General features: G+C 44.8%; 3 protein-coding genes across 3 annotated transcripts; 1 reads left to right on the forward strand and 2 right to left on the reverse strand.

The window, feature by feature from the left end:
- Window positions 1-1568: 1568 nt before the first annotated feature.
- LOC139411882 (multiciliate differentiation and DNA synthesis associated cell cycle protein) lies at window positions 1569-8514 on the reverse strand. Its single transcript, XM_071158630.1, has 7 exons — window positions 8422-8514; window positions 6101-6176; window positions 5874-5953; window positions 5227-5287; window positions 2799-3037; window positions 2247-2357; window positions 1569-2036 (listed from the first exon to the last, which is right to left on the reverse strand). The coding sequence occupies exons 1-7, from the start codon at window positions 8512-8514 to the stop codon at window positions 1569-1571; spliced, it is 1128 nt and encodes a 375-aa protein (XP_071014731.1).
- Window positions 8515-11324: 2810 nt separating this feature from the next.
- On the reverse strand, window positions 11325-14913 carry LOC139411822 (cyclin-O). Its single transcript, XM_071158563.1, has 3 exons — window positions 14536-14913; window positions 13283-13468; window positions 11325-12329 (listed from the first exon to the last, which is right to left on the reverse strand). Exons 1-3 carry the CDS (start codon window positions 14911-14913, stop codon window positions 11325-11327), a joined length of 1569 nt encoding a protein of 522 aa, XP_071014664.1.
- Window positions 14914-30745: 15832 nt separating this feature from the next.
- LOC139410565 (BMP2 inducible kinase) lies at window positions 30746-97917 on the forward strand. The gene is made up of 16 exons (XM_071155856.1): window positions 30746-31730; window positions 59975-60093; window positions 62933-63038; window positions 64069-64211; window positions 69250-69371; window positions 71183-71264; window positions 71730-71862; window positions 73656-73759; window positions 75516-75595; window positions 75760-75959; window positions 81734-81873; window positions 82847-82987; window positions 89340-89497; window positions 90042-90208; window positions 90640-90741; window positions 95724-97917. Exons 1-16 carry the CDS (start codon window positions 31589-31591, stop codon window positions 97268-97270), a joined length of 3486 nt encoding a protein of 1161 aa, XP_071011957.1. The 5' UTR covers window positions 30746-31588; the 3' UTR covers window positions 97271-97917.
- The last annotated feature ends 42083 nt before the right edge of the window (window positions 97918-140000 follow it).

Here is a 140000-nt window from a genome sequence, read left to right on the forward strand (position 1 = left end):
GGGGTTGAGGCCAGGGCTCTGTGCAGGCCAATCAAGTTCTTCCACACCGACAAACCATTTCTGTATGGACTCCGCTTTGTGCACGAGGGTCATTGTCATGCTGAAACAGGAAAGGTTCTTCCCCAAACTGTTGTCACAAATTTGGAAACAAAGAAATCGTCTAGAATGTCATTGTATGCTGTAGCATTAAGATCTCCCTCCACTGGAACTAAGGGGCCCGAACCAAGAAAAACAGCCCCAGACCATTATTCCCCCTCCACCAAACTTTACAGTTGGCACTATGCATTTGGGCAGGTAGCGTTCTCCTGGCATCCGCCAAACCCAGATTCATCCATCGGACTAGCACATGTTGAAGCTTGATTTATCACTTCAGAGAATGCTTTTCCACTGCTCCAATGGCAGAGAGATTTACACCACTCCAACCAACGCTTGACAATGTGCGTGGTGATCTTAGGCTTGTGTGCGGTTGCTTGCTCATGAAAATCCATTTCATGAAGCTCCTGACGAACAGTTATTGTGCTGCCGTTGCTTCCAGGGGCAGTTTGGAACTCAGTAGTGAGTGTTGTAACCGAGATTTTTACACGCTAGGCGCTTTGTGGGTTCCGTTCTGTGAACTTGTGTGGCCTACCACTTCGCGGCTGAGCCGTTGCTGCTCTTAGACGTTTCCACTTCACAATAACAGCTGACCGGGGAAGCTCTAGCAGGGCAGAAATTTGACAAACAGACAAACAGACGTGTTGGAAAGGTGGTTCCTATGACAGTACCAAGGTTGAAAGTCGCTGAGCTCTTTTTTATTTATTTTATTTAACTCGGTAAGTCAGTTAATAAGAACAAATTCTTATTTACAATGGCGGCCTACCCTGCCAAACCCTAACCCAGACAACGCTGGGCCAATTGTGCTCCACCCTATGGGACTCTCAATCACGGACGGTTATGATACAGCCTGGAATCGAACCAGGGTCTGTAGTGACACCTCTAGCACTGAGATGCAGTGCCTTAGACTACTGCATCCGCTAGGGAGCCTCTTCAGTAAGACCATTCTATTGCCAATGTTTGTCTATGGAGATTGCGTGGCTGTGTGCTCGATTTTATACACCTGTCAGCAACATGTGGCTGAAATAGCCGAATCCACTCATTTGAAGGAGTGTCCACATACTTTTATGAATATAGTGTAGCTAGTATTTAGCCAAAGCTAGCAGTCTAATAACAGCAGTACCTACTACATGTTCAAGATGGCTCTAGCTCAGTGCTAATGCTAAGGGCTAGCTCTGGCTGGGAACCCAGTACCGCTAAGGGCTAGCTCTGGCTGGGAACCCAGTACCGCTAATGGCTAGCTCTTGCTGGGAACCCAGTACCGCTAACGGTTAGCTCTGGCTGGGAACCCAGTACCGCTAATGGCTAATTCTGGCTGGGAACCCAGTACCGCTAAGGGCTAGCTCTGGCTGGGAACCCAGTACCGCTAAGGGCTAGCTCTGGCTGGGAACCCAGTACCGCTAACGGTTAGCTCTGGCTGGGAACCCAGTACCGCTAATGGCTAATTCTGGCTGGGAACCCAGCACCACTAAGGGCTAGCTCTGGCTGGGAACCCAGCGGAAGCGGTACCCACCCTGGGTCGTCCTGGAGGTGAAGGCGTGTCCGTGAGGGAAGGTCTGAGTCCTGATCGTACAGTGTTCCCTAATTGAAGTCCTGAATGACGAGTCACTACTGCTCTCTCCTGCCTCGGTGTCCTCCATGCTCACCACAGCGCCACCTGTGTTCCTGGATGTCTGCAGTCCAGAGAACGCTCCGAACATCAGTATTCTCTCTGGGTCATTATCCTGGGTAAGAGGTGGTTGAACGGTGCTGTGGTGCAGGACGGTGTTGCAGCGCTCGCTGACATCCCGTAGGATGTCTTCCACACACCCAGGGGGTGATGTGTCGTCACAAGTGTCTTCCAGACGCTGCCTCTTACACGGGAGTGTTGACATGGGGGGTTCGTCACAGGGGGATGTTGAGGGTTGTCGAATACATGATGGTTCCCTCACCATCATCAGCTTCTGAGAGAGAGAGAGAGAGAGAGAGAGAGAGAGAGAGAGAGAGACGGAGAGAGACAGAGAGACAGAGAGACGGAGAGAGAGAGAAAGAGAGAGAGATTTGGTTGCAACCAGGTACTATAGTTTTATGTAGTTGAGTGATTATCTGATGTGTTTATTTATGTGAATGTGTGTGCGCGCACATGTGTGTGTGTTTCCAGTCTCCTGACTTACATCCAGGACAGAGGCTAGGTGTTTAGCTCTGGTGGCTAGTTCTCTGAGGTGGACATTGCGTTGCAGCAGAGCGTTAATCTCCTCCTGCCTCCTGCTCAACGTCAGGTGAAGCTGGGGAAAGACAAGAGGACAGAATCTGTAACTGAAGCGATGAAAGAGTTTTACGTACATTAAATTTGGCAACAGGGAGTTTGACAGCGAAGAAGAACTTTGCAGAAATTAAAAGGTAATGTCTACTCGCTGTTGACTACTAAGAGCAGCAAAGAGGAAACTATTTTTCAGTTGAACATCTGTTGTGTATACATGACAGCACACCCAGTGAGTCTACATCGCGACACATGACAATCAACCGCAGATTCAGATAAACTTCTTCCTGCACGCCTTGTCACACAAGGGCTGCCTGCCTGCCTGCCTGCCTGCCTGTCTGTCTGTCTGTCTGTCTGTCTGTCTGTCTGTCTGTCTGTCTGTCTGTGTCTGTCTGTCTGTCTGTCTGTCTGTCTGTCTGTCTGTCTGTCTCTATGTCTGTCTCTATGTCTGTCTCTATGTCTGTACCTGGCTGTTGGTCTCCAGTGTGTGTCCCAGGACCCTGGTGTGGTGTTGCGCAATGCCCCTCCAGAGTATCCCATCCTGGGCCTGATGCTGGCCGAGGCCTGGGTCTGAGGAAGGGTAGCCCTGCTGGTCCTTGTCCTCTGGACAGGGCTCCCGCTGGGGGGTGAGAGGAGGGATGATACACCCTTGGAAGGCCACCAGATCGGCTGGAGACAGACTGCGCTCCAATGTGGCTGGAGAGTCTACATGGGAGAATGGGAGAGGGGATTAATATAATACATGGGAGAGGGGATTAATATAATACATGGGAGGGGGTTAATATAACACAAGGGAGAGGGGATTAATCTAATACATGGGAGAATGGGAGAGGGGATTAATCTAATACATGGAAGAATGGGAGAGGGGATTAATCTAATACATGGGAGAGGGGATTAATCTAATACATGGGAGAGGGGATTAATCTAATACATGGGAGAGGGGATTAGTCTAATACATGGGAGAGGGGATTAATATAACACAAGGGAGAGGGGATTAATATAATACATGGGAGAGGGGATTAATATAATACATGGGAGAATGGGAGAGGGGATTAATCTAATACATGGGAGAGGGGATTAGTCTAATACATGGGAGAGGGGATTAATATAATACATGGGAGAGGGGATTAATATAATACATGGGAGAGGGGATTAATCTAATACATGGGAGAGGGGATTAATATAATACATGGGAGAATGGGAGAGGGGATTAATCTAATACATGGGAGAGGGGATTAGTCTAATACATGGGAGAGGGGATTAATATAATACATGGGAGAGGGGATTAATATAATACATGGGAGAGGGGATTAATATAATACATGGGAGAGGGGATTAATATAATACATGGGAGAGGGGATTAATATAATACATGGGAGAGGGGATTAATGTAATACATGGGAGAGGGGATTAATGTAATACATGGGAGAGGGGATTAATCTAATACATGGGAGAGGGGATTAATGTAATACATGGGAGAATGGGAGAGGGGATTAATGTAATATAATACATGGGAGAGGGGATTAATATAATACATGGGAGAGGGGATTAATATAATACATGGGAGAGGGGATTAATATAATACATGGGAGAGGGGATTAATGTAATACATGGGAGAGGGGATTAATGTAATACATGGGAGAATGGGAGAGGGGATTAATCTAATACATGGGAGAGGGGATTAATGTAATACATGGGAGAATGGGAGAGGTGATTAATCTAATACATGGGAGAGGGGATTAATGTAATACATGGGAGAATGGGAGAGGGGATTAATGTAATACATGGGAGAGGGGATTAATGTAATACATGGGAGAATGGGAGAGGGGATTAATCTAATACATGGGAGAGGGGATTCATGTAATACATGGGAGAATGGGAGAGGGGATTAATCTAATACATGGGAGAGGGGATTAATCTACAACATGGGAGAATGGGAGAGGGGATTAATCTAATACATGGGAGAGGGGATTATTCTAATACATGGGAGAATGGGAGAGGGGATTAATGTAATACATGGGAGAATGGGAGAGGGGATTAATCTAATACATGGGAGAATGGGAGAGGGGATTAATCTAATACATGGGAGAATGGGAGAGGGGATTAATCTAATACATGGGAGAGGGGATTATTCTAATACATGGGAGAATGGGAGAGGGGATTAATGTAATACATGGGAGAATGGGAGAAGGGATTAATCTAATACATGGGAGAAGGGATTCATGTAATACATGGGAGAATGGGAGAGGGGATTAATCTAATACATGGGAGAATGGGAGAGGGGATTAATATAATACATGGGAGAGGGGATTAATGTAATACATGGGAGAGGGGATTAATATAATACATGGGAGAGGGGATTAATCTAATACATGGGAGAATGGGAGAGGTGATTAATCTAATACATGGGAGAGGGGATTAATGTAATACATGGGAGAGGGGATTAATCTAATACATGGTAGAATGGGAGAGGGGATTAATATAACACATGGGAGAGGGGATTAATCTAATACATGGGGGAATGGGAGAGGGGATGAATCTAATACTTCTAATATTTCTGTCTTTATATGCTGTTTTTACAGTACTTTTATAGGCATTTACATTAGACTCTTACAGTTTAACATTCTCTCACTATCATAACAAAATACGCTTTACACAGCCGACACAGCCGACACAGCTGAAGCAAGTACATCATTTTTCTTCAGGAACTGTACTTAAATACATGTATTTATTAATCGAAATAAATCAAAACAACATAGAAGATGACTCTACATTTACCTAAAACAACTTTTGCAATCTATATCCTAACGTCCTCATCAATCGTCAATACAGATCAATAACGATTAGGCTACTTTGTTGTTCCCTCTGAATGATTTGAATCTCGATGTTCTTACCAGCTATAAAGTCCAGGGCATATTCCCCGAAGTCCTGGTCATCTCCGTTGGAATCGTTCACCTGTTGGAATCACAAACACACACACACACACAAAAGCGTAAAGCCTCATTCACACCGAACAGACTGTCATTGCACAGGCTAGATTATAGAGATTGTACAGCATACTCAATATCCACAATCAGGAGCGCGGTTACCTGGAAATCCCAGCGCGGTAAATATACTGCGGTGCATGTCTGTGCGCTCATGTTGCTGTGTGTGGTTCTTTCAAATCAATGTGAGTGTAGGTGTTTAAAAAAAATGTTGTTTGGAGTGTCGGGTAAATGAGATTAGGACTAGTTTCGGTAGGTTGGCAACTTTGGAGTGTTTTTTCTTCTATAAGGCGGGTGGCAAGAGCATAAATACACGGTCTTTTGGCGCTCCGCTGGTAACCTGTCTGTCAAATATTAACCGGTCCGAGCCGTCATATCACCATGGAAACTGTTAATCCTCTAACGTGAAATTTATCGGTGTGTATGTGCATCTTTCTCTCTGTGTGTGCGTGCGTGCGTGTGCATGTGTGTGCGTGCGTGCGCGCGCGCGCGTGTGTGTGTGTGTGTGTGTGTGTGTGTGTGTGTGCGTGCGTGTGTGTGTGTGTGTGTTATTTTACCTGGGAACCCAGGGAGTCGCTCTCTCGCCTCATCACGGACGCGCATTCCTCCAAGTCATCCCATGCTATCGTTGCGAATGCTACAAAAAAAAAAAAAAAAAAAATAGTGAAGACAAAAAAAAATAAAAAGATTTTATTTAACATTATACTCTGAATTTGTATATTATGACAAAACAATGAAATCCACATGCGGTGTAGTCTGAGCAATATGCCCATGGTTCACCTACCCTCTTCAACGATGCAGGGATTCCGGTCCACATACACTGCGACCGGGCTGCTGCTCCTGGGGAGCCTCGGTCTGCCCTGTGGATAAGAGTTTCGCCATGTCTCTAATAACGTTAGATAAGCTTACATACTGACAATGCATAAATATCCATCAAAATGCAGTGGTGTAAAGTACTTGAGTAAAAAAAAAATACTTTTTGCATCTGTACGTTCCTTTAATATCTATAACTTTTACAACTGTTACATTTACTTCACTACATTGCTAAAGAAAATATATATTTTTTGTTTTACTCTGTACACGTTCCCTGACACCCAAAAGTACTAGTTACACTTTTGAATGCTCAGCAGGACAGGAAAATGGAACAATCCTGGTCATCTCTTACTGCCTCTGATCTGGCGGACTCACTAAACAGAGAACATCCCTGGTCATCTCTTACTGCCTCTGATCTGGCGGACTCAGTAAACAGAGAACATCCCTGGTCATCCCTACTGCCTCTGATCTGGAGGACTCATTTAAACAGAGAACAACCCTGGTCATCCCTACTGCCTCTGATCTGGAGGACTCACTAAACAGAGAACATCCCTGGTCATCCCTACTGCCTCTGATCTGGAGGACTCACTAAACAGAGAACATCCCTGGTCATCCCTACTGCCTCTGATCTGGAGGACTCACTAAACAGAGAACATCCCTGGTCATCTCTTACTTCCTCTGATCTGGAGGACTCACTAAACAGAGAACATCCCTGGTCATCTCTTACTTCCTCTGATCTGGAGGACTCACTAAACAGAGAACATCCCTGGTCATCTCTTACTGCCTCTGATCTGGAGGACTCACTAAACAGAGAACATCCCTGGTCATCCCTACTGCCTCTGATCTGGAGGACTCACTAAACAGAGAACATCCCTGTTCATCCCTACTGCCTCTGATCTGGAGGACTCACTAAACAGAGAACATCCCTGGTCATCCCTACTGCCTCTGATCTGGAGGACTCACTAAACAGAGAACATCCCTGGTCATCCCTAATGCCTCTGATCTGGAGGACTCACTAAACAGAGAACATCCCTGGTCATCTCTCTACTGCCTCTGATCTGGAGGACTCACTAAACAGAGAACATCCCTGGTCATCCCTACTGCCTCTGATCTGGAGGACTCAATTAACAGAGAACATCCCTGGTCATCTCTACTGCCTCTGATCTGGAGGACTCACTAAACAGAGAACATCCCTGGTCATCCCTACTGCCTCTGATCTGGAGGACTCACTAAACAGAGAACATCCCTGGTCATCCCTACTGCCTCTGATCTGGAGGACTCACTAAACAGAGAACATCCCTGGTCATCTCTACTGCCTCTGATCTGGAGGACTCACTAAACAGAGAACATCCCTGGTCATCCCTACTGCCTCTGATCTGGAGGACTCACTAAACAGAGAACATCCCTGGTCATCCCTTCTAGCCTCTGATCTGGAGGACTCACTAAACAGAGAGCATCCCTGGTCATCCCTACTGCCTCTGATCTGGAGGACTCACTAAACAGAGAACATCCCTGGTCATCCCTACTGCCTCTGATCTGGAGGACTCACTAAACAGAGAACATCCCTGGTCATCCCTACTGCCTCTGATCTGGAGGACTCACTAAACAGAGAACATCCCTGGAGGACTCAGTAAACACTCAGTAAACACAAATGATTTGTTTGTAAAATGATGTGTACCGCTGGCTATCCGTCAATTTAAAGAACAACAAGAACATTATGCCGTCTGGTTCATAAGGAATTTGAAATTATTTATACTTTTACTTTTGATACTATTATATTCTAGTAATTACATTGAGGCTACAGTTGATACTTAAGTAGGATTATATTCTAGTAATTACATTGAGGCTACAGTTGATACTTAAGTAGGATTATATTCTAGTAATTACATTGAGGCTACAGTTGATACTTAAGTAGGATTATATTCTAGTAATTACATTGAGGCTACAGTTGATACTTAAGTAGGATTATATTCTAGTAATTACATTGAGGCTACAGTTGATACTTAAGTAGGATTATATTCTAGTAATTACATTGAGGCTACAGTTGATACTTAAGTAGGATTATATTCTAGTAATTACATTGAGGCTACAGTTGATACTTAAGTATATGTCAAATCAAATACTTTTAGACGTTTACTCAAGTAGTATTTTACTGGGTCACTTTTACTTGAGTCATTTTCTATTAAAGGTATCTTTACTTTTACTCAAGTATGACCATTGAATACTTTTTCCACCACTGGTAAAATGAGTATAAACTAGCATATGGCCGTGCAGGGTTAATCATCTCTGTACCTTTCTAGCTGCTGTCTGTCTTCTGTCTTGATTCTGATGAGGAGCCACTGTGTTTGGACAGATAGTCCCGAACACTTTTCTTTCTCCATACATTGTCCTTGTGATTCAGTTTCAGATTGACACAGATTTATCTCTGTAGTAGCCCAGAATTAGTCCGTGACTCACCAGACCAAGATTATACACTGAACCAAACTGCAGTTGTTGTCACTCACGTAAAAATAAAAAAAGAATCAGTCCAAGACCCACTGAGATTCTAGCTGAGGTAGATCTTTATAGGCCGTATTCTCCCGGTTTATACCATTCCATGCCGCCGTTTAAAATCTGTGGTCCAATCAAACCAGTTCATGGTCTCTAAGGGACACGCGGCTTCCCCCGGAGATTTAACAGGTGTAGACCTAACGGTTTTTTAAGGCTCAGAAGGAAAACGTTTCCGCTAGAGGCGGCGCCCGCTTTTACCGCGGGCTCCGAGTGCATCCGACAGCGCAGAGCATGACGCGCGTAGAGCTAAATATCCTGCTTGGAGACCACCGACCAGTGGCCAACAGAGATGCCTTCAACAAGAGACTCACTTCTTAGAGTCTTTCCCATCTCCAGATTCACACATGTTTAGCTGATGGTTCGCCATGATCCAACAAATCAGAGACGTGAGTTTATTTTGGTAGGCCTATATAAAAATGTGATTTAGACTAACCGGCTTTTTTTTCCGAGCAAAAATCATTCCTGATCTTGAAAGATGTACACGATGTAGGCTAGTAGGAAAACTATAGGCATAGTCTGTAGGTAGAAATGCTTATTATCTTCAGATATGCCGTAGCCTAGTAAACATCAACGTGACAGGCGGAAATAAAATACGAAAAGGAATAATTAATTATGTCAGTGTATCTCAACAAACAATACGAACAATCTTATTTATAAGTCAACACTCTTTTGGTAAGCCAACAAGAGAACCTAACTGTAACCTGCATGACCCGTGAAATTGAAGGTCCCTGTGTTTGGTGTCGACTTTCCCTGGCGTACCGGACAAGCCCGAAACGAGCTCTGGGGGGGATCATGGGCCTGTCATCGATGTCTAGTTTATTTTTTATTTTTTATGTAATAAATCATTTTGACAGTGACGGTCATAAAAAGTCATTCATTCATCCAAACTTATTTTACTTACTTAATTGACTTATTTACTAGAAAGCTAAGTGTTTGTTTCTTGGGCTTCAGGAATGTGACTGGAAAAAGCGCCTCTGGCCTTTCAATACTGATTGAAAGTAAAGGGGATATCGGTTAATAAATGTAGTGGTCAAGGCTCTGACGGCGCCGGTGGAATGGGTAGAGCTTACCCTGGTGTTCAAAAGCGGAATTCACATCGAGAGCCTAATGATTCTATAGTATGAGTTTTAGTTTAGAAAAACAATCTCTCCGCAAAAGAGACAGTTACAGGGATGGTAAACAGAGCTTGATTGACGTAGCAACATCAGAAAAACTGTCCAGAAGAGAGCGGTGCTTCAAATACTGCAATTCTGTAGCCTAACATCTTTAATTGAGCCTATCAATCTCCTTAATTGCCGGCCTCAACACTTTATGGAAAGACGTTAACGGTATAGGAAGCTCCGGGGACAAGTCGTCTGGACACTGGACAGTCAATACATTGGCAGATGCAAACAGATTATCATATTTAGCGGACAACAGTTATTGAGGGCTTGTACAACAACAACAACAACAAAAACGTTTATACTGGTGAGTCGGCGTTTGAGTTGTGCGGTTGCAATATCAGCAGTCGTTTATCTCTGGTATATCTTTGCATCATTCGAGTTTATGGGCAGCTACTGGCTGCAGTGAAAACATTGGCACACAACAAAATACAAGGCGACGCAGTCGTATACTGCAGCTCTAGGCCACCGTAGAACAGAAGAGAGCGAGACAAGCACACACAGAGAGAGAGAGACTGTTTTCTAAGACAGGAAAAAAATGATTCATTAGCTAAAGCTAAGCTATAGGCTACATGCCTTGGTATCATCTATTCGATTTGCAGACAATTCTATTGAAATGACGTGGAATACCATGTTGATTCAACCAATGTGTGCCCAGAGGATCATATTTCTGGTTAAAAAAAATGTGGCTTGCTCATGATAGACTTTATTAAATATCACTTGGGGTAGCAGCAGATTGTCCCGACTGAGATGATATGACCGTTGTTCCAACAATCTTCTTGGAATAGATTCCCCTCACACCACTCTCTCAACAGATATAAAAGCTAAATAACACCTCTCTTGGTTTTTATACAGTTTATTTTCAAAAACGGAGTGAACAAATCAGAAAACATATCCAGTACAATTATCAAGTAATAATTTAATACGTTTTTTTTAATTTTTTTATCACATTTGTTGAAATGCGATGTCACATCATTGTTCATTGCATACCAACAAAGGCTCGTGTAACATTGGCCAACAGAACAGCCAGGATCAGTACAATCTCAGGACAGTTGGAGAAACAGCTACAGTGGGTTTCTCACTCAAAATGCAATCTTACAGTACAATGACTTCAATTAAGTTACAGAACATGGTAACACGTATAAATAAAGACCAAAACATCCTCTACATACAGTACAGTATAGTAAACAGTACTCTTGATGACAATACAATGCTGTCCACTGGTATTGTTCACAGTTTATAGGCACAATCTGATAACTGTCATTTCCAGAAATTAAATAATTGAGAGAAAAAAAAACTCAGTGACAGTTAGATTGTCAACCACCAACCCCACAAGTGCAGGGGGTAGCAGCACTTTGGACTGGAAATTATAGGTTTGGTCTTTCATTTCTTGAGGTACACGCGGGTTGTTTTCAGTCACATACATCAACAACAACAGTGCATTCAACTAACATAGGTTGAAACATGCCAACAGTCATCGTGTTGTCACAGAGTTATCATGGCCTGATGCAGTGCATCCTTGTTGAGTGACACCAACAGTCTTAGGTTGTCTAAACACTCTTGGGAGAGAGCATGAGTCTGGTCTCCCTCTCTACACTCATGGGTCAGAGGAGCATGAGTCTGGTCTCCCTCTCTACACTCCTGGGTCAGAGGAGCATGAGTCTGGTCTCCCTCTCTACACTCCTGGGTCAGAGGAGCATGAGTCTGGTCTCCCTCTCTACACTCATGGGTCAGAGGAGCATGAGTCTGGTCTCCCTCTCTACAATCCTGGGCCAGAGGAGCATGAGTCTGGTCTCCCTCAACCAGGGTAGACGTGTTCCCAGATGGAGAAGGGTCATCCATTGACTGGGTGGAGTCATTCACAGATAGGAGGTGACCAACAACTAAAAGAGAGGAGTCATTGTCAATACAGGTGTGATTAATAGTCTCAGATAAGGTTGGGTGGGAATGGTCATTCTCTGAGTGGGCAGGATCACTCAGAGAATGGTCCTCTTGCGAGGAGGCGTGGCCATTTGTGAGCTCGGCTGTCAGGGATTGGTCCATTGGCTCTTCCTCAGGGCCCTCAGGGTTGATCCTCAGCAGCTGATTGGCTGGCTCCTCTAGGCCTTGGCTGGTTCTCAGCAGTTGATTGGCCAGAGCCAGAGCACAGCGGGCGGTCAGGGAAGGTGTGTACTTATTGAAGGCGTAGTCGGCCAGAGTGAGCTCACACACCCTAAGAGCCAATCTGCTGACCCTCTTTCTCCTCTTCTCTTCCTCATCCTTATCCTCAGGCAGCCTATGGCTAACGTTGCTGACTCCGTCCCCGCACGTATGCCGGCCAGCCAGGCTGTGATTGGTGTAGAAGTCCAGGAAGAAGGCTATGGTTGGTGCAGCCAGGCGGAAGTTGAGGCGGAGCAGGATGAGACATTCCAGGTTACACAGCTGTTCTCTGGAGAACGCATCACAACACAGAGACAGGAGCTGGCTGATCCGAGGAGAAAACACCTCCACCTGAATAAAACAGAACATATTGAAAAGGAGGAGAGAGAGGGAGAGAGAGGGAGAGAGAGAGAGAGAGAGAGAGAGATAGAGAGAGAATGAGAGAGAGAGAGGGAGAGAGATAGAGAGAGAGAGAGAGAGATAGAGAGAGAATGAGAGAGAGATAGAGAGAGAGAGGGTGAGAGAGAGAGAGAGAGAGAGAGAGAGAGAGAGAGAGAGAGAACAAGTTACACACACCATGACAGGAAGGGTTTATTTCCAAAACACTATATCCATCAAATCTTCACATGTGTGTTGGTTCACCAGAAAATATTGTTTATGGATACCCGTGCTCTCACGGGGAACGTGCACAAGCACTACAATAAACAATCCCACACAAAGACATGGGGAGGGGGAACAGAGGGTTAAATACACAACAAGTAATTGAGGGAGTTGAAACCTGTTGTGAGGAAAAAACAAGACAAAACACATGGAAAATGAAAAATGGATCGATGATGGCTAGAAGACCGGCGACGAAGACCACCGAGTGCCGACCGAACAAAGTAGGGGACCTGACTTCGGCGGAAGTCGTGACAACAGAGCTCATATCATTGTATTGACTCCTAAAAAAAACTTAAAAAGTATAAAGATTGATGTCACAAATGTATAATAAAGTTTTGCAAAAATAACTAAAACATGATCACCATCAAGTGATTTCAAACAAATACCTGGACATGCCTGTCATTGAACAACCCCCATGTCATGATTAGATAGTAAAAATAAAACACATCATTCTCTCTGATAAGTTTTTTTTTTAAACAACAAAAGCTAATTTACCCTAATTTCTGAAAACGGGCTACATACCACTTTTGGAAATAAACTTTCCATTAAACAGAGTATTCCCTAAAACATTAATTCATCTTACTCTCAGAGCGTCAAAATTAAATTGACTGACTCCCTCCCTGAATAGTCAACATATCTATCACCTGTTTACAGGCGAGCAGCAGGGCGGTGACCCCCAGTAGCTGGAAGCAGTCAGCAGCCACGGGGGTGGAAACCAAGAAGCGATCCATGATGTTGACCGCCAGGCTGTAACACTCAAAGGACAGACGCAGGTATCTGTGTACGGGGATGAGCCAGCTGACGAGCTTACACCGTGACTCGGCTGTCACCTGGAAAACACACGCATACACAACTCTGTTAGACAATCACTAATTGGCAGATGATAAAACACACCTACATTGTACTTGGTGGCAAGAACAATCCTGTATTTAAATATTACAGTACATCTACTGTAATATTAAATACGGTATCAAATAAAGAACTGTGCAATGACACACAGTACGTTACCGTAAAATTGACTGTATTATACTGTAAAATAGTAAATGCTACAGTAATCGGAATGAATGGATGAAAGAATAAAGGAAATTCATTGAGGGGAGGGGTTAGTATTTTACAGTATTTTACTGTAAATACAAGAGATTGGTGCAAGCAGGTTGGCTTCTAGGCGTTTACACATTACAGCATAAACACAGAGACTTCCAGACTGACAGCGACCATGGGGCAAAACAGACCAAAAGCACAAAGCAAAATGCTCAACAATTTAATGTTTAAAAACTAGCTGACACTCCATTCTGTCCCCTATACCAATTGATGGGGCACTATAACCACATATGAGATAAATTGGTAGAGCATTTTCACTCACTGGTGCAACAAATATAGCCTCTTGCAAGGCAGGTCTCAAAATATGTTAACGAGCCAGAAACAACAATACCATGCGCCCGCTAGTGGTCAAAAGGGTTTTGGCTCTCCAAAAATATGGTACTGTACCGTATTCTGTGGGGTGAAATTACAGTACCATTCGAAATACATACATTTTCCCACAATGCACCATCATTTACAGTATGCGGCATTAATAAAATGTTCCCTTTTTTTTATTTTACTGTTGATAAACCTCAAATGACCATACAAATGACAGTTTTCCGTTAAAGTGTAGAACTAAACTACTGTAATACATGTCATATATTGAGGTTATAGGGTTAAATTAGAATTGATTAAATATTGGCGGGTCTATTATCAAACCTGGGTTGAGATAAGCCGAAGACAAATGTCCATTTCTCACAAAATAAACAATCAAGTATTTTTCTATTTTTCATGCCACCTTGATTCTGCAGGAGAAGACCTGCGCAGTACATTGTTGTGTATCAGGAACTGCAGGATGAACCTGTTGCTTCCATACCTGCGGTTGTCGAGACAAACAGTTGACTGGATGAAACTGCGGCTCTTTGAGTTTCTGTATGTGATAACCAATCTCGCCGTAGTGTTGATACCAATTAAACAACAGTCTGTTGTTGGAATTCCCTGGTGTCAGCGCGTCTTCAACTGTTACCGGACACCGATTTCTCCGAACCGGCGATGGGGTCCGGGTCGGAGATAGAAAGTCCTCTTCGAAACCAGAGTCGGACAGTTTAGAAATGATGTTTTGCTTTCTGACCCTCTCCGCCCGCGGTCTCCGCTCAGGGGTGCACGAAGTCTCCTCGCTTTGGTCTCCGTGTCGGGATACATTCTCCCTTGATGGAGATTGAGAACCGTTGTTCATTTTCCTCCGTTTGCACATTCTGTTCGAGGTTTCGCCAGTTTGCGTAAATGACACCATTTTGTCCATCTGTGTCAAGCTCTGTAACTAGGCTAAAATGTCACCTATTTTGGAAATCTATCCGATACCTCTCTCCGGTGACTGCATTGATATCGCAGTGTTCACTTGTCATTGGTGGGCTGAGGAGTTCCCTGTAATGACGTGTTTTCGCGGTGTGTCCACGCGCTCAAACACCTCTCCAACTGCGAGCTTTTGTGCGCCTTGTGGGGGGTTGCCATAGGAACGGATGCTGAGTGTGTTTGTTGCCCCCACGAGGGCTGAGCGGCTGTGCGAGTGGCGCGCGAGGCCCGGGTAAATGGACCACCTAAGGGGTCGTCAGGCTCAGACATAGTTGATGCTACGGATTTACTCGGGGTTCTTCAAGGCACCTACTTCAATTTACACATGAATGACTATATGGGCCTAAACTGTATGACATTTTCTTCTCACGTCTTGTCATTTCATGTCCGGCAGGTTTGTCTTAGAAGAACTGTTACAGTTTAAGCAAACCAAGCTCTTCATGGGGAGGGAAATATGCCTTTCTTTAGCATCTAGCTCAGAGATGGGTAATTCTGATGGGGTGGGGACCACAAAAAAATATGAACTCATCAGGAGGGGCCACAGTGGCTGATGGTGTGTTTACCCACATCCTTACCCACATATGCAAATTAGAGCCCCCCCCCCCCCACATTGAGAGGAAAACATTTTAGCAGCCCCTCCCCCCTCTTGACAGTGGAGATAAAAAAAAAACTTTTTTAGTTAATTTCCTGCAATTTTGTAAAAAAAAATTCTCCATGGGGCATAGAGCAGTGGGGGGTAGCGTAGCCTAGTGGTTAGAGCGTTGGACTAGTAACCGAAAGGTTGCAAGTTCAAACCCCCGAGCTGACAAGGTACAAATCTGTTGTTCTGCCCCTGAACAAGGCAGTTAACCCACCGTTCCTAGGCCCTCATTGAAAATAAGAATTTGTTCTCAACTGAAGGTCAAGGTACATTTTATAAAAAAGAGAAGGTTTTGCAATTTTAAAGCAATTTTTGCTACAATTCTACACGTTTTTGCTTTGGACAGAGAGAACATTTATAACACATTTCCAGTTTCACCGTTTTGGCAAAAGGTTGGAGAGAAAGGTTTGCATATTATATCTGATCCATTCTATCATTGGTGCTTAAACATATTGTTCATCAGTGGTGATTAGAGCATATACATCTTGGTGTGGCAAAATTAAAACACGTGGGATGCATGCCAACAAAGCCACTACACAACACAACACTAAACAATACATTCACTTGCACTATAATGGTGACGAACGGTGCCCACAAACTGTTAGGGTCTACATAAAGCTGTTCCAACAGCAGTCCAAACACCTTACCAGTGCTACTGTACACCTGGCTTTCAGTGAAATGTACAACGACAGAATTCAGAACATGGGCCGTTCTTACAATGTTCTCCCTGTACACCAAGACAGAACCGTAGGATAAATAAAGGGGGCATTTAAGCAGACTCTTACGATATTCGATGATAACATTTCTCTAAAACAGGTTATAGGCTACATGTGCACCACCAAGTCAGAACAGTAGGGGAAATTATTAGGGTGAGGCACATGGGCTCCTAACAGCTTACTACACAACATACACTTAGTATTACTTTCTTAGCTACAGTATACAAATCTCCCTGGCATATTACATCATTTATAGAGCAGCATTCAATACATTTTTGGACTCACCTTGTTGTGCTGTGCTCACTTGAACAGGAAGGTGTAGCGGCGGTTTGGCATCAAAGTCTGTCATTCTCTGGATTTATGCTGCTTTCAAGACAACTGGGAACCCGAAAAAAAAGACTGAATCATGATATTGTCAGTGATCTTCAGATCGTAGCTCTAGAAAGAGGCCCAAGTTCCCGATTTACAATTCTGAGTTGGATGAAACTTCAAAACGTATTTTCCCAGTCGTAGCTCATTTTTCCCGAGTTCCCAGTTGTCTTGAACTCACAGTTAGCCACTGATTCCTCCCAAACCACTCATTGTTGAATTTGCGATTTCTAACTTTTTGTGTAATGTTTATGTCTAATGGCCGATGAGCACCGATACGTTTTATCTATAATTTCTCTTCATTATTTATTTTCATATGACAAGGATTGAAAAGGATTTGCCAGTAGATTGTTGACTTGATTCATGATGATGATGATGATGATGATGATGACTGCTAGCTAAGATTTTGAAAGTATGATGTTCTCCAATCAAAGCTACTGTAGACATCACGTGATTTGACATCATTTTATCTGTGGCCAATGACCTTGAGCCTTCTTGGATGGGCACTTCTAATGTAACTCTATGGCAGCACCCAAGGGGCTAGAATTTACCCTTAGACTTGGTGGTGACGCAGTGTCCCCATGAGTGACAGGACTGGCTTGCCCCACCACCACCACAGAAAGCACTGAGCTAGGTTGAAACACCTGCATTTTGGAGATGCCTTACTCAAGAAAACAAAAAAAGAGACCATGTTTTATTGCGGCATTATCAACTCAAGGATATATATATATATTTTTTTACATTGTTTGCAAACTGATATGTGACACGTATTAAAACCAAAATAACATGCAAAACAGGCAAGCCCTGAATGACAGGTCGCCACTGTTTAAAATGTTGCTTTTATTTAACTAGTCAGTTAAGAACAAATTCTTATATTACAATGATGGCCTACACCGCGCCAATTGTGCGCCCCCCTATGAGACTCCCAATCACAGCCTGGATTCGACCCAGGGTGTCTGTAGTGACGCCTCAAGCACTGAGATGCAGTGCCTTAGACCTCTGCGCCACTCAGGAGCCATGTTGTTCATTTATGTAATACTTCATATATATTGCTTTGGCAACTGTGGCAACCACCTATTCATGCCAAAAAACACTTATTAAGCTGAATTTAATTGAAAGAGTGTGAGAGAAGAGAGAGGGAGCGATAGAGAGAGAGAGAGAGAGAGAGAGGAGAGAGAGGAGAGAGAGAGAGGAGAGAGAGAGGGAGAGAGAGAGAGGAGGTATAGATAGATAGAAGAGAGAGATAGAGAGAGAGCGGGGGAGATAGAAAGAGAAGAGAGAGAGAGAGAGAAAGAGAGGGAGAGAGAGAGAGAGAGGGAGAGAGGGAGAGAGAGAGAGAGGAGGTATAGATAGATAGAGAGAGAGCGAGGGAGATAGAAAGAGAGGAGAGAGAGAGAGAGAGAAAGAGAGGGAGAGAGAGGAGGTATAGATAGATAGAAGAGAGAGAGAGAGAGATAGAGAGGAGGTATAGATAGATAGAAGATTGAGATAGAGAGAGAGAGAGAGAGAGAGAGAGAGAGAGAGAGAGAGAGAGAGAGGGGAGAGAGAGAGGAGGTATAGATAGATAGGACAGAGAGAGAGAGAGAGAAAGAGAGGGAGAAAGAGAGAGAGGAAGAGAGAGGAAGAGAGAGAGAGGTATAGATAGATAGAAGAGAGAGAGAGAGAGAGAGAGAGAGAGAGAGAGAGAGAGGGAGGTTACCTCATCCTTTCCAATGGACCATAGTGCCCAGATACCCACTGCTTTGGACCAAACATTGTCGGTGAGCAAGATTTGACAATAATATGTTATTTTTTATTTTTTCATGCAATGTTCTATGGGGAAAGGACCCTCTGCTGCTGCTAGCAATAATGCTAAGTTCATATAGAACCGACGACTGAGCCAATCATATTCCAACTGTCAGATGTCTAAGCAACAGTCTTCCAACATTCTCATACGGTCACACATTCTACGCCCTCTCTCAATTCCTACTGTACTGTGTTGTTGTCAAACTCTAATCATTAAAACAACTCCTTTAGATGTGGATCGAATGAGAGAGCTAGTGATGAGCAGAGTAGACACACACACACACACACACACACACACACACACACACACACACACACACACACACACACACACACACACACAAGTCAGTACTTATTGAGGTGGAGGAGGGCCTGAAGGCAGGGAGACAGTTCCTCATTAGAGCCATGTAATCACCCAGCATCCTTTACTCCTCTCCACTGTGTGTGTGTGTGTGTTGGCTCAGTAGTCTCTACATGGCAGAATAGAGTAGAGAGAAGACCTGCCAATCTACATCTCAATCACTCCCTCCCTCCCTCCCTGTTGCTCCAGAGTGTTTGTGAAAGGGTGGATACCTAGTCAGTTGTACAACTGAATGTATTCAACTGAAATGTGTCTTCCGCATTTAACCCAACCCCTCTGAATCAGAGAGGTGCGTGGGGGGGGGACGCGGGCTTCCTTGCTCAGGGGCAGAACGACAGATTTTTATCTTGTCTGCTCGAGGATTTGATCCAGCAACCTTTCGGTTACTGGCCAAACGCTCTAACCACGTGGGTGTGAGTGTGTGTTTTGTGTGAGTGTGTGTTTTGCGTGAGTGTGTTTGTGTATTCCCGTGAGCAAGGGTACCGTTATGTGGATCGTTATTGTGTCCATTCTCTCTGGATAAGACAGTGGTTTAGTAGGACCTTCATGAAACACAGTACTTAGGCAGATTTATGATCTTCCTATATCACAGTAGTAACATAATGTGCCAACAGGTGGCAGTACATCATTCCACAACGCAGAACAACAACTGTCAATAACTGTCAGAGTACCACAGGCCCTCTACTAAGCCCTGTGTGGACGTTGGGACTACAGTGGAATGGGTTCACTGACCAGCCATGGCAGAGTAGCCCGGTCACGTGATCTTCACTGACCAGTCATGGCAGAGTAGCCCAGTCACATGATTTTCACTGACCAGTCATGGCAGAGTAGCCCAGTCACGTGATCATCACTGACCAGCCATGGCAGAGTAGCCCAGTCACATGACCTTCACTGACCAGTCATGGCAGAGTAGCCCAGTCACGTGATCTTCACTGACATGGCAGAGTAGCCCGGTCATGTGATCTTCACTGACCAGTCATGGCAGAGTAGCCCGGTCACGTGATCTTCACTGACCAGTCATGGCAGAGTAGCCCAGTCATGTGATCTTCCTTCTCATCTCTTTTTCTTATGTACTAGAGTGGGGCGATAAGGACAAAAAACAATAAACAGCCTGAAGTGATGCGACATCGATAAAGAGAACATATAATTGTTACATTTCCCTTTAAACTACTGCTATTAGTGTGATGGTTGTAGCCATCAAGTGTCTCATTAACAATCACCCATATTAGGTGTTCGGTTGGTGATGATAAGTGGTCCTTATGGTCTGTGTTGATAAGTGGTCTGTGTTGAGTGGTTGTAGCCATCAAGTGTCTCATTAACAATCACCCATATTAGCAAATGTATTGTATTTCATTTTAAACTTCACATTTCTCTAGTATAGGCTACTTATCATAATGAACGATATCAACAAAATGCCTGCAATGAGTGGTCTGTGTTGATAAGTGGTCTGTGTTGATAAGTGCTCTGTGTTGATAAGTGCTCTGTGTTGATAAGTTGACTGTGTGGTCGGTGTTGATAAGTGGTCTGTGTTGATAAGTGCTCTGTGTTGTCGGTGTTGATAAGTGGTCTGTGTTGATAAGTGGTCTGTGTTGATAAGTGCTCTGTGTTGTCGGTGTTGATAAGTGGCCGGTGTTGATAAGTGGTCTGTGTTGAAAAGTGGTCTGTGTTGATAAGTGGTCTAAGTGGTCGGTGTTGATAAGTGCTCTGTGTTGATAAGTGCTCTGTGTTGATAAGTGGTCTGTGTTGATAAGTGGTCTGTACGGTCTGTGTTGATAAGTGGTCTGTACGGTCTGTGTTGATAAGTGGTCTGTACGGTCAGTGTTGATAAGTGGTCTGTACGGTCGGTGTTGATAAGTGGTCTGTGTTGATAAGTGGTCTGTGTTGATAAGTGGTCTATGTGGTCGGTGTTGATAAGTGGTCCTTATGGTCGGTGTTGATAAGTGGTCTGTGTTGATAAGTGGTCTGTGTTGATAAGTGGTCTGTGTTGATAAGTGGTCTGTGTTGATAAGTGGTCTGTATGGTCTGTGTTGATAAGTGGTCTGTACGGTCGGTGTTGATAAGTGGTCTGTTCGGTTGGTGATGATAAGTGGTCCTTATGGTCTGTGTTGATAAGTGGTCTGTGTTGATAAGTGGTCTGTACGGTCTGTGTTGATAAGTGGTCTGTGTTGATAAGTGGTCTGTGTTGATAAGTGGTCTGTACGGTCTGTGTTGATAAGTGGTCTGTGTTGATAAGTGGTCTGTGTTGATAAGTGGTCTGTGTTGATAAGTGGTCCTTATGGTCGGTGTTGATAAGTGGTCTGTACGGTCTGTGTTGATAAGTGGTCTGTGTTGATAAGTGGTCTGTGTTGATAAGTGGTCCTTATGGTCGGTGTTGATAAGTGGTCGATGTTGATAAGTGGTTTGTGTTGATAAGTGGTTATCAACACAGACCACTTATCAACACAGACCACTTATCAACACAGACCACTTATCACCGTGGTCGGTGTTGATAAGTGGTCTGTGTTGATAAGTGGTCTGTGTTGATAAGTGGTCTGTGTTGATAAGTGGTCCTTATGGTCGGTGTTGATAAGTGGTCGGTGTTGATAAGTGGTCCTTATGGTCGGTGTTGATAAGTGGTCTGTGTTGATAAGTGGTCCTTATGGTCGGTGTTGATAAGTGGTCTGTGTTGATAAGTGGTCTGTGTTGATAAGTGGTCTGTGTTGATAAGTGGTCCTTATGGTCGGTGTTGATAAGTGGTCGGTGTTGATAAGTGGCCTGTGTTGATAAGTGGTCTGTGTTGATAAGTGGTCTGTGTTGATAAGTGGTCTGTGTTGATAAGTGGTCCTTATGGTCGGTGTTGATAAGTGGTCTGTGTTGATAAGTGGTCTGTGTTGATAAGTGGTCTGTGTTGATAAGTGGTCTGTGTTGATAAGTGGTCCTTATGGTCGGTGTTGATAAGTGGTCTGTGTTGATAAGTGCTCTGTGTTGATAAGTGGTCTGTGTTGATAAGTGGTCTGTGTTGATAAGTGGTCTGTACGGTCGGTGTTGATAAGTCTTCTGTGTTGATAAGTGGTCTGTACGGTCTGTGTTGATAAGTGGTCTGTACGGTCGGTGTTGATAAGTGGTCCGTACGGTCGGTGTCTGTATTTTTGGGTTAATTTTCCCTACTATGTAATCTATTTCTCTGCCATGTGCCTTCGTCTTCGTCACTACAGTTACAGTAGGGTGTAAACTACCCAGTGACGGGGAATATCAGCGGAGTTTGATCAATAAAACCATAAACCTTTCAAATAGGTCACCGCCTAAACCGTGCTGCAACTTCAGAACGGAATAGCATCAACAACTTGTTACGTGGGTCTGTAAGTAGGCCTAGTGTAAAGAAGTGGATACTGTAGTTCTTCACAGCCAGTGGGTTAATTAACTGATGTTGTGTCATTCAGTCGTTGTAAAAAGACACTACAGTGAACATAAGTAACCTATTGTAGCCCAATGAGATGCCACGCCAGGTCACTTCCTGAGAACAAGTACTCCCGTTCTCATGTGACTTGGTCCGTCATAAGGAAACTAGGCCAATTTGAAAACCAGTTTGTTCTGTTGTCCGTGCAATTGTACTGAATACAAACAACACAATCGTATAAAATGACATTATAGGGGTGGTTTTTACAGACCGAGTATAATTTAAGTCAGGGCTAGGCGAATTCTACTTAAATTCATCCAGATTTAAAAGAAACAATAGTCTAACTCCGAGATGTTGCTTAACTTCAAGATGAATTCGTTCTAGACTAGGGAGTCCCAGACTAAGGTAAATAAGGACTAGCCAGTAAATCTTTGGAAGCCTGATTATATTATATAAATGATGGTGTTGACCTGAGGATGCTTCAAAATCCAGGGATGAGACACTAATACATAAGGATTGTGTGGATTTGGAGAAAGTCACCTAAACCAAACAACGGACTGAGGTAAAAGGAAAAATTGAAAGTATTCCCCTTAAATTTTAAGGAAAAAACAACAACTCTTGAAGCGAATTGTGTCAAACCAGACAATTATCTAGAACGAACAGTATGTTGCACCAACAGACAACAAGAAAAAATTATTCCTGTACTGCCGTCTGGAATGAATTCAACCTCAAATGAAAAAGTCAACAAAAGGAAGCTACAACAACTTCAGGTGAGTTACTGGATTTATTGTTGGCCCACTTTTACAAATCAGAGTTACTTTAAAATGTTAGTGTTCTTGTGTAACACAACACATTGAGGCCTAAATGTAACACAACACAGTGGGGCCTAAATGTAACACAACACAGTGGGGCCTAAATGTAACACAACACAGTGGGGCCTAAATGTAACACAACACAGTGGGGTCTAAATGTAACACAACACAGTGAGGCCTAAATGTAACACAACACAGTGAGGTCTAAATGTAACACAACACAGTGGGGCCTAAATGTAACACAACACAGTGGGGCCTAAATGTAACACAACACAGTGGGGCCTAAATGTAACACAACACAGTGGGGCCTAAATGTAACACAACACAGTGGGGTCTAAATGTAACACAACACAGTGAGGCCTAAATGTAACACAACACAGTGAGGTCTAAATGTAACACAACACAGTGGGGTCTAAATGTAACACAACACAGTGGGGCCTAAATGTAACACAACACAGTGGGGCCTAAATGTAACACAACACAGTGGGGCCTAAATGTAACACAACACAGTGGGGCCTAAATGTAACACAACACAGTGGGGCCTAAATGTAACACAACACAGTGGGGCCTAAATGTAACACAACTCAGTGGGGCCTAAATGTAACCCAACACAGTGAGGTCTAAATGTAACACAACACAGTGAGGTCTAAATGTAACACAACACAGTGGGGCCTAAATGTAACACAACACAGTGGGGCCTAAATGTAACACAACACAGTGGGGCCTAAATGTAACACAACACAGTGGGGCCTAAATGTAACACAACACAGTGGGGCCTAAATGTAACACAACACAGTGGGGCCTAAATGTAACACAACACAGTGGGGCCTAAATGTAATACAACACAGTGGGGCCTAAATGTAACACAACACAGTGGGGTCTAAATGTAACACAACACAGTGGGGTCTAAATGTAACACAACACAGTGGGGCCTAAATGTAACACAACACAGTGAGGTCTAAATGTAACACAACACAGTGAGGTCTAAATGTAACACAACACAGTGGGGCCTAAATGTAACACAACACAGTGGGGCCTAAATGTAACACAACACAGTGAGGTCTAAATGTAACACAACACAGTGGGGCCTAAATGTAACACAACACAGTGGGGCCTAAATGTAACACAACACAGTGGGGTCTAAATGTAACACAACACAGTGGGGCCTAAATGTAACACAACACAGTGGGGCCTAAATGTAACACAACACAGTGGGGCCTAAATGTAACACAACACAGTGGGGCCTAAATGTAACACAACACAGTGGGGCCTAAATGTAACACAACACAGTGGGGCCTAAATGTAACACAACACAGTGGGGCCTAAATGTAACCCAACACAGTGGGGCCTAAATGTAACCCAACACAGTGGGGTCTAAATGTAACACAACACAGTGAGGTCTAAATGTAACACAAAACAGTGAGGTCTAAATGTAACACAACACAGTGGGGTCTAAATGTAACACAACACAGTGGGGCCTAAATGTAACACAACACAGTGGGGTCTAAATGTAACACAACACAGTGGGGCCTAAATGTAACACAACACAGTGGGGTCTAAATGTAACACAACACAGTGGGGCCTAAATGTAACACAACACAGTGGGGCCTAAATGTAACACAACACAGTGGGGTCTAAATGTAACACAACACAGTGGGGCCTAAATGTAACACAACACAGTGGGGCCTAAATGTAACACAACACAGTGGGGCCTAAATGTAACACAACACAGTGGGGTCTAAATGTAACACAACACAGTGGGGCCTAAATGTAACACAACACAGTGGGGCCTAAATGTAACACAACACAGTGAGGCCTAAATGTAACACAACACAGTGAGGTCTAAATGTAACACAACACAGTGGGGCCTAAATGTAACACAACACAGTTAAACCTAAATGTAACACAACACAGTGGGGCCTAAATGTAACACAACACAGTGGGGCCTAAATGTAACACAACACAGTGGGGCCTAAATGTAACACAACACAGTGGGGCCTAAATGTAACACAACACAGTGGGGCCTAAATGTAACACAACACAGTGGGGCCTAAATGTAACACAACACAGTGGGGTCTAAATGTAACACAACACAGTGGGGCCTAAATGTAACACAACACAGTGGGGCCTAAATGTAACACAACACAGTGGGGCCTAAATGTAACACAACACAGTGGGGCCTAAATGTAACACAACACAGTGGGGCCTAAATGTAACACAACACAGTGGGGCCTAAATGTAACACAACACAGTGGGGCCTAAATGTAACACAAAACAGTGGGGCCTAAATGTAACACAACACAGTGGGGCCTAAATGTAACACAACACAGTGGGGTCTAAATGTAACACAACACAGTGGGGTCTAAATGTAACACAACACAGTGGGGCCTAAATGTAACACAACACAGTGGGGCCTAAATGTAACACAACACAGTGGGGCCTAAATGTAACACAACACAGTGGGGCCTAAATGTAACACAACACAGTGGGGCCTAAATGTAACACAACACAGTGGGGCCTAAATGTAACACAACACAGTGGGGCCTAAATGTAACACAAAACAGTGGGGCCTAAATGTAACACAAAACAGTGGGGTCTAAATGTAACACAAAACAGTGGGGCCTAAATGTAACACAACACAGTGAGGTCTAAATGTAACACAACACAGTGGGGCCTAAATGTAACACAACACAGTGGGGCCTAAATGTAACACAAAACAGTGGGGTCTAAATGTAACACAAAACAGTGGGGCCTAAATGCATTTATGTGACAGAAATGTAACAGAAACAATATATAATTACTCATTTAATTTCTATATTGGTCTTGTGTTTCTAAGGTCCTGTGGAAAAACATATAAATCTACGTAAAGAAGACAAATGCTGTTGCTCTTTAGAGAACGTTTCAAAACTGGTTAGACCAGAGACAGATGAGCTGGGGGACTTGTTGACCGAGATCCTTGATGGTCAGCGACTCCTGGAAGGTACCCCCCCCCCCCCCCACCCCTCCTATGATGACCATACGGACAGGTCAGATGGGGGACCTATCCAATCCTCATTTGGTAGGACAAATTCATTCAACATGTGTCATCCCTGGACTGCAAGGAATAAGTAATGTTGTCAGTCAATCTCTTGCACTCCCATAATAAACAAAATATTTTATGAACTCTCTACTGCTGCAGCAACCTCCCCCCCCCCCCCAAAAAAAACAACAAAAAAACAACAACAACAATTGAGGCCGAAGATCACTATACCTTGGAGAGAATTTGTGTTAAACGGGATGAGAGTCAGCCTGCTATGATACATCTGAAGCAGCTAGGAGGGAAGATTGTGTCACCAGAAGACAGAAGACAAAAAAGAGGCTGACCATGCATGAGAACGTGTCGATGGAATTTCACGAGCCGCAAACTAATGTATTTAAACATTTATTAAAAGAATAACATGATATTAAGAGACGAATCTTTCACGTTGAGTTGACTACGGAGGAGGACAGAAACAGGAAGCAGTAGTACCAATGTTCTTCTCTAACCAGCAGTAGTTTGGGGTCCTGATATTTCCATTTGTGAATTAAAAACTTTTTTTGTTACCAATCCATGGCTATTGTTTGCTTCAATCACTTGAGATATCTTTATCCTGTGAGTTTTGTTCTGCATAGCTAAAGCATCTCTGCAGGCTAGTCCATGTCTGTTAATGTCTGCCTCAATCATGGGAACATGGGGGTCGTCCTCATCTTCATTGTGAAGCACTGGGTAGCCATGCTGTTTGAGGTCATTGTGAAGCGCTGGGCAGCCATGTTGTTTGAGGTCACTGTGAAGCATTGGGCAGCCATGTTGTTTGAGGTCATTGTGAAGCGCTGGGCAGCCATGTTGTTTGAGGTCATTGTGAAGCCCTGGGCAGCCATGTTGTTTGAGGTCATTGTGAAGCATTGGGCAGCCATGTTGTTTGAGGTCATTGTAAATCCCTGGGCAGCCATGTTGTTTGAGGTCATTGTGAAGCCCTGGGCAGCCATGTTGTTTGAGGTCATTGTAAATCCCTGGGCAGCCATGCTGTTTGAGGTCATTGTGAAGCCCTGGGCAGCCATGTTGTTTGAGGTCATTGTGAAGCCCTGGGCAGCCATGTTGTTTGAGGTCATTGTGAAGCATTGGGCAGCCATGTTGTTTGAGGTCATTGTGAATCCCTGGACAGCCATGTTGTTTGAGGTCATTGTGAATCCCTGGGCAGCCATGTTGTTTGAGGTCATTGTGAATCCCTGGACAGCCATGTTGTTTGAGGTCATTGTGAAGCATTGGGCAGCCATGTTGTTTGAGGTCATTGTGAAGCACTGGACAGCCATGTTGTTTGAGGTCATTGTGAAGCACTGGGCAGCCATGTTGTTTGAGGTCATTGTGAATCTCTGGGCAGCCATGTTGTTTGAGGTCATTGTGAATCCCTGGTCAGCCATGTTGTTTGAGGTCACTGTGAAGCACTGCTGTTGCAATTATGACAATGTAGTATCTTCTTGTTTGAACGTGCAATGTGTTTCTGAGACACTGGAAATGACTCCCCTACACCTCTGGTGTGGATATGATCTTGGTTGTACCGTTGTTGCTCAGCTACTATTGCATAAAGATTAGGGGTTGAACAAGAAGTTGGTCTGTGCATATACCTACTGTCACCAAGTATGATTCCACTATGTTGTCCTCCTACAGGCTGAGCATACAAAGAGGAGTTTCTAACGTGCAAAACAATGTTGGAGAACTGCAAAATTGTCAGTACACACACTTTGTACATGTAGTAAAAAAACAAGTTAAGTTTCCTGTACTCCTTAACATCTGCTGTAGAGGGACACAATGGGAATATGACATCCATCTATACAGCCAATGACTTGCAGAGAAGTTCCCATTGATCATAGAAGTCTCCACATTGTAGTTGGCTTGGGCAGCAGCGTCAAGAACCTTGATGTAATTGTCTTTCAGTTCCATTAACGTGGGGCTCCCGACTGGTGCAGCGGTCTAAGGATCTGCATCTCAGTGCGAGCAGGTGTCACTACAGTCCCTGGTTCGAAACCAGGCTGCATCAAATCCGGCCATGATTGGGAGTCCCACAGGGCAGCTGCCCAGTGTTGTCATCGTATATAAGAATTTGTTCTTAAACTGACTTGCCTAGTTAAATAAAGGTTAAAAATGTAGCATTGTGGACTATTCTGCATACATTTGGTTCACAAACACCACCAACATTGGGGCAAAAAAGTATTTAGTCAGCCACTAATTGTGCAAGTTCTCCCACTTAAAAAGACGAGAGAGGCCTGTAATTTTTATCATAGGTACACTTCAACTATGACAGACAAAATGAGAAAAAAATCCAGAATATCACATTGTATGATTTTTAATGAATTTATTTGCAAATGATGGTGGAAAATAAATATTTGGTCACCTACAAACAAGCAAGATTTCTACTTTTTTGCCCCACTGTGAATGACAATGGAATGTTCCAGATGCTTAAAACCTCAAGGGGAACAGTACTGGGAGGGATGGGCCCTTTCCCCCCGAAGAGAGTCAGATGAAAGCCTTGGCTCAAGTAAACAAATAATATCAGCTGCATTTTCTTAGTACATACGGAAACGGTCACAGAAATTGATTTCATCAAAATCATTCAGTGGGTTTGTCTCCTGTCTGGCCTTGGAGGTGTTTTTTGATCATCGTTGAAATAGTCCCGGTAATTAATTTCCCGGTAATTAATTTCCCTCCATAGCCGACATCCATTCATCTGAAGTTAACACCTGCCTCTGACCAGGTTTATGTATGCCTTCAAGATCTAGATTAACTCTAAGCATCCTTCTGGAAATCAGACTTTTAAAAAAAATTATAGACTTTTAAAATCTAGACTATTTTAAATAATGTCTGAGAAAATCAGTGTCCATGAAATTGCCCCTAAATTAAAGGAATCAATCTAAGACAAAAAACACTTTTTTTATTAAGATTAAAAAGGTATGCTTCAAATGCATAGCCTACTGAATAGCCTACTGAATAGCCTACTGAATAGCCTACTGAATAGCCTACTGAATAGCCTACCAGAACATACTGAAAACATCTACATTTTCTCAATGAGGATCACTCTATCTACTTGATTGGAAATATTAACAATCACATATAAATCACTCTCACTTCTGTTGAATCTGTTTGTTGTGGTTCTCACCACAACCTAACATAGGAAACAGTCAGATGGTGCAAAGGTCCTCACTAGTTACCACAAACACAAAGTCATAATTATGGCTAAACCCCGCCTATTTCTTCCATGTATCGTCTTAAAATCTGATTTTAAACTTAACCCTAACCTTAACCACACTGATAACTGGCCACACTGATAACCTTATACATTATCCTAACCTTACATTTAAACCAAAAGGCACATTATTGTTTTCATGATTTTTTGCAATATAGCCCATTCTGACTTTGTGACTGTGGTAACTAGCGACAACCGTTGTACAGACTGTCATTGACGGTCTCCCGTCAGAGAAGAGCACTGTCTACCAATCATAACAATAGGAGGGGACAGACAGAGCAGGGTTAGGTTGTCAACTGTCTGATTGGACTATAACAAACCAATCATAACAATAGGAGGGGACGGACAGAGCAGGGTTAGGTTGTCAACTGTCTGATTGGGCCATAACAAACCAATCATAACAATAGGAGGGGACGGACAGAGCAGGGTTAGGTTGTCAACTGTCTGATTGGACCATAACAAACCAATCATAACAATAGGAGGGGACGGACAGAGCAGGGTTAGGTTGTCAACTGTCTGATTGGGCCATAACAAACCAATCATAACAATAGGAGGGGACGGACAGAGCAGGGTTAGGTTGTCAACTGTCTGATTGGGCCACAACAAACCAATCATAACAATAGGAGGGGACGGACAGAGCAGGGTTAGGTTGTCAACTGTCTGATTGGGCCATAACAAACCAATCATAACAATAGGAGGGGACGGACAGAGCAGGGTTAGGTTGTCAACTGTCTGATTGGGCCACAACAAACCAATCATAATAATAGGAGGGGACGGACAGAGCAGGGTTAGGTTGTCAACTGTCTGATTGGGCCATAACAAACCAATCATAACAATAGGAGGGGACGGACAGAGCAGGGTTAGGTTGTCAACTGTCTGATTGGGCCACAACAAACCAATCATAACAATAGGAGGGGACGGACAGAGCAGGGTTAGGTTGTCAGCTGTCTGATTGGACTATAACAAACCAATCATAACAATAGGAGGGGACGGACAGAGCAGGGTTAGGTTGTCAACTGTCTGATTGGACCACAACAAACCAATCATAACAATAGGAGGGGACGGACAGAGCAGGGTTAGGTTGTCAACTGTCTGATTGGGCCACAACAAACCAATCATAACAATAGGAGGGGACGGACAGAGCACGGTTAGGTTGTCAACTGTCTGATTGGGCTATAACAAACCAATCATAACAATAGGAGGGGACGGACAGAGCAGGGTTAGGTTGTCAACTGTCTGATTGGGCCACAACAAACCAATCATAACAATAGGAGGGGACGGACAGAGCAGGGTTAGGTTGTCAACTGTCTGATTGGGCCACAACAAACCAATCATAACAATAGGAGGGGACAGACAGAGCTGGGTTAGGTTGTCAACTGTCTGATTGGGCCATAACAAACCAATCCACCCACCTATTTGTGCTTCTGAGAGTCAAGAAGGAGGTCGAAGTTTACCGAGTCTGCGCCTGGCTGGTATCAACAAGACACGAGGCCGAAGACATGTTAAAATAAATCGAACCACCGGAATTTGCACGCGATAGTTAATGAACGGTTCTTGCGGAGATTCGGTGCGATTGCACGGTGCTTACATGTGGTCGTAGCTAGTTTATCTTGATAGACGCAAGTGAAGACAGTTAGCCAACCATCAAAGCCCAGCGGGGAAGTACCCCCAGACAAGTAGCGGGCTGAAGGCAAGGGTTTCTTCGATAAACACAATCGTTTGACAAAGGAGCAGTAGGACATCTTGTAGCCAGTCGCCTACCGTGTTCACAACACCGATATCTTGCTATATGCTCCTTTGTGCTTTAACGTGTGTTCTAGCGCTCGTTGTTGAAGCGTCTACCTACCACAGACTGTTTTGGTGCAGCGACGCCTGTATGAGTGCCTGAATAGCCACACACTATAGCTGGCTGATGTTACATTGGATCTAGCTCACAGCCGTTCATCTACTGTCACATTATGTCGCTTTAACGTCAATAGGACTAAACTGCGGAGCTCATTTAGTTGTCAACTCGGAAGCAGAGGTTCTTAGCCAGATATCTAACTGAACAGCTGACCAGTCGGTCGAGTGGAGCAACATTTCCTCGCCTTGCTGTGTCATGACATTAAAGTGCAAGTCAAGTCATTTCAGAGAGTACGCAAGATAGGAACATTTGGCATAAGTAGATAGGTGGGGACAGGAATCCTACATTGAAGTTGACTACTGTCGACCGTAAGTTGAACCAAAGGAGTGTATTTGTAGGTCGGTCTCGACAGCACAGAATGAAGAAGTTCTCCCGTATGTCGGAGAGCGGCGGTCCGGGAGGGGGGTCCGGGTCGGGCTCTGGAGTCGTTAGTAACTGCTTCGGGAAAGTGTTCGCCGTGGGCCGGTATCAAGTCACGGTGGAAGAACTCATCGCAGAAGGTGTGTATCTCTCCTTTTATATAACGTTAGGCTATTGCACGTAAAGTACATCAAATCTAAATGTATTGACGGCATACACATATTTCGCCGATGTTATATTATTGCGGGTGTTTACGAAATGCTTGTGTTTCTAGCTACAATAGTGCAGTAATATCTAACAATACACTGATCTTAAGTCAAAGAATGGCATTTAGCAATATTAGGACGAGCTGTGTGTGTTTATATGAGAATAGTATATGTAGAGGAATAGTTGAATAGGATGGCCTTGACCCAAATACAGTGCATTTGGTAAGCATTCAGATCCCTTGACTTTTTCCACATTTTGTTACAGCCTTATTCTATAATGGATTAAATAAAATGTTTTCCTTACCAATCTACACAATGACAAAGCAAAAACTAATTTGCAAACAATTATAAACTTTTTTTATTTTCATCAGTATTCAGACTCTAAGCTATGAGACTTGAAATTGAGCTCAGGTGCATCTTGTTTCCATTGGTCACCCTTGAGATGTTTCTTAAACTTGATTGGAGTCCACCTGTGGTAAATGTAATTGATTGGACATGATTTGGAAAGACACACAGCTGTCTAAGGTCCCACAGTTGACAGTGCATGTCAGAACAAAAAAACAAGCCACGGGGTCGAAGGAATTGTCCGTAGAGCTCCGAGACAGGATTGTGTCGAGTGCACAGATCTGGGGAAGGGTACCAAAACATTTCTTTAGCATTAAAGGTCCTCAAGAACACTGTGGCCTCCATCATTCTTAAGTGGAAGAAGTTTGGAACCACCAAGACTCTTCCTAGAGCTGGCTGCCCGGCCAAACTGAGCAATCCGGGGGAGAAGGGCCTTGGTCAGGGAGGTGGCGAAGAACCCGATGTTCAATCTGACAGAGCTCTAGAGTTCCTCTGGTGGCAGCATTTGTGGTTTATTTATTTAATGATGGGTCACCGCTGTTTTTGATATTTGTATTGAACTAGGCAAGTCAATTAAACAAATTCGTATTTACAATGACGACCAAAAGGCAACCTGCGGAGACGGGATGAAAAATACAAATACATTTTAAATGTAAAAAATATATAGGACAAAAGACATCAAGACAACCCTACATAAAGAGAGACCTACGACAACAGCATGGCAGCAACACAACCCTACATAGAGACCTACGACAACAGCATGGCAGCAACACAACCCTACATAAAGAGAGACCTACGACAACAGCATGGCAGCAACACAACCCTACATATAGACCTAAGACAACAGCATGGCAGCAACACAACCCTACATAGAGACCTAAGACAACAGCATGGCAACAACACAACCCTACATAGAGACCTAAGACAACAGCATGGCAGCAACACAACCCTACATAAAGAGAGACCTACGACAACAGCATGGCAGCAACACAACCCTACATAGAGACCTAAGACAACAGCATGGCAACAACACAACCCTACATAGAGACCTAAGACAACAGCATGGCAACAACACAACCCTACATAAAGAGAGACCTAAGACAACAGCATGGCAGCAACACAACCCTACATAGAGACCTAAGACAACAGCATGGCAGCAACACAACCCTACATAGAGACCTAAGACAACAGCATGGCAGCAACACAACCCTACATATAGACCTAAGACAACAGCATGGCAACAACACAACCCTACATAGAGACCTAAGACAACAGCATGGCAGCAACACAACCCTACATAAAGAGAGACCTACGACAACAGCATGGCAGCAACACAACCCTACATAGAGACCTAAGACAACAGCATGGCAGCAACACAACCCTACATAGAGACCTAAGACAACAGCATGGCAGCAACACAACCCTACATAAAGAGAGACCTACGACAACAGCATGGCAGCAACACAACCATACAGAGACCTAAGACAACAGCATGGCAGCAACACAACACTACATAAAGAGAGACCTACGACAACAGCATGGCAGCAACACAACCCTACATAAAGAGAGACCTACGACAACAGCATGGCAGCAACACATGAGCATCATGCTGTGGAGCTGTTTTTCAGCTGCTGGGACTGGGAGACTAGTCGGGATCGAGGAAAAGATTAACGGAGCTAAGGACAGAGATCCTTAATGAAAACTTGCTCAGGACCTCAAGCTGGGGTGAGCCAGCCAAGACAATGCAGGAGTGGCTTTGGGACAGGTCTCTGAATGTCCTTGAATGGCCCAGCCAGGGCCTGGACTTGAAACCTTATCGAACATCTCTGGAGAGACCTGAAAATAGCTGTGCAGCGATGCTCCCCGTCCAACCTGACAGAGCTTGAGAGGATCTGCAGAGTAGAATGGGAGAAACTCTCCAAATACAGGTGTGCCAAGCTTGTAGCGTCATACCCAAGAAGATTTGAGGCTGTAATCGATGCCAAAGAGGCTTCAAGTAACAGACACATCTCAACATCATCTGTTCAGAGGATACTGTGAATCAGGCCTTCATGGTCGAATTGCTGTAAAGAAACTACGAAAGGACACCGATAAGAAGTTACTTTATTGGGCCAAAAAACACAAGCAGTGGACACTAGACCGGTTGTAATCTGTTCTCTTGGTGTGGAGTCCTAATTTGGCTATTATTGGTTCCAACCTCTGTGTCTTTGAGACACAGAGTAGGTGAACGGATGATCTCCACATGTTTCCCATCGTGAAGCATGGAGGAGGAGGTGTGGGGGTGCTTTGCTGGTGACACTGTGATTTATTTAGAATTCAAGGCACACTTAACCGGTATGGCTACCACAGCATTCTGCAGCGATCCCATCTGGTTTGGGCTTAATGGGACTATTGTTTTTCAACAGGACAATGACCCAACACACCTCCAGGCTGTGTAAGGGCTATTTGACAAAGACGGAGAGTGATGGAGTGCTGCATCAGATGACCTGGGCTCCACAATCACCTGACCTCAACCCAATTGAGATGGTTTGGGATGAGTTTGACTGCGGAGTGAAGGAAAAGCAGCCAACACGTGCTCCGCATATGTGGGAACTCCTTCAAGACTGTTGTCAAAGCATTCCAGGTGGAGCTGGTTGAGAGAGGGGCCAAGTGTGCAAAGCTGTCATCAAAGTAAAAGGATACTTTGAAGAATTTAAAATATGAAATATATTTAGATTTAACTTTTTTTTTTGAGCGGGGGCGTTACATGTTTCCATAGGTGTTATTTCATAGTTTCACTATTCTACAATGTAGAAAATTGGAAAACCCTTGAATGAGTAGGTGTCCAAACTTTGAACTGGGACTGTGTGTGTTCCTCTAGTCCAGCTGGGATAGGGCGGCGCGATGGCAGGAGGAGACTGGGATAGGGCGACTGGGATAGGGCGGCTCGATGGCAGGAGGAGACTGGGATAGGGAGACTGGGATAGGGTGGCGCGATGGCAGGAGGAGACTGGGATAGGGAGACTGGGACAGGGAGACTGGGACAGGGAGACTGGGACAGGGAGACTGGGACAGGGAGACTGGGACAGGGAGACTGGGATAGGGCGGCGCGATGGCAGGAGGAGACTGGGATAGGGAGACTGGGATAGGGAGACTGGGATAGGGCGGCGTGATGGCAGGAGGAGACTGGGATAGGGCGACTGGGATAGGGCGGCGTGATGGCAGGAGGAGACTGGGATAGGGAGAGATTGAATATGTCCGTAAACACTCCGGCCAGCTGGTCTGTGTGTGCTCTGAAGAGGGCTAAAACGCTTAAATCTCTTACTCGCGTCGGCCACGGAAAACGAGAGCCCAGAGACCTTCGGAGTGACTTTTTAGTTGACTGTAAACATGGAAAGGGGCACAAGTCCTGCAAAAAAATAAATAAATTTACCAGTCAATAGCTCACTAATACTAACTAGGCCAAATGTGGTTGAGTCAACATCTAGCCAATAAGACTGCTTCCTGAGCCTTACAGGGTGTTCTGCTCTCACCTAGCAACAAGTCACTGACGAACCACCTAACCTGTTCTACCACTTATCATTTTAAAAACAAACAGCTGCCTGTGTGTGTGTGTGTGTGTGTGTGTGTGTGTGTGTGTGTGTGTGTGTGTGTGTGTGTGTGTGTGTGTGTGTGTGTGTGTGTGTGTGTCTGCTGCGGTGAGTCTTTCTTCTTTTTTTCCACGGCTGTTCTGGGCACACCGTTTTCTCGAGGCAAGCTGATGTCTACACCCCTCTGCCGGTAATTGGTCAACATTAGGAGACTCTTGAATAAAGTCTTGGTTGTCGTTTAACGAGAGGCGACTCGTTTTCATGCACATTTGTTTTTTTCATTGCGAAATACTAGTTAGATAATCCTCACGTATCACTAACACACCAGTGTTTGTTAAATTTGGCATTTTACGTTTATTTTATTTAGTTTGGTCATTTTAAACAAAAATATCATTAAGTCTTAGTGACATTTTTGTCATTTGAATAATTATTTAATCTAGTTGTTGGCAATTGGTGGTCCTATCCGGCTGCCCTCTCTCCTGGTTGTCCCCATACGGTCCCTCCTGGTTGTCCCCATACGGCCCCTCTCTCCTGGCGGTCCAATCCGGCTGCCCTCTCTCCTGGTTGTCCCCATACGGTCCCTCCTGGTTGTCCCCATACGGCCCCTCTCTCCTGGTGGTCCTATCCGGCTGCCCTCTCTCCTGGTTGTCCCCATACGGTCCCTCTCTCCTGGTTGTCCCCATACGGTCCCTCTCTCCTGGTTGTCCCCATACGGCCCCTCTCTCCTGGTGGTCCTATCCGGCTGCCCTCTCTCCTGGTTGTCCCCATACGGTCCCTCTCTCCTGGTTGTCCCCATACGGTCCCTCTCTCCTGGTTGTCCCCATACGGTCCCTCTCTCCTGTCCCTGGTTGTCCCCATACGGCTCCTCTCTCCTGGTTGTCCCCATACGGTCCCTCTCTCCTGGTGGTCCTATCCGGCTGCCCTCTCTCCTGGTTGTCCCCATACGGTCCCTCTCTCCTGGTGGTCCTATCCGGCTGCCCTCTCTCCTGGTTGTCCCCATACGGTCCCTCTCTCCTGTCCCTGGTTGTCCCCATACGGCTCCTCTCTCCTGTCCCTGGTTGTCCCCATACGGCTCCTCTCTCCTGGTTGTCCCCATACGGTCCCTCTCTCCTGGTGGTCCTATCCGGCTGCCCTCTCCTGGTTGTCCCCATACGGTCCCTCTCTCCTGGTTGTCCCCATACGGTCCCTCTCTCCTGTCCCTGGTTGTCCCCATACGGTCCCCCTCTCCTGTCCCTGGTTGTTCCCATACGGTCCCTCTCTCCTGTCCCTGGTTGTCCCCATACGGCTCCTCTCCCTGGTTGTCCCCATACGGCCCCTCTCTCCTCTCCCTGGTTGTCCCCATACGGCCCCTCTCTCCTCTCCCTGGTTGTCCCCATACGGCCCCTCCTGGTTGTCCCAATACGGCCCCTCTCTCCTCTCCCTGGTTGTCCCCATACGGCCCCTCTCTCCTGGTTGTCCCCATACGGCCCCTCTTTCCTCTCCCTGGTTGTCCCCATACGGCCCCTCCTGGTTGTCCCAATACGGCCCCTCTCTCCTCTCCCTGGTTGTCCCCATACGGCCCCTCTCTCCCTGGTTGTCCTCATATGGCCTGGTGGCGTCTGTTAGCGGGCCGTTGCTGGTGTGACTTGGCTCTCTGTGCCTCTAACCCTGCCGTCCCTCTAGCAGCCTGGCGGCGTCTGTTAGCGGGTCGTTGCTGGTGTGACTTGGCTCTCTGTGTCCAGAACTAACTCAATGAATAATTCTCAGACCCCCTCTTTGTCCTCCCCTCCCTCTCCAAACCCCCACTACTCTGTTTCCTCCTGCCATTAGTCAGCAGCAGATGTTCCATGAAAAGCATGAGTTTCCCCTCGAAGCCTCAAACAGAATATTTGCTAGTCTATAGGTGGAAGTAGTGTGAGTTGCCTAACCTACAACGTTTCCTCTTGCCAGTTTGCCAATATAGGGTCTGTGTTGATTTGCCTTGACATTTAACGTGTGCCGGAAAACATGCTGTTTTTAACACTAAGTCATTGTATGCCAGTGGTTGTGATCTACTGAAGGAGTGCGCAACACACAGCAGAGTGGTATCTAGCGATGAACAGGAACTCGTCTACGTCTCACCAGCGCCTCTGTTCTGAGACGGTGACCTCAGAGTTGATAAGCAGATTTTAGCGACAGGAAGTCATCTGTGAGCTAGTCACCATTGGCCTACTATCTCTCTTCCTCAACCGATCGCTCGGCTGGCACTTTTTTCTTGACTTTCTTGTACTTCCTCCTCTTGTCGTCTCGACACCGTTCGAAGAAATAGCCTGAAACTCCTCTTTTTGTTGCACGTTATATTGAGGAGCTGCAGCTCTAGTACTGTTTGACAGATTTTCTGTCCAATCTGTGTCTTAATTCTACACAATTATGCAAAATGTAACATTTTAAAACATAACATTAACAAGGCTATAGACCGATAAGCATGACTGATTTTAAAATGTATTTCAATCGACTGCTATTTCCAGTAAAAAACTAAAATGTTATTTTGTGACTTTTTTTTTTTTGGGGCACATTTTATCAGCTGAATTTTTTTCGGCCGGCTAATGGAAACTCCTGGCGTGTGCTTGTCAAACAGCCAACGTTTACATTCAAGAGAAAGTTCTAGGAAATGTCTCCTGCCCCCACTAGTCAACAACAAGACCCAGCCATTTCTGGTTGTCACTATCACCTATGTTAGTTCCACCTCACCTGCAGTGTTTAGTGTAATGAGGTCTGTTGTGCGTCCCAAATGCACCACCCTATTTAGTGTACTACCGTTGACCGGGGCCCGTAGCGCTCTGTTCTAATGTAGGGCACTAACTAGTATGTACAGTGTCTTCAGGAAGGATTCACACACTTGACTTTTTCCACATTTTGTTACAAAGTGGGATTAAAATGATATTGTTTGACAAAAAAATTACAATTCAATCTACACACAAAAGAAAGAAAGAAAGTAAAACATAATTAAGTATTATTAAATATTATTAAGTATTCAACCCCGTAAATTAATAGATATTAGAATCACCTTTGGCAGTTATTTAAAGCTGTGAGTCTTTTTTTTGTTAAGTCTCAAAAAGCGTTACACACCTGGATTGTACAATATTTGCACATTCTGTTTTAAATTCTTCAAGCCGTGTCAAGTTGGTTGTTGAACATTTGCTAGACAGCCATTCTCAAATCTTGCCATTTAGATTTTTAAGCTGATTTAAGTCCACTGAACCAGGCCACTCAGGAATATTCAATGTCGTCTTGGTAAGCAACAGTGTATATTTTGCCTTGCGTTTTAGGTTATTGTCCTGCTGAAAGGTAGATTTGTGTCCTAGTATCTGGTGGAAAGCGGACTGTACCAAGTTTCTCTACGATTTTGCCTGCGCTTAGCTCTTCCTTTTTCTTCTATCCTAAACTCCCTAGTCTTTGCCGACGACAAGCATACCCATAACATGATGCAGCCACCACCACTAAGATTGAAAATATGAAGAGTGGTACTCAGTGATGTTGGATTTGCTCCAGACAAAAGGTTAATGTCTTCGCTACTTTGTTTTGCAATATTACTTTAGTGCCTTTTTTTTTATTGTGAACAGGATGCATCTTTTTTTGGAACAAATCTTTTCTGTACAGGTTCCCTTTTCACTCTGTCATTTAGGTTAGTACTGTGGAGTAACTACAATGTTGATCCATCCTCAGTTGTCACCTAATAACTTCACCATGCTCTAAGGGATATTCAGTGTCTGCTTTATTTTTTTATTCCATCTACCAATCAGTGCCCTTTCTTGGGAAAACCTCCCTGGTCTTTTGTCGAGGCATTGGGGGGAAAACCTCCCTGGTCTTTTGTCGAGGCATTGGGGGGAAAACCTCCCTGGTCTTTTGTCGAGGCATTGGGGGGGAAAACCTCCCTGGTCTTTTGTCGAGGCATTGGGGGGGAAAACCTCCCTGGTCTTTTGTCGAGGCATTGGGGGGAAAAACCTCCCTGGTCTTTTGTCGAGGCATTGGGGGGAAAAACCTCCCTGGTCTTTTGTCGAGGCATTGGGGGGAAAAACCTCCCTGGTCTTTTGTCGAGGCATTGGGGGGAAAAACCTCCCTGGTCTTTTGTCGAGGCATTGGGGGGAAAAACCTCCCTGGTCTTTTGTCGAGGCATTGGGGGGAAAAACCTCCCTGGTCTTTTGTCGAGGCATTGGGGGGAAAAACCTCCCTGGTCTTTTGTCGAGGCATTGGGGGGAAAAACCTCCCTGGTCTTTTGTCGTTTGAATCTATGTTTTGAAATTCACTGCTCGACTGAGGGACCTTTACAGAGATGTAGTCATTAAAAAACAAATTATGTTAAACACTTATGGCACACAATCCATGCAACTTATTATGTGACATGTTCAGCACATTTTTACTCCTGAACCTTGAATCCGACTTGCCATAACAAAGAGGTTGAATACTTGAGTCAAGACATTTCAGCTTTTTACATTTTGTAAACATTTCTAAACAAATAATTGCACTTGACCTTGTGTGATATTGTCTTCAGGCTTGTAACACATTTTTTTTGTGGGGGGGGGGGGGGGGTGAGGTGTGGATACTTTCAGAAGACATTAGCGTTCTGTAAACGGTAATGAATGGGTGGATTGTGTCTCCTTGTCCTACTCTAGCACCCTGTAAAGAATGCTGCTGGTACGATGCATCTCTGTCTCTCATCGCTTCTTTGTTCCAAATTGATTTAGCTTCTAACTCAACTCATTGCTTGCGTCCCAAATGCCACTCTATTCCCTACATAGTGCCTTACTTTTGACCAGAGCCCTATTGGCCCCTATAGGGTGCCATTTATGAATCATCTCATTATCCATCCAGTCTTGTGTTAAGGTTGGCATTGAGCCAAGTGGTGGGATGGTGACTTGGGTGCTTTGGAAGATAAAAACGGAGCTGTTGTGGATTAATTGAAGCTGGTTATAACGGCAGCAGTAACAAACTACACAGAATAGCGTTTTAATAACCTGAGTCGTTAGATCTCCACATCTCTCAAGAAAACTGGAGCCCTGGGCCAGTCGCTCTTAAATAACACCTGGGCCAGTCGCTCTTAAATAACACCTGGGCCAGTCGCTCTTAAATAACACCTGGGCCAGTCGCTCTTAAATAACACCGGGGCCAGTCGCTCTTAAATAACACCGGGGCCAGTCGCTCTTAAATAACACCGGGGCCAGTCGCTCTTAAATAACACCGGGGCCAGTCGCTCTTAAATAACACCGGGGCCAGTCGCTCTTAAATAACACCGGGGCCAGTCGCTCTTAAATAACACCGGGGCCAGTCGCTCTTAAATAACACCGGGGCCAGTCGCTCTTAAATAACACCGGGGCCAGTCGCTCTTAAATAACACCGGGGCCTGTCGCTCTTAAATAACACCGGGGCCAGTCGCTCTTAAATAACACCGGGGCCAGTCGCTCTTAAATAACACCGGGGCCAGTCGCTCTTAAATAACACCGGGGCCAGTCGCTCTTAAATAACACCGGGGCCAGCTCAGGTGTAACACATACTGACTAATCGGTGTGCCTAATGTCAAAACCTTGACATTTTAAATGGGAAAACCAAAGGCTGTAACTAGGGTTGCACATTTTGGGGAATATTCAGAAGTGGAGCATTTCTGTTTTGAATTAATGGAAAAATATGTAAATTAATAGCATTTAAATTAAGATTTTTTGTTTTGTTTTTTGTATAGGATATATTTACCACATCATATGGAGACAAACAACTTTTACCTTATCAAAACTAGATTTAAATCCTTCCAAAAAAAAATGTTTTAAGAATTGAATTTAAATGAGTTGACTCTTCACATGGGATTATTTCACTGAACAACAAAAGGGAATATTGAATGATCCCCAATGATCCATCACATCTCCCAAAAACATTTTCAACATACATCTGTAAAAGGGTAGTCTAGAAACTAAAGCTTTGGTTGTCTTCCTCTCAGGCTTCCATGTCTTCTCCCTGGACCTCCTCAATGTCCACCTCTTGAACATCAGACTCTGAGGCCTCATCTTCACTGTCACTTTCCAACCTGGTTGAGGATGGCTCTTTGTCAGGCTCAAAAAGCCTCAAATTTGCCCGGATGGCCACCAATGTTTCAACCCCTGTATTGGTCAGCCTGTTGCGTGCTTTGGTGTGTGTGTTCCCAAACAAGGACCAGTTGCGCTCTGATGCGGCTGATGTTGGTGGGATTTTGGAGGATGATGGAAGCAACAGGGGAAAGAGCCTCAAATCCACAAAGTCCCTTCCACCAGGTGGCTGATGAGATATGTTGTCATGACATATTGCATCTCCATCCCGAAAGCACTTACTTGGAAGTGTACTTCGCCAGGACAAGGACAAGGTGGCGAGACACGGTAGTGATGACACCATAGGCCTTGTTGATCTCTGCAGCAGACAGGATGCTCTTGCCAGTATGCTTGGGGTCTAACATGTACGCTGCGGGGTGTACGGGCTTCAGGCAGAAGTCTTCATGCATTATGTATTTCAGAACTGCGGTTTCCTCTGCTTGGGGCAACAGTGAGGTGGGCAGGGCGGTACGGATTTCTTCTCTTAAATCGGCAAGCAGAGTCTGAACATCAGAGAGGATGGCACTGTCTCCCCCAATCCGTGCAATGGCTACTGCTATAGGTTTCAGGAGTTTCAGGCTGCTTTACCACTCTCTCCCAAAATACATCATCCAGGAGGATCCTCTTGATGGGGCCGTCCACATCGGCAGACTGTGATATGGCCATTTCTTGGAGAGACTCCTTACCCTCCAGGAGACTGTCAAACATGATGACAACACCACCCCAACGGGTGTTGCTAGGCAGCTTCAATGTGGTGCTCTTATTCTTCTCACTTTCCTTGGTGAGGTAGATGGCTGCTATAATGTGATGACCATTCACCTACCTAACCATTCCCTTGGCTCTATTGTAGATTATATCCATTGTTTTCAGTGTCATGATGTCCTTGAGGAGCAGATTCAATGCATGAGCAGCACAGCCAATGGGTGTGATGTGAGGGTAGGACTCCTCCTCTTTAGACCAATCAGCCGTCATGTTCGCAGCATTGTCTGTCACCAGTGCAAATACCTTCTGTGGTCCAAGGTCATTGATGACCTCCTTCAGCTCATCTGAAATGTAGAGACCGGTGTGTCTGTCTGTCCCTTGTCTGTGCTCTTGTAAAATACTGGTTGAGGGGTGGAGATGATGTAGTTAATTATTCCTTTCCCACGAACATTCGACCCCCCCCCCCCCCCCCCTATCAGAGATGATTGCAATACAGTCTGCTTTCTCTATGATTTGATTGACCTTCACTTGAACTCTGCATCCAGCAAATGAGTAGATAAAGCATGTCTGGTTGGAGGGGTGTATGCTGGGCGAAGAACATTCAGAAATCTCTTTCAATACACATTGCTGTGATCATCAGAGGTGAACCAGTTGCGTACACGGCTCGAGCAAGATATTCATCAGCATTTCTCTGACTACATTCCCGAGTCAAAATAAACTTCTGATTCCAGGAGGACCATGAGCTGTTGCTATCGATAAGGTGTCTGATTCATCATTTTCACCTCAAATAGAAGTAGAGGGACTTTTGTCAGGTTGCTTGTTGTGAGCGCTGAGGGAACTTTATGCACTTGGCCAGATGATTCTGCAATTTTTTTGGTTGTTGCATTCTTCACACGTGATTTGGCACAGTATTTGCAAATGTACACAGCTTTTTCCTTCTACATTAACTGCAGTGAAATGTCTCCTCACATCAGATGGTGCCTGTGGCATTTACCTGTAAAGATTAGAACAAAATGAATCGGGGGGGGGGGAGAAAAACCCCAAGTACAATTACATGTACAGATAAATAGTTAAGCAGTTAGATATCTTACAGAAGGAGTTAAATGTTTTAAAATGAAACCTGTATGGAAACAGGTGAATTAATATTCATTAGCCAGGCTCAAGCAAGCTAAAACCCCAATGGTAGCAACGACTAACTAGCAGAAATGGTTAACAAGTTAGAATTGATTTAAACACACTTTGCTGTAGGCTACTATTGACTAGTTAACAAAAATGATGTGTCGTATAAAATATATTCACCCCACCCAGTATCAAAACTTACCAGAAAGCATGTAGTTCTTGGCTCAGACAGTGTAGTAGTGTGGGCTCAATAGCATCTCATTAGTGTGCAAGATCTTGAGAATCAGCTGCACATGTGATGGAAGAATGCACTGTGGGTTGCAATTCTATTGAATTGGGGATAGATTAACCAAAAATATTTCCTACAAGATCTAGAATTGCCTTGTGTATCCCACAAAAAAGGTTCACTGTTATAAGCTAACATTTTTAAATGAATTTAAGCCCTCTAATTTTGCTTAACTTCCCATGGGAAATTATTTCAATTTACCTGAAAGGTCTGCAAAGGGTCAGAAACTATCTGTGGGACCAAGTCATGTGACTCGGGACCAAGTCATGTGACTCGGGACCAAGTCATGTGTCACATGACTTGGTCCCGAGTCACAAGTTATCAACTGAAAAATGAGAACAAGATGTATTTAGTTATCCTTCAGCTACTCCCTTAAATCTAAATTATTTTTTGCAAAGTTTGTGTTCACTGACAGGGTTTAGGCGCCCAGCCTGAGAATTACAATGGCAGAAAAATCCCTGATTTACCTTGATTGACATGCAAAAATAATGAGTAGGCTACTCATGCAACATTCAATATATCTCGACACATGTTATTAAAGAAGGGGGGGTTCCGGGGTTCCGGGGTTCCGTGGTTCCGTGGTAACGGGTTCCGTTTCACTCAATGCACATGAACTAATAGTCTGAGGTTTTATATTTGACTCGTTGAATACAGCAGGGTGAATGTGCCATGTGCACCTACGGCCCATAGCAACGGCCTCCTGCACCAGCTTCAGGGTAATACATGTTGCGCTCCGTTTGGCCGTAGTTGATTTTAAATGTTTGCGGAAGAGGGAAGTCATGCTGCGAACAGACATCATGAATCCAATTTGTTAATTTTTTTTTATTTTTTATGGCCACATTGTTCCAATGACCTTGAATGTGAACAGATAGGGGACATCCCAAATAGCACCCTAATCCCTATATAGTGCACTACTTTAGACCAGAAGCACTAGGCTATATAGCAGTGTTACTCAATATGTTTTGTTGTTGTAAGGGGTCACTTTGGTTTGAGACGGTCTCAGATCTTTTCATTTGTTACTTTTCTTCCAATATTATCAACCGAGAGGAAATTCAGAGCACTAGAACGTATGCAATTGATTTGATGTACAGCACATTACAAATATGTGTGTGTGTTATATATAATATCACACACACAGGCTACATCACATGTATACGACCCATATTAAGGGTTAACTCAGTAGTAGGATGAGAGAATGTCCCCTCTGCTACTTGACTGAATTCATTCTCGACTTCTAGTCTGTTGCTATCCTTGTGAGGCAATACAGGTCTTCATTGGTCAGTCTGTTGCTATCCTTGTGAGGCAATACAGGTCTTCATTGGTCAGTCTGTTGCTGTTCCTTATGAGGCAATACAGGTCTTCATTGGTCAGTCTGTTGCTGTTCCTTATGAGGCAATACAGGTCTTCATTGGTCAGTCTGTTGCTGTTCCTTATGAGGCAATACAGGTCTTCATTGGTCAGTCTGTTGCTATCCTTGTGAGGCAATACAGGTCTTCATTGGTCAGTCTGTTGCTATCCTTGTGAGGCAATACAGGTCTTCATTGGTCAGTCTGTTGCTGTTCCTTATGAGGCAATACAGGTCTTCATTGGTCAGTCTGTTGCTATCCTTGTGAGGCAATACAGGTCTTCATTGGTCAGTCTGTTGCTATCCTTGTGAGGCAATACAGGTCTTCATTGGTCAGTCTGTTGCTATCCTTGTGAGGCAATACAGGTCTTCATTGGTCAGTCTGTTGCTATCCTTGTGAGGCAATACAGGTCTTCATTGGTCAGTCTGTTGCTATCCTTGTGAGGCAATACAGGTCTTCATTGGTCAGTCTGTTGCTGTTCCTTATGAGGCAATACAGGTCTTCATTGGTCAGTCTGTTGCTATCCTTGAGGCAATACAGGTCTTCATTGGTCAGTCTGTTGCTGTTCCTTATGAGGCAATACAGGTCTTCATTGGTCAGTCTGTTGCTGTTCCTTGTGAGGCAATACAGGTCTTCATTGGTCAGTCTGTTGCTATCCTTGTGAGGCAATACAGGTCTTCATTGGTCAGTCTGTTGCTATCCTTGTGAGGCAATACAGGTCTTCATTGGTCAGTCTGTTGCTATCCTTGTGAGGCAATACAGGTCTTCATTGGTCAGTCTGTTGCTATCCGTGTGAGGCAATACAGGTCTTCATAGGTCAGTCTGTTGCTATCCTTGTGAGGCAATACATGTCTTCATTGGTCAGTCTGTTGCTATCCTTGTGAGGCAATACAGGTCTTCATTGGTCAGTCTGTTGCTATCCTTGTGAGGCAATACAGGTCTTCATTGGTCAGTCTGTTGCTATCCTTGTGAGGCAATACAGGTCTTCATTGGTCAGTCTGTTGCTGTTCCTTGTGAGGCAATACAGGTCTTCATTGGTCAGTCTGTTGCTATCCTTGTGAGGCAATACAGGTCTTCATTGGTCAGTCTGTTGCTATCCTTGTGAGGCAATACAGGTCTTCATTGGTCAGTCTGTTGCTATCCTTGTGAGGCAATACAGGTCTTCATTGGTCAGTCTGTTGCTATCCTTGTGAGGCAATACAGGTCTTCATTGGTCAGTCTGTTGCTGTTCCTTGTGAGGCAATACAGGTCTTCATTGGTCAGTCTGTTGCTATCCTTGTGAGGCAATACAGGTCTTCATTGGTCAGTCTGTTGCTATCCTTGTGAGGCAATACAGGTCTTCATTGGTCAGTCTGTTGCTATCCTTGTGAGGCAATACAGGTCTTCATTGGTCAGTCTGTTGCTATCCTTGTGAGGCAATACAGGTCTTCATTGGTCAGTCTGTTGCTATCCTTGTGAGGCAATACAGGTCTTCATTGGTCAGTCTGTTGCTATCCGTGTGAGGCAATACAGGTCTTCATAGGTCAGTCTGTTGCTATCCTTGTGAGGCAATACAGGTCTTCATTGGTCAGTCTGTTGCTATCCTTGTGAGGCAATACAGGTCTTCATTGGTCAGTCTGTTGCTATCCTTGTGAGGCAATACAGGTCTTCATTGGTCAGTCTGTTGCTGTTCCTTGTGAGGCAATACAGGTCTTCATTGGTCAGTCTGTTGCTATCCTTGTGAGGCAATACAGGTCTTCATTGGTCAGTCTGTTGCTATCCTTGTGAGGCAATACAGGTCTTCATTGGTCAGTCTGTTGCTGTTCCTTATGAGGCAATACAGGTCTTCATTGGTCAGTCTGTTGCTGTTCCTTGTGAGGCAATACAGGTCTTCATTGGTCAGTCTGTTGCTATCCTTGTGAGGCAATACAGGTCTTCATTGGTCAGTCTGTTGCTATCCTTGTGAGGCAATACAGGTCTTCATTGGTCAGTCTGTTGCTATCCTTGTGAGGCAATACAGGTCTTCATTGGTCAGTCTGTTGCTATCCTTGTGAGGCAATACAGGTCTTCATTGGTCAGTCTGTTGCTATCCTTGTGAGGCAATACAGGTCTTCATTGGTCAGTCTGTTGCTATCCGTGTGAGGCAATACAGGTCTTCATAGGTCAGTCTGTTGCTATCCTTGTGAGGCAATACAGGTCTTCATTGGTCAGTCTGTTGCTATCCTTGTGAGGCAATACAGGTCTTCATTGGTCAGTCTGTTGCTATCCTTGTGAGGCAATACAGGTCTTCATTGGTCAGTCTGTTGCTATCCTTGTGAGGCAATACAGGTCTTCATTGGTCAGTCTGTTGCTGTTCCTTGTGAGGCAATACAGGTCTTCATTGGTCAGTCTGTTGCTATCCTTGTGAGGCAATACAGGTCTTCATTGGTCAGTCTGTTGCTGTTCCTTGTGAGGCAATACAGGTCTTCATTGGTCAGTCTGTTGCTATCCTTGTGAGGCAATACAGGTCTTCATTGGTCAGTCTGTTGCTATCCTTGTGAGGCAATACAGGTCTTCATTGGTCAGTCTGTTGCTATCCTTGTGAGGCAATACAGGTCTTCATTGGTCAGTCTGTTGCTATCCTTGTGAGGCAATACAGGTCTTCATTGGTCAGTCTGTTGCTGTTCCTTGTGAGGCAATACAGGTCTTCATTGGTCAGTCTGTTGCTGTTCCTTGTGAGGCAATACAGGTCTTCATTGGTCAGTCTGTTGCTATCCTTGTGAGGCAATACAGGTCTTCATTGGTCAGTCTGTTGCTATCCTTGTGAGGCAATACAGATCTTCATTGGTCAGTCTGTTGCTATCCTTGTGAGGTAATACAGGTCTTCATTGGTCAGTCTGTTGCTGTTCCTTGTGAGGCAATACAGGTCTTCGTTGGTCAGTCTGTTGCTATCCTTGTGAGGCAATACAGGTCTTCATTGGTCAGTCTGTTGCTATCCTTGTGAGGCAATACAGGTCTTCATTGGTCAGTCTGTTGCTGTTCCTTGTGAGGCAATACAGGTCTTCATTGGTCAGTCTGTTGCTATCCTTGTGAGGCAATACAGGTCTTCATTGGTCAGTCTGTTGCTGTTCCTTGTGAGGCAATACAGGTCTTCATTGGTCAGTCTGTTGCTATCCTTGTGAGGCAATACAGGTCTTCATTGGTCAGTCTGTTGCTGTTCTTTTGTTTCACAATGTTCAATTGTCGAAAAATGTTGCTTCACAGGAATAAAGTGATGACATATTTCACTTTTTTTGTACACACTGTTTCAGAAGTGGATACTGTCTGACACGAGGCAGAAATGGGTAACACCTGATCTTAGTTCACCTTGCAGTTTGCCTGTATCTCATCACTCTCTATTTCCAGCACGGTCAGGACAGAGGACTGTGATGACACTGGCACATGAAAAGGAGGGGTTCTCAATGAAGTTGAGTAAACTCGCACTCCATAATATCACTTTTAGTATGTCCGGGTTGGATGTGGTGACTGCTCTGAGTCTTTGGGGAAATGAACAACCTGCCAGGTATGCACAGTGTGGTGACTTTTTATTTTATTTTGAAGTGCTGTGACCACACCTAGCATTTTTGTCTGGAGTTTTATCTTTCACTTGGAGCTGGAGATTCACCCTGTTCAGGTGGCAGGTGATGTCAGTTAAAGAGCCAGCTTTTAATATCCACTGTGGATCCTCCGGCTCTGGCTCTACTCTCTCCCCTGGCTGTGGATCCTCCGGCTCTGGCTCTACTCTCTCCCCTGGCTGTGGATCCTCCGGCTCTGGCTCTACTCTCTCCCCTGGCTGTGGCTCAGCCGGCTCTGGCTCTACTCTCTCCCCTGGCTGTGGCTCAGCCGGCTCTGGCTCTACTCTCTCCCCTGGCTGTGGCTCAGCCGGCTCTGGCTCTACTCTCTCCCCTGGCTGTGGCTCAGGCGGCTCTGGCTCTACTCTCTCCCCTGGCTGTGGATCCTCTGGCTCTACTCTCTCCCCTGGCTGTGGATCCTCTGGCTCTACTCTCTCCCCTGGCTGTGGATCCTCTGGCTCTACTCTCTCCCCTGGCTGTGGATCCTCTGGCTCTACTCTCTCCCCTGGCTGTGGATCCTCTGGCTCTACTCTCTCCCCTGGCTGTGGATCCTCTGGCTCTACTCTCTCCCCTGGCTGTGGCTCAACCGGCTGTGGCTCTACTCTCTCCCCTGGCTGTGGCTCAACCGGCTGTGGCTCTACTCTCTCCCCTGGCTGTGGCTCAACCGGCTGTGGATCCTCTGGCTGTGGCTCTACTCTCTCCCCTGGCTGTGGCTCTACTCTCTCCCCTGGCTGTGGATCCTCTGGCTCTACTCTCTCCCCTGGCTGTGGATCCTCTGGCTCTACTCTCTCCCCTGGCTGTGGATCCTCTGGCTCTACTCTCTCCCCTGGCTGTGGCTCAGCCGGCTGTGGCTCTACTCTCTCCCCTGGCTGTGGCTCAGCCGGCTCTGGCTCTACTCTCTCCCCTGGCTGTGGATCCTCTGGCTCTACTCTCTCCCCTGGCTTGCAACAAATTCACGGATTTGAGGGAGGAGCGAGAAATCTTTCCAAAACAGCCATCTCGCCTCATTTGTGAAATATCAAGTCGCCTTATTCTGTCTGGTATTCCTCAAGAAACTCGTGGAATTACCGGTGATTTAGTGCCCTCGCAATAATGTTAAGCATGATTTACTGCATCACGTTCTTTAAGTCGTTTTTTTTAGTTTAGTCACAAGTGCTTCCTGACGAATGATGCAATGAAATGTAACACATTGGGGAATATCCTCTCTCTTTCTCATCAGGCCTATGAGTCCCGTCTCCTTCCCTTGCGTGTTTTGGGGGCACCGTCAGTGCACACAGATGCCAGATTTAACCTGCCAATTTATTATTATCAGCAAAAAAATGTATCGAGGGCTTTCATAACATCTGCTCGTGTTTTGTCCCTGAAGGAGCCGTATACATGAAAGTTCCTCTCTGAACGACTCGTTCTGAGGGAAGTGGACTTAAACACACAACTGGTCACGTACAGCAGTGCTTTATTTTCCCCCAAAATATTTACATCAAAACCTTCTGCTGTCATTTGGAGGCGTATGTTCAAAAGAGACAACGGCGTAATGAGACGACATCCCTCCCTTTCTCCTTCTCTCCTTCTCTCCTTCCCTCCCTCTCTCCTTCCCTCCCTTTCTCCTTCTCTCCTTCTCTCCTTCTCTCCTTCTCTCCTTCCCGCCCTCTCTCCTTCCCTCCCTTTCTCCTTCTCTCCTTCCCTCCACTTTCTCCTTCCCTCCTTCCCTCCTTCTCTCCTTCTCTCCTTCTCTCCTTCTCTCCTTCTCTCCTTCTCTCCTTCTCTCCTTCTCTCCTTCTCTCCTTCCCTCCCTTTGTCCTTCTCTCCTTCCCTCCCTTTGTCCTCTCCCTTTGTCCTTCTCTCCCTCCCTCCCTTTGTCCTTCTCTCCCTTTGTCCTTCTCTCCCTCCCTCCCTTTGTCCTTCTCTCCCTTTGTCCTTCTCTCCCTCCCTCCCTTTGTCCTTCTCTCCCTCCCTCCATTTGTCCTTCTCTCCCTCCCTCCCTCGCTACATCCCTCCCTCCCTCAGGATGGATGTTGTCACTCCGTTTTCTTCCCTTCTAAAAGCCTTGTCACCAGTAAATCATCTGTCAGGAGAAGTACGTCACCGTTTCCCTGCTTTTCTAACATCCTGTCCTGGGCCCTGTGCCTTGGTATACTAAACACGCAAAGTCTAGTCTAGTCGGCGTGTAACCAAAAAGACGGTGTCTGTTAGGATCACAACTCTTCTCTCCCCGTGTTCTACGGAAGATGGAAACGGGCTGGTTTGGAGAAGACGCTGCTTAAAACGGCAGCGTGTGTGTACTATGAAATATACTGAGCGCATATATGAACGCAACATATATATAGTGTTGGTCCCATGTTGTTTTAATGAGCTGAAATAAAAGATCCCAGAAATGTTCCATATACACAGAAAGCTTGTTTCTCTCAATTTTTGTGCACAAATGTGTTTAAATCCCTGTTTGTGAGCAGTTCTCCTTTGCCAAGAATAATCCATCCACCTGGCATGTGGCATATCAAGAAGCTGATTTTTTAAACAGCATGATAATTACACAGGTGCACCTTGTGCTGGGGACAAGAGAACACTCAAATGTGCAGTTGTCACACGCAACAAAATGGCACAGATGTCTCATGTTTTGCGGGAGAGTGTAATTGTCATGCCGACTGCAGGAATGTTCACCAGAGCGGTTGAAAAATAATACACGATTTTAATATATTATATCAACTAAAACACAAGTCCAAATCCACACCGGAGTTGCTTACCAAGAAGACAGTGAATGTCCCTGAGTGGTCGAGTTACAGTTTTGACTCAAATCTACTTGAAAATCTATGTCAACACTTAAATGGTTGTTTAGTAATGATCAACAACCAATTCAACAGAGCTTGAATAATTTTGAATATAATAATGGGTTAATGTTGCACATTCCTGTTATGGAAAGCTCAAGAGACTTACCCAGAAGGCTCAGCTGCCAGAGATGCATCTACAATGTATTGACTCAAGTAATTCACACCCATGTAAATTAGTTTTCCGTATCTCATTTTCAATACATTTGCTAAAATGTCTAAACATGTTTTTGTTGTTTGTCATTATGATATCCAGTGTATTCAGACCCCTTGACTTTTCCCACATTTTGTTACGTTACAGCCTTATTCTAAAATGGATTTAATAAAAACATTCTATAAATCTACACACTATAATGACAAAGCATAAACATTTTTTTTTATTTGTATTTATTTTTTTTATTTTTTTAAGTAATGTTTGCAAATCTCTTAATAAACAGATGCCTTATTTACATCGGTATTCAGACCCTTTGCTATGAGACTTAAAATTTAGCTCTGGTGCATCCTGTTTCCATTGATCATCCTTGATGTTTCTGCAACGTGATTGGAGTCTACCTGGTGTTAAATTCAATCGATTTGGGAAGGCACACACCTACAAGGTCCCACAGTTGACAGTGCATGTCGGAGCAAAAACCAAGCCATGAGGTCGAAGGAATTGTCCGTAGAGCTCAGAGACAGGATTGTGTCGAGGCACAGCTCTGGGGAAGGGCACCAAAACGTTTCTGCAGCATTGAAGGTCCCCAAGAACACAATGGCCTCCATCATTCTTAAATTGAAGAAGTTTGGAACCACCAAGACTCTTCCTAGAGCTGGCTGCCCGGCCAAACTGAGCAATCGGGGGAGAAAGGCCTTGGTCAAGGAGGTGACCAAGAACCCAATGGTCGCTATGACAGCTCATAGCGACCATTGGAGAACCTTCCAGAAGGACAACCATCTCTGCAGTTTATGATAGTCTGGTCTGATGGAAGCCACTCCTCAGTACAAGGCACATGACAGCCCACTTGGAGTTTCCCAAAAGGCACCTAAAGGGGACTCTGAGACCATGAGAAACAAGATTCTCTGGTCTGATGAAACCAAGCTTGAACTCTTTGGCCTGAATGCCAAGTGTCACATCTGGAGGGAACGTGGCACCATCTCCATAGTGGAGCAAAGTACAGAGGTCCTTGATGAAAACCTGCTAAGGACCTCAAGACTGGGGCAAAGATTCAACTTCCAACAGAACAATGACCCTAAGCACACAGCCAAGACAACGCAGGAGTGGCTTCGGGACAAGTCTCTGAATGTCCTCGTTTGACCCTACCAGAGCCCGGATTTGAACCCGATCGAACATTTCTGGAGAGACCAGAAAATCGTTGTGCAGCGACGCTCCCCATCCAACCTCACAGATCTTTAGAAGATCTGCAGAGAAGAATGGGAGAAACTTCGAAAAATACAGGTGTGCCAAGCTTGTAGCGTCTTTACCCAAGAATACTTGAGGCTGTAATTGCTGCCAAAGTACTGAAAATGGTCTGAATACTTATGTAAATGTGAGATTTTGTAATATATTTTCTAAAAATGTCTAAATCTGTTTTTGCTTTGTCATTATGGGGTGTAGATTTGGGGGAGACTTTTTTTATTTTTTTATTTTTTTAAATTTATTTTTTTACCCCTTTTTCTCCCCAATTTCGTGGTATCAAATTGTTTAGTAGTTACTATCTTGTCTCATCGCTACAACTCCCGTACGGGCTCGGGAGAGAATCCATTTTGTTACAGCCTTGTTCTAATGTGGAAAAAGTCAAGGGGTCTGAATACTTTCCGAATGCCACTGTATTTTGTGTGTGTGTGTGTGTGTGTGTGTGTGTAGATGGAAAGAATAATATATTTAATTCATTTTGATTTCAGGCTGTAACACAAGGTGGAATAAGTGAAGGTGTCAATACTTTCTGTCGGCTCTGTAACCTTCAGTATCAACGAGCACCTACTTCTACACATCTGTTTTAGTAACGCAATGATGAGTTGGCAACTTAGTGACCCCCCACCCTCCCAGCATCGTGATTTTAGGAGTTCACCTTGTACCTCTCTGTTCTTGTAGGACTTGTTTGTTCTGTTTTAAAAGGACAGACGCTGTACAGATATGATAGTCGTAGTTTTGTAAATGTAGTTTTGTGAGATGGATGATAAGTTTTAGTCTACTTTCACTCTGGTGTTTTTTATTTTTTAAAGGGGATGACGACTACGGCCCCACTTTGAACGTTTTAGTTTACACAGGGACCTGGGGATTGAATTATTTAGTTTAGCTGATTTATTGTCTCCCTTCTTTCCTCTCTCTGCATGGAACCTTCCATTTTAATCTCAGTGCCATTCCAGAGCCCCACACAGGGTCTTTAGGTAGAGAGGCTTTAGGCTTAAAAATATCTGACCTATAACCTCTCTCGCTGTCTCTCTGTCTCTCTGTCTCTGTCTGTCTGTCTGTCTCCCTCCTGTTTTTACAGTCACGTAGGGAAGAGGGGGGTTAAAACCACAGTGGTCTCTCTCTGTCGCTCTGTCGCTCGGTCGCTCTCTCGCTCTGTCTCTCTCTCCCCTGTTTTTACAGTCACGTAGGGAAGAGGGGGGTTAAAACCACAGTGGTAGTTGTAGGCTAGTGTAATAGTACTGATTTATAACATTTTGGGGGGGCTAAAGTGAGAATCAGTGAGGGTTTGTGTGTGTCCGGCCAGCTACATCAACTGATTTGATGTACTCTTGAGCCAGTGCTGCTGATTATTAACTACAGATGGGCTTGATGATTAATTGACAAATTGAATCACGTATGCTTGTATTGGAGTGCACCACCAAATGAGTGGAGGTTGAGGAAAGGTTTTTTTTGGGGGGGGGGAAGAAACTCTGAAATAAAAGCATGTCTAGACTAGTGTTTTGCTTTTTATTACAGCCATTCAGAAAAATGGGTGAACCTGCTTTTACAGCACAGCTCTATTTTTAGTACCATGTGGTTTCCACCCACACCTCTCAGCTATGGAAATAGTGAAAGTCATGTGACGTTGGTTCTAGAGATCTGTCAGGCTCCTATGGTCAAATAGAATTTTATTTAAAAAAAAGCATGGATGCCATTTACTTGTTTTCAAGTAAAGCTTCCATTTGTTTTGCTGATAAAAGCCAATCCTAGACTGTTGCTTTTAAAGCAAGAGGCTAGTGTCTCTTTTTTCCAAATCCACAAACTGAGGCCACATTGTGTTCAGCGATTTAGGCTCTGTATCACGTTTTTGACATTCTTGTAACAAATGGGCAATCTAGCTAATTGGACAGATTGTATTATTTATAAAAAAAAAAAATGTAAAATGATAATATATATATATATATATATAAGCTGTTATACAGTGGAGGCATCAGGATTACCCTGCCTGTGTTGTCAGAGGTGACGATGTTCCTCATCAAAGGGCTTCCGTGGATTCCAGAACGCCTGGAAAGTTCCAGAGTGTGATTGTTGCTCTAACCACTAGGCTACCCTGCCGCCTCTACACTCTAACCACTAGGCTACCCTGCCCCCTCTACACTCTAACCACTAGGCTACCTGCCTCCCCTCTACACTCTAACCACTAGGCTACCTGCCTCCTCTACACTCTAACCACTAGGCTACCCTGCCGCCTCTACACTCTAACCACTAGGCTACCCTGCCGCCTCTACACTCTAACCACTAGGCTACCCTGCCGCCTCTACACTCTAACCACTAGGCTACCCTGCCGCCTCTACACTCTAACCACTAGGCTACCCTGCCGCCTCTACACTCTAACCACTAGGCTACCCTGCCGCCTCTACACTCTAACCACTAGGCTACCCTGCCATCCCTTATGGAGTTACCAAAACCACACAACCCTCTACCCTGGAGTTCTACATAGAGACTGGAGTTTGTTTGTTTGTTTTGTTTGTTTGTTTGTTTGTTTGTTTGTGGATGTTCCATTAGAGTGGACGGATGGGCACAGAATGTCATTCAACACAAATTCCTTTTCACGCACAACAAACGCTTCGTTGAAGAATCCCTACTGTTGACCAATCATTGACAAAGGTTCTACTGACTTACACATTTCAACACACACACACACACACACACACAAACTGTTCCCGAAATGGGAAGCATGCGCACACCTTTATCTATCTGTGTGAGAGGGCTCGTGTCTGTCTGTGTGAGGGGGCTCGTGTCTGTCTGTGAGGGGGCTCGTGTCTGTCTGTGTGAGGGGGCTCGTGTCTGTCTGTGTGAGGGGGCTCGTGTCTGTCTGTGTGAGGGGGCTCGTGTCTGTCTGTGTGAGGGGGGCTCGTGTCTGTCTGTGTGAGGGGGGCTCGTGTCTGTCTGTGTGAGGGGGGCTCGTGTCTGTCTGTGAGGAGGGCTCGTGTCTGTCTGTGTGACGGGCTCGTGTCTGTCTGTGTGAGGGGGCTCGTGCCTGTCTGTGTGAGGGGGCTCGTGCCTGTCTGTGTGAGGGGGCTCGTGCCTGTCTGTGTGAGGGGGCTCGTGCCTGTCTGTGTGAGGGGGCTCGTGTCTGTCTGTGTGACGGGCTCGTGTCTGTCTGTGTGAGGGGGCTCGTGTCTGTCTGTGTGAGGGGGCTCGTGTCTGTCTGTGTGAGGGGGCTCGTGCCTGTCTGTGTGACGGGCTCGTGTGTCTGTGTGAGGGGGCTCGTGTCTGTCTGTGTGAGGGGGCTCGTGTCTGTCTGTGTGAGGGGCTCACGGCCTTGTTGGTCCTGACCACAACATCAATCTCCTGAGGAGAGTCTCCTTCCTACCTTGCCCTGTCCTCTCTCCTCTCTGTCTGCAGGGCAAAAATCCCCCTAACAAACCATCTCTCCTGAGGCACTCTGGGAGAATAATGGACTCTATAGCCACTGCACTTCTGTGGTTGGTGTGTGTGTGTGTGTGTGCCCAAAAGGATTTAGACTGATTTAGTGAGATCCTGAGCCATATGGTCTCTGTCAAGTAGTCAGGCAGAGACGCAGGCTCTGGGGAGAGCGACTTCTTTTCTCTCTCTCTCTAAAGCCACTTGTCTCTGTCTGTCTCTCTTGCTGCTTGCCTCCTCTCTTTCTCCCTTCCTGCTTGATATCTCATTAGTTTGAGTTCACTCACTTGGCACAACTTGAGTTCAAGGCTGTTTTTTTTACAGTTTGTATTGCAGTTCCAGTACAATCCGAACACAAACAGTTTCCTACCACTGATGGTAATGACTCTCGCTAGCGAGTTGGCTCCGTTTTAGGTTGTTATAAATATATGAATCGTTATGAGTAATGGAGAAGAAGTTTCCCATCCGGACAGACCCGAGGAGAACAACTAGACCCGTTCTGTATAGACCTGGTTGGACCCAAATCTGAGCCAAAAAAACATCAGGAAAGACCATTTGGTAAGCTACTTTTTTAACCAGAGCTGCTGGAGCACGAGGCAGAGTGGTGATGTTCTGGCAGGGAGGAGCGAGAGATGAGAGACCACAAACAACCAAGCTGACTCGTGCTCTAGTCGACGAATAGCTGCTAAAGCTCAAATGAATTACATAGAAACCGGTCTTGACTGCATCAAACCGGGGAAAAACTCATTTGACTCTGCACGTGCTTTCTCCTCCTACACAGTAACGAACGACTCCATTCAGAACAAAACAGAGCAGTCTTACCTGTTGGCTCTTAGTCGTTGTAACCTATCCTCCCTAAATTCCCATTCTGACCGCTCCCTACACACACACACACACACACACACACACACACACACACACACACACACACACACACACACACACACACACACACGTGCTGAGTGAGCACACAAGCTCATGTTAGGCCTATGGAAATAAAAACATATCTGACAGGCGACAGAAGCTTCATTCTGTGCCAAATAACGACAGTTGGATAAATCTAAAAATGGACTGGTTGAAGTAGGAAAATCGAGCTGCAGTTTTGGAATAATTGATTCCCATCTATTTTCTCGCTAAGGCCCTTTATGCGAACTGCCATTTGGGATTGGTTAGCATAGGTTAAAGGTCGACCTCTAGCCTAGGTTATAACATTTTTTTCCCCAGTGGGGGGCCTTCCTCTAAATAAATAATATATCAGGCATACTCAAACATAAAAAAAATGTCAATGCCCATCCCTAACCTTCTCAATTTAATTTCGCTAACTCATCATTTTATTAGGGTTGACCCTTCCTCCTTTCTTTGACCCCTGACCTACTAATTTGTCATGGTGATGGGTTTAGTCTGTTCTGTTGTGTTCGTTAGCCTATCCAGATGTTATGTGAGGTGAGTCTCTAGCTGGTCCTCTAATGTAATAAGTCTGCTTCGTGTGGCTCTGGTACAGACTACCTGCTACTGAGGATCGGGAGAAGGGGGGCGTAGACCAGACGCAGCATGGGACATGGGCCTTCCTTATCTTAATAGCTTATCACTGCTTTTCTCGTGTACACACATTTATTATCAGTGCTAATTTCTCCTTAGCAGACTGTGCGGTGAGAGAATCGTGCTCCGCTGTCCTGTCACAGCCCCCTGTAGAGTTGACAGGACGTTGATCTATCTAGAATGTAGCCTACTGTTAGCCCACATGGACTTGACTCCTCCTGCGGTCAGTCCCCTCTCTCTCTCCTCTATGAATGACATTGTGTTGATATCAACTGGTTGTATTATATCGTGGAACACACATCTTTACAAAGGCAGTAACCGGCAATGACACAGCCTTGTTTTTGTAAATTAGCAAACGAGACTTATTTCCCGAGCCCTTATCACTGTCGAGACACTTATTTTGTAATATAATAAAAATAATCTGGATGGAATATGAAATAAATCATGATGTGATATATGATGATGTGATATAACAGAATAAAATTAATTATGTTTTATATAACAGAAGAAAATAAATTATGCCTTAATAGAACCAGAGTCAATGTGTTTAGACATTCCACTTGACCAGCCAGAAAGCACACGACACCAAATGAGTTTTACAGTTTTATTTCTAAAATGTTTTTACCGAAAGATCGAGCTGTGACCTCCGTTCGTTTAGGTTACTGATTACTACCCTGGAATAGGAACTCTGCTCTTGGACAAACATGTTAAGGATGTTTTCAGCACCACACAAATAGGTGGACAGTTCCCTGATCCACTCTCGCTGTCTGTCTGTCTGTCTGCCCGTCTGCCCGTCTGTCTGCCCGTCTGCCCGTCTGCCCGTCTGTCTGTCTGCCCGTCTGTCTGTCTGCCCGTCTGCCCGGCTGTCTGCCTGCCCGGCTGTCTGCCCGCCTCGCCGCTCACAGAGGAATTCACAACACAACTCCTGGGTAAAAATAAACGAGTGTATCTTGATTTAAACAGTTTCCAACCTGCAATATAATTGTTCTGAACACCGACTTGAAAGACTATTTTCATTCCACCCGCCGGGCTTATATATAAATATATATATATATATATAAATATATAATAATGTTGGGTCAAACACAGGGAACCGTGGGACTCTACCTTGATGCAGGACTCGGGGAGCAGTGTGTTTGTGTTAGGCAACAAGGACGCCATTGTGGGGCGCTGCTTTGTTCCGGCCCCGCGCCGGGTCTTTGAAGCCACCCGCTCGGTCCCCTAATGAGAGAGAAGCACACACGTGGACTAGTGACACCAGCTGTAGACTACGTGATGATGATAAGGGCTACATGATCACATCTCCACTTGATAATGTGCAGGGCTGTTTCCAGGCATAAGCGACTTAAACCGTATTAACTCAACGTGTAAAGTGTTGGTTTCATGTTTCATGAGCTGAAATTAAAAGATCCCAGAAATGTTTCGTACTCACAAAAAAGCTTATTTCTTTAAAAAAAACAAAAACAATTTGGTGCACAGATTTGTTTACGTCCTTGTTGGTGAGAATTTATCCTTTGCCAAGATGATGATGATGATGATGATGATGATGATGATAATAATAAGATAATCACCTGACAGGTGTCATATGGAGAAGCTGATTTTAAACCTGGTCTGTCTGCTTTCCAACACACTGGGAGACAAGTTCACCGTTCAGCAGGACATTAACCTACAACACAAGCACAAATGCAATGTATGTTCAATGTATTCACACCCCTCGACTTATGTTGTGTTGTAGCTTGAATTCAAAATTGTATTTAAATATATATTTTCTCGCCTACACACAATATCCGTTAATAAAGTGTCAACATGTTTTATTTTTTTTGAAAACCTTGCAAATTTATTGACATTGAAATACCGAAATATATAATTTACGCAATTTGTATATTTTAATCAATTTGGCTGTAACACAACAACAATGTTGAATAAGTCAAGGGGTCTGAATACTAGCTGAAGGCAGTGTTATCTCTGTGTGTGTGTGTGTGTGTGTGAGGTGCTAACCACTCTGTTCTCCTCCTCTCCAGGTGGGTTCTCTGTGGTGTTCCTGGCCCGGACACACAGTGGCATGCGCTGCGCTCTCAAGAGGATGTACGTCAACAACGTCCCTGACCTCAACATCTACAAGAGAGAGATCACTATTATGGTGTGTGTGTGTGGTGTGTGTGTCTCCTGTGTGTGTGTGTGTGTGTGTGTGTGTGTGTGTGTCTCCTGTGTGTCTGTGTGTGTTTGCGTCTTGATTTCTTGTCTGGTTTCTATGCCTCCAGTAAACTGTATCAACCTCTAAGAAAGCCTCTGGAAGAAAGTTGTTGAACATTGACAATATGTTGTTTTACCCTGAACTTCTGACCCGTCTGTAACTGAACAGAGTTATTTTATGTGGCGTGTCTTTCTCTGTGCTGACTTTAACACTGGAGAGACACACACACACACACTGGAGCGAGACACACACACACACACACACACACACACACACTGGAGAGACACACACACACACACACACACACACACACACACACACACACACACACACACACACTGGAGAGAGAGAGAGGGCTGTCGAGGTGACGTTTCTCTGACAGGACTAATAAAGAGTAACTACATAAAGAAACAAAAGACTGGCACGTCAGACGCAGCACTGAGTTATGACTTACTGTAAAACTTACTGTAAAACTTACTGTAAAACTTACCGTAAAACTTCAATCAGTAGACTGGTGTTTTTGTTTTTGTTTAAATCCCTGAACACAACAGTCACATTATAGACATGCTTCTAATTGAAAGAAAGGGGGAAAACTCCCTCGACAACAATTATTCTCCTCTTTTGACTGTGCTTTTCTGTCAGTTCTTACTTGCGCCACTAGGGGGCGATCATCCTCTTTCTAGGGTTCTGTGCTTTCAAAGTGGATGACTGTTTTTGTGCTTGCCAGTTATCTAGCAGTTGTCGGCTGTTTTAGCTGCCTGTTAGCTAGCGGTTCTCCGGCTGTCTAGCTGCCTGTTAGCTAGCGGTTCTCCGGCTGTCTAGCTGCCTGTTAGCTAGCAGTTCTCCGGCTGTCTGGCTGCTAACAGGCAGCCAGCTAGCAGTTCTCGGCTGTCTGGCTGCCTGTTAGCTAGCAGTTCTCGGCTATCTGGCTGCCTGTTAGCTAGCAGTTCTCGGCTGTCTGGCTGCCTGTTAGCTAGCAGTTCTCGGCTGTCTGGCTGCCTGTTAGCTAGCAGTTCTCGGCTGTCTGGCTGCCTGTTAGCTAGCATTTCTCGGCTGCCTGTTAGCTAGCATTTCTCGGCTGCCTGTTAGCTAGCATTTCTCGGCTGTCTGGCTGCCTGTTAGCTAGCATTTCTCGGCTGTCTGGCTGCCTGTTAGCTAGCAGTTCTCGGCTGTCTGGCTGCCTGCTAGCTAGCGGTTCTCCGGCTGTCTAGCTGCCTGTTAGCTAGCAGTTCTCCGGCTGCCTGTTAGCTAGCAGTTCTCCGGCTGTCTAGGCTGCCTGTTAGCTAGCAGTTCTCGGCTGTCTGGCTGCTAACAGGCAGCCAGCTAGCAGTTCTCGGCTGTCTGGCTGCCTGTTAGCTAGCAGTTCTCGGCTGTCTGGCTGCCTGTTAGCTAGCAGTTCTCGGCTGTCTGGCTGCCTGTTAGCTAGCAGTTCTCGGCTGTCTGGCTGCCTGTTAGCTAGCAGTTCTCGGCTGTCTGGCTGCCTGTTAGCTAGCAGTTCTCGGCTGTCTGGCTGCCTGTTAGCTAGCAGTTCTCGGCTGTCTGGCTGCCTGTTAGCTAGCAGTTCTCGGCTGTCTGGCTGCCTGTTAGCTAGCAGTTCTCGGCTGTCTGGCTGCCTGTTAGCTAGCATTTCTCGGCTGTCTGGCTGCCTGTTAGCTAGCATTTCTCGGCTGTCTGGCTGCCTGTTAGCTAGCAGTTCTCGGCTGTCTGGCTGCCTGCTAGCTAGCGGTTCTCCGGCTGTCTAGCTGCCTGTTAGCTAGCAGTTCTCCGGCTGCCTGTTAGCTAGCAGTTCTCCGGCTGTCTAGGCTGCCTGTTAGCTAGCAGTTCTCGGCTGTCTGGCTGCTAACAGGCAGCCAGCTAGCAGTTCTCGGCTGTCTGGCTGCCTGTTAGCTAGCAGTTCTCGGCTGTCTGGCTGCCTGTTAGCTAGCAGTTCTCGGCTGTCTGGCTGCCTGTTAGCTAGCAGTTCTCCGGCTGCCTGTTAGCTAGCAGTTCTCCGGCTGTCTAGGCTGCCTGTTAGCTAGCAGTTCTCCGGCTGTCTAGGCTGCCTGTTAGCTAGCAGTTCTCGGCTGTCTGGCTGCTAACAGGCAGCCAGCTAGCAGTTCTCGGCTGTCTGGCTGCCTGTTAGCTAGCAGTTCTCGGCTGTCTGGCTGCCTGTTAGCTAGCAGTTCTCGGCTGTCTGGCTGCCTGTTAGCTAGCAGTTCTCGGCTGTCTGGCTGCCTGTTAGCTAGCAGTTCTCGGCTGTCTGGCTGCCTGTTAGCTAGCAGTTCTCGGCTGTCTGGCTGCCTGTTAGCTAGCAGTTCTCGGCTGTCTGGCTGCCTGTTAGCTAGCAGTTCTCGGCTGTCTGGCTGCCTGTTAGCTAGCAGTTCTCGGCTGTCTGGCTGCCTGCTAGCTAGCGGTTCTCCCGGCCTGTCCTAGCTGCCTGTTAGCTAGCGGTTCTCCGGCCTGTCCTAGCTGCCTGTTAGCTAGCGGTTCTCCGGCCTGTCCTAGCTGCCTGTTAGCTAGCAGTTTCTTACTGGCGATTTTTAAACACAGATTGCCATTCATTTTTTTTCCCCCAAGTCATTACTAATTATTTAATGTAACAAATCCAACATTACATCTTGTAAATCACCTCATAAACTATTCCTTTTAGACCCAATGGAGATTTTAAACGGCCGTTTATTTTCTGAAATGGGTGCCCTTTTGAGACGGTTTTTAATTGATGTTTTATGCTAATTCACTTAAGCTCTTGGCTCCTATAAGGACCTCTCATGAATGTCCAGCCTGTCTGTGCTCTTCCCCTCTGCAGAAGGAGCTGTCTGGTCATAGGAACATAGTGAACTACCTGGACTCTACCATCAACTCAGTAGGGGACAGTGTGTGGGAGGTGCTCATTCTCATGGAGTACTGTAAAGGTAGGTGTTATAGGTTTCCCCCTGTGATTTTTTAATACAATGGGACCGGTCATTATTGTTTTATTGAGCATGAGACGGGTGCAAAATTTGAACAAGCAGACCTGTGATTTTTATATTGACCCAATAAAGTAGAATTAACTTAAACACAATCTCTCTTTGTCCCTCACCCTCTCTCCCGTTCACTCTCGCCTCATTCCCTCTCTCCCGTTCACTCTCGCCTCATTCCCTCTCTCCCGTTCACTCGCCCTCCTCCCTCTCCTCATTCCCTCTCTCCCGTTCGCTCTCTCTCCTCATTCCCTCTCTCCCGGTCACTCGCCCTCCTCCCTCTCCTCATTCCCTCTCTCCCTCTCCTCATTCCCTCTCTCCCGTTCACTCTCTCTCCTCATTCCTTCTCTCCCGTTCACTCGCCCTCCTCCCTCTCCTCATTCCCTCTCTCCCGTTCGCTCTCTCTCCTCATTCCCTCTCTCCCGTTCACTCGCCCTCCTCCCTCTCCTCATTCCCTCTCTCCCGTTCACTCGCCCTCCTCCCTCTCCTCATTCCCTCTCTCCCGTTCACTCGCCCTCTCTCCCGTTCGCTCTCTCTCCTCATTCCCTCTCTCCCGGTCACTCACCCTCCTCCCTCGCCTCATGCCCTCCTCCCTCTCCTCATTCCCTCTCTCCCGGTCACTCGCCCTCCTCCCTCGCCTCATTCCCTCTCTCCCTCTCCTCATTCCCTCTCTCCCGTTCGCTCTCTCTCCTCATTCCTTCTCTCCCGTTCACTCGCCCTCCTCCCTCTCCTCATTCCCTCTCTCCCGTTCGCTCTCTCTCCTCATTCCCTCTCTCCCGGTCACTCACCCTCCTCCCTCGCCTCATGCCCTCCTCCCTCTCCTCATTCCCTCTCTCCCGGTCACTCGCCCTCCTCCCTCGCCTCATGCCCTGCTCTCTCGCCTCATTCCCTCTGTCCCGTTCGCTCTCTCGCCTCATTCCCTCTCTCCCGTTCGCTCTCCCTCCTCCCTCTTTCTCCTCGTTCCCTCTCTCCCTCCTCCCCCCAGCTGGTCAGGTAGTGAAGCAGATGAATCAGCGTCTCCATATAGGGTTTACAGAGCCGGAGGTGTTGACCATCTTCACTGATACCTGTGAGGCTGTGGCCAGGCTGCATCAGTGTAGAACCCCTGTCATACACAGGGACCTGAAGGTAAGGGAATTACCCATCTCTTCTTCCTGTCCTCATCCGTCACCCCTTATCTACTGTCATCCCTCTTCCTCCTGTCCTCATCCTTCACCTCTTTCCTACTCTCATCCCTATTCCCCCTCCACCCCTTTCCTACTCTCATCCCTCTTTCTCTCCTTCACCTCTTTCCTACTCTCATCCCTCTTACTCCTTCACCTCTTTCCTACTCTCATCCCTCTTACTCCTTCACCCCTTTCCTACTGTCATCCCTCTTACTCCTTCACCCCTTTCCTACTGTCATCCCTCTTGCTCTCCTTCACCTCTTTCCTACTCTCATCCCTATTCCCCCTCCACCCCTTTCCTACTCTCATCCCTCTTTCTCTCCTTCACCTCTTTCCTACTCTCATCCCTCTTACTCCTTCACCTCTTTCCTACTGTCATCCCTCTTACTCCTTCACCCCTTTCCTACTGTCATCCCTCTTACTCCTTCACCCCTTTCCTACTGTCATCCCTCTTACTCCTTCACCCCCTTTCCTACTGTCATCCCTCTTACTCCTTCACCCCTTTCCTACTGTCATCCCTCTTACTCCTTCACCCCCTTCCTACTGTCATCCCTCTTACTCCTTCACCCCTTTCCTACTCTCATCCCTCTTACTCCTTCACCCCTTTCCTACTCTCATCCCTCTTACTCCTTCACCCCTTTCCTACTCTCATCCCTCTTACTCCTTCACCCCTTTCCTACTCTCATCCCTCTTACTCCTTCACCCCTTTCCTACTCTCATCCCTCTTACTCCTTCACCCCTTTCCTACTCTCATCCCTCTTACTCCTTCACCCCTTTCCTACTCTCATCCCTCTTACTCCTTCACCCCTTTCCTACTGTCATCCCTCTTACTCCTTCACCCCTTTCCTACTCTCATCCCTCTTACTTCTTCACCCCTTTCCTACTGTCATCCCTCTTACTCCTTCACCCCTTTCCTACTGTCATCCCTCTTACTCCTTCACCCCTTTCCTACTGTCATCCCTCTTACTCCTTCACCCCTTTCCTACTGTCATCCCTCTTACTCCTTCACCCCTTTCCGACTCTCATCCTTCTTACTCTCCTTCACCCCTTTCCTACTGTCATCCCTCTTGCTCTCCTTCACCCCTTTCCTACTGTCATCCCTCTTACTCCTTCACCCCCTTTCCTACTGTCATCCCTCTTACTCCTTCACCCCTTTCCTACTGTCATCCCTCTTACTCCTTCACCCCTTTCCTACTCTCATCCCTCTTACTCTCCTTCACCCCTTTCCTACTCTCATCCCTCTTGCTCTCCTTCACCCCTTTCCTACTGTCATCCCTCTTGCTCTCCTTCACCCCTTTCCTACTGTCATCCCTCTTACTCCTTCACCCCTTTCCTACTGTCATCCCTCTTACTCCTTCACCCCTTTCCTACTGTCATCCCTCTTACTCCTTCACCCCTTTCCTACTGTCATCCCTCTTACTCCTTCACCCCTTTCCTACTGTCATCCCTCTTGCTCTCCTTCACCCCTTTCCTACTGTCATCCCTCTTACTCCTTCACCCCTTTCCTACTGTCATCCCTCTTACTCCTTCACCCCTTTCCTACTGTCATCCCTCTTGCTCTCCTTCACCCCTTTTCCTACTGTCATCCCTCTTGCTCTCCTTCACCCCCTTTCCTACTGTCATCCCTCTTGCTCTCCTTCACCCCTTTTCCTACTGTCATCCCTCTTGCTCTCCTTCACCCCCTTTCCTACTGTTGTCACCCTGGAGACTGACACCAGACTGACACCAGACTGACACCAGACTGACACCAGACTGACACCAGACTGACACCAGACTGACTGACACCAGACTGACGGGTTATTGAATCCCAGAAGGACACTGCAAAATGCCTTGTCCTGTCATCTACTCTGAGCTGTGTCTCACTGGGCTTTCTGTTTCTGTCTCTGTCTCTGTCGTCTGTCTCTGTCGTCTGTCTCTCCCTGTCTCTGTCGTCTGTCTCTCCCTGTCTCTGTCGTCTGTCTCTCCCTGTCTCTGTCGTCTGTCTCTGTCGTCTGTCTCTGTCGTCTGTCTCTGTCGTCTGTCTCTCCCTGTCTCTGTCGTCTGTCTCTCCCTGTCTCTGTCGTCTGTCTCTCCCTGTCTCTGTCGTCTGTCTCTGTCGTCTGTCTCTGTCGTCTGTCTCTGTCGTCTGTCTCTGTCGTCTGTCTCTCCCTGTCTCTGTCGTCTGTCTGTCTCTGTCGTCTGTCTCTGTCGTCTGTCTCTGTCGTCTGTCTCTGTCGTCTGTCTCTCCCTGTCTCTGTCGTCTGTCTCTGTCGTCTGTCTCTGTCGTCTGTCTCTGTCGTCTGTCTCTGTCGTCTGTCTCTCCCTGTCTCTGTCGTCTGTCGTCTGTCTCTGTCGTCTGTCTCTGTCGTCTGTCTCTCCCTGTCTCTGTCGTCTGTCTCTCCCTGTCTCTGTCGTCTGTCTCTGTCGTCTGTCTCTGTCGTCTGTCTCTGTCGTCTGTCTCTCCCTGTCTCTGTCGTCTGTCTCTGTCGTCTGTCTCTGTCGTCTGTCTCTGTCGTCTGTCTCTGTCGTCTGTCTCTGTCGTCTGTCTCTGTCGTCTGTCTCTGTCGTCTGTCTCTGTCGTCTGTCTCTCCCTGTCTCTGTCGTCTGTCTCTGTCGTCTGTCTCTGTCTCTGTCGTCTGTCTCTGTCGTCTGTCTCTGTCGTCTGTCTCTGTCGTCTGTCTCTGTCGTCTGTCTCTGTCGTCTGTCTCTGTCGTCTGTCTCTGTCGTCTGTCTCTGTCGTCTGTCTCTGTCGTCTGTCTCTGTCGTCTGTCTCTCCCTGTCTCTGTCGTCTGTCTCTGTCGTCTGTCTCTGTCGTCTGTCTCTCCCTGTCTCTGTCGTCTGTCTCTGTCGTCTGTCTCTGTCGTCTGTCTCTCCCTGTCTCTGTCGTCTGTCTCTCCCTGTCTCTGTCGTCTGTCTCTCCCTGTCTCTGTCGTCTGTCTCTGTCGTCTGTCTCTGTCGTCTGTCTCTGTCGTCTGTCTCTGTCGTCTGTCTCTCCCTGTCTCTGTCGTCTGTCTCTGTCGTCTGTCTCTGTCGTCTGTCTCTCCTAAAATCAAGTGAAATAGAGAAACAAATAGTACAAAAGGGAGAATAAATAACTTAAATATGGGTTGTATTTACAATGGTGTTTGTTCTTCACTGGGTTCCCTTTTCTTGTGGCAAAAGGTCACAACTCTAGCTGCTGTGATATTTGCATTTAAAAAAATAATTATTTGTGGATCTGTGTAATCTGAGGGAAATATGTGTCTCTAATATGGTCATACATTGGGCAGGAGGTTAGGAAGTGCAGCTCAGTTTCCACCTCATTTTGTGGGCAGTGAGCACATAGACAGACCTGGCTCTCAAGAGAAGACGGGCTACAGCAGCCTTTCTCAATAGCAAGGCTATGCTCACTGAATCTGTACATAGTCAAAGCTTTCCTTAAGTTTGGGTCAGTCACAGTGGTCAGGTATTCTGCCGCTGTGTACTCTCTGTGTAGGGCCAAATAGCATTCTAGTTTGCTCTGTTTTTTTGTTAATTCTTTCCAATTTATCAAGTAATTATCTTTTTGTTTTCTCATGATTTGGTTGGGTCTAATTGTGTTTCTGTCCTGGGGCTCTGTAGGGTGTGTTTGTGTTTGTGAACAGAGCCCCAGGACCAGCTTGCTTAGGGGACTCTTCTCCAGGTTCATCTCTCTGTAGGTGATGGCTTTGTTATGGAAGGTTTGGGAATCGCTTCCTTTTAGGTGGTTATAGAATTTAACAGCTCTTTTCTGGATTTTGATAATTAGTGGGTATCGGCCTAATTCTGCTCTGCATGCATTATTTGGTGTTTTACGTTGTACACTGAGGATATTTGTGCATAATTCTACATGCAGAGTCTCAATTTGGTGTTTGTCCCATTTTGTGAATTCTTGGTTGGTGAGCGGACCCCAGACATCTCTCACGTCCCTTCAGTCTTGGCATATGTCTGCTGTGAGCGAAAATAAAGTGTCAACATAACAAGGACTGTCCACGGCCGGTGAATAAACTAGTTCTCTATTGGTCAGCCTGTCCACTACTGGTGAATAAACTAGTTCTCTATTGGCCAGTCTGTCCACTACTGGTGAATAAACTAGTTCTCTATTGGCCAGTCTGTCCACTACTGGTGAATAAACTAGTTCTCTATTGGTCAGCCTGTCCACTACTGGTGAATAAACTGGTTCTCTATTGGTCAGCCTGTCCACTACTGGTGAATAAACTAGTTCTCTATTGGCCAGCCTGTCCACTACTGGTGAATAAACTGGTTCTCTATTGGCCAGCCTGTCCACTACTGGTGAATAAACTAGTTCTCTATTGGCCAGCCTGTCCACTACTGGTGAATAAACTGGTTCTCTATTGGCCAGCCTGTCCACTACTGGTGAATAAACTAGTTCTCTATTGGCCAGCCTGTCCACTACTGGTGAATAAACTGGTTCTCTATTGGTCAGCCTGTCCCTCTGGGGAAATGCAGCTACTTCACCAGGACAATGTTATATCCTAGAGCTTAAAGCTTCAGTCATGCTGACAATAATATTTATATCTCTCCTCTCTCTTCCCTCTGTCTCCCCTCTCTCTCCTCTCTTCCATCTCTGTCTCTCCTGTCTCCCCTCCCTCATCTGTCTCCTCTCTGTCTCCCCTCCCTCCTCTGTCTCCCCTCTGTCTCCCCTCCCTCCTCTGTCTCCCCTCTGTCTCCCCTCCCTCTCCCCTGTCTCTCCCCTCTCTGTCTCTCTCCCCTCTCTCTCTCTGTCTCTCTCCCCTCTCTCTCTCTGTCTCTCCCCTCTCTCTCTCTGTCTCTCTCCCCTCTCTCTCTCTGTCTCTCCCCTCTCTCTCTCTGTCTCTCCCCTCTCTCTCTCTGTCTCTCCCCTCTCTCTCTCTGTCTCTCCCCTCTCTCTCTCTCTCTTCCATCTCTGTCTCCTCTCTCTGTCTCCTCTGTCTCCCCTCCCTCCTCTGTCTCTCTCCTCTCTCTGTCTCTCTCCTCTCTCCCCTCTCTCTGTCTCATCTGTCTCTCTCCTTTCTCTGTTCCAGGTAGAGAACATCCTCCTGAGTGATAATGGGAGTTATGTTCTGTGTGATTTTGGAAGTGCTTCTCTCAAAGTGCTACTTCCACATAAAGACGGAGTGACCGCTGTGGAGGACGAAATCAGGAAGTGAGTGTGGGGGGGTGAGGTGTGTGTGTGTGGGGGGGGGGGGGGGGATTAGGTGTGTGTGTGTGTGTGTGGGTGGGGGGGGGGGGTGTGAGGTGACGTGAGGGCGGTGGGGGGGGGTGAGGTGACGTGAGGGCGGTGGGGGGGGGTGAGGTGACGTGAGGGCGGTGGGGGGGGGGTGAGGTGACGTGGAGGGGGGGAGGTGTGGGGGGGGGGGGGTGTGAGGTGCCGTGAGGGCGGTGGGGGGGGGGGGGGGTGAGGTGACGTGAGGGCGGTGGGGGGGGTGTGAGGTGACGTGGGGGCGGTGGGGGGGAGGTGACGTGGGGGGGGGGTGAGGTGACGTGGAGGGGGAGGTGTGTGTGGGTGGGGGGGGGGGGGGGTGTGACGTGTGGGTGGGGGGGGGGGTGTGTGACGTGAGGGCGGTGGGGGGGGGGGGGGTGAGGTGACGTGGGGGGTGGGAGGTGAGGGCGGTGGGGGGGGGGGGTGGTGTGAGGTGACGTGGGGGGTGTGACGTGAGGGCGGTGGGGGGGGGGTGTGAGGTGACGTGGAGGGGGGAGGTGTGACGTGAGGGCGGTGGGGGGGGGGGGGGTGTGAGGTGACGTGGGGGGGAGGTGTGTGGGGGGGGTGAGGTGACGTGGGGGGGGGGGGGTTTGAGGTGAGGGCGGTGGGGGGGGGGGTTTGAGGTGACGTGGGGGCGGTGGGGGGGGTGTGTGTGTGAACACAGGTGATTGTCTTCCATGTGCCTGCGTAGCTAGAGCGCACCCCATTTCACGTCATGTGATCTGTCCCACAGATCCCTCCTATTTGCTTTTAGTTCCAGTTAGGACTGGACAAAACATTAAGAACACCTTCCTGCCTGGTTGGGGGGGGGGGGGGGGGCTGTGAGCACGTGAAGAGCTGAGTGAAAGATTAGTTGTTGTTTAGAAGCGCTGTACACAGCCATACAAGTTGGTCTAATTTACTGGAAAGGAAAGTCTACTGAAGTGAGGCTTTGTCCTCGTGTTTCTTGGTCTATTTATGTTGTTTTGTTCACAAGCCAGGTTGATTTTCTTCAATGTTTGAGTTTTCAACCGCTAGTGAAGAGAAGACGACACTGCCGCTATTCAGACTCTCAATCTCACGGCGGGGCACAGTGTTACCACGGTAACCTCCCGCCCTTAAAGGGGCAGGTGACAATGTGTGTTTTTGTTTAGAAATATTCTAGACACTAAAAAAATGTAATTAAACAATATAAAACCACATTTACTTCTTGCTAGTAATACATTTGTTTTAGAAAACATACTCATTCATTTTGTTCGTGTAATTTTAGTGGCAACAAAATATTTGGGCTGGTAATAAAATAATTCTGAGTGGCTGGTAGATTTTATATACCTACCTGCCACAGTGGCTGTTGGACCAACAAGTTAATCTTTTGTCTTTTTATAAACTGGATGGGTCGAGCTCTGAATGCTGATTGGCTGACAGCCGTGGTATATCAGACTGTATACCACGGGTATGACTAAAAATGTGTTTTTACTGCTCTAATTACGTTGGTAACCAGTTTATAACAGCATTAAGGCAACCTCTGGGGGGGGTTGTGATATATGGCCGATATACCACAGCTACGGGCTGTATCCGGGCACTCTGCGATGTGTCGTGTATAAGAACAGGTGTATTGGTCATATACAACAACCCCCCCCCCCCCCCCCCCCCCTCAGAGGTGCCTTAATGCTTAGTTAGGGTGCCATCCTTCTCAGCAGTAGTGCATTACCACTCTTACATACATACCATAACTGTATAAATAACCTTTGACCCTGACCACTTCATGTGTGTAGGTACACGACCCTGTCTTATCGAGCACCAGAGATGATCAACGTGTACGCAGGGAAGGCCATTACCACCAAGGCTGATATATGGGTGAGTTTAGAGCTGTGGGGGTGTACGGAAACCTGGGGGGGGGGGTGGTGTGTGCGTGGCTGACCGTGAGCGTGTGGCTGCTTTTTGAACAAACAGTTTTTCTGGCGATCACATGGAACAGTTTTATGAAACTGTAGATGTCCCTCATCATTAATTTCTCATTGAACTTTTCAACCAGAGACATTTAGACTCCCGCATTTTAACTCATATTCCATGTTAGCACTTCACTATAAGGAAAAGATTAGAAATATACTGTTTTTAAGACTTAGTTTGTCAAAATGGTCACCTTACTCTTGGTTGTTGAACAAGCTGTGTTTCTTCTGTTTCAGGCTCTTGGTTGGTTGTTGTACAAGCTGTGTTTCTTCTGTTTCAGGCTCTTGGTTGGTTGTTGTACAAGCTGTGTTTCTTCTGTTTCAGGCTCTTGGTTGGTTGGTTGTTGTACAAGCTGTGTTTCTTCTGTTTCAGGCTCTTGGTTGCTTGTTGTACAAGCTGTGTTTCTTCTCGCTCCCGTTCGGGGAGAGTCAAGTCGCCATATGTGAGGGAACCTTTGTCGTTCCCGACAATTCCAAATTCTCCTTCAAGCTGCACTGCTTAATCAGTAAGTCCATCTGCCTTGTTCCTCAGCAACACACCAACCCACAAAGCTGTCAATCGGTATAATAATTTAACCACATTGACCATTGTCGCGTGAATGTCTCTGATGTGTAAACGCGTAACTGTCCGATTCATTTGCCCAATCAGACTGTCGTTCATTCTTCACACACCCACAAATATTAGTCAATAGCTCCACCTTGTGGCGAAGTGTGTTTTACCTTTTGGGGATGTTGGATCGTTCAGAGGTAGTGATCTATTTCAAACCCTTTACGGTTCACTCTGTAACCAATGTAAAAATGTACATGCCTTCTCCCACCTCTTCTCCAGGCTATATTAAACTATATGTCCCCTCTACTCCAGGCTATATTAAACTATATGTCCCCTCTACTCCCACCTCTTCTCCAGGCTATATTAAACTATATGTCCCCTCTACTCCTACCTCTACTCCAGGCTATAGTAAACTATATGTCCCCTCTACTCCCACCTATTCTCCAGGCTATATTAAACTATATGTCCCCTCTACTCCTACCTCTACTCCAGGCTATAGTAAACTATATGTCCCCTCTACTCCCACCTATTCTCCAGGCTATATTAAACTATATGTCCCCTCTACTCCTACCTCTTCTCCAGGCTATATTAAACTATATGTCCCCTCTACTCCAGGCTATATTAAACTATATGTCCCCTCTACTCCTACCTCTTCTCCAGGCTATATTAAACTATATGTCCCCTCTACTCCTACCTCTACTCCAGGCTATATTAAACTATATGTCACCTCTACTCCAGGCTATATTAAACTATATGTCCCCTCTACTCCCACCTCTTCTCCAGGCTATATTAAACTATATATCCCCTCTTCTCCAGGCTATATTAAACTATATGTCCCCTCTACTCCTACCTCTTCTCCAGGCTATAGTAAACTATATATCCCCTCTACTCCAGGCTATAGTGAACTATATGTCCCCTCTACTCCAGGCTATATTAAACTATATGTCCCCTCTACTCCCACCTCTTCTCCAGGCTATATTAAACTATATGTCCCCTCTACTCCCACCTCTTCTCCAGGTTATATTAAACTATATGTCCCCTCTTCTCCAGGCTATAGTAAACTATATGTCCCCTCTACTCCAAGCTATAGTAAACTATATGTCCCCTCTACTCCAGGCTATAGTAAACTATATGTCCCCTCTTCTCCAGGCTATAGTAAACTATATGTCCCCTCTTCTCCAGGCTATATTAAACTGTATGTCCCCTCTACTCCCACCTCTACTCCAGGTTATAGTAAACTATATGTCCCCTCTACTCCAGGCTATAGTAAACTATATGTCCCCTCTACTCCAAGCTATAGTAAACTATATGTCCCCTCTACTCCCACCTCTACTCCAGGTTATATTAAACTATATGTCCCCTCTACACCCACCTCTTCTCCAGGTTATATTAAACTATATGTCCCCTCTACTCCAGGCTATAGTAAACTATATATCCCCTCTACTCCAGGCTATAGTAAACTATATGTCCCCTCTACTCCAGGCTATAGTAAACTATATATCCCCTCTACTCCAGGCTATAGGAAACTATATGTCCCCTCTTCTCCAGGCTATAGTAAACTATATGTCCCCTCTACTCCAGGCTATAGTAAACTATATGTCCCCTCTACTCCCACCTCTACTCCAGGCTATAGTAAACTATATGTCCCCTCTACACCCACCTCTTCTCCAGGTTATATTAAACTATATGTCCCCTCTACTCCAGGCTATAGTAAACTATATGTCCACTCTTCTCCCATGTCTCCTCCAGGATATATGCTTGAGCCTGACCATGAGAAGAGACCAGATATATATCAAGTCTCCTACTTTGCCTTCAAGTTAGCTCGAAAGGAGTGTCCTGTGCCAAATCTCCTTGTAAGTCGCTGTTCTTTCATTGTGACAGATGTTCAAAACTTTGGGATCAAATAGAAATTCTTGTTTTCTATGAAAACATACATGAAATGAGTTACAAAATGAATAGGAAATATAGTCAAGACGTTGACAAGGTTTATAATAATGATTTTAATTTTTTTTTTTATAATAATAATTTTCCTTCAACGAATCCTCCATTTGCAGCACTTACAGCCTTGCAGACCTTTGGCTTTCTAGTTGTCAATTTGTTGAGGTAATCTGAAGAGATTTCACCCCATGCTTCCTGAAGAACCTCCCACAAGTTGGATTGGCTTGATGGGCACTTCTTACGTACCATACGGTCAAGCTGCTCCCACAACAGCTCAATAGGGTTGAGATCCGGTGACTGTGCTGGCCACTCCATTATAGACAGTATACCAGCTGACTGCTTCTTCCTTAAATAATTCTTACATAGTTTGGAGCTGTGCTTTGGGTCATTGCCCTGTTGTAGGAGGATATTGGCTCCATTTAAGCGCCGTCCACAGGGTACGGCATGGCGTTACAAAATGGAGTGATAGCCTTCCTTGTTCAAGATCCCTTTTACCCTGTACAAACCTCCCACTTTACCACCACCAAAGCACCCCCAGACCATCACATTGCCTCCACCAGGCTTCACAGATGGTTCACTCCTCCAGCATCTTTTAATTTTTTTATGCATCTCACGAATGTTCTTCTTTGTAATCCGAACACCTCAGAATATACATTAGTCTGTCCTGTAACACTTTTTTCCAATCTTCCTCTGTCCAGTGTCTGTTCTTTTGTCCATCTTAATCTTTCCTTTTTATTGGCCAGTCTGAGATGTGGCTTTTTCTTTGCAACTCTGCCTAGAAGGCCAGCATCCTGGAGTCACCTCTTCACTGTTGACGTTGAGACTGGTGTTTTATGGGTACTAGTTAATGAAGCTGCCAGTTGAGGACTTGTGAGGCATCTGTTTCTCAAACTAGACACTCTAATGTAATTGTCCTATTGCTCAGTTGTGCACCGGGGCCTCCCACTCCTCTTTCTATTCTGGTTAGAGCCAGTTTGCGCTGTTCTGTGAAGGGAGTAGTACACAGCGTTGTACAAGATCTTCAGTTTATTGGCAATTTCTCGCATGGAATAGACTTCATTTCTCAGAACAAGAATAGATTGATGAGTTTCAGAAGAAAGGTCTTTGTTTCTGGCCATTTTGACCCTGTAATCGAACCCACAAATGCTAACGCTCCAGATACTCAACTAGTCTAAAGAAGGCCAGTTTTATTGCTTCTTTAATCAGGACAACAGTTTTCAGCTGTGCTAACATAATTGCAAAAGGGTTTTCTAATGATCAATTAGCCTTTTAAATTGATACACTAGGATTAGCTAACACAACGTGACATTGGAACACAGGAGTGATGGTTTCTGATAATGGGCCTCTGTAAGCCTATGTAGATATTCCAGAAAACAAATCAGCCGTTTCCAGCTACAATAGTCATTTACAACATTAACAATGTCTACACTGTATTTCTGATCAAATTGTATCTCTACGCTTTCTCATAGCGACAACCCCAGGGAATGGGCAGCCAGCCGGTGGTCTCCTACAGAGCTCTCCTCTCCCCACAATGCACCCTGAGTTAGTTAGGTTGAGCTGATGGTTGTGTAACATCACGTTGTCTCCTACAGAACTCTCCTCTCCCCACAATGCACCCTGAGTTAGTTAGGTTGAGCTGATGGTTGTGTAACATCACGTTGTCTCCTACAGAACTCTCCTCTCCCCACGTCACTTCCTGAGCCGCTCACAGCCAGCCAATTCGCTGCCAGGAAGAGTATGACGAAAGCCAGGTATGTCACCGTGCGTTATAGATATTCTGGAATGTAAATCTCAGGTCTCTAGCAAAAAGGGATTTAATCTCAAGGAGAATGTAAAAAAATATATAAAAAAATCAAGGTTATATGAAAGAGATCATTTTAAGTTCCCCAAACCTAAACGTGTTCTTCTGGTCCAGAATCACAGAGTCCGTGGGCCCGACGGCAACTTCCATCACTCCGAGACAGAGACCCAAAGCTACAAACAGTTATGTGCTACCCATTCCTGTAGCAGCCGGCACCCCGGTCGCTGCCACGCCCATCGTCACCCCGGTCGCTGCCACGCCCATCGGCACCCCTACAGCTGAGCCTTCTGTACCTGTCAGCAATGGGCAGAAAGGTGAGCCTTCACATTTTACTGTGTGTTAGTTTTCTTTATCTGCCGTTTTGTGCCCTTGAGCAAGGCACTGAACCCCTAAGTGCCCCCCCATGGGCACTGAACCCCTAAGTGCCCCCCCATGGGCACTGCACCCCTAAGTGCCCCCCCATGGGCACTGCACCCCTAAGTGCCCCCCCCATGGGCACTGCACCCCTAAGTGCCCCCCCCCATGGGCACTGCACCCCTAAGTGCCCCCCCCCATGGGCACTGCACCCCTAAGTGCCCCCCCATGGGCACTGAACCCCTAAGTGCCCCCCCATGGGCACTGAACCTTTAAGTGCCCCCCCCCCATGGGCACTGAACCCCTAAGTGCCCCCCCCCCATGGGCACTGAACCCCTAAGTGCCCCCCCCATGGGCACTGAACCCCTAAGTGCCCCCCCCCATGGGCACTGCACCCCTAAGTGCCCCCCCCATGGGCACTGCACCCCTAAGTGCCCCCCCCCATGGGCACTGAACCCCTAAGTGCCCCCCCATGGGCACTGCACCTTGGCTGACACTGTGCATCTCACTGTGGGGGGGGACAATAGCCTTGCAAAGCCTCCTGATCCTAAACACCATTATTTTCCTGCTTTGAGGAACTTAGTGCTTTTGTTCTCTGTGGCCTGACGTGAGTAAGTCATGTAAGCGTGTTTACCCTTGCCGGCCTAGACGGCATCCCAAGCCGCGTCCTCAGAGCATGCTCAGCTGGGGTGTTTACGGACATATTCAATCTCTCCATATCCCAGTCTGAAGGAAATGTACCTCGTCCCCGAAGACCCTCACAATCTTCTACAAATGTCACAGGAAGGCCAAGAAGATCATCAAGGTTCTCAGATCATCCGAGCCACGGCCTGTTCACCTCGCTACCATCGAGCAGGCCGAGACAGTACAGGTGCATCAAAGCTGGGACCGAGAGACTGATAGAAGCTGTTTGTCTCCAGGCCATCAGACTGTTAAACAGTCACCACTAGCCAGACTCCTCCCAATACCCTGCCCTGAAACTTAGTCACGGTTATCACCCCACTAGCCGGCTATCACCCAGTACTCTACCCTGCGGAGACGGCTGCCCTATGTACATAGTCATTAAACACTAGTCACTTTAATGTTTACATACTTCATATGTATATACTGTATATTAGTCTAGGCTCATCCCAAATAACTACTGCTGTCCACACCTTTTCTATCCATACTGTCTATACAAACCATCCTACTTAACTACTGTCTATACACACCATCTTATATAACTACTGTCCATACACACCATCCTATATAACTACTGTCTATACTGTCTATACACACCATCCTATATAACTACTGTCTATACACACCATCCTATATAACTACTGTCTATACACACCATCCTATATAACTACTGTCTATACACACCATCCTTATAACTACTGTCTATACACACCATCCTATATAACTACTGTCTATACTGTCTATACACACCATCCTATATAACTGCTGTCTATACACACCATCCTATATAACTGCTGTCTATACACACCATCCTATATAACTGCTGTCTATACACCCCATCCTATATAACTACTGTCTATACACACCATCCTATATAACTGCTGTCTATACACACCATCCTATATAACTACTGTCTATACACACCATCCTATATAACTACTGTCTATACTGTCTATACACACCATCCTATATAACTGCTGTCTATACACCCCATCCTATATAACTGCTGTCTATACACACCATCCTATATAACTACTGTCTATACACACCATCCTATATAACTGCTGTCTATACACACCATCCTATATAACTGCTGTCTATACACACCATCCTATATAACTGCTGTCTATACACACCATCCTATATAACTGCTGTCTATACACACCATCCTATATAACTGCTGTCTATACACACCATCCTATATAACTGCTGTCTATACACACCATCCTATATAACTGCTGTCTATACACCCCATCCTATATAACTGCTGTCTATACACCCCATCCTATATAACTGCTGTCTATACACACCATCCTATATAACTGCTGTCTATACACCCCATCCTATATAACTGCTGTCTATACACACCATCCTATATAACTGCTGTCTATACACACCATCCTATATAACTGCTGTCTATACACCCCATCCTATATAACTACTGTCTATACACACCATCCTATATAACTGCTGTCTATACACACCATCCTATATAACTGCTGTCTATACACACCATCCTATATAACTGCTGTCTATACACACCATCCTTATAACTGCTGTCTATACACACCATCCTATATAACTACTGTCTATACACACCATCCTATATAACTACTGTCTATACACACCATCCTATATAACTACTGTCTATACACACCATCCTATATAACTGCTGTCTATACACACCATCCTATATAACTGCTGTCTATACACACCATCCTATATAACTGCTGTCTATACACACCATCCTATATAACTGCTGTCTATACACCCCATCCTATATAACTATATATAATATAATGTGTATATTATTACTACTGCACTGTTGGAGCTAGAAACGCAAGCATTTAGCTAGGTATTACTGTTGGAGCTAGAGACCCAAGCATTTAGCTCGGTATTACTGTTGGAGCTAGAGACCCAAGCATTTAGCTAGGTATTACTGTTGGAGCTAGAGAAACAAGCAGTTAGCTAGGTATTACTGTTGGAGCTAGAGACACAAGCAGTTAGCTAGGTATTACTGTTGGAGCTAGAAACACAAGCAGTTAGCTAGGTATTACTGTTGGAGCTAGAAACACAAGCAGTTAGCTAGGTATTACTGTTGGAGCTAGAGACCCAAGCATTTAGCTAGGTATTACTGTTGGAGCTAGAGAAACAAGCAGTTAGCTAGGTATTACTGTTGGAGCTAGAGAAACAAGCAGTTAGCTAGGTATTACTGTTGGAACTAGAGAAACAAGCAGTTAGCTAGGTATTACTGTTGGAGCTAGAAACACAAGCAGTTAGCTAGGTATTACTGTTGGGGCTAGAAGCACAAACATTTAGCTAGGTATTACTGTTGGAGCTAGAAACACAAGCAGTTAGCTAGGTATTACTGTTGGAGCTAGAGAAACAAGCAGTTAGCTAGGTATTACTGTTGGAGCTAGAAACACAAGCAGTTAGCTAGGTATTACTGTTGGAGCTAGAAACACAAGCAGTTAGCTAGGTATTACTGTTGGAGCTAGAAACACAAGCAGTTAGCTAGATATTACTGTTGGAGCTAGAAACACAAGCAGTTTGCTAGGTATTACTGTTGGAGCTAGAGAATCAAGCAGTTAGCTAGGTATTACTGTTGGAGCTAGAAACACAAGCAGTTAGCTAGGTATTACTGTTGGAGCTAGAGAAACAAGCAGTTAGCTAGGTATTACTGTTGGAGCTAGAAACACAAGCAGTTAGCTAGGTATTACTGTTGGAGCTAGAGAATCAAGCAGTTAGCTAGGTATTACTGTTGGAGCTAGAGACACAAGCAGTTAGCTAGGTATTACTGTTGGAGCTAGAAACACAAGCAGTTAGCTAGGTATTACTGTTGGAGCTAGAAACACAAGCAGTTAGCTAGGTATTACTGTTGGAGCTAGAAACACAAGCAGTTAGCTAGGTATTACTGTTGGAGCTAGAGACACAAGCAGTTAGCTAGTTATTACTGTTGGAGCTAGGGAAACAAGCAGTTAGCTAGGTATTACTGTTGGAGCTAGAAACACAAGCAGTTAGCTAGGTATTACTGTTGGAGCTAGAAACACAAGCAGTTAGCTACGTATTACTGTTGGAGCTAGAGAAACAAGCAGTTAGCTAGGTATTACTGTTGGAGCTAGAAACACAAGCAGTTAGCTAGGTATTACTGTTGGAGCTAGAAACACAAGCAGTTAGCTAGGTATTACTGTTGGAGCTAGAGACACAAGCAGTTAGCTAGTTATTACTGTTGGAGCTAGGGAAACAAGCAGTTAGCTAGGTATTACTGTTGGAGCTAGAAACACAAGCAGTTAGCTAGGTATTTCTGTTTGAGCTAGAAACACAAGCAGTTAGCTAGGTATTACTGTTGGAGCTAGAGACACAAGCAGTTAGCTAGTTATTACTGTTGGAGCTAGGGAAACAAGCAGTTAGCTAGGTATTACTGTTGGAGCTAGAAACACAAGCAGTTAGCTAGGTATTACTGTTGGAGCTAGAGACGCAAGCATTTAGCTCGGTATTACTGTTGGAGCTAGAGACACAAGCAGTTAGCTAGGTATTACTGTTGGAGCTAGAAACACAAGCAGTTAGCTAGGTATTACTGTTGGAGCTAGAAACACAATCAGTTAGCTAGGTATTACTGTTGGAGCTAGAAACACAAACAGTTAGCTAGGTATTACTGTTGGAGCTAGACATGAAGTAGTTAGCTAGGTATTACTGTTGGAGCTAGAAACACAATCAGTTAGCTAGGTATTACTGTTGGAGCTAGAGACACAAGCAGTTAGCTAGGTATTACTGTTGGAGCTAGAGACACAAGCAGTTAGCTAGGTATTACTGTTGGCGCTAGAGACATAAGCAGTTAGCTAGGTATTACTGTTGGAGCTAGAGACGCAAGCATTTAGCTCGGTATTACTGTTGGAGCTAGAAACGCAAGCAGTTAGCTAGGTATTACTGTTGGAGCTAGAAACACAATCAGTTAGCTAGGTATTACTGTTGGAGCTAGAGACACAAGCAGTTAGCTAGGTATAACTGTTGGAGCTAGAAACACAAGCAGTTAGCTAGGTATTACGGTTGGAGCTAGAAACACAATCAGTTAGCTAGGTATTACTGTTGGAGCTAGAGACACAAGCAGTTAGCTAGGTATAACTGTTGGAGCTAGAAACACAAGCAGTTAGCTAGGTATTACTGTTGGAGCTAGAAACACAATCAGTTAGCTAGGTATTACTGTTGGAGCTAGAGACACAAGCAGTTAGCTCGGTATTACTGTTGGCGCTAGAGACATAAGCAGTTAGCTAGGTATTACTGTTGGAGCTAGACATGAAGTAGTTAGCTAGGTATTACTGTTGGAGCTAGAGACACAAGCATTTAGCTCGGTATTACTGTTGGAGCTAGAAACACAAGCATTTAGCTCGGTATTACTGTTGGAGCTAGAAACACAATCAGTTAGCTAGGTATTACTGTTGGAGCTAGAGACACAAGCAGTTAGCTAGGTATAACTGTTGGAGCTAGAAACACAAGCAGTTAGCTAGGTATTACTGTTGGAGCTAGAAACACAATCAGTTAGCTAGGTATTACTGTTGGAGCTAGAGACACAAGCAGTTAGCTAGGTATAACTGTTGGAGCTAGAAACACAAGCAGTTAGCTAGGTATTACTGTTGGAGCTAGAAACACAATCAGTTAGCTCGGTATTACTGTTGGCGCTAGAGACATAAGCAGTTAGCTAGGTATTACTGTTGGAGCTAGACATGAAGTAGTTAGCTAGGTATTACTGTTGGAGCTAGAGACACAAGCATTTAGCTCGGTATTACTGTTGGAGCTAGAAACACAAGCATTTAGCTCGGTATTACTGTTGGAGCTAGAAACACAAGCATTTCGCTGCTCCTACGGAAACGTGAAAATATGTGTACTCGACCAATGAACATTTGATTTACTTTAAAATATCGGTGCACCGATGACTGTAAGCTTCCGGCATCAGGCGGCTTTTTGCGATACTAGGTCGACAGAAAAGGAGACAAATGTTCTGTTTTTTTTTTTATTACAAAATTAACAATGAAATATCTCTGCGCTTTTATCATAGCGACCACCCCAGGGAGTGGGCAGCCGGTGGCGCCACAGACAGCCAACAGGGTCCTCCAGCAGCTGCAGCCTGGGGACCCGCGTCTGCAACAACAAGATCCACTTCACCCTGTCCATCCACAGCAGCTCCAATACCTTCAGGTACTACTGAGTCACCCTGTCCATCCACAGCAGCTCCAATACCTTCAGGTACTACTGAGTCACCCTGTCCATCCACAGCAGCTCCAATACCTTCAGGTACTACTGAGTCACCCTGTCCATCCACAGCAGCTCCAATACCTTCAGGTACTACTGAGTCACCCTGTCCATCCACAGCAGCTCCAATACCCTCAGGTACTACTGAGTCACCCTGTCCATCCACAGCAGCTCCAATACCTTCAGGTACTACTGAGTCACCCTGTCCATCCACAGCAGCTCCAATACCTTCAGGTACTACTGAGTCACCCTGTCCATCCACAGCAGCTCCAATACCCTCAGGTACTACTGAGTCACCCTGTCCATCCACAGCAGCTCCAATACCTTCAGGTACTACTCCATCCACAGCAGTCACCCTGTCCAACCACAGCAGCTCCAATACCTTCAGGTACTACTGAGTCACCCTGTCCATCCACAGCAGCTCCAATACCTTCAGGTACTACTGAGTCACCCTCACACGATGACACCGTAGCAACAGCCAACAAACCAAAAAAAAACGTTTTGCAACATAACGCAAAATCAGTGTCAAAGCTGCTCCACCCACTACTACTAACACCGCCCTGCAAGGTGACGGGCTGTCCTGGGTTGTCCTGAACTGTACAGAGAGCCACATGATCTAACATGGATATATAAATATAGATAGATAAAGAGAGAGATAGGTAGGTAGGAGTTTCAGCCAGTCTAGTTTTAAAACATTACAATTAAAAACAAAAGTATAGGGTAGGGTTTCAGAATTGTCTAAAAGGGAAATAAGTGCACGTCTTGAAGCTATTCTCCCATTTATAAACAGTTCATATTAACAAAGTAAACGCAGCTTCGATTTCTCAGCCAGACCATGAAATTGTCATGTTGACCCCTCTTGGACGGGAGTTTCATTTCTCTAGATGATATATATCATCTTTCTCTGTACCTTCAACAGTACCAGCAGGCCCTTCAGCAGTCGATCCAGCTCCAACAGCTGCTCCAACAGCAGCAGCAGCAGCAGCAGCAGGCCCTGCTCCAACAACCGATGATGATGCAGCCCATGAATCAGCAACAACAGACTCACTACGCAGCCATGGTAAGAGCCACGTCCATTGTCTAATTTGGCTTTTTATAAAGGAAATTCAGCCTTTTTGTTGGTCTTCTCAACTTTCAAATGCTGATCGAACTGCCTCCATGTTGTTGGTCGAATCCCCACCAGACACATTCGTGACACGCAGGTCACGTTTTCGGGTCACGTTTTCATTTGGGGACAGGTCGAAAACAAACATTCATGGACATTTTAGCTAGCTAGCTGTTGCTGGGAGATAAACATTGGGTGGTTGTATTTTACCTGAAATGTGCTTAGTGTTGTTTTTGTTTTGTGTGGATCTTTTCCAGTATTTTGACCTGTTTTTTGTAGTCACAGAATCGTTTTGATCTCTATTCCCGACAATTAAATCCACAGATTGAAGAGGGAACTTAGTGTTCAGTTAGTTTTCTGTCAACACCGCGTGGCATTCTTCTGTGGATTTTATATGGCAATTGGCAACCAACTTTTATTTAACTAGGCAAGCCAGTTAAGAACAAATTCTTATTTACGACGACGACAACACAGCATGGCAGCAACACAACATAGAGAGACATAATACGACAACACAGCATGGTAGCAACACAACATGGAGAGACATAATACGACAACACAGCATGGTAACAACACTACATAGAGAGAGACCTACAACAACACAGCATTGTAACAACACTACATAGAGAGAGACCTACAACAACACAGCATTGTAAAAACACTACATAGCGAGAGACCTACAACAACACAGCATGGTAGCAACACTACATAGAGACCTACAACAACACAGCATTGTAACAACACTACATAGAGAGAGACCTACAACAACACAGCATTGTAACAACACTACATAGAGAGAGACCTACAACAACACAGCATGGTAACAACACTACATAGAGAGAGACCTACAACAACACAGCATTGTAACAACACTACATAGAGACCTACAACAACACAGCATGGTAACAACACTACATAGAGACCTACAACAACACAGCATGGTAACAACACTACATAGAGAGAGACCTACAACAACACAGCATTGTAACAACACTACATAGAGACCTACAACAACACAGCATGGTAACAACACTACATAGAGACCTACAACAACACAGCATGGTAGCAACACTACATAGAGAGAGACCTACAACAACACAGCATTGTAACAACACTACATAGAGACCTACAACAACACAGCATTGTAACAACACTACATAGAGACCTACAACAACACAGCATTGTAACAACACTACATAGAGACCTACAACAACACAGCATTGTAACAACACTACATAGAGACCTACAACAACACAGCATGGTAACAACACTACATAGAGAGAGACCTACAACAACACAGCATGGTAACAACACTACATAGAGACCTACAACAACACAGCATGGTAACAACACTACATAGAGAGAGACCTACAACAACACAGCATGGTAACAACACTACATAGAGAGAGACCTACAACAACACAGCATGGTAACAACACTACATAGAGAGAGACCTACAACAACACAGCATTGTAACAACACTACATAGAGAGAGACCTACAACAACACAGCATGGTAACAACACTACATAGAGAGAGACCTACAACAACACAGCATGGTAACAACACTACATAGAGACCTACAACAACACAGCATTGTAACAACACTACATAGAGAGAGACCTACAACAACACAGCATGGTAACAACACTACATAGAGAGAGACCTACAACAACACAGCATTGTAACAACACTACATAGAGAGAGACCTACAACAACACAGCATGGTAACAACACTACATAGAGAGAGACCTACAACAACACAGCATGGTAACAACACTACATAGAGAGAGACCTACAACAACACAGCATTGTAACAACACTACATAGAGAGAGACCTACAACAACACAGCATGGTAACAACACTACATAGAGAAAGACCTACAACAACACAGCATGGTAACAACACTACATAGAGACCTACAACAACACAGCATGGTAACAACACTACATAGAGAGAGACCTACAACAACACAGCATGGTAACAACACTACATAGAGAGAGACCTACAACAACACAGCATGGTAACAACACTACATAGAGAGAGACCTACAACAACACAGCATGGTAACAACACTACATAGAGAGAGACCTACAACAACACAGCATGGTAACAACACTACATAGAGACCTACAACAACACAGCATGGTAACAACACTACATAGAGAGAGACCTACAACAACACAGCATGGTAACAACACTACATAGAGAGAGACCTACAACAACACAGCATGGTAACAACACTACATAGAGAGAGACCTACAACAACACAGCATGGTAACAACACTACATAGAGACCTACAACAACACAGCATTGTAACAACACTACATAGAGACCTACAACAACACAGCATTGTAACAACACTACATAGAGAGAGACCTACAACAACACAGCATGGTAACAACACTACATAGAGACCTACAACAACACAGCATGGTAACAACACTACATAGAGAGAGACCTACAACAACACAGCATGGTAACAACACTACATAGAGAGAGACCTACAACAACACAGCATGGTAACAACACTACATAGAGACCTACAACAACACAGCATTGTAACAACACTACATAGAGAGAGACCTACAGCAACACAGCATGGTAACAACACTACATAGAGACCTACAACAACACAGCATGGTAGCAACACTACATAGAGAGAGACCTACAACAACACAGCATGGTAACAACACTACATAGAGAGAGACCTACAACAACACAGCATGGTAACAACACTACATAGAGACCTACAACAACACAGGCATGGTAACAACACTACATAGAGACCTACGACAACACAGCATGGTAGCAACACTACATAGAGAGAGACCTACAACAACACAGCATGGTAACAACACTACATAGAGACCTACAACAACACAGCATGGTAACAACACTACATAGAGACCTACAACAACACAGCATGGTAACAACACTACATAGAGACCTACAACAACACAGCATGGTAACAACACAGCATGGTAACAACACTACATAGAGACCTACAACAACACAGGCATGGTAACAACACTACATAGAGACCTACAACAACACAGCATGGTAACAACACTACATAGAGACCTACAACAACACATGCATGGTAGCAACACTACATAGAGACCTACAACAACACAGCATGGTAACAACACAGCATGGTAACAACACTACATAGAGACCTACAACAACACAGGCATGGTAACAACACTACATAGAGACCTACGACAACACAGCATGGTAGCAACACTACATAGAGAGAGACCTACAACAACACAGCATGGTAACAACACTACATAGAGACCTACAACAACACAGCATTGTAACAACACTACATAGAGAGAGACCTACAACAACACAGCATGGTAACAACACTACATAGAGACCTACAACAACACAGGCATGGTAACAACACTACATAGAGACCTACGACAACACAGCATTGTAACAACACTACATAGAGACCTACAACAACACAGCATGGTAACAACACTACATAGAGACCTACAACAACACAGCATGGTAACAACACTACATAGAGAGAGACCTACAACAACACAGCATGGTAACAACACTACATAGAGAGAGACCTACAACAACACAGCATGGTAACAACACTACATAGAGAGAGACCTACAACAACACAGCATGGTAACAACACTACATAGAGAGAGACCTACAACAACACAGCATGGTAACAACACTACATAGAGACCTACAACAACACAGCATTGTAACAACACTACATAGAGACCTACAACAACACAGCATTGTAACAACACTACATAGAGAGAGACCTACAACAACACAGCATGGTAACAACACTACATAGAGACCTACAACAACACAGCATGGTAACAACACTACATAGAGAGAGACCTACAACAACACAGCATGGTAACAACACTACATAGAGAGAGACCTACAACAACACAGCATGGTAACAACACTACATAGAGACCTACAACAACACAGCATTGTAACAACACTACATAGAGAGAGACCTACAACAACACAGCATGGTAACAACACTACATAGAGACCTACAACAACACAGCATGGTAGCAACACTACATAGAGAGAGACCTACAACAACACAGCATGGTAACAACACTACATAGAGAGAGACCTACAACAACACAGCATGGTAACAACACTACATAGAGACCTACAACAACACAGGCATGGTAACAACACTACATAGAGACCTACGACAACACAGCATGGTAGCAACACTACATAGAGAGAGACCTACAACAACACAGCATGGTAACAACACTACATAGAGACCTACAACAACACAGCATGGTAACAACACTACATAGAGACCTACAACAACACAGCATGGTAACAACACTACATAGAGACCTACAACAACACAGCATGGTAACAACACAGCATGGTAACAACACTACATAGAGACCTACAACAACACAGGCATGGTAACAACACTACATAGAGACCTACAACAACACAGCATGGTAACAACACTACATAGAGACCTACAACAACACATGCATGGTAGCAACACTACATAGAGACCTACAACAACACAGCATGGTAACAACACAGCATGGTAACAACACTACATAGAGACCTACAACAACACAGGCATGGTAACAACACTACATAGAGACCTACGACAACACAGCATGGTAGCAACACTACATAGAGAGAGACCTACAACAACACAGCATGGTAACAACACTACATAGAGACCTACAACAACACAGCATTGTAACAACACTACATAGAGAGAGACCTACAACAACACAGCATGGTAACAACACTACATAGAGACCTACAACAACACAGGCATGGTAACAACACTACATAGAGACCTACGACAACACAGCATTGTAACAACACTACATAGAGACCTACAACAACACAGCATTGTAACAACACTACATAGAGAGAGACCTACAACAACACAGCATGGTAACAACACTACATAGAGACCTACAACAACGCAGCATGGTAACAACACTACATAGACCTACAACAACACAGGCATGGTAACAACACTACATAGAGACCTACGACAACACAGCATGGTAGCAACACTACATAGAGAGAGACCTACAACAACACAGCATGGTAACAACACTACATAGAGAGAGACCTACAACAACACAGCATGGTAACAACACTACATAGAGACCTACAACAACACAGCATGGTAACAACACTACATAGAGACCTACGACAACACAGCATGGTAGCAACACTACATAGAGAGAGACCTACAACAACACAGCATGGTAACAACACTACATAGAGAGAGACCTGTAACAACACTACATAGAGACCTACAACAACACAGCATGGTAGCAACACTACATAGAGAGAGACCTACAACAACACAGCATGGTAACAACACTACATAGAGACCTACGACAACACAGCATGGTAACAACACTACATAGCAACAACATTGTAGCAACACAAAACCGGGTACAACCATTAATGGCCACAGACAACAGCACAAAGGGCACGAAGGTAGAGAACACAACGATACATCACGCAAGATGCATTACTGCCCCCGACTGGACTGGAGTGTGAACCTCGTCCATCTTTCAGTCACCCTCGTGGGTTAGTATGCTCCAACATTTATATATAAATAACATATTTTCTAATGTTTCTTAAACACTCAGTGGTCAGTATAACAGACAAACACAGCCTGGTATTGGTATAATTTCATTGAGCACGGCGACACACACACACACACATACATACATACATACACACACAGTGGAGTTCACCCTCTCTTGACTGTGTGGACGGAGCAGATTCCTGCTGAAATGAAGCAGATGGTAACCGATGGTAACCGATGGTAACCGATGGTAACCGATGAGTGGAAAACAAGCTAAAAGTACCTCTGTCTTAACAAGTATGTTTGTGGAGGGCTGGTGTTTGGCCACAGAGGGTAACTCAACAGGATTTTGGGGGGTGTGAAGTTTACTATGAAGTAACACTTCTGTTTTGCACTTGGAAATCTTGGCAGAGAGTCTTGTTTCTGTGCTGTTTTTTTTTTAAGGGCATCTTGGACATGTCACGAAACCGTTTACTATCTTGGCCCCCTGCCCTGTTAACTGTGTCGTTGCATTCCACAACAACAACATTGCGTATTCCAGGTCAATCACTTGCAGTTTTTCAACTTTTTAATTAAAGTATCTAAAAACCATTTTGCTGCTGATACCTCCCAGTGGTAGTTCTCCCATTTTGATTTAGACTCCTATTGATCAAATGAAATGTGTCTATGATCGTCTGTCACCGTTAGTTACCGCCTTCCCTTCTCCCTGGCAGATGCACCAGTACCAACGGGCTTTTGCACAGCAACAGCATCAACACCCCACCCAGCAGCCCTATCCTCTGGAGTGTCAGCTTCCTCCGGGCTCCTATAACCCTGCTGGGCCTGTGCCTGGGACTATGTCCCCCGTGGAGCCTCCAGCCACTAGCACCAGGTAACATCCCTCGACCTACTTAACCTCCACTGGGTTTTTACTGCAATATCTATGTAATGTGTCGGTTAGTAACAGACACCACAAGTAATTCTCGCTCTCGCTCTCTCGCTCTATCCCGCTCTCTCCCTCCTCCCTTTCGCTCTCTCTCACTCTCTCTCTCTGTCCCTCTTCCCTTGTTCCCTCTCTCTCTCTCTCTCTCTCTCTCTCTCTCTCTCTCTCTCTCTCTCTCTCTCTCTCTCTCTCTCTCTCTCTCTCTCTCTCTCTCTCTCTCTCTCTCTCTCTCTCTCTCTCTCTCTCTCTCTCTCTCTCTCTCTCTCTCTCTCTCTCTCTCTCTCTCTCTCCTGTCTCTCTCTCTCTCTCTCTCTCTCTCTCTCTCTCTCTCTCTCTCTCTCTCTCTCTCTCTCTCCTGTCTCTCTCTCTCTCTCTCTCTCTCTCTCTCTCTCTCTCTCTCTCTCTCTCTCTCTCTCTCTCTCCTGCCTCTCTCTCTCTCTCTCCTCCCTGCCCCTCTCTCTCTCTCTCCTCCCTGCCCCTTGTACCCCAGTAGAAGCCCTCTGGTGGACTTCAAGGTGACCACCCCTCCTCCCCAGAGCATGGTCACCCCCCAGAGCCACCCTCCTGACATGTCCCGATGGAACCCCTTCGGAGAGGACAACTTCTCCAAACTGACGGAGGAGGAGCTGCTGGACCGAGAGTTCGACCTCCTCAGAGCAAGCAAGTGTCCCGACTTTTACCTTCCCCCCCCCCTACCTCTACTATTCCATCTACTATTTTTTTGAGATAGATCTTCAACTAGTAACGGCCACCTCTCTCTCCCCTCTCTAACGGCCACCTCTCTCTCCCCTCTCTAACGGCCACCTCTCTCTCCCCTCTCTAACGGCCACCTCTCTCTCCCCTCTCTAACGGCCACCTCTCTCTCCCCTCTCTAACGGCCACCTCTCTCTCCCCTCTCTAACGGCCACCTCTCTCTCCCCTCTCTAACGGCCACCTCTCTCTCCCCTCTCTAACGGCCACCTCTCTCTCCCCTCTCTAACGGCCACCTCTCTCTCCCCTCTCTAACGGCCACCTCTCTCTCCCCTCTCTAACGGCCACCTCTCTCTCCCCTCTCTAACGGCCACCTCTCTCTCCCCTCTCTGTCTTAACAGGTAAACCTCTGGAGAGAACCAGTAGCCAGGAGGCAGACCGACCGCTGCAGCCAATCACCCCTGAAGACCTGTTTGGCTCCTCCCCCTTCCTGTCTAGTGCAGGCAAGTCCCCTTCCTGTCCTGCTCCAACACCTTAGTATTGGGGTACCCTCTCTTCTGTAGTCCAAACCACACTGTTCTGTCCCACATACACCCTAATAAACCCAAGAGGTTGTGAAATCTGAGCAGCAGTGCTGATCTAAGATCAGGTTCACACACCTCTTCCCCCCCCCCCCCGACAATAAAGGATTATTCATTATGATCTAAAAGGCAAAACTGGTCCTAGATCAGCACAACCTAGTCTTAGATGCTTTGTGAATACAGGCCGTGTTGCGTAACTGCAGTCTTTTGCTGCAACAACAGAGGATTTCAATGGTCAGATGGAATATATAATTGTTAGCAAGTTAGAGCCGGACAGTTGGTGTGTAACACATCTTGTTGATGAAGAGGATGGTAAAAGTAGTGATGTTTTTTGTTGTTGTCACAAACTAGCAGTGAGAACTGCTAAATGTGTGACCGTTGATATATATTTTTTGTTGTTGTTGACATTTTGTAATTATATTTATTATTTATTAAACTCATTTGAAACTCGCCATGTTGATATAGTTTTCAGTGGCCTTCAGTCTCAAAAGCCCTGTTAATTAAGGAGATTTGCCTCAAATGTGTTTTATTATTTTGTGGTTGGACTTTTACTACAGAGGTGTATTCTAGCTACAGCCCAACCCCCCCCCCCAAAAAAAAATGAATTGTATAACTAAAATATCTCTGAATAATGATCGGTAGAATGTTACACGATGTTTCTCCTAATAGTATGGTAAGAGGTATTTTTATCGTGCGAGTATTTCTCTTCATTAGCTACGGACAGCTACATTTTGTTTGGTGGAAGTGGAAAGACCTTTTATGGAGTCACTTCCTGTTCTGTAAATGTGAATTGGTTATGAGTCATTCTAACAAACAATCTAGATTAGTTATTTAAGATACTTTTATTTATATATATATATATATATAAATAAAAGTGAGTGGATTTGGCTATTTCATCCACACCTGTTGCTGACTGGTGTATAAAATTGAGCACACAGCCATGCAATCTCCATAGACAATCATTGGCAGTATACTGAAGAGCTCAGTGACTTTCAACGTGGCACCGTCATGCCACCGTTCCATCAGGTCAGTTCGTCCAATTTCTGCCCTGCTAGAGCTGCCCCCGATCAACTCTTAAGTGCTTTTATTGTAAAGTGGAAACGTCTAGGAGCAAAAATGGCTCAGCCATGAAGTGGTAGGCCACACAAGCTCACAGAACGGGACCGCTGAGTGCTGGAGCGTGTAAAAAATTGTCTGTCCTCGGTTACAACGCTCACTACAGAGTTCCAAACTGCCTCTGGAAGCAACATCAGCACAATAACTGTTTGTCGGGAGCTTCATGAAATGAGTTTCCATGGCCCAGCAGCCGCACACAAGCCTAAGATCACCATGCACAATGCTAAGCGTCGGCTGGAGGGGTGTGAAGCTCACCGCTTCTGGACTCTGTAGCAGTGGAAACGCGTTTTCTGGAGTGATGAATCACTTCACCATCTGGCAGGCCGACGGACGAATCTGGGTTTGGCGGATGCCAGGAGGACGCTACCTGCCCCAATGCATAGTGCCAACTGTAAAGTTTGGTGGAGGAGGAATAATGGCCTGGGGCTGTTTCATGGTTCAGGCCCCTTAGTTCCAGTGAAGGGAGATCTTAATGCTACAGCATACAATGACTTTCTAAACGATTCTGTGCTTCCAACTTTGTGGCAACTTTTTGGGGAAGGCTCTTTCCTGTTTCAGCATGACAATGACCCTCGAGCACAAAGCGAGGTCCATACAGAAATGGTTTGTCGTGTGTGGAAGAACTTGATTGGCCTGCACAGAACTCTGAACTAAACCCCATCGAACACCTTTGGGATGAATTGGAACGCCGACTGCGAGCCAGGCCTAATCGCCCAACATCAGTGCCTAAATTATGTTCTTGTGGCTGAATGGAAGCAAGTCCCCGCAGCAACGTTCCAACATCTTGTGGAAATCCTTCCCAGAAGAGAGGAGGCTGTTACAGCAGCAACGTTCCAACATCTAGTGGAAAGCCTTCCCAGAAGAGTGGAGGCTGTTATAGCAGCAATGTTCTAACATCTAGTGGAAAGCCTTCCCAGAAGAGTGGAGGCTGTTATAGCAGCAATGTTCCAACATCTAGAGGAAAGCCTTCCCAGAAGAGTGGAGGCTGTTATAGCAGCAATGTTCCAACATCTAGAGGAAATCCTTCCCAGAAGAGTGGAGGCTGTTATTTATACGACTCCATATTAATGCCCATGATTTTGGGATGAGATGTTCGAGTCTTAGATGGAGAGTGTCTCCCCTCGGGGGCTAGGCCTGGGAGTGTCTCCCCTCGGGGGCTAGGCCTGGGAGTATCTCCCCTCGGGGGCTAGGCCTGGGAGTGTCTCCCCTCGGGGGCTAGGCCTGGGAGAGTCCTCCCCTGCTAGCTCTTACAACAGTTTTGGTCAAGTAGGTTATTTTATTTTAAGATTATACATGTATTTTTATGTTAGATAAATGCACATTTCTGTTTCATAATATAATAGTCAACTGTGCCCCCTTATGCCAGAATGAATCTGTTAATACCCACAGTGTGGATGAGAGTACTTAAAGAGTATGACGATGCAAATCCCAGAATGACTTCCGTTAAGTGATTGTAATAACTTATTGCAATTGAAGTCTGACACACCGAAATGTGTGTCCTATGTGGCATTAACCTAGCATGACTTAGTAGTTTAAGGTATAACTGAGCTAAGGAACAACCAAACTTTTTGAGAGGACTTGACCACTTTAATGTTGCTAAGTTCATTGTCATTTTTTCCTTCTGTGGTTGGCTAGTTTAGTAATGCCACCAATTCATCTCTGTACCAGTGTTTGTTTAATTCTACGACCTTTTCCACCTTGCTATCGTTAAACTACACCTAATATGTGTGTGGTAATGTTGGTTTGAAGAGTTCGACATGCTCTACATCTGTCTTCTGCTACTGCGCTAGGCCTGGGGAGTGCCTCCCCTGCTAGCTCTTACAACAGCAGGCCTGGAGTCGCAATGTAAATCACCAAGTCTTTACCTTCGTTTAGGAATTTGTATTGTTTATAAATTCAGTTCTGAACACTTTATGACGCTGGGCCTTTTGTGCTCCGCCCCATGGGCCTCCCAGTCGCGGCCGGCTGCGACAGCCTGGGCTCAAAACCAGAATCTCTGGTGGCACAGCTAGCACTGCGATGCAGTGCCTTAGCGCCACCCGGAAAGCCCAAAATGCAACAATTTCAACGAGTTACAGTTCATATAAGGAAATCAGTCAATTGACATAAACTGTTATGAACAATTCAATTTTTTCCAAATGTATCTTACATCCACAAAATAATGTTACAGAAAACGTAGACAATATACTGAGTTTAGTGACTTGCGAAAGTCAATCCCCAATTTCTATTTTGTTGCCTGACTTATATTTTTCTGGGATTGTATCATTTGATTTACACAATTTACACTTTGAAGATGCAAAATATTTTTAATTGTGAAAAAAAAACAAGAATAAGACAAACATCTTGTGTGTATAACTATTCCCCCCCCGAAGTCAATACTTTGTAGAGCAAATTACAGGTGCAAGTCTCTTGAGGTATGTCTTTATAAGCTTTGCACATCTAGCCACTGGGATTTTTGCCCATTCTTCAAGGCAAAACTTCTCCAGCTCCTTCAAGTTGGATGGGTTCTGCTGGTGTACAGCAGTCTTTAAGTCATGCCACAGATTCTCAATTGGATTGAGGTCTGGGCTTTGACTAGGCCATTCCAAGACATTTAAATGTGTCCCCTTAAACCACTCGAGTGTTGCTTTACCAGTATGCTTAGGGTCATTGTCCTGCTGGAAGGTGAACCTCCGTCCCAGTCTTAAATCTCTGGAAGACTGAAACAGGTTTCCCTCAATAATTTCCCTGTATTTAGCGCCATCATTCCTTCAATTCCGACCAGTTTCCCTGCCAATGAAAAACATACCCACAGCATGATGCTGCCACCACCATGCTTCAATGTGGGGATATGCGTTCTCGGGGTGATGAGAGGTGTTGGGTTTGTGCCAGACAGTGTTTTCCTTGATGGCCAAAAAGCTCTGTTTTAGTCTCATCTGACCAGAGTACCACTTTCCAAATGTTTGGGGAGTCTCCCATATGCCTTTTGGCAAACACCAAATGTGTTTGCAAATTTTTTTCTTGAAGCAGTGGCTTTTTTCTGGCCACTCTTCTGTAAAGCCCAGCTCTGTGGAGTGTTATGGCTTAAAGTGGTCTTATGGGCAGATACTCCAATTTATGCTGTGGAGCTTTGCAGCTCCTTCAGGGTTATCTTTTGCCTCTCTGATTAATGCCCTCTTTGCCTGGTCTGTGAGTTTGTGGGCGGGTTTGTTGTGGGGCCATATTCTTTCCATTTTTTAATAATAATATATTTAATGGTGCTCTGTGGAATATTCAAAGTTTCAGATTTTTTATAACCCAACCCTGATCTGTACTTCTCCACAACTTTGTCCCTGACCTGTTTGGAGAGTTCCTTGGTTTTCATGGTGCCGCTTGCTTGGTGGTGTTGCAGACTCTGGGGCCTTTCAGAACAGGTGTGTGTGTGTGTGTGTATATACTGAGATCATGTGACACTTAGATTGCACACCGGTGGACGTTATTGAACTAATGATGTGACTTCTGAAGGTAATTGGTGGCACCAGATCTTATTTAGGGGCTTCATAGCGAAGGGGGTGAATACACACACCACCTTTTTTTATTTTTAAATTTCTTGAAACCATTTTTTTGGACTATTTTGTGTATGTCCATTACATGAAATCCAAATAAAAATCCATTTCAATTACAGGTTGTAATGCAACAAAATAGGAAAAACACCAAGGGTGATGACTACTTTTGCAATATTTGGTTACTGACATTGAATAGGTGTATAGGCTTCTTGGTACCGATAATTTACTTTTAACAACATTCTCTTGTCTGCTTCAATCCAACAGGTTCTAGTGTGGTGGTGATAACTGATCAGCCTATTGAAGAGCTCAGTAACCCAGTCGGTGCCCCCGTACCTGTTCCTGTGGGCCAGCCAGCCCTTGAGGAAGTGCTGCAACCTTCGGTGGCAAAGGAGCACAAACCAAGTAGGAGGAGAACCTCTCCTATTGGCGGTTCACAAACGACTCGCAAACCAGGTGGTGACGAATCAGACAGTGACTTTGAGTCAGATCCTCCTTCCCCTAAGAGCAGCGAGGAGGAAGACGACCCGGAGGACGACGAAGGTCTGAACAACGAGCACAGAGAGTTCTTCAACGAACTGGAAGATTTGGAGGAAACGGAGATGCTGGGACATAGGCCTCTGCTGATGGACTCAGAGGCTGAGGAAGAGTACGACAAACACAGCTCCGACTCAGACTATGAACCCAGGAAGGTTAAGGAAGGACTTACTAGGAAGCTAAAAGGAGGAGTGGCTACTGCCACCCATGAGGGAAGTCCGAGATTGGAGTCAGAAGACACACTAATCACGATTACACCTCCCGATTCACCTGGTGTGGTGGCTGTTAGAGCTTCCCCTTGTGTCGGTGGCATTGTGGACGTGTTTGGTGAGGATGTGTTTGGTGCTGTGCCCTTCTTTCCTCCAGCGGCAGCTCCAACAGCAGACATCTTCTCCGCGGCTCCCTTCAGACAGGTGAGCCAGGAGGCCATAGTCAACCAGCCCAGCCAGACCGTGGACGAGTTAGACGTCTTCACTAAGGCTCCGTTCAGCCGGAACCTCTCCAAATCTGGCAAGACTGGAAGCAGCGACTTCTCTATGGGTCGGACTCCGCCGGTGTCCCCTGAAAGCATCGACCCGTTCGGCTTCTCTCCCTTCCAGCCCGGCCCCACGGGTCTGCCACCAACCACCTCCAGGAGTGCCGAGGACATCTTCCGTCCAGCCTTCGAGAATTCTCTCAGCCCCCAGCAGCAGAGGCTGAAGCAGCGTAGCCTCCAGAAGTTGTCCTCACGTCAGAGGAAGTTCTCTGGTGGCACCAGCGGTGGCAGCAATGGCAAGCGCCACCACGGCACACCCACTGGCGGTCGCAAGAACAACAAGCCCAGCTTCCGAACCCCCGAGCGCGTCCGCCGGCACAAGAAGGTCGGCAGGAGGGACTCCCAGAGCTCCAACGAGTTCCTCAGCACCTCAGACTCCAAGGAGAACATCGGCGTCGGCGGCGTAACGATAGCAGACACCGACAAAGACAAAGGGGCTTCCCTGCCTAGCCTTCCTCATGAGGTCGACCCCTTCGGAGCCAATCCCTTTGGTCCTCAGGATGGCAGCCGACTTAACCAGTACCAAGGTCTTCTGGGGGACAGCAAGGCAGACATGGATTCGGCCAATGGCAGGCCTCGGACTAGCTCCCTCCATGATGCGTTTGGGGATGGGAACATCATGGATGACTTTGGAGCGGTACCCTTCACAGAACTGGTGGAGCACCCTGGGCCTGAACAACAGCCGTCACAGCCAGTAGAGCTGGATCCTTTCGGGGCTGCACCGTTCCCCTCCAAACAGTGAATGTCTTGCTAGTCTTCCCGCCACACACACTCTCGTCTTTCTCAATCACACACACTGCTGTGTTACACCAAGCCTATTGAGTCCCGGGGAGATATTCCCTTCCAAGGGATGTCAACTAGCTTGGTGGTGTGGTAGTTGATTCTATTTCCAGCCAAATGTAACCGCAATCGGCAACTGCGCTAATGTGTTTCCAATGCTCCCCCCCCACCCTAAAGGATATTTTAATACATGAACACCTGGACTTTGGGATTAACAAAACCAACATAAACCTGTGGCTGAATTTTATTTCAGGTTCTGTATGAATTTCCTTCGCCTGTACCTGTTAGCTGACAAGCCTTTTATGCTGCGTCGCAATACGTGTCTGAGACATGGAGATCGATTTTTGGTTTCACTCAAGATCATACTGTGTCAAACAACAAGATTGCTCAGTTTTCAGATCGCTTGAGTTGCTGCAAAAACAACACTTTTTTTTTTTTTTTGTAAAGATTGTGGCCTCCATGATCTACCAATAAGATTTAATTTAGCACCATAAAGCCTTATAAACATGACTCCGCCTTGCTGCACAGTACCTCGGAAGCCATTTCATTAGCCAAATGGTTAACATTGCCTTTTGTGTCAACGGAGTGATTTGTTTCAGAGCCTTTATCACTTTGTCATTTCTTAGACCCTTTTATTTCTATAAATTATATATATATATATTTTTTTTTTCTTCCATTTAGTCTACTTACAGTAGTAGATAACAGCTAATTTAGTTTGTTTGGATTTTTTCATTGCAATATATTCACTAGAATGAAAGGGATTCGGGTTTGTTTAATTTCTTTTTAAAGATGACTCTTTTTTTTATTATTTAGGATTTTTCATTTTTAGGTTTAATTCCAGACTTTGAACTTGTCAATAAGTACTGTTTTAATGTGATCTTTTACCTCAAAACAATAAAAAATAAAAATCATTATCATTTTTTGAATAAGGGGAAAAACACAACCCATTTTTCCTACATGGCGATATTGAATATAATATATCTGACTACTTCCACCTCTTGAGACAGTCTTCTGTCTTTGGTAACATAAACCATAAGCCAAATCTCCTACCATTTACTTGTAGTCTAATTAGAATGTGTCCAAATTGTTTAAATTAATGCACTTTCAGCGTCGACTCTTCCATTGGCTAGTTATGAATCTGAGGCTACAGAAAGGACAAATATGTCGCTGTCTGATAACCCCGTAACACTATTATTATTATTATTATATGTTTTCATTCTATTGAAAGCAGTAACGCTCAATCTACTCTGAACATTTCATGACTCTGATCAAGAAGCTATTCAAAATGGCTTTAGAAGTTGCATAATTGTATGTTCATTAAGCAGAAAAATATGGATTAAAAAATATTTTTTTTTTTTTTTGAATTTCCTGAAAAGTTTGTTTAGGAGATGAGATGATTCTCAGACAGTGACGATATGTACCAACCTTTGGCACATTAACTTTGACTGAAAAAAGCTCGTAGCTGCCTTAATCACCTAGCCTATGGAACCCTGTGGTTTAACATGTTCATGTTCCATTTTTATTTAAGGTTAATCTTGTTTTGTGTTTATCATGCTATACTGCTGTCCAATAATGCAATAAACAAGTTTGATTTAAATGTGCGTTGTCGTCCTTGGAAAAGTCATGTAAAGCACATTTTTTTTGAGCCCTCTGCTAGCTATATTGATTTTTTTATTCATAACTCATGAGCAATAAAAGTCCACATGTAAAAAAAAAAAAAAAAGAATGGTGTCGGAGGGGTGCAGTTTTACTCCTGACCAATTGTTCAATTTTGTGTTTATTTGTTTTTAACTTATTAATTGTACATAATGTTGATGCTACTGTCTCTCATGACTGAAAAGAGCTTCTGGACATTGGACATCTCCGATTTACTCATCTCCACCTGGATCTCTTTTTTTTTTTTTTCTTTAATGAGTCTGACAGGAAGGAGATAATGTTGCTCCCAGACGAGGCCCAAATCCCCTTCATTCGCATGAAGAAAGGGAAATACAGGGGGCGCTAAAACTCTAGACCACCTTCACTCCACACGCAGAGACGCATACAAAGCTCGCCCTCCATTTTGTAATATCTGACCATAATTTCATCCTGATTCCTGCTTACAAAAAAAAAAATAAGCAGGACATATCAGTGATCCGGAAGTGGACAGATGACACAGATGCAATGCTAGAGGACTGTTGCTAGCACAGACTGGAATATGTTCCGGGATTCCTCCAATGGCATTGAGTATGTGCATCGCCGACATCATCCCCCACAGTGACCGTACATATCCCAACCAGAAGCCATGGATTACAGGCAACATCCGCACCAAGCTAAAGGCTAGAGCTGCCGCTTTCAAGGAGCGGGACACAAATCCGGAGGCTTATGAAGAGATATACTATACCCTCAGACAAACTATCAAACAGGCAAAGTGACAATACAGGACTAAGATTGTATCCTACTACACTGGCTCTGACGCTCATCAAATGTGGCAGGGCTTGCAAACAATTACGGACAACAAAAGAAAACCCAGCCGTGAGCTGCCCAGTAACACAAGCCTACCAGATGAGCTAAATGTCTTTTTATACTCGCTTCGATGCAAGCAACACTGAAGCATGCATGAGAGCACCAGCTGTTCCGGACAACTGTGTGATCACTCTCTGTAAGCTGATGTGAACAAGACCTTTTAAACAGGTCAACATTCCCAAGGCCGCAGGGCCATACGGATTACCAGGACGTGTACTCCGAGCATGTGCTGACCATCTGGCAAGTGTCTTCACTGACATGTTCAACCTATCCCTGCCTGAGTCTGTAATACCAACATGTTTCAAGCAGACCACCATAGTACATGTGCCTAAGAAAGTAAAGGTAACCTTCCTAAATGACTACCGCCAAGTAGCACTCACATTGATAGCCATGGAGTGCTTTGAAAGGCTGGTCATCAACACTGTCATGCCAGAAACCCTAGACCACCCCAACAGATCCACAGATGATGCAATCTCAATCACACTCCACACTGCCCTTTCACACCTGGACAAAAGGAACACCTATGTGGGAATGCTGTTCATTGACTACAGCTCAGCGTTCAACCACATAGTGCCCACAAAGCTCATCATTAAGCTAAGGACCCTAGGACTAAACACCTCCCTCTGCAACTGGATCCTGGACTTCCTGACGGGCTGCCCCCAGGTAGTAAGGGTAGGTAACAACACATCTGCCACGCTGATCCTCAACACGGGGGCCCCTGCGTGCTTAGTCCCCTACTGTACTCCGTGTTTCCCCACAACTGTATTCCCACACAAGTTTGCTGACAACACAATGGTGATAGGCCTGATTACCAATGATTAGACAGCCTATGTGGAGGTGGTCAGAGACCTGGCAGTGTGGCACTAGGACAACAACCTCTCCCCCAACATGAGCAAGACAAAGGAGATGATCGTGGACTACAGGAAAAGGAGGGCCTAACACACCCCCATTCACAACGACGGGGGTGAAGTGGAGCGGGTCGAGAGCTTCAAGTTCCTTGGTGTGACCAACAAACTATCATGGTCCGAACACACCAAGACAGTGCGGGCCTGTCAAGTACATTTAGAGACTTTACTGCGTAGACTTGGCTGTGTGCTTAGGGTCGTTGTCCTGTTGGAAGGTGAACCTTCGCCCCAGTCTGAGGTCCTGAGTGCTTAGGGTCGTTGTGCTGTTGGAAGGTGAACCTTCGCCCCAGTCTAAGGGTCCTGAGTGCTTAGGGTCGTTGTCCTGTTGGAAGGTGAACCTTCGCCCCAGTCTAAGGGTCCTGAGTGCTTAGGGTCGTTGTGCTGTTGGGAGGTGAACCTTCACCCCAGTCTGAGGTCCTGAGTGCTTAGGGTCGTTGTGCTGTTAGAAGGTGAACCTTCGCCCCAGTCTGAGGTCCTGAGTGCTTAGGGTCGTTCTCCTGTTGGAAGATGAACCTTCACCCCAGTCTGAGGTCCTGAGTGCTTAGGGTCGTTGTGCTGTTGGAAGGTGTACCTTCACCCCAGTCTGAGGTCCTGAGTGCTTAGGGTCATTGTCCTGTTGGAAGGTGAACCTTCGCCCCAGTCTGAGGTCCTGGGTGCTTAGGGTCGTTGTGCTGTTGGAAGGTGAACCTTCACCCCAGTCTGAGGTCCTGGGTGCTAAAGGTCGTTGTCCTGTTGGAAGGTGAACCTTCGCCCCAGTCTGAGGTCCTGGGTGCTCTGGAGCAGGTTTTCATCAAGGATCTCTGTATTTTGCTCTGTTCATTTTTTTCCCTCAATCCTGACTAGTCTCCCAGTCCCAGCCGCTGAAAAACATCCCCACAGCATGATGCTGCCATCACCATGCTTCACTAGTCTCCCAGTCTCTGCCGCTGAAAAACATCCCCACAGCATGATGCTGCCACCAACATGCTTCACCATAGGGTTGGTGCCAGGTTTCCTCCAAAAGTGATTATTGGCATTCAGGCCAAAGAGTTCAATCTTGGTTTCATCAGACCAGAGAATCTTGTTTCTCACGGTCTTCGTCTCTTGGTGCCTTTTGGGAAACTCCAAGCGGGCTGTCATGTGCCTTTTACTGAGGAGTGGCTTCTGTCTGACCACTCTACCATAAAGGCCTGATTGGTGGAGTGCTGCAAACATGGTTGTCCTTCTGGAAGGTTCTCCCATCTCCACAGTGAAAGTATGGAGCTCTGTCAGTGACCATTGGGTTCTTGGTCACCTCCCTGACCGGCCTCCCGGGGATTGCTCAGTTTTGCCTAGCTGCCAGCTCTAGGTAGAATCTTGGTAGTTCCAAACTTCTTACATTTAAGAATGATGGAGGCCACTGTGTTCTTCGGTACCTTCAATGCTGCGGAATATTTTTTTTTACCCTTCCCCAAGTCTGTGCCTCGAGAGAATCCTGTCTCGGAGCTCCACGGACAATTCCTTTAACCTCATTACTTGGTTTTTGCTCTGACATGCACTGTCAACTGTGGGACCTTTTATATAGACAGGTGGGTGCCTTCCCAAATCATGTGAAATCATGTGAGGGAGACTTTTATCTCCCTCACCAACTTCAAACATCTGCTATCTGAGCAGCTAACCGATCGCTGCAGCTGTACATAGTCTATTGGTAAATAGCCCACCCATTTTCACCTACCTCATCCCCATACTGTTTTTATTTATTTATTTTTCTGCTCTTTTGCACACCAATATCTCTACCTGTACATAACCATCTGATCATTTATCACTCCAGTGTTAATCTGCATAATTGTAATTATTCGCCTACCTTCTCATGCCTTTTGCACACAATGTATATATAGACTCCCCTTTTTTCTACTGTGTTAATTGTTTACTCCATGTGTAACTCTGTGTTGTCTGTTCACACTGCTATGCCTTATCTTGGCCAGGTCGCAGTTGCAAATGAGAACATGTTCTCAACTAGCCTACCTGGTTAAATAAAGGTGTTCTCAACTAGCCTACCTGGTTAAATAAAGGTGTTCTCAACTAGCCTACCTGGTTAAATAAAGGTGTTCTCAACTAGCCTACCTGGTTAAATAAAGGTGAAATAAAAAAATAAAATGTCCAATCAAATTGTAGTAACATCTCATGGATTCTCAATGGAAACAGGATGCACCTGAGCTCAAGTTCGAGTCTCATAGCGTCTGGGGTCTGAATACTTATGTAAATAAGGTATTTCTCGTTTTCCTATTTGTAATAAATTGGCAAACATTTCTAAACCTGTTTTTGCTTTGTTATAATGGGGTATTGTGTGTAGATTGAGGATTTAAAAAAAAATTATTTTAGAAAGGGTCAAGGGGTCGTAATACTTTCCGAAGGCTCTGAAGTCGAATCAAATCACATTTTATTTGTCACATACACATGGTTAGCAGATGTTAACGCGAGTGTAGCGAAATGCTTGTGCTTCTAGTTCCGACAGTGCAGTAATATCTAACAAGTAATCTAACAAATTCACAACAAATATACACACATATGTAAGGGATGAATAAGAATATGTACATATAAATATATGGATGAGTGATGGCCGAACGGCAAAGGCAAGATGCAGTAGATGGTATAGAACAGTATATACATATGAGATGAGTAATGTAGGGTATGTAAACATTAAAGTGGTGTTATTTAAGATGACTAGTGATACCTTTTATTAAGTCCATTTATTAAAGTGGCCAGAGATTTGAGTCTGTATGTTAGCAGCGGCCTCTATGTTAGTGACAGCTGTTTATAACAGTCTGATGGCCTTGAGATAGAAGCTGTTTTTCAGTCTCTCGGTCCCAGCTTTGATGCACCTGTACTGACCTCGCCTTCTGGATGATAGCGGGGTGAACAGGCAGTGGCTCGGGTGGTTGTTGTCCTTGATGATCTTTTTGGCCTTCCTGTGACATCGGGTGCTGTAGGTGTCTTGGAGTGCAGGTAGTTTGCCCCCAGTGATGCGTTGTGCAGACCTCACTACCCTCTGGAGAGCCTTGCAGTTGAGGGCGGTGCAGTTTCCGTACCAGGTGGTGTTACAGCCCGACAGGGTGCTCTCGATTGTGCATCTGTAAAAGTTTTAGGTGACAAGCCAAATTTCTTCAGCCTCCTGAGGTTGAAGAGGTGCTGTTGCGCGTTCTTCACCACACTGTCTGTGTGGGTGGACCATTTCAGTTTGTCCGTCATGTGTATGCCGAGGATCTTAACTTTCCACCTTCTCCACTACTGTCCTGTCGATGTGGATTGTTTTGTTTGAGTAAGAGGTTATTTTCCTGACACCATACTCTGTGGGCCCTCACTACCACTGTAGTGTCTTCTGCAAACTTGATGATTGAGTTGGAAGCCTGCATGGCCACGCAGTCATGGGTGAACAGGGAGTACAGGATAGGGCTGAGAAGGCACCCTTGTGGGGCCCCAGTGTTGAGGATCAGCGGGGTAGAGATGTTGTTACCTACCCTCACCACCTGGGGGCGGCCCGTCAAATGTCCAGGACCCAGTTACACAGGGCGGGGTCGAAACCCAGGGTCTCGAGCTTAATGACGAGTTTGGAGGGTACTATGGTATTAAATGCTGAGCTGTAGTCAATGAACAGCATTCTTACATAGGTATTCATCTTGTCCAGATGGGATAGGGCAGTGTGATGGTGACTGCATCGTCAGTGGCCCTATTGGGGCGGTTAGCAAATTGGAGTGGGTGTAGGCTGACAGGTAGAGTGGAGGTGATATGATCCTTGACTCTCAAAGCACTTCATGATGACAGAAGTGAGTGCTACAGGAGATAGTCCTTTAGTTCAGTCACCTTTTCCTTCTTGGGAGCAGGAACAATGTTGGCCATCTTAAAGCATGAGGAGACAGCAGACTGGGATAGGGAGAGATTGAATATGTCCATAAACACACCAGCTAGCTGGTCTGCGCATGCTCTGAGGACACGGCTAGGGATGCACGTCTGGGCCGGCAGCCCTGCGAGTGTTTAACACGTTTAAATATTTTACTCAAGTTGGCCACGGTGAAGGAGAGCCCACAGGCTTTAGTAGGGGGCTGTGTCAGTGGCACTGCATTGTCCTCAGCGAGCAAAGAAGTTGTCTAATTTGTCTGGAAGCAAGACATCAATGTCCGCGACTGGTTTTCTTTTTGTGATTGACTGTAGACCCTGCCACACGTCTCGTGTTTGTGTGTGTATAAGTTTGAACACACCTTCCCATTCAAGGGTCTTTCTTTACTTTTACTGTCTCCATTGTAAAAAAAAAAAAATAGTGAAGATGTCAACTATGAAATAACACCTATGGGATCATGTAGTAACCAAAAAAAGTGTTAAACAAATGAACATATATTTTATATTTGAGATTCTTCAAAGTAGCCACCCTTTGCTTTGATAACAACTTTGCACAATCATGGCATTCTCTCAACCAGCTTCATGAGGTAGGTACCTGGAATACATTTCAATTAACAGGTGTGCTTTTTTTGGTTCCAACCGTTGTGTTTTTGTGAGATGCAGAGTAGGTGAACGGATGATCTCGGCATGTGTGTTTCCCACCGTGAAGCATGGAAGAGGTGTGATGGTGTGGGGGTGCTTTGCTGTTGACACTCAGTTGTTTAAAAAAAATAAAAATAATAATATTCAAGGCACATTAACCACCATGGCTACCACAGCATTCTGCGGCGATATGCCATCCCATCTGGTTTGCTCTTAGTAGGATTATCATTTGTTTTTCAACAGGACAATGACCCAACACACCCCTTGGTTGCTATTTGACAAAGGAGAGTGATGGAGTGCTGTATCAGATGACCTGGCCTCCACAATCACCCGAGCTCCACCTTAATTGAGATGGTTTGGGATGAGTTGGACCACAGAGTGAAGGAAAAGCAGCCAACAAGTGCTCAGAAAATGTGGGAACCTGAAAAGCATTCCAGGTGAAGCTGGTTGAGAGAATGTCAAGATTGTGTAAAGCTGTCAAGGCAAAAGGGTGGCGTGTTTGAAGAATATAAAATATATTTTGGTTAGCTTAACAATTTTTTTGGTTACTACATGATTACATATGTTATTTCATAGTGTTGTCTTCTCTATTATTCTACCATGTAGAAAATAGTAAAAACTAAGAAAAACTGTTGAATGAGTATGTGTCCAAACTTTTGACTGGTACTGTCTATACAAAAATATGTGGACATGCTTTCAAAAACAGTCACACCTGTTGCTGGCCGGTGTTTAAAATCGAGCACACAGCCATGCAATCTCCATAAACAAACATTGGCAGTAGAATTCAGTGACTTTCAACGTGGCACTGATGTTATTGTGAAGTGGAAACGTCTAGGAGCAACAACGGCTCAGCCGCGAAGTGGTAGGCCACACAAGCTCACAGAGCAGGACAGCCGAGTGCTGAAGCGCCTCGCGCATAAGTATACTCTGTCCTCGGTTTCAACACTCACTACCAAGTTCCAAACTGCCTTTGGAAGCAATGTCAGCACAATAAAAGTTTGTTGGGAGCTTTCTGTGGCCGAACGCACACAAGCCTAAAATCACCATGCGCAATGCCTTGCGTCAGCTGGAGTGGTGTAAAGTTCACCGCCATTGGACTCTGGAGCAGTGTAAACACGTTCTCTGGAGTGATTAATCATGCTTCACCATCTGGCATTCCGACAGATGAATCTGGTTTTGGCGGATGCAAGGAGAACGCTACCTGCCCCATTTGCGTTGTGCCAACTGTACAATTTGGTGGAGAAGGAATCATGGTCTGGGGCTGTTTTTCATGGTTCGTACTAGGCCCCTTAGTTCCAGTGAAAGGAAGTCTTAATGCTGGACAGTCCTAGGTGTCCTGCAGGTATTCTGGCCTGGGCAGTCCTAGGTGCTCCGGGCTGGGCCGTCCTAGCTGTTCCGCAGGTATTCCGGACAGTCCTAGGTGTTCCGGGCTGGGCCGTCCTAGCTGTTCCGCAGGTATTCTGGACAGTCCTAGGTGTTCTGGGCTGGGCAGCCCTAGGTGTTCTGGAATGGGCCGTCCTAGGTGTTCCGCAGGTATTCTGGACAGTCCTAGGTGTTCCGGGCTGGACAGTCCTAGGTGTGCAGGACTGGGCAGTCCTAGGTGTGCAGGACTGGGCAGTCCTAGGTGTGCAGGACTGAGCAGTCCTAGGTGTTCCGGGCTGGGCCGTCCTAGGTGTGCTGCAGGTATTCTGGACAGTCCCAGGTGTTCCGCAGGTATTCTGGACAGTCCTAGGTGCTCCGCAGGTATTCTGGGCTGGTCAGTCCTAGGTGTGCTGCAGGTATCCTGGGCTGGGCAGTCCTAGGTGTGCTGCAGGTATTCTGGGCTGGTCAGTCCTATGTGTTCTGCAGGTATTCTGGGCTGGTCAGTCCTAGGTGTGCTGCAGGTATTCTGGGCTGGACAGTCCTAGGTGTGCTGCAGGTATTCTGGACAGTCCAAGGTGCTCCGCAGGTATCCTGGGCTGGGCAGTCCTAGGTGTTCCGGGCTGGACAGTCGTAGGTGTGCTGCAGGTATTCTGGGCTGGTCAGTCCTAGGTGTGATGCAGGTATCCTGGACTGGACAGTCCTAGGTGTGCAATACTGGACAGTCCTAGGTGTGCAGGACTGGGTAGTCCTAGGTGTTCCGGGCTGGACAGTCCTAGGTGTGCAATACTGGACAGTCCTAGGTGTTCCGGGCTGGGCAGTCCTAGGTGTTCCGGGCTGGACAGTCCTAGGTGTGCAGGACTAGGTAGTCCTAGGTGTGCAATACTGGACAGTCCTAGGTGTGCAGGACTGGGCAGTCCTAGGTGTGCGATACTGGGCAGTCCTAGGTGTGCAATACTGGGCAGTCCTAGGTGTGCAAGACTGGGCAGTCCTAGGTGTGCAAGACTGGGCAGTCCTAGGTGTGCAAGACTGGGCAGTCCTAGGTGTGCAAGACTGGGCAGTCCTAGGTGTGCAAGACTGGGCAGTCCTAGGTGTGCAGGACTGGGCAGTCCTAGGTGTGCAGGACTGGGCAGTCCTAGGTGTGCAGGACTGGGCAGTCCTAGGTGTGCAGGACTGGGCAGTCCTAGGTGTGCAATACTGGGCAGTCCTAGGTGTGCAATACTGGACAGTCCTAGGTGTGCAGGACTGGGCAGTCCTAGGTGTGCAATACTGGGCAGTCCTAGGTGTCCCGGGCTGGACAGTCCTAGGTGTAAAGGAATGGGCAGGTCTAGGTGTGCAATACTGGACAGTCCTATGTGTGCAGGACTGGGCAGTCCTATGTGTGCAGGACTGGGCAGTCCTAGGTGTGCAAGACTGGGCAGTCCTAGGTGTGCAATACTGGGCAGTCCTAGGTGTGCAATACTGGGCAGTCCTAGGTGTGCAGGACTGGGCAGTCCTAGGTGTTCCGCAGGTATCCTGGGCTGGGTAGTCCTAGGTGTTCCGGGCTGGACAGTCCTAGGTGTTCCGCAGGTATTCTGGGCTGGGCAGTCCTAGGTGTGCTGCAGGTATCCTGGGCTGGGCAGTCCTAGGTGTGCTGCAGGTATTCTGGGTTGGTCAGTCCTATGTGTTCTGCAGGTATTCTGGGCTGGTCAGTCCTAGGTGTGCTGCAGGTATTCTGGGCTGGTCAGTCCTAAGTGTGCTGCAGGTATTCTGGGCTGGACTGTCCTAGGTGTGCTGCAGGTATCCTGGGCTGGACAGTCCTAGGTGTTCCGCAGGTATTCTGGGCTGGTCAGTCCTAGTTGTGCTGCAGGTATTCTGGACTGGTCAGTCCTAGGTGTGCTGCAGGTATCCTGGACTGGGCAGTCCTAGGTGTGCAATACTGGGTAGTCCTAGGTGTGCAGTACTGGGTAGTCCTAGGTGTGCAGGACTGGGCAGTCCTAGGTGTGCAGGACTGGGCAGTCCTAGGTGTTCTGGGCTGGACAGTCCTAGGTGTGCAGGGCTGGACAGTCTTAGGTGTGCAGGACTGGACAGTCCTAGGTGTGCAGGACTGGGCAGTCCTAGGTGTGCAGGACTGGGCAGTCCTAGGTGTGCAGGACTGGGCAGTCCTAGGTGTGCAGGACTGGGCAGTCCTAGGTGTGCTGCAGGTATTCTGGGCTGGACAGGCCTAGGTGTGCTGCAGGTATTCTAGGTAGTCCTAGAAGTGGTATCTCAAGTTTATCTGCGTCCCTCTTTGGGGCAACAGTCCTAGGCATGCTCTGTGTCATCTTGGCAGTATTCCCCTACTGTAGGTGTGATGTGAGTAGTGTCGGCATTCCTAGTGGGTAGTCTACCATTGACAGTCCTATGTATGTACGATGAGGTCTGTGCAGGGGAAGCTGTGTCGGTGGGACTAGATGAAGAGGGCAGCCTGGTGCCACCATTCGAACCTCACAATCAACAGAACATGCTACCCCTGGTGGCTGGAGCCCAGGTAGTTCAACTGACCTGAGAGAGGGAACACCAGAACTTATGGTAATAGGGAATGGGTTTACAAAGACAAACCGAGAATGTATGGTCTCCAAACCAGGTTCATCACCATGACAACGAGGGAACCCAAAATGAAATTTTAGGCTCTATCTCAATTTGTTTTTCTGTGATTTCCTTGCATCCCGTCTACTCGCTTGCCAAAAGTCCCCTCACACCTTCTCCAAATGTATTTAAAGAAGGTGAGGAGAGAGGGATGCAAGAAATTCAAGGGGGAAAAAAAAATGTTTTATTGAGAAAGGGGTTAAGTCAAACAGCTTAACCTGGGAAGTAGCACTCGGGAACCTTAGAGACGTACAGGACAAAGGCTAAGGCAACGATCACATCCCCAGAACATGAGGAATATAACACAATTCAGCTGCAGTGCAGTAGCACACGTTAAATGAGGTCAATGAACCACCGGTAACTTTCCCAAGAATGTCTGGTTTTCCCAGAAACCTGGTTGGTTACTGCCGCCGCCCTCGGAACACACGTGTCCCAGAAGTTTGGCGGTTTGATTCCCCGTTTCACTTTTTATTGCTGTATCCCCTGTCCTCAGTCTTCCCGTCTACATTTCCGGGCCTGTATCTTCAAGCTTTATTAACGTAGACCAAAAAATAAACCCACGTCGGAGGACTCCAACTAGAGGATTCCCTCCTAATTTAATTTATCCTTCAACTGGGATGTCTGGAAGGGGGATAAAAAAAAAAAGGGATTTTGGTCGAAAGTTACCCAGACTTGTACCCAGTTCTGAAGCGCCAGTTCCAATGTACAGTGGGGATGAGGCCAGGATCCCCATGGGGATCCTCTCCACGCTGCAGGAGATGACGCGGAATTGCTGCCACTGCTTACTGAGTTAGTGAGGGGTGGGGTGGATCTGGGTAAAGAACACTGCCAGGATCACGGCTAGCACTGAAACAAAGTACACCTGACGCCAGCACTGTGGAAAAGTAGAAGAAGATGACTTAATTGTCACAGAGACACATCGTTTCCCTTTATCCCAATCCACCCTCTCTTGTTTTTCAAAAACATTTTTTTTTTTTTTTAAGAAATATATTAAATTAAAAGATTTCTTAAAAATACAAGTGTACTTTCTCAAGGCATCTGCACCAAACAAAATCCAGATACACACTTGCTTGCCAATTTGGGTGGAATTTCAGTTTTCACAGTGAATTAATTTTCACGTCGAGAAATATGCCCACACAAACACGAGCATAATTTAGGTTTTCTGGAATATACACCTTGTACATTTGGCAAAGTTTTTTCCATTCCACTTAAACCCATTCCACAAAACTCGCCTTTTTATTGTATTTGAGTTATACTACTCAAAATAATACATTTTTGTTTTCTTTTTGTTGTTGAAGCCCTTTTCTCTTTGGGGACTTGGCTGATTGAGTAGTCACCCAAAGTGGAGGCGCCCCAGTCTTGGCAGGCATGGGGGAGTAGTGGAGATGGTTCTGGCTCCCCTATGTGTGAATGTCATATGGTGGGTAACAGGAGTGATGGACCGTTCTGTGAACGCAGCCATCTGGTTCTGACTGGAGCAGATTTCAGCTGCGTTCTGGGGGCACAATAACCCAGCACTTCCAATATGCGGGGGGGAAACTGCTTACTGGTGCCACCGCCAAAAATTCTGAGAGACAGACATACCGCCGCAAAGCACCCACAGGACAGAAACGAGTGAGTGGGAGGTAACTGGAAAGAGGGAAGGAACGGACGGATTTGCTTTGGGCAACACATCAAAGTCCAAATAGTTTTCCTTCAGTAACAGAGCAGCAAATGAAATGAAACTCAAATTGTATTTATTTTTCTATGAATAATGAATTTATCAAGAGAATTTCAATTATCTCCATGGGCCATCCATGTCAAAATTGCAGAACAGAAAAAGCAGTCTCCGCTATTAACCTAGAGTCCTTGGGAAATTTCAGACAGAACTGATCCGAAGGAAGAGATTCATTCCTACACATCGCACACAAAACCCTTCACATGTCAAGCTGTCCCTAAAGTGTGATTTCATGCAATGTTAAGTACGGCAGGGTAAATAACGTCTGCATGGGTAGAAGTTTGCTTAGCCTACTAAACAGTTTTTTAAGTTCCTCTTCGTGCACATCATAGAGGACCTGACATGGACGGCGCCGCTTCAACATCAGGCAACTGAATTTTTTTTGGCATGGGGCCCCTAAGATCCTCAAGAAGTTCTACAGCTGCACCATCGAGAGCATCTTGACCGACCTCCCTGGTTCAACCGCAAATGCTCTACTGAGGGTGATGCGGACGGCCCAATACATCATTAGGGACGAGCACCATGCCCTCACCGAGCCCATGGGCTGTTCACTGTCTTACCATCTGGTACCCGGAGCGTCAGGTTTTGGACCAATAGGCTCCAAGACAGCTTCTACCACCAGGCCACCAGGCCATCAGACTGCTGAACAGCTAACCTGGTTGTCTCCCTGCACAGACCTTCCCCTTAGAGACCGTTTGCACTGACTCTACACACATCCAACCCTTACACACACACACATACACTCAACAACAACCCATAAACAAGCAAATTGATTGATAAAGTCGCAAATGTGTGTGTATGTATATTATATATTTAAAAATAAAATAAATTATGACACGTGACACCTGTCTGTGCTACTGAAATTGTGTATGGTTATTATGTAAAAACAATTCTGAATTATATTTGTTATTACAATCCCCCTTCATGCTAATGAGCAATCATTCTAACAGTGGAATTCATACATTTCATATGTTATCGCAAAACAAAATTATAATTTGTCTGTGTTTATGAAGGTCTTAGATTAACATTAGAATACAAATATATTTTAAAATAATAACAATAGCGTTTTAATTAGTTTGTTACTGTAGGCTATATGTAAAAAAATATATATATATTTTTTAAATGGAGTGTTCAAACAGTTGTATTCGTGGGAGTTCCTTTGTTACAACTATGACAGAGAAAGCATGTGTGTTGGAACACAGTAACAACTTTGTCTTATATATATATATATATATATATTTAAAAAATACCAACCAGAAAAACACACGGTAAAAATGTGTAAAACATCATTAGCCTAAACATCATTATACGCACCAAGTGTGCTTGATAAATAACGGCATTAAAATATATATATAAGTATTGATGTGACTGCAGTCAAAAAAATAAATAATAATAATGAATGTCAGCTTGTGCTCACATGGTGTGCGTCTTCACACAATGTCATCATTTGGATCATGTCCATGTTACATAACAACGAAAGCTGGCGAGTCCGTTTTTGCTTGAAGACCTGCTCTCTCAGCGAATACATTTTGATAATCGGCCTGTATTATTGTCACCGGCTTGTTCTATCTAAAACTGTGCCGTCACTTCCTCGTTACTGTTTCATCGTTTCGTTTTGGTGGTCAGCGTCGGGTAGGTTACTTTCTAAATGTAAAAACCGTTAACTAGTTACCTGTCCAACGTTTTAATCAGTAACGTAACTTTTGGATTTTCCCCCGAACTCAGTAACGTCATCTGATTACATTCCGTTACTTTTAGATGACTTTCCCTTTAAGAGGCATTAGAAGAAGACAAAAAAATGTATGTTACCAAATTGAACGACATCTATTGCAGGATAAATCAATGTTAAAGTTTACATAACTGGTCATATATGGATGTTACATTTTACTTTATGGGTTGGATATGTAGCCTTCTTCTAACCCATCGCTTTCTACTACATACAATTTAATCGTATGATTTATTATATCTTTACATGTAAAAACCAAAAGTCTAACCTAATTCCAGTCATTCCAATAAATGTCATCCTCCAAGAATAGGACTTGGAAATATGGAAGTAAAAAATTAGCCAAATGATTTTACCTGAGCATGACCCCAGAACCAGCCCTACTCTGTTGTTTAGGATTTTGTTGTCATGGAGAACTGATTTGGGCTCATTGATTCCAGTTGAAAAATAAATGCTGCGCTCATGGAACGGCCTGCTTTGAGCCCTACTGAAAAGGGCTATTTACGTGTGAAAAATGAATGCCAAATGCCGCTTTTGCTACAGGTCTATTGTTTACACTTTTTGTTGTTGACACTTTCATATCTTGATAATATTAAACTATTTACATGTGTTATTTGTAATTCAATCTTTATTAAAGGGGCAATCTGTAGTTGCTGAATCCATGTTTGAATGTGTATATATATCCATTTATTCTTGATGAATATAACTTATAAATCCCTCATGAGTTTAGTTCAACTGTCATAACACCGTACAGCCACATAACATGGTTAAAACTATAATGTTGATATCATGGATGGTCAGTCCTGTATAGCCTCATAACATGGTTATAACTATAATGTTGATATCATGAATGGTCAGTCCTGTATAGCCTCATAACATGGTTATAACTATAATGTTGATATCATGAATGGTCAGTCCTGTATAGCCTCATAACATGGTTATAACTATAATGTTGACATCATGGACGGTCAGTCCTGTATAGCCTCATAACATGGTTAAAACTATAATGTTGATATCATGGATGGTCAGTCCTGTATAGCCTCATAACATGGTTAAAACTATAATGTTGATATCATGGATGGTCAGTCCTGTATAGCCTCATAACATGGTTAAAACTATAATGTTGATATCATGGATGGTCAGTCCTGTATAGCCTCATAACATGGTTATAACTATAATGTTGATATCATGGATGGTCAGTCCTGTATAGCCTCATAACATGGTTATAACTATAATGTTGATATCATGAATGGTCAGTCCTGTATAGCCTCATAACATGGTTATAACTATAATGTTGATATCATGGATGGTCAGTCCTGTATAGCCTAGTAACATGGTTAAAACTATAATGTTGACATCATGGATCAACATCCTTGCATCCATAGCTCTGGCCCATCCCTCAGCTCAGCTTTTTTTTTAACCAAAAAAGAGGCGTGTTGTTATTGTTTCCTCTGTGGATGGGCTCCCGAATGGCGCAGCGGTCTAAGGCACTGCATCTCAGTATTAGAGACACTACAGACACCCTGCGTTGAATCCAGCCTGTATCACAACCGGCCGTGATTGGGAGTCCCATAGGCCGGCGCACAATTGGCCCGGCGTCGTCCGGGCTTGGCCGGTGTAGGCCCGGCAACGTAAATAAGAATGTGTTCTTAATTGACTTGCCTGGTTTATTAAGTCTATCAAAAGTGTGCGAGTTTGAACATGTGTCCATTAGGTCTATGGATGTATTGTTTTTATCAGCATGAATTAGATTGAGCAATAAAACCCCCACTTTTATTCCATAGACTGGGATCTGCACTATGCAGCTGTTGTTCCATAGGCTGGGATCTGCACTATGCAGCTGTTGTTCTATAGGCTGGGATCTGCACTATGCAGCTGTTGTTCCATAGGCTGGGATCTGCACTATGCAGCTGTTGTTCTATAGGCTGGGATCTGCACTATGCAGCTGTTGTTCTATAGGCTGGGATCTGCACTATGCAGCTGTTGTTCCATAGGCTGGGATCTGCACTATGCAGCTGTTGTTCTATAGGCTGGGATCTGCACTATGCAGCTGTTGTTCTATAGGCTGGGATCTGCACTATGCAGCTGTTGTTCCATAGGCTGGGATCTGCACTATGCAGCTGTTGTTCCATAGGCTGGGATCTGCACTATGCAGCTGTTGTTCCATAGGCTGGGATCTGCACTATGCAGCTGTTGTTCTATAGGCTGGGATCTGCACTATGCAGCTGTTGTTCTATAGGCTGGGATCTGCACTATGCAGCTGTTGTTCCATAGACTGGGATCTGCACTATGCAGCTGTTGTTCCATAGACTGGGATCTGCACTATGCAGCTGTTGTTCCATAGACTGGGATCTGCACTATGCAGCTGTTGTTCCATAGACTGGGATCTGCACTATGCAGCTGTTGTTCCATAGGCTGGGATCTGCACTATGCAGCTGTTGTTCCATAGACTGGGATCTGCACTATGCAGCTGTTGTTCCATAGACTGGGATCTGCACTATGCAGCTGTTGTTCTATAGACTGGGATCTGCACTATGCAGCTGTTGTTCTATAGACTGGGATCTGCACTATGCAGCTGTTGTTCCATAGACTGAGATCTGCACTATGCAGCTGTTGTTCCATAGACTGGGATCTGCACTATGCAGCTGTTGTTCCATAGACTGGGATCTGCACTATGCAGCTGTTGTTCCATAGACTGGGATCTGCACTATGCAGCTGTTGTTCCATAGACTGGGATCTTCACTATGCAGCTGTTATTCCATAGGCTGGGATCTGCACTATGCAGCTGTTGTTCCATAGACTGGGATCTGCACTATGCAGCTGTTGTTCCATAGACTGGGATCTGCACTATGCAGCTGTTGTTCCATAGACTGGGATCTGCACTATGCAGCTGTTGTTCCATAGACTGGGATCTGCACTATGCAGCTGTTGTTCCATAGACTGGGATCTGCACTATGCAGCTGTTGTTCCATAGACTGGGATCTGCACTATGCAGCTGTTGTTCCATAGACTGGGATCTGCACTATGCAGCTGTTGTTCCATAGACTGGGATCTGCACTATGCAGCTGTTGTTCCATAGACTGGGATCTGCACTATGCAGCTGTTGTTCCATAGACTGGGATCTGCACTATGCAGCTGTTGTTCCATAGACTGGGATCTGCACTATGCAGCTGTTGTTCCATAGACTGGGATCTGCACTATGCAGCTGTTGTTCCATAGACTGGGATTTGCACTATGCAGCTGTTGTTCCATAGACTGGGATCTGCAATATGCAGCTGTTGTTCCATAGGCTGGGATCCTCACTGTGCAGCTGTTGTTCCATAGACTGGGATCTGCACTATGCAGCTGTTGTTCCCTAGACTGGGATCTGCACTATGCAGCTGTTGTTCCATAGACTGGGATCTGCACTATGCAGCTGTTGTTCCATAGGCTGGGATCTGCACTATGCAGCTGTTGTTCCATAGACTGGGATCCGCACTGTGCAGCTGTTGTTCCATAGGCTGGGATCCACACTATGCAGCTGTTATTCCATAGGCTGGGATCTGCACTATGCAGCTGTTGTTCCATAGGCTGGGATCCTCACTGTGCAGCTGTTGTTCCATAGGCTGGGATCCTCACTGTGCAGCTGTTGTTCCATAGGCTGGGATCCTCACTGTGCAGCTGTTGTTCCATAGGCTGGGATCCTCACCGTGCAGCTGTTGTTCCATAGGCTATGATCCACACTATACAGCTGTTGTTCCCTAGGCTGGGATCTGCACTATACAGCTGATATTCCATAGGCTGGGATCCACACTATACAGCTGTTATTCCATAGGCTGGGATCCACACTATACAGCTGTTGTTCCCTAGGCTGGAATCCACACTTTACAGCTGTTGTTCCCTAGGCTGGGATCCACACTATACAGCTGTTGTTCCCTAGGCTGGAATCCACACTTTACAGCTGTTGTTCCCTAGGCTGGGATCCACACTATACAGCTGTTGTTCCATAGGCTGGGATCCTCACTGTGCAGCTGTCGTTCCCTAGGCTGGAATCCACACTTTACAGCTGTCGTTCCCTAGGCTGGAATCCACACTTTACAGCTGTTGTTCCCTAGGCTGGGATCCACACTGTGCAATTTTTGCAAGAGCCATTTTTTTTGTTCACTGGCTGTCCAATGGTTTCAAAAACAATGATTGATACGCAGTTTAAACTTCTTGAATTCAACCATTATTGGGTTCAAATACATTTGTGGACAGCCATCCACAACAACCACAATCCGTAAGGCGCAAATAGCTAGATGAGAGAGCAGCTGTGTGATTCACATCAATGCGCTATGTAGATGCGCAATGCACAGTACATTACCTCCAAGCGTTTATTCAAATTGGATCATATTTGATGCAGACAGCAGTCGCACCATTGGAAGACATAGCTTGGACTGTAGCCTAAAAAAAAGTATATTCCTGCTCTTTTGCCGCGATCCAGCAAACACATTTGGTGTGTCATCACAGTGGCCTTTTTTTCAATGCTGATTTCAATGTCATTGAGAAAACAGAGAAGTGTCAACGTTTTTAGAGTCGCAAACATCCTTTCTGAATTTAAAAGCAATCATTGAAGTAAACATCTAGTTTTTCAAAAGTATCTGTAATCTGAACACAATATTTTTGCTGGTAAAGTAACGGATTACAGTTACCGTTTTTTTTTTTGTAATCCCTTATATTTTACGGATTACATCGGGAACTCCCCAACACTGTTGGTGGTGGCACGAGCAGCTGCTCATTGCGCATGGTTCTGTTTTTTTTTGTGCGTTTAGGACATTCAAAACTGAGGCTCAGAATCAGAAGAATAATCATCAGAGATGTCATGATTAATTTCTTCCCTCTTCCATCGGAGTCATTTTCATTCAGATTTTGTAGCAGCACGTGCATCCATTAGTCTTGGGTTTCTTGCCATTGTAAATTACGCACGCTCTCACTGTGCACTACCAGTAAACCAGAAGTAGACTGATAAGACTACTTGGATTCGGTGGACTGATATAGGGTACACACTATTTTGATATTATAATTTGAATAGATCGATACAATAGAACGGTCTGCCTTGTTCTTCATTCACAATTGGTGATTACATAAATATACATTGTTTACTTCCCCTCACTCATCATACTTCTACTTCATTGGTTTTTATCTGTTATGTGTGAAATTACACCGAACAGAGTTGAAAAAAAAAAATCACAACAGATACTTTAAATAAGCACATAAAGCGTATTTCTCTAAAATGTACATACATGTGTTTACATCCCTGTTAAGGAGCATTTCTACTATGCCAAGATAATCCACCCACCTGACAGGTGTGGCATATCAAGAAGCTGTTTAAACAACATGATCATTACACAGGTGCACCTTGTGCTGGGGACAGTAAAAGGTCACTCTAAAATTGGCAGTTTTGTCACACAACACAATGACACAGATGTCTCAAGTTTTTTGAGGGAGCGTGCAAATTGGCATGCTGACTGCAGGAACGTCCACCAGAGTTGTTGCCTGAGAATTTTCTGTCAATGTCATTTTCGAAAATTTGGCAGTACTGTACATCCAACCGGCCTCACAACCGCAGACCACGTGTAACCACGGGTAACCACGTGTAACCACGCGTAACCACAGGTAACCACGCGTAACCATGTGTAACCACGCGTAACCACAGGTAACCACGCGTAACCATGCGTAACCATGTGTAACCACGCGTAACCACAGGTAACCACGCGTAACCATGTGTAACCATGCGTAACCATGTGTAACCACGCGTAACCATGTGTAACCACGCGTAACCACGGGTAACCACGGGGGGGGGGGGGGGGGGGGGGGGGGTTGTTGAGGAGTATGCCAACTGTAATAAAGTCCCTTTTGTGGGGGGGGGGGAATCTCTGATTGGCTGCGTCCTCCCCCACCCATGTGAAATCCATAGATTAGGCCCTTATTAATGTATTTACATTGACTGGTTTCCTTATATTAACTGCAACTCGATCAAATCTTTGAAATTGTTGCATGTTGCAAGTATATTATTTTGTTTGGTGTAGTTTCGGTCTAGTTTAGGTTCAGTTTCAAAGGCAATTATCAGGATGATTATCACTGTCTAGAGAAGAAGGAGGGGCAACGGGGGGGGGGGGATAACCACTCACCAAAAATTACACACTCTCCTAAAACTGCTTATAGTTCCAGTTCTGTTTGTGATATTAAGATTCTAACAATGACACTGTGCTTTATAGACTTGTTTAGGACAAGTCAAGGAAGGAGGAGGGGGGGGTGGGGGGGTGCATGATTTTTTTTTTTTTTAAATGGCAGAGTAATATTGTTTTTACATTTTAATGAGCAGTTTAAATGACTGCTTTAACGGTTCTAGTGTATCTGCCTGATTTAGTTTTTTTGGCAGACACCACACGCACAAGAGCCTAATTGTAGCCAAATACTTATTTACCGGTACATATGGGCACTACTTGATACTGTTATTAGGCCTCCTTACTACAACAAGTAGTAAAATGATGACGCCCCCCAAAAAATAAGCAGAATGCAAACTTTGCCAACATCAGGTTTTGTGTACCATAGTTCGACAACGAATATGACATGTGTCACGAACCGGCTCAAAGCCAGTAACAAAAGGGAGACAACGTGGAGATAAGGCGTAACAAAATATATATTTATTAACTAAAGCAACTAAGGAAAATATACAATGATGTGTGTAATCAGTAATCAGTAGTGTGAATGTTTTGCATGCATGAATGTGATAATGCAGGGTGTTGAAAGGTGCCAAAGCAAACAAACAAAAGGCCACCAAGAACCACAACACAATCTACAAAGGCGTCTGCATGGAGAGAGTCTCCCACCATGAATGTGGAAGAGGTCTATTTATCCTGGGAGACACCTGGCCCAGGTGTTTCCCATGAAGCTGACGACCCTCTCAACTCCGCCCACCGGCATCCTAATAAGGAAACCAGAACAAAGACAGAATACGGGCAGACAGAGTGGGAGGTTCGTCACACATACCACTTGAAAACAATAAGATAACCTACTTTGTTTTTCTAGTTGCTAAAACATTGACAGGTTTTAAATGCTTGACAGGTGCAGTGTGTTGGGGAATAATCAGAATTAGTTGGTAACATAGATGTTTTATATTCATCATATGTTTGTAAGTTACTTCTCATCAGAATGTTATTTTTGTATAATACTGTGGCGGGGTTGCAGTATCTGTTCTCTGTCAGGACTAAGTTGCTTGGGCCGGAGAGAGGGGAGTGATCAAGCGTGTATCTCTTGGCTCCACAATGTCTGTGTGCCAGTCAGTGTGTCTCTGTGATCTTGTCAAGATAGGATGGATTTGATATATGGCTGTTGATATGGAGGATTTGTTTATGGTTCTGAGTTTGAGAAAAGAACATAGTTTAGGAGACATAGCTGAACGATAAATTATGGCCTATGCTGTCTGGATATGTGTGTCTCTGCTATAAAGGATCTCAGTTGCAATGTGTAAGGGGCTCTCAGAGAATTCATTGATAGACACTGAATTGGTCTGAGAGTCACAGGGTTGTGACAGAGCTCATATAATTAAAGATGGACTTTGATAACTAACTCTGACTTGTGTTGTGGTTTGCTCTCATGATTTGGTAAAAACAGGAAATTTCCACGACAAGTGACGCTCGCCCAAGGTGCTGGACTGAATCTTCAGTGTGCCGCACACTGCTGGTTTTTGTCGGTTAAAATTACGCTATTCTTAAATGTTACTTCTCAAATATAATTACAAGGCCTATTGTGTAGCCTGTTCGGGGTATCTGCAGGTTCCATGAAGTTGAATTTAAGATTTTTTTAAGACCTTTTTAATGCCACTTGTAATACAATTTAATACAAATGTTGGGATCTGCACATACCACACTCCTGCTAATGTTCCTCCCCAGAAATTAGTCCACATTGGCAAAAAGTTGTATTTTGGCTCTTTCACCAAAATCCACATGGCTCGTATTATCAGGCACATGTGCTATTTTAGCAATTAGCATTCTAATGGATGTAGTAGCATAGTGGCTAGGCTATAGATAGCTAATGGATGTAGTAGCATGGTGGCTAGGCTATAGATGGCTAATGGATGTAGTAGCATGGTGGCTAGGCTATAGATGGCTAATGGATGTAGTAGCATAGTGGCTAGGCTATAGATGGCTAATGGATGTAGTATCATGGTGGCTAGGCTATAGATGGCTAATGGATGTAGTAGCATAGTGGCTAGGCTATAGATGGCTAATGGATGTAGTAGCATGGTGGCTAGGCTATAGATGGCTAATGGATGTAGTAGCATAGTGGCTAGGCTATAGATGGCTAATGGATGTAGTAGCATAGTGGCTAGGCTATAGATGGCTAATGGATGTAGTAGCATAGTGGCTAGGCTATAGATGGCTAATGGATGTAGTAGCATAGTGGCTAGGCTAGAGATGGCTGATCGATATAGTAGCGTAGCGGCTAGGCTATAGATGGCCATTTGTTTAGTCTAACCCAATGGGCTATTCATTAGCTAGATCACAAACCCTTAAGTGTTCAGCATTTTGTATTCGCTAACAATACCAGCTTAGTATAATGAGTCAATACCATAATAATAATAATACCACCGTGGAAGAATGCCTTGAAGTCAAATAGACAGCACTGTTACTGTATAAAACACGTGGTCAACTCTGCAACGGGAGAGCTAGGCCACCTGGTGTGCAGGCTTTTGATCGAGCACTGCTCAGACACGCCCGAGTCAGCTTAACAAGTTCCCGTTAGAGTAGGGGGCTGGAACAAAAGCCTGCACAACCAGTAAACTCTCCTGGGACTATTATGACATTAGAACACTAGAACTGAAAAATGTCTAATTCAATAATTCCCTCATTCGGTGAATCAGTTGTCAAATGGCTGTACATCGAAGGAGGGCAGCTAAGCGGGAGGGCTCTAGACTGACTTTTTTCCCCCCCAGTGCCAGGTAAGACAGGAAGTTAGCTATACCATCTAGATCAGGTATTCCCAAACTGGGGTATGTACTCACAATGCCGTCGGGGGTACGCCAAATAAAAAATGTGATTCACATTTATTTTCCAACGAGGCTATACATTTGGTTGTTTTTTTTTCTCGCCTGAGTAGCCTCGTTTCACTGGCAAAAAAAAATAAAAAATGAAACTATCTAGTGTTCAGCGAAATAATAACACAATGTCAAATACAGGTAGCCTAGTCAAATAATTAACATCCAATCACATTAACCGTTACTCATCCAATCACATTAACCGTTACTCATCCAATCACATTAACCGTTACTCATCCAATCACATTAACCGTTACTCTCTCGCTGGAAACCTTCACTCTTGCGCAGACATTTTGAAATAAAACTTAACAAAAAATAAGAAAAATAAACCACAGGAGTTTTTTTTTACCGAGAATAAAGACGACTTTCAAGTAGTTAGACATGTATAAAAGCAAGAGTTACCATTAATAAGGAGGGGCTAGAAACGTCTTATATGGTGAGCTACCGAGTGGTTAGGACATGCAAGCACCATACTATTGTGGAGGACTTAATTCTTCCTGCTGCAGAGTATATGGCTGGGACAATACTGGGGGGAAAAGCCCCAAACAACTATACAGACAATGCCGTTATCAAACAACACTGTTTCACGATGCATCAGTGACATGGCAGGAGATGTTTTGAAACAATTACTGCTTCGCATACAAGCCAGTGAATTCTATGTGTTACAGCTGGATGAGTCAACAGGCCTGGCACAGCTCCTGGTATAGGTCTGTTACAGCTGGATGAGTCAACAGGCCTGGCACAGCTCCTGGTATATGTCTGTTACAGCTGGATGAGTCAACAGGCCTGGCACAGCTCCTGGTATATGTCTGTTACAGCTGGATGAGTCAACAGACGTGGCACAGCTCCTGGTATATGTCTGTTACAGCTGGATGAGTCAACAGACGTGGCACAGCTCCTGGTATATGTCTGTTACAGCTGGATGAGTCAACAGGCCTGGTACAGCTCCTGGTATATGTCTGTTACAGCTGGATGAGTCAACAGACGTGGTGGGCCTGGCACAGCTCCTGGTATAGGTCTGTTACGTATGGAAGACATCCTCTTCTGCAAACCACTGGAAACCAGGACAACAGGTATGTTTAAAGTACTGGACAGCTTTGTGATATCAAATGGACTTTGGTGGTCAAGATGTGTTGGTTTCTGTACTTATGGCGCAAAAGCCATGACAGGGAGACATAGTGGAGTGGTAATGCGCGTGCAAGCAGTTGCTCCCAACGTCACTTGGGTATACTGCAGCATCCACTGCAGAATCCACCGAGAGGCTCTTCGGTCACTGCAGCATCCACCAAGAGGCTCTTGCTGCCAAGGGAATGCCTGACAGCTTGAAAGACGTTTTGGACACTACAGTGAAAATGGTTATCTTTGTTAAAGCAAGGCCCCTGAACTCTTGTGTATTTTCTGCATTATGCAATGATATGGGCAGCGACCATGTAACGCTTTTACAACATACAGAAGTACGCTGGTTATCAAGAGGCAAATTATTTACACATTTTTTACTTGAGAGAAAAATGTATATTTACTGACCATAATTTTCACTTGTCTGACCGCTTGCATTATGATGAGTTTCTCACACGACTGGCCTATCTGGGTGATATTTTTTCTCACCTGAATGATCTGAATCTAGGATTACAGGGACTCTCCACAACTATATTCAATGTGCGGGACAAACTGAGGCTATGAATAAGAAGTTGGAGCTCTTCTCTGTCTGCCTTAACAAGGATGACACACAGGTCTTTCCATCATTGTATGATTTTTTTGTGTGCAAATGAACTCAAGTTTATGGACAATGTCAAATGTGATATAGCGAAGCACCTAAGTGAGCTGGGTGCGCAATTACACAGGTACTTTCCCAAAATGGATGACACAAACAACTGGATTCGTTATCCCTTTCATGCCCTGCATCCAGTCCACTTACCGTTATCTGAACAATAGAGCATCGAAATTGCAACAAGCGGTCTGTGAAAATTGAATTTAATCAGAAGCCAATGCCAGATTTTTGGATAGGGCTGCGCTCAGAGTTTCTTGCCTTGGCAAATCGCGCTGTTAAGACTGATGCCCTTTGCAACCACGTACTATGTGAGAGTGGATTCTCGGCCCTCACTAACATGACAACTAAATACAGGCACAGACTGTGTGTGGAAAATGATTTAAGACTGAGACTCTCTCCAAAACAACCCAACATTGCAGAGTTATGTGCATCCTTTCAAGTAGACCCTTCTCATTATCCTGTGGTGAGTTATTCACAATTTTTGACGAACAAATAAGGTTTTATATGTGAGATGGCCAAATAAAGAGTATTATTATTATATTATAGTATTATTTGTGTCCCGGTCCTATAAGAGCTCTTTGTCACTTCCCACGAGCTGGATTGTGATACTATTTCCCGCAATCACGATTTGAAATGTTGCTCAACTGTCAGTAGGCCTATGTTTGTTCATATCAGAAAGCATCCATTTACTCACTGTGTAAAGGGGGAAACAGCGGCAGGGCAGAGACTTTCATTGCAGGAAGCAGGTTAATGACTGTTGACCAAATAATGGTTTTAGAACCAAAAACTGCTTCGGTAAGAGGAGGGCAATGTCGTTGTCTGTAATTTACGGTTTATCGTCCAGTTAGTGTTGTTGTTGTCTATCAAATTGTGTACCTTGTTCTCTCTCCTCTGGCAAAGGCCCGACTCTCTCATGAACATGACGCGCACACACAGAGGCGCGTGTGGTTGGATAGCTCTCCAACATCTTGAAAGTGCCTGAAAGTCTTATTTGATGTTAAAAATATATATTTCAACAAATAAGCAGCGACACAATATAACAGAAAAAAGGTAGTCATCTACATTTTTAAAGACATTTTAAGACTGGTTAAGGCCTAAATATATTTTGATTTGTTTAACACTTTTTTAGTTACTACATGATTCCATGTGTGTTATTTCATAGTTTTGATGTCTTCACTGTTATTCTACCATGTAGAAAATAGTAAAAATAAAGAGAAACCCTCGAATGAGTAGGTGTTCTAGAACCACATAATGACATCACAATACCCCATAATGACATCACAATACCCCATAATGACATCACAATACCCCATAATGACATCACAATACCCCATAATGACATCACAATACCACATAATGACATCACAATACCACATAATGACATCACAATACCACATAATGACATCACAATACCCCATAATGACATCACAATACCCCATAATGACATCACAATACCCCATAATGACATCACAATACCACATAATGACATCACAATACCCCATAATAGGAAAACGAAAACGTTTTTTTTAATGTAATTTTTTCTTTCTTTCTCAAAACACATTTACAAAAGTTTTCAGACCCTTTGCTATGAGATTCGAAATTGAGATCAGGTGTATCCTGTTTCCATTGATAATCCTTGTTTCTACAACTTGATTGGAGTCCACCTGAGGTAAATTCAATTGACCAAGCAATGAGGTCGTAGGAATTGTCTGTAGAGCTTTGAGACAGGTTGTGTCGAGGCACAGATCTGGGGAAGGGTACCAACATTTCTGCATGATTGAAGGTCCCCAAGAACACAGTGGCTTCCATCTTTATTAAATGGAAGAAGTTTGGAACCACCAAGACTCTTCCTAGAGCTGGCCGCCCGGCCAAATTGAACAATTGGGGGAGAAGGGCCTTGGTCAGGGAGGTGACCAAGGACCCGATGGTCACTCTGACAGAGCTCTCCTCTGTGGAGATGGGAGAACCAAAGATGTTACACATCCTGTCGTTTCCAATATGAGGCAAGTTCCTAGTATTCCTAGTGAGGAACATCATAGACGAAGGGGGTTCTGTGGTCGTCAACGGTGATGCAGTGCGCTCCGTCAGTGTCGTCCTCAGCATTTAGACTTGTTCCAAGGATTTTCATATTACAGGGTGATTACATTGATGACCTGTCACATTTAAAGTCATTACTGTAAATTCCAAATATATAGTAGTGATGGAACTGAACTGTTGTATGTATATAGACATTGTTACCTAGTTAGTCCTATGCTTTTTAGTCTCTTTATTGCCTCAGCCGCAATATCAGCAGCCTCTTGGGCTGGCGTTGCCGATTTAGCTAGGGAATAGCCATATGCCTGCGTGGGGAAATGTAAACAAGGAAGGGGTAAGTGAATTAAGTGTTTTTATTATGGAGTGGAATTTTAGGAAAGTTAAACAAATAGTGATGTAGTCGTCTGATAGCTCAGTCACATCATTTCCTGTTTCCACTTTGATGTGACACTCCTAACCATAACAACCACTGCTTGATTAGCCAACATCCCCCTTGATGGTTAAATGTAAGCGTCCCTTTTCGCGATTGTAATCTAGATGTTTTTTAATTGCCGTTTCATCAGACATTAGGGACACATTTTTTCTGTTCTCATATTTCTCGCGAGAAAGCCTCCTGTCAGCTGAGCGTCCTCCTGTAGGCTCGCGAGGACGCCTCCTGTCAGCTGAGCGTCCTCCTGTAGGCTCGCAAGGAAGCGTCCTGTCAGCTGAGCGTCCTCCTGTAGGCTCGCGAGGACGCCTCCTTCCACCCCCTCTGTCATCTGACAAACCACCTCCTGCAGACCACCTCAACTAAATTCAGCATCTGCTGCTTCTACCTTCTCCTTCGCTCTCTTGTTCTCTCTGTCGTTCTCACCTAAAACTCGTACATCTGCTGCTTCTACCTTCTCCTTCGCTCTCTTGTTCTCTCTGTCATTCTCACCTAAAACTCGTACATCTGCTGCTTCTACCTTCTCCTTCGCTCTTTTGTTCTCTCTGTCGTTCTCACCTAAAACTCGTACATCTGCTGCTTCTACCTTCTCCTTCGCTCTCTTGTTCTCTCTGTCGTTCTCACCTAAAACTCGTACATCTGCTTCCCTGTCCTCTCCCTTCAAAAAATAGACAATTCAAGACTTTAAACCTGTTGATATAAAACAATAATAATTGCTACACTTTATCCTATGAAATATTAGAATATAGACTGACACGTTATCCTATGAAACATTTTCAGTTGGTGCCCTCTTAAACCTGATTGATCTTTTGAAGCTCTTCTCTAATGCTACACATAATGCATGTCTTTCTGTTTTTTTACCTTTATGTAACCAGGCAAGTCAGTTAAGAACAAATTCCTATTTTCAATGACGGCCTAGGAACAGTGGGGTTAACTGCCTTGTTCAGGGGGCAGAATGACAGATTTGTTTTACCTCGTCAGCTCGGGGATTCGATCCAGCAACCTTTCGGTTACTACATCTGCTGCTTCCAACGCTCTAACCACTAGGCTACCCTGCTGCCCCGCCCCTTATTGTGTGTTCTTCCGGGTTGTGATCAAACGTTCTACTTTTATGGGTTCTGATATGTTCTATGTTTTGCAGCATGTTAACAGGCATTTAATAAATGTATAAACCTTTTGAGGTTTTTTTTGGTCTATTTTCTGATGATGCATATAATTATCATATAATTATCTATCTTTCATATAAGCATCAACACATGGTGACAAAGATCGTACTTTTTGGAGAAATGATGTATACAGAGAAGAGAGTCGGTCCAAGAATTGAACCCTGTGGCACCCCCATAGAGACTGCCAGAGGTCCGGACAGCAGACCCTCCGATTTGACACACTGAACTCTATCAGAGAAGTAGTTGGTGAACCAGGCGAGGCAATCATTTGAGAAACCAAGGCTGTCGAGTCTGCCGATGAGGATGTGGTGATTGACAGAGTCGAAAGCCTTGGCCAGATCAATGAATACGGCTGCACAGTAATGTTTCTTATCGATGGCGGTTAAGATATCATTTAGGACCTTGAGCGTGGCTGAGGTGCACCCATGACCAGCTCTGAAACCAGATTGCATAGCAGAGAAGGTATGGTGAGATTCGAAATGGTCGGTAATCTGTTTGTTGACTTGGCTTTCGAAGACCTTAGAAAGGGATGGTAGGATAGATATAGGTCTGTAGCAGTTTGGGTCAAGAGTGTCACCCCCTTTGAAGAGGGGGATGACCGCAGCTGCTTTCCAATCTTTGGGAATCTCAGACGACACGAAAGAGAGTTTGAACAGGCTAGTAATAGGGGTGGCAACAATTTTGGCAGATCATTTTAGAAAGAAAGGGTCCAGATTGTCTAGCCCGGCTGATTTGTAGGGGTCCAGATTTTGCAGCTCATTCAGAACATCAGCTGAGCAGATTTGGGAGAAGGAGAAATGGGGAAGGCTTGGGCGAGTTGTTGTGGGGGGTGCAGTGCTGTTGACCGGGGTAGGAGTAGCCAGGTGGAAAGCATGGCCAGCCGTAGAAAAATGCTTATTGAAATTCTCAATTATGGTGGATTTATCAGTGGTGACAGTGTTTCCTATCTTCAGTGCAGTGGGCAGCTGGGAGGAGGGGTTCTTATTCGCCATGGACTTTACAGTGTCCCAGAACTTTTTTGAGTTAGTGTTGCAGGAAGCAAATTTCTGCTTGAAAAAGCTAGCCTTGGCTTTTCTAACTGCCTGTGTTTGATGCTAATGCAGAACGCCATAGGATGTTTTTTTGTTGGTTAAGGGCAGTCAGGTCTGGGGAGAACCAAGGGCTATATCTATTCCTGGTTCTAAATTTCTTGATTGGGGCATGTTTATTTAAGATGGTTAGGAAGGCATTTAAAAAATATATCCAGGCATCCTCTTCTGACGGGATGAGATCAATATCCTTCCAGGATACCCCGGCCAGGTCGATTAGAAAGGCCTGCTCGCTGAAGTGTTTCAGGGAGCGTTTTACAGTGATGAGTGGAGGTCGTTTGACCGCTGACCCATTACGGATGCAGGCAATGAGGCAGTGATCGCTGAGATCTTGGTTGAAAACAGCAGAGGTGTATTTAGAGGGCAAGTTGGTTAGGATGATATCTATGAGGGTGCCCGTGTTTAAGGCTTTGGGGAGGTACCTGGTAGGTTCATTGATCATTTGTGTGAGGTTGAGGGCATCAAGTTTAGATTGTAGGATGGCTGGGGTGTTAAGCATGTTCCAGTTTAGGTCGCCTAGCAGCACAAGCTCTGAAGATAGATGGGGGGCAATCAGTTCACACAGTTTGGAATTAAAATGTCTGAATTTTTGGTGGTCTTCCTAAACCAGGATTCAGACACAGCTAGAACATCCGGGTTGGCTGAGTGTGCTAAAGCAGTGAATAGAACAAACTTAGGGAGGAGGCTTCTAATGTTAACATGCATGAAACCAAGGCTATTACGGTTACAGAAGTCGTCAAAAGAGAGCGCCTGGGGAATAGGAGTGGAGCTAGGCACTGCAGGGCCTGGATTCACCTCTACATCGCCAGATGAACAGAGTAGGAGTAGAATAAGGGTGCGGCTAAAAGCAATAAGAATTGGTCGTTTAGAACGTCTGGAACAGAGAGTAAAAGGAGGTTTCTGGGGGTGATAAAATAGCATCAAGGTATAATGTACAGACAAAGGTAAGGTAGGATGTGAATACAGTGGAGGTAAACCTAGGTATTGAGTGATGAAGAGAGAGATATTGTCTCTAGAAACATCATTGAAACCAGGAGATGTCATTGCATGTGTGGGTGGTGGAACTGATAGGTTGGATAAGGTATAATGAGCAGGACTAGAGGCTCTACAGTGAAATAAGCCAATAAACACTAACCAGAACAGCAATAGACAAGGCATATTGACATGAAGGAGAGGCATGCTCAGTCGAGTGATCAAAAGGGTCCAGTGAGTGGAGAGGTTGGTTGGGGGTCACGGCGATTTAGACAGCTAAATCGGTAGCAAGCTAGCATAGGAGCAAGCTAGCATGAGATGGAGGTCTGTTATTAGCCAACTCTTGCGTTCCGTCAGTAGATTAGTGGGTTTCCGTGTGGTAGAGGGGATGAATCCAGATCACACAACAACAACAACAAAAAAATAAAAACAATAGATATAGTTATAGAGGCACAACAAGAAAAATAAAGAAATAAATAAAAATAAAATAAAAATTGTCCGATTGTCTATTCAGATAGCAGCCGATAAGATAGCCAACGGCTAGCAGGCCGCAGATGGGCGCCCAGGCAACGTTGCGCCGGAGGAGCCAGCCGGACAGTTCCCTCGAGTAGACAACGTCGGCAGTCTAGCCGTGAAGGCCCGGTGGGGCTCCGCGTAGGCAGCAAAACGGGTCCGGATAGGTGACTGCAGCCCAGGAGTAATTGATGTAACTCTTCAGCTGGCTAGCTCCGGAACAATTGATGTTAGCTCCGGAATCGACGAAAGCCGATAGTCACACGGATAGCAGCTAGCTAGCTGCGAGATCCAGGCATGGACGTCCAGAGCCAGCGGCCGAAATCCAGGGACATGGAGAGAAAAATTGGTCCGATATGTTCCGCTCCGAGCCGTGCTGCGCTGCACCGTGCCGTACAAAACTGGCGATAGATTCTCGAGCCAAAGGACAGCCGATGACCACAGCCGATGACCACAAACCGTGGTCAGCTGAGTACCAACGATTAGCCAGTAAATAAGCTAACTAGCTTCTGAACTAGCCCCTGAACCAGCTTCAGAGTAGCTTCTGGACCAGCTTCTGGCTAGCTCCCGGCTAGCTTCTGGCTAATTTCTGGCTAGCCTCTCGGAGGATCACAGATCTGAGGTAAATAATACTTTTTTATATAAATATAATTTGGTGAAGCGGATTGCAGGAGAGTGTTCTGAAGATGAGTTTTTGGAAAATTAAAAATGTATGTGAAAAAAAAAGTTGTAAATATATATATATATACGGGACACGACAGGACGAGGACAAAAATACGTCTGAACTGCTATGCCATCTTGGGAGAAATTTAAGCCAAGTACATTTAAAAAAAATAGTTATGAAATAGCTAGCCAGCTAGATATCTACTTGAGACAAGCTAGCCAGCTAGATATCTACTAGAGACAAGCTAGCCAGCTAGATATCTACTCGAGACAAGCTAGCCAGCTAGATATCTACTCGAGACAAGCTAGCCAGCTAGATATCTACTTGAGACCAGCTAGCTAGCTAGATATCTACTTGAGACAAGCTAGCTAGCTAGATATCTACTTGAGACAAGCTAGCTAGTTAGATATCTACTTGAGACAAGCTAGATAGCTAGAAATCTACTTGAGACAAGCTAGCTAGCTAGATATCTACTTGAGACAAGCTAGCTAGCTAGATATCTACTTGAGACAAGCTAGCTAGCTAGATATCTACTTGAGACAAGCTAGCTAGCTAGATATCTACTTGAGACAAGCTAGCTAGCTAGATATCTACTTGAGACAAGCTAGCTAGATAGACATCTACTTGAGACAAGCTAGATAGCTAGCGCCAAGAAGAGGATGAAGACCATTTGTGCCTTAGTGAATATGCATGACACTCATTAGGAAAACGCCCACTATCTAGTGTACTCGTCCTAAACAAAGTCATCTCTATAAACAATTAGGTAAGTCAAAGTCTACCAAACTTAGTGCACTCTGTTTGTTATAGATTATAGTTTTGGAAACAGAAAACTGTATGGAGATCAAATGTTTTCTTGATGAGAAAATTTGCAAAATGTTGGCCGAAATCCATCTAGCTCCGTCCTCTCCCCCTGCCGGCCACTGGGCTTCCTCTCACTACCATATTTGGTAGTGAGTGGAAAACGCCAACCGGATGCTTCACATTTATACATCCAGTGAAATATCTGGTTCATTGTTCTATCTTTGGGAGAATCTTTCAGAAGGACAACCATCTCTGCAGCACTCCACCAAATAAGCCTTAATGGTAGAATGGCCAGACGGAAGCCACTCCTCAGTAAAAGGCACATGACAGTCCACTTGGAGTTTACCAAACGGCCCCTAAAGGACTCTCGCTCAGGACCTCAGCGCTCAGCGCTCAGGACCTCAGACTGGGGAAGAAAAGTGTACCTTTCAACAGGACAATGACCCTAAGCACACTACTGTCCAGTCGTGTGGTCAAGTGCCACAAAGAGGGACATAGGCAAATTACAGTTGGCCCAGAACAGAGCAGCACGGCTGGCCCTTAAATGTGCACAGAGAGCTAACATCAATAACATGCATGTCAATCTCTCATGGCTCAAAGTGGAGGAGAGATTGACTTCATCAGTATATTGCTTTTGTAAGAAGTGTTGACATGCTGAATGCATGCTGAGCCGTCTGTTTAAACTACTAGCACACAGCTCGGGCACCCCATCCCCATGTGACAAGACATGTCACCAGAGGTCTCTTCACAGTCCCCAAGTCTAGAACAGACTATGGGAGGCACACAGTGCTACATAGAGCCGTGACTACGTGGAACTCGATTCCACATCAGGTAACTGATGCAGGCAGAAAAATCAGATTTAAAAAACAGATAAAATACACCTTATGGAACAGCAGGAACTGTGAAGAGTCACACACACATGCAAAACACACACAACATACACACTATACACACACGTACACCTGGATTGTGTGTTGTAGATAATACGAATAAACCCCAGGAAGAGTAGCAGCTTGGCAGGAACTAATGTCTATCCATAATAAACACCAGGAAGAGCAGCAGCTTGGCAGGAACTAATGTCTATCCATAATAAACACCAGGAAGAGTAGCTGCTTGGCAGGAACTAATGTCTATCCATAATAAACCCCAGGAAGAGTAGCTGCTTGGCAGGAACTAATGTCTATCCATAATAAACACCAGGAAGAGCAGCAGCTTGGCAGGAACTAATGTCTATCCATAATAAACCCCAGGAAGAGCAGCAGCTTGGAGGGAACTAATGTCTATCCATAATAAACCCCAGGAAGAGCAGCAGCTTGGAGGGAACTAATGTCTATCCATAATAAACCCCAGGAAGAGCAGCAGCTTGGAGGGAACTAATGTCTATCCATAATAAACCCCAGGAAGAGCAGCAGCTTGGAGGGAACTAATGTCTATCCATAATAAACCCCAGGAAGAGCAGCAGCTTGGAGGGAACTAATGTCTATCCATAATAAACCCCAGGAAGAGCAGCAGCTTGGCAGGAACTAATGTCTATCCATAATAAACCCCAGGAAGAGTAGCTGCTTGGCAGGAACTAATGTCTATCCATAATAAACCCCAGGAAGAGTATCTGCTTGGCAGGAACTAATGTCTATCCATAATAAACACCAGGAAGAGCAGCAGCTTGGCAGGAACTAATGTCTATCCATAATAAACACAAATGTGGGACCTTCTGAATATGTTAGATCCCTTTTGACCATTTGTCAGTATTCCAGCACCCCAATATAGCATTTTCTGGGTTTTCTTAAATGTTTATCTCAACATCTACTCGATACATTTTTATAACGATTGGCTTAAATATGTACAATTATGTGGCCTAGGACCTACTGAACTATTTCATCACTGGTGACCGGAAAAACACATTTCTGAGTTGATCAAGTGAATTAAGTGGTTATTAATTTCGCCATTTACAGAAGCTATTTCAATCATATTTGGGACAAATAAGCAATGCCAATTGGACAGACAAAACATTTCTTAAGAATATGTACTTGGCAGAAGGTCAAGGTCACAGTGACAGGAAATGTTCACTGGAGGTAATGCCCTAACTGTATTATATATGGCCTGACCATCACATTTATTGAACAATTACGTGTAACAATAAACATGCGTCTGGTCTGTTATTGATGGTCCTTATTCATTCATTCATTCATTCATTCATTCATTCATCCATTCATTCATTCATTCATTCATCCATTCATTCATTCATTCATTCATTCATTCATGCATTCATGCATTCATTCATTCATTCATTCATTCATTCATTCATCCATTCATTCATTCATTCAACAGTGGATCAACTCACCAAAAGACCTGTGCACATCAAAGGGTGTGACATTTTTTAATTGAATATTTGTCATCACATAAAATCCAGTTTTTGTCTATAATCTCCTCTTTTCCATTTCCTGACTCTCAAACAGGGTTCTCTTTAGTGTTGCCGATCCCTGGTTTAGAAGATAGAGCTGAGGGAACATAGAGTTGAGGGAACATAGAGCTGAGGGAATATAGGGCTGAGGGAACATAGAGCTGAGGGAACATAGAGCTGAGGGAACATAGAGCTGAGGGAACATAGAGCTGAGAGAATATAGAGCTGAGGGAACATAAGGCTGAGAGAACATGGTCATGGTAGCCTATCTTTCCACAAGATAAAACCGATAATAGTTGTTATTCTCATTAAATGGCTTTCAATTATTATAGAATAGAATAAAAGAGAACCTATAATTCAGTTTTTATCTGAATTCAATGATCTAGTCATTGACAAAATGTTGATTGATGATGCATGCAAATATTATTATAGCCTACGATAAAATATTTAAAAAATATCTAAACTATAAAGAAATATGATGTGAAATGATGTACGATGAAATCATGACCGTACAGGCGACATTCTTTAACTTCATTTGTGGTTGTGTGAGTTCACTGAGTTGGTGATCTTTCTTGGATATTAGTGGGCGTCGACATACTGTAGTCGACACACATTTCCATCAAGATGTCTTCATTCTCCGTAGACATTTCAGGTGTGAGCTGCTGCACCTCTGCTGTACGGTAGCACCCCCTCAGGCGTAGAATCACACACTGTAGTCTTCCCTGCCTCCCTCCTTTTTTCACACCTATTGTATTTTAACACCGAGTCAGTTCATTGCTTTGTGGGAGTGTGTCTTCATTAGCACTGCTAATGTACCTCTCAGCGTCTCCACTTCCACTAACTGTCAAGTGCTATGCCAAGATAATAACGCAACGCAAGGACAAGCCCCATAGATATTACAGTGTACAGGGGAAGTAGGTCTAGAGACAGATGTGTGGCCTTTATTTTACTCTCAAGTCCCACCCACTACTTTGGCCCCTCATTCGCTGTGGCCAATTACAAGAGGAGCAGGCCCCAGTCTGGAGCCTGTCTTAATGCCCAACGTTGTACGGCAGTATAACTAACATGTAGCTAACATGTAACTAACATGTAACTAACATGTAACTAACATGTAACTAACATGTAACTAACATGTAACTAACATGTATAGCAGAATTTCTAACATGCCCCATCCAACCAGACTGCCAGGCTGCATGGCAGTATATCTTACATGTAACTAACATGTAACTAACATGTAACTAACATGTAACTAACATGTAACTAACATGTAACTAACATGTAGCTAACATGTAACTAACATGTAACTAACATGTAACTAACATGTAACTAACATGTAACTAACATGTATAGCAGAATTTCTAACATGCCCCATCCAACCAGACTGCCAGGCTGCATGGCAGTATATCTAACATGCCCCATCCAATCAGACTGCCAGGTTGCAGGGCAGTATATCTAACATGCCCCATCCAACCAGACTGCCAGGCTGCATGGCAGTATATCTAACATGCCCCATCCAACCAGACTGCCAGGCTGCAGGGCAGTATATCTAACATGCCCCATCCAACCAGACTGCCGGACAGCATGGCAGTATATCTAACATGCCCCGTCCAACCAGACTGCCGGACAGCATGGCAAGGCAGTATCACTGGCCCACAGTAAAATAATAAGACACACTGATAAGTACAATAATAAACAGGCTGATAAGTACAATAATAAGACACACTGATAAGTACAATAATAAACAGGCTGATAAGTACAATAATAAACAGGCTGATAAGTACAATAATAAACAGGCTGATAAGTACAATAATAAGACATGCTGATAATATAAGACATAATGGTAGTCTCTAGGTTAGCAAGAGTTAGTGTTACTTGTGACATCAGCAGTCTGGACGCTGCTGAATGTACCTATTGTTGAGTGCAGCTCTGCCTCTGCAGCCGTCTGATGTGGCATGGCGGGTCTGTCTTCTCTCTCTCTGGTTCTCTCTCTCTCCTTCTCCTTCTCTCTCTACAGCAGTAGGATGTCTCGCTCTTTCGCTCTAACCCACTGCTTGCTTTTACAAAAAACGGTAGGGACAGGTATTTTCTCTCCTCACAAAGCTGGGATGAAGTGAGAGAGAGAGAGAGAGTGAGAGAGACGGAGAGAGAGAGAGAAAGAGAGTGAGAAAGAGAGAGCTATACAGAGAGAGAGAGAGTGAACGAGAGAGGAAGAGAGAGAGAGTGAATGAGAGAGGAAGAGAGGAAGAGAGAGAGAGAGAGAGAGAGAGAAAGAGAGAGAGAGAGAGAGAGAGAGAGAGAGAGAGGGGAGTAGAGAGAGAGAGAGGGGAGTAGAGAGAGAGAGAGAGAGAGAGAGAGAGAGAGAGAGAGAGAGAGAGAGAGAGAGAGGGGAGTAGAGAGAGAGAGAGAGAGAGAGAGAGAGAGAGGGGAGTAGAGAGAGAGAGAGAGAGAGAGAGGGGAGTAGAGAGAGACAGAGACAGAGAGAGAGAGAGAGAGAGAGAGAGAGGGCAAAAACATTCCTTTGTTTACTAGTTCCTGAAAAGAGTAACCAAGAGAATACATTTTATTTTGACAAATATCTATGGCTTTTCAGAATAAATTCCTTTCTGAGAACACAATAGGTATGACTTTTGTAACACTAATATCCTCTAAAATCATACAATTGATTGTTGTGTGTGTCACTTTTGCTGCCTACAAGGCTAAACCTCAGTGTGTGTGTGTGTCCTCAAGACATCAAATGATATACCCACCCATGTCGCTGACGGAAAATACAGCCATTCTAAGCTTTTTGCCACAAGGAGAATGCCAAGAGTGTGCAAAGCTACCATCAAGGCTACCATCAAGGCTACCATCAAAGCTACCATCAAGGCTACCATCAAGGCTACCATCAAGGCTACCATCAAAGCTACCATCAAGGCTACCATCAAAGCTACCATCAAGGCTACCATCAAGGCTACCAAGAGTGTGCCAAGCATACGGTTCTAAATGCATTTATCGTTCTAATATTAATGCCTGCTATGGGAGTACCCTACTACGGCCCTCTATCAGTGGGGGCCGTCCTGAGTGCTTTATGGACAGTTTAAAATATTACGATGGATGCGGATTGTGATATACCTCCATCAAGGCTACCATCAAGGCTACCATCAAGGCTACCATCAAGGCTACCATCAAGGCTACCATCAAGGCAAAGAAAGGCGACTTGGAAGAATCTTGTTGTTTAAAAACCCTTGAATGAGTTAGACGTGTCCAATTTTCTGACTGGTTCTGTTCTGCTGCAAACACTATTTTACATGAACTAAACCCAAAATAAGCACTTTACTATAAAACTGATTTTAGATGATACTGTATGTACATATTGATCTGTTTGGGGAAAATGAATGAACGTGAAAAGTAGATTTTTCCAGTGTTTTCAAATGAGATTTATATAAAATAACCGTTTTTGTTTTTTAAAATGCCCTGATATCAAAAATATGTTTAAAAGAACAATAATAAATTAATTTTAAAGGTAAATAATCTAATCTATATTTTCTGGTGAAAAGCATAATCGTATTTTTAAAAAACACCATACTATTGTTGTCCAAACGGCTGAAGTACTATTTGCTTTTGAAAAAAAAAATTAGACAATTATGAGTTTTATCCACGTCATATATATATATATACCATAGTCAACCTGAAGGTTAATATTTGGTTAATAACTAATTCAACTAATGAAGGTTAATAACCTAAATCTATGGGATTAAGATGTTCTCAGCTTTATTCATGCAAATTGCATTATTGCTTTCTAGAAATCCACAGGTCTCAAATCAAGACTCTCCTTGATGTAGACACGGCTATACATTTAATCTATTCGTTAAAGATAAATGAATACGACACATTTTCAAACACGGATGTAGACCTTCTTCTGTCATTAGTTAATTATTATACTTCTACCTCCGTCAAATAGTATTTATACCACCGGTGTAGACAGGGAGGGGGAATACCCTAGTCAGTTAATACAACCGAATGCATTCAACTGAAATGTGTCTTCCTGCATTTAACCCAACACCTACGAGAGGTGCGGGGGGGGGGGGGGGGCTGCTGCCATAACGGACGTTATCAGCACCCGAGGAGAAGTTGTTGGGACTTAACTGCTCAAGGGCAGCACAGAATATATTTTTTTCCACCTTGGGGATTTGAATCAGCAACATTTATGTTACCTGCCGCCCCTTAGTTGAGGTAGATATGTACATGTAGGTAGGGGTAAAGTGACTGTGATATAGATAATAAACAGTTGTACAGGTTAGTTGAGGTAGATATGTACATGTAGGTAGGGGTAAAGTGACTGTGATATAGATAATAAACAGTAGTACAGGTTAGTTGAGGTAGATATGTACATGTAGGTAGGGGTAAAGTGACTATGATCTAGATAATAAACAGTAGTACAGGTTAGTTGAGGTAGATATGTACATGTAGGTAGGGGTAAAGTGACTGTGATATAGATAATAAACAGTAGTACAGGTTAGTTGAGGTAGATATGTACATGGAGGCAGGGTAAAGTGACTAGGCATCAGGATAGATAATAATAATAATAATAATAATAATAATAATAATAATAATAATAATAATAATAATAATAATGTATTTGAGGTAGATATGTACATGGAGGCAGGGTAAAGTGACTAGGCATCAGGATAGATAATAATAATAATAATAATAATAATAATAATAATAATGTATTTGAGGTAGATATGTACATGGAGGCAGGGTAAAGTGACTAGGCATCAGGATAGATAATAATAATAATAATAATAATAATAATAATAATAATAATAATAATGTATTTGAGGTAGATATGTACATGGAGGCAGGGTAAAGTGACTAGGCATCAGGATAGATAATAATAATAATAATAATAATAATAATAATAATAATAATAATAATAATAATAATAATGTATTTGAGGTAGATATGTACATGGAGGCAGGGTAAAGTGACTAGGCATCAGGATAGATAATAATAATAATAATAATAATAATAATAATAATAATAATAATAATGTATTTGAGGTAGATATGTACATGGAGGCAGGGTAAAGTGACTAGGCATCAGGATAGATAATAATAATAATAATGTATTTGAGGTAGATATGTACATGGAGGCAGGGTAAAGTGACTAGGCATCAGGATAGATAATAATAATAATAATGTATTTGAGGTAGATATGTACATGGAGGCAGGGTAAAGTGACTAGGCATCAGGATAGATAATAATAATAATAATGTATTTGAGGTAGATATGTACATGGAGGCAGGGTAAAGTGACTAGGCATCAGGATAGATAATAATAATAATAATGTATTTGAGGTAGATATGTACATGGAGGCAGGGTAAAGTGACTAGGCATCAGGATAGATAATAATAATAATAATGTATTTGAGGTAGATATGTACATGGAGGCAGGGTAAAGTGACTAGGCATCAGGATAGATAATAATAATAATAATGTATTTGAGGTAGATATGTACATGGAGGCAGGGTAAAGTGACTGTGATATAGATAATAAACAGTAGTACAGGTTAGTTGAGGTAGATCTGTACATGGAGGCAGGGTAAAGTGACTAGGCATCAGGATAGATAATAATAATAATGATAATAATAATAATAAAAATAAAAACTCTGGATTTACCACTCAATTGTAGTAATATTAGTGAGATTGTTCCCAGTTTCTAGTTGCATCAGCCGCTGTGCATCAGGCTGCAGTTGTTCTAGCATCCTGTAGGTGTCACTCAGTCTCTACAGAGAATATCTAACAAACAACCCCGGTCACATGCCGCAGTTGGGTGTATTGACCACTAGGTGGCGCTTTTTTTTTACAGTTCTAACACGGTGACAAACCGGTCACCACGCCACTGTCTTCTGGATGGACTAGAGTACTATAACGTGTCATTCTCAAAAGGAAAGCAATGATCCACCCCCATTATCCCTCTTCTTTTTTTATTTTTAGAAATCCCCACTGATTATTCTTTTTTAAATGAAACCACAGGATAGTCACGTTGAGATCCACATCTCTTTTGTCAAGTGAAGCCCTGATACAGTGATGTTTCTATCTCATATGATTAATTTAACAGCGAGTCCATTACAAAGCCACGATGCTACGTGTTGTGATGAAGAGATTGACAGGACTGGGACCCTGGTCCACTGGATTGACTATGAAAAATAGATAGATGGATTTCAACTTGTGAAGACACCCATATTTTAACAAAGCAGATTGGGATTTTGTTACCCGTTTGTCAGAGGTGGAATTACATATTGATAATGTTTCAGTTGTAAACCTAATGCAAAGTGGATTTTCTCACGGGTGAAAAAAAATCTACTTAGTGATGGGAATGCTGTTTTGAAAATCATTATTATATGTTATGCATTCCAGAACTAAAATAAAGATCCTGCCCAATCTGATGAACGCAATGGCTGGCTGTCTGTCTGCCTGTCTGCCTGTCTGCCTGTCTGCCTGCCTGCCTGCC

Source organism: Oncorhynchus clarkii, chromosome 6 (assembly GCF_045791955.1).
Source record: "Oncorhynchus clarkii lewisi isolate Uvic-CL-2024 chromosome 6, UVic_Ocla_1.0, whole genome shotgun sequence".
Lineage (NCBI taxonomy): Eukaryota > Metazoa > Chordata > Actinopteri > Salmoniformes > Salmonidae > Oncorhynchus > Oncorhynchus clarkii.

Bases quoted from the DNA above. Each gene is read 5' to 3' on its own strand.
- LOC139411882 (XM_071158630.1), bottom strand. From the start codon at position 8,514: ATGTATGGAGAAAGAAAAGTGTTCGGGACTATCTGTCCAAACACAGTG. The intron at 2,358-2,798 runs GTACAGACATAG...GTCTTTCCCCAG, and splicing joins CACTGGAGACCAACAGCCAG to CTTCACCTGACGTTGAGCAG. The intron at 2,037-2,246 runs GTAAGTCAGGAG...TCTCTCTCTCAG, and splicing joins ACCTAGCCTCTGTCCTGGAT to AAGCTGATGATGGTGAGGGA.
- LOC139411822 (XM_071158563.1), bottom strand. From the start codon at position 14,913: ATGTGCAAACGGAGGAAAATGAACAACGGTTCTCAATCTCCATCAAGG. The intron at 13,469-14,535 runs GTATGGAAGCAA...TGTGTTTTCCAG, and splicing joins GTTTGTCTCGACAACCGCAG to GTGACAGCCGAGTCACGGTG. The intron at 12,330-13,282 runs GTGATAGATATG...TGTTTTATTCAG, and splicing joins TGCTGCTCGCCTGTAAACAG to GTGGAGGTGTTTTCTCCTCG.
- LOC139410565 (XM_071155856.1), top strand. From the start codon at position 31,589: ATGAAGAAGTTCTCCCGTATGTCGGAGAGCGGCGGTCCGGGAGGGGGG. The intron at 69,372-71,182 runs GTGAGTGTGGGG...TCATGTGTGTAG, and splicing joins GTGGAGGACGAAATCAGGAA to GTACACGACCCTGTCTTATC. The intron at 75,596-75,759 runs GTATGTCACCGT...CTTCTGGTCCAG, and splicing joins AAGAGTATGACGAAAGCCAG to AATCACAGAGTCCGTGGGCC.